At 37.6% G+C, this 144,179-nt stretch overlaps 2 protein-coding genes and 1 long non-coding RNA gene across 10 annotated transcripts in view; 2 read left to right on the forward strand and 1 right to left on the reverse strand.

The window, feature by feature from the left end:
- Positions 1 to 24,469: 24,469 nt before the first annotated feature.
- TMX3 (thioredoxin related transmembrane protein 3) lies at positions 24,470 to 70,750 on the reverse strand. Of its 3 annotated transcripts, XM_060029196.1 has the most exons (16): positions 70,638 to 70,750; positions 69,583 to 69,637; positions 62,937 to 62,976; positions 61,601 to 61,724; positions 53,777 to 53,822; positions 52,135 to 52,215; positions 49,589 to 49,688; positions 48,821 to 48,898; positions 46,450 to 46,516; positions 42,740 to 42,838; positions 39,891 to 39,948; positions 39,640 to 39,693; positions 36,466 to 36,522; positions 32,451 to 32,580; positions 31,071 to 31,139; positions 24,470 to 29,609 (listed from the first exon to the last, which is right to left on the reverse strand). In XM_060029196.1, exons 1-16 carry the CDS (start codon positions 70,681 to 70,683, stop codon positions 29,349 to 29,351), a joined length of 1,365 nt encoding a protein of 454 aa, XP_059885179.1. In that variant the 5' UTR covers positions 70,684 to 70,750; the 3' UTR covers positions 24,470 to 29,348. The 3 variants fall into 3 exon arrangements, with proteins under 3 accessions (XP_059885179.1, XP_059885180.1, XP_059885181.1); XM_060029197.1 differs by lacking the exons at positions 53,777 to 53,822; positions 62,937 to 62,976; positions 69,583 to 69,637; positions 70,638 to 70,750 and having other exon boundaries at positions 61,601 to 61,678; XM_060029198.1 differs by lacking the exons at positions 53,777 to 53,822; positions 62,937 to 62,976; positions 69,583 to 69,637; positions 70,638 to 70,750 and having other exon boundaries at positions 52,131 to 52,215; positions 61,601 to 61,678.
- Positions 70,751 to 71,045: 295 nt separating this feature from the next.
- On the forward strand, positions 71,046 to 83,410 carry LOC132436662 (uncharacterized). Of its 2 annotated transcripts, none has more exons than XR_009521830.1 (3): positions 71,046 to 71,160; positions 75,199 to 75,339; positions 83,209 to 83,410. It is a non-coding gene; the product is annotated as an uncharacterized lncRNA (long non-coding RNA). The 2 variants fall into 2 exon arrangements; XR_009521829.1 differs by lacking the exon at positions 83,209 to 83,410 and adding an exon at positions 81,461 to 81,726.
- Positions 83,411 to 130,466: 47,056 nt separating this feature from the next.
- The window catches only part of CCDC102B (coiled-coil domain containing 102B), a 262,646-nt gene continuing 248,933 nt past the window's right edge, over positions 130,467 to 144,179 (forward strand). For 4 of the 5 annotated variants that reach the window (XM_060029199.1, XM_060029202.1, XM_060029200.1 and 1 more), the window contains exon 1: positions 130,467 to 130,535. The gene's annotated coding sequence lies outside the window, so the exon portion shown is untranslated. Of the gene's footprint in view, positions 130,536 to 139,189; positions 139,336 to 144,179 lie in introns of those variants that run through there. The other variant, XM_060029203.1, reaches the window with a different exon arrangement.

Here is a 144,179-nt window from a genome sequence, read left to right on the forward strand (position 1 = left end):
TGTACTCTTTCGCATGTATCCCAGAGAAATAAAACCACAAAAAAAGCTCCATAGCAGCTTTATTCATGACAACCAAAAGTTAGAAACAATTCAGATGACTTTCAATTGGTAAATAGTTAAATAAACTGTAATACATCCATATTGTAGCATATAACTCAATGCTAAGTTGATACAGGTGACAACCTGGATGAATCTCTTGAGAACTATGCTGAGTAAAAAAAGCCAATCCCCAAAGGTTATACAGTGTATTATTCTTGGTATAACATTCTTTTAATGACAAAATTAAGAAAGAACAGATTTGTGGTTGTTAGTGGTGAAGAATGAGGTAGAGGGTGTGGTAAGGATGTATGTTATAAAAGAGCAATATGAGAGTTCCTTTTGGTGTTGGAACTATAATACTAGTTCATACCTTGACTGTGGTGGTTTATACAGAAAACTACACGTGTAATAAAATGGCATAGAACTATATATACACATGCATACACGACAAGTGAGAACAAGCAAAACGGGGTCTCTGAAGAAGATTAGTGGATTGTATATACATCAATATCTTGGTTGTGATAGTTTATTACAGTTTTGCAAGATGTAATCTTTAGCCGAAACAGTTAAAGTTCATGACCTCTCTATTATTTCTGACAATTGCATGCAACTCTACAGTGATCTTAAAATTAAAAGTTTAATTAAAAGATGTTAACCCAAAGCACAAGAATGATATTCCTATCGCTAATATAGAAAGTTAAGAAAAAAGAAGCAATATTTTTAAGATTTTAAAGGAAAATAATCTTGAATCTAGAATTTTATGTTTGAATTCTCATTGAAATCTGATGACCTTCTCAGATATAAAAGACTAAGAAAGATTATCATATTTTGACCTATTCTGGAAAACAAAAGACAACAATAATTTGAAGATCTAGTTTAGCAAAATCATAAAGGACTCCAAGAGAGGAAAGCATGAGATTAGACAAATTACTTAAGTAGTATATCACAATAGCAATTATAACTGGAATCATTATTGCAAATGTTAGGAAAGTATTCCTTAAAAATAAAGGCATTAGATTAAAATCCCAGATGGTTCTTTATTTGATAGATAAGTATGTTTAAATCAGCCTTTTAAAAATTTTAGATCATCTTCTAAAGTAATTAAAATAAGATGAAGAGTATAAAGATCACTAGGGGAATCAAAAAGAACAGAGGAAATTCTAACAATTGATCAAAAAGCTGAAATAAAAAGAAAAATATTAAATAATAAAGTGTAACAAAGAATATCAAATGTCACAAATAGAGAATAACAAATAGAGAATTATCACTAATCTAATAAATGTAAAACTATCAAATCACCATATTAAATAATATAGATTATCAAACAGGGTTAAAATATTCAGTTACATTCCCTTTACAAGTGATGCATCAAATCAGAAAGGTATAAAAAGGCTGAAAATAATGGAACTGAAACAGAAACAAGCCAATAGAAAAATGAACAGTTTACCAATGAAGAAAAAAGAATGAATGGCTGATAAGAATAATATAAGTAATATTTACCCTCACCTGCAAAATCAAACAAGGTTTACTTTTCTCATATTAGATTATACTGTTTTAAAAATAGTGTCTATTTTTTATAAAAGTGTGGGAACTTAGCTCTTTAATAAACTGTTATGAAATAAAATCAAGAGTATGTGTATATATTTTATGGATTTATAATTCACATTAGCATGTAATAGTCTCTATGAAATTTGCAGTTTAAAAAAAAAAAACCTTTTGTGATATATTTAACTTCAAACATTTTTGACCACAGCCCCCTTTGCTAAGCAAGATATATTAACATCCTGTAAAACAATTAAATCCAGGCTGCCTTAGTCAGTGGATTAGTGGAAAAAAAAAAAAAAAAGTAGGTACATAGGTCTTCCTACCCCAGAACAAGTGACCACTAAAAAAGGAATGATAAATACAACCAAGTCATTTGAAAGAAAGGGAAAGCTTTTTATATGAAGACTCACAGCTCCTAGAGCATATCTTTCAGCTATCTCCCCTCCCCCACTGTTCCCCCAACTCCCATCCCAGTGTATCAAAACTCAGAACTTACCATTTTCAACTACATTTGAATGTAGTTGAAACTACATTCTACATTTGAATGTAGAATTCAAATGTACAACTACATTTGAATTCTAATCTATTTAGTCTCTATCACAGAGGCTAAATAGATTAGAATTAATTCACATTCAATTTTCAGTTTCTCTTAAAACCATTGTTGCTTACTTTCCAAATATGAAAATGATTTACCTGGTTACCTTTTAAGATAGGCCTTGATATTTGCTATTTTTACAGAAAATTACTGGAAGTATTTTTCTGAGCATTTTAGTTAAGACTAAGTTGTCTCTACCAACTGTCATGGAAAAATAGCCTATTCGTGTGCTATCAACCATATTACATCGGAATATAAAAATGTCGTGATTTTTAACTAAGAATTTGTGTTTAATAGCAGAGACTGGTTTTTAGGTGAAACAAGCAGAATTATTTACTAATTTGATCACAGAGTAAATATGCTGTTACAAGGTATGTCAGCAGGAAGTGAATTGGGAAAAGCCATTCCATGCCTAACAAAAATGTCATTTTCATCGCATATGCAGAAATATGGTAATCTGTAAAATTTACTATTCCAGAGAGCTGATCTCATCCAAATGCAGAAACCCAAGTGCAGAAAAGGGACTACACCTAGTCCCTTTCCCTAAACCTTATCAATGCCTCACCATTCCACAGACAGAGATGACTGACCCAGTGGGCTGGGGTTGTCCTTTACCTTCCTTTGGATGCTTGGTCTATGGTCTGAATGTTTGTGCCCCACTCCCACCCCCGATTCAAATGTTGCAGTCCTAAAGCTAGAGTTGATGGGTATTAGGAGGTGGGACCATTGGGAGGTGTCATGGTCTTGAGAGTAGAGTCCTCATGAATGGGCTCCAGAGAGATCCGTTGCCCCTTTTAAGGAGTTGTCTTTCTTAATTGTTTATGTTTCCTTTTGGTTCTCAGTAGAACGCCCTTGAGCTGGCTGGACAGCTGGGGAGGAATAGAAAGGTAGTTGAACCCACCTCGGGTTTGCTCACTCATCATCAAATTCATAATCTTAAGCAGAGCTGGTCACCATAGGTCAGCACACTGGCTTGATATCATTCCACTGATTCTGCCTACTCTTTTAAGAGGATTTGTGAAGAGCTACCTTTTATTTAAGAACAATTGCTCAGCATGGCTTAGAGATAATAAACTTTACTGGGGAGCCAAGGTGGGTGATCTGTCCCTGGAAACCTGCTCTTTCAAAGTTTGGCTGTGTTTTATTGGAAAGTCTCAAAGAGTTGGTACTTGCTCTTCCAGATATAATCTTTCTCTAAATAACCACCCAATAATGTGTGGTTATAGATGAGTGACAGGATGTAATGAGAACATTTGTTTGCTCAACCCCTGGACTTTTTCCTAAGGAGGAAATATAAACCTAAATAACTCATGTCACGCTACCGCCTCCCACACTGTTGATGATAATTGCCAATTTGCTGCCCCTCCAGCCATCCCAACAGGTTATTACGTACAGATTGTGGTATTATTTGCTGCCAGGATATCATTTTTAAAAATAAGTATAAACAGGAGGAAATTTTTAGCACACCAGAGAGTTCCTTTCCCCTTAAAAAGAACATAAGCTGCATCTCTCGTTTTTAATTAATCATATGCCAAGAGTAGATCCTAAAATTTCAAGTAGGATCAAAATGAGTGGCAAATGGTAAGACTGAAATAATTGCATAGAGTAAGGAATGGAAGTTCTTAGGATGAATTTTCTTGTGATTTAAGGCTAATGACAGAGTAATCAAATTTCGATCATTTTTACTGACAAAAGACTAAAATTAAATGATACATTAATTAATTAGACTATAAGATAGCAGTCTGTTTTGTTATAAGGTCAGGCTGTGGGACTCGAGGGACATTGTTCCAGCTAATGATTAAGAACTCTCCAGACAATAGGGGCTTCTTAGACAATGGGTGAATTTCCAGGATGTCCGGCCCCCTTCCGAGAAGGAGGGAGATAACAAAATGTAAAAAAGGTGTCTGTCAAAGACCAATCAGGCAGCTGGGGACAAGTTCCCTCTCTGGTCCGAGCCTAAGCCGGGACCAATCAGCAGGAGAACACAACCAAATCTATAATTTACATACGGGGAAGTGGGAACCTATAAAACTGACATATTCGCGCCGAAAAGGGTTCCTTCTTCGACCTCCTGCGTGAGGACCAAGGAACCCCGGTGCACCGGCCTTCAATAAACCTCTTGCGTTTTGCATCGACTTCCGACTCTTGTTGTTTCCTGGGCGAGTCGAAACTCCTAGGAGACCGCGCAGGTCTAACAAGGCTCCTGGATGTGGAGAGAAAAATATGAAATATGGCAAGCTATAAAAATTACTTATCATTTATTAGCAACTAGGAGATTTTTAGTTAAATATTAAAGAATTACCTTGAAGTGTTTCCTTTTCCTCTTCAGAAGGCTGAAAGAATTCTATTTATCTTATTCCAATAGCCAGATTAATAATAAGCTATGTAACCAATACAGTGTACAGTGTACACCTTCTGCAGTGTACCAATCTGCAGAAGGTGTAACTAGGAAAGAAAACACTATTACATCATAGAGCAAAAAGTAGCCTCTGGGCTGAATACAAAAGGAGGACTAGGGGGTCCGGTCCTTTCTGCTTCTTGAAAAATGCTTGGTTTTGATAATCTGTTTCCTCTAAGTCACAGAAGCAACAGAATAGTAACAATTTATAGTTCTAGATTTTCTCGGTGCTGGATCTATTTGTAAATGTAAGCTTCTCACAGTTTGTTCTAATATTTGTGGCAAGTGTTTTCTTACCCCCAAAATTACCACTAAGGTACCGTTTCAACTAAAGATGGTTGAAAGAGCTCATGGCAATGGTACCGCAGCAACAGCAGCAAACCGCAAAACACTTTTCAGCCCTCATTCATGCTCCTGAGGGGGGGCACGGGTGTAGGTCAGGGTAGCCGTACTGATTTCTTAATGACACCTGATTACAATTTTCCCATGTATGTCTCTCCCCTCAAGACTGAGGGAGGCCCCTAATGTCCAGATCTTTTTTTTTTTTAATTCTAGTTACCAAACATAGCATTTGATGTATAGTGGGTGATGAATAAAGTCTCCCTGAATTCAAGTCAGTTCAAACCACTACCCACTTTACTCACGATACAGGCTTTTAACATAAAATAACTGAAATGATTTGTTTTCTGTGCATTTTCATCTACACGACCCAAAACACACACAAACACACACCCCACCTCTGCTCTTTACAGCCCTCTGATATACTTTGAATTCAACTACTTATGCCCATTTGGTTCTCTCTTAAAGAGTGAAATACATTCTGAATTGCTTAACAAATTGTAGTCACACCCCCTGCCGGCAAGCTTTGCCCAATCATTTGGCATTCCTATAGCGCTTTGGATTTGCTGAGGGCTTTTTTTTTTTTTAACATCTTTATTGGGGTATAATTGCTTTACAATGGTGTGTTTCTGCTTTATAACAAAGTGAATCAGTTATACATATACATATGTTCCCATATCTCTTCCCTCTTTGCTGAGGGCTTTATAATAATTTTTATTTTCTTGGCTATCATACTTCTGAGGAGTAATCATATTTCAAATGTACTTATTACCTTCTAATTGATTCTATACATTGATAAGGAGGAGAAATAGGGATCACGTGAGATGTCCTTGCCTTGAACAATATTAGTTTGAGAGTTTTTATTCAGAATATTAATATTTCAACCAAGTGGAAAACTTTGGAATAAATAGTATAATGTGAATTAAGTCATCATTACTCTCCTATAATTTAGATTTATTATTATTCATGTGAAACTGCTGGCTACCTAACTTTCTAAAGCCGATTTTCTGCCATATCAGACTTGTCAGTAAATCACTGATCCGCTGATGATTTTTCAGGTTCTATGACATTTTTTTTTTCTTTGTTTATATCACATCACTCTGGGTCCCTTGAGACAGTCACATTTTACCTTCAACTGAAGAGAGAATAAAAATCTGTATTTATAAAATATACATTTAGATTTTGGGGGGCTTTCAATAATTACAGTGTTTCAGAAATACATCAGCTATGAATCATGCTGTGTTTAGCAATTTTCAGCATTATTTGCTTATATATACTCAGATTATATATCAATATATCTCATGAATTCGAAAGCAGTGAATGATACAATATTACAAACTGAAACTGCAAATCAACAACCAGTGTTGCCTGCTATTTGTACAACACAGTATTATTCACCATTACTCTCAGTCATAAACCCTTCAGACTGTGCAGACTAATTCACTTATTACTAGCAACACATTGATTCAGGACCTGCCTTAACTTTATTCTATAATCTTGGATTTCTTTCCTTATTACCAAGGCTCATTTAAATACCAACAATCTTTTCATATCCAATATTCACTTCCTCAAGAACCTGCCGCAACTTTTGTAATCCATAGATTTCTTAGGAAGTGTGTAATAAAAACATAATGAGTTGCATTTTTTTTTTTTAATTTTTTTGCAGTACGCGGGCCTCTCACTGTTGTGGCCTCTCCCGTTGCGGAGCACAGGCTTCGGACGCACAGGCTCAGCGGCCATGGCTCACGGGCCCAGGCGCTCCGCGGCGTGTGGGATCTTCCCGGAACCGGGGCACGCACCCGTGATCTCCTGCATCGGCAGGCGGACTCTCAACCACTGCGCCACCAGGGAAGCACAGTGAGTTGCATTTGAGTCCTGTCTTAAGTAAGTGTTTGTTCCTATAACACTGGGCACATAGTTTATTTCACTTAGCCTCAGATTCCTCATTTGTAAAACTGGATGGTAATTATACCTATTTCTCAAGTATACAGTTGTTCTAAAATGAAATAATTCAAAACAGGTAATCATCAAAAGTTATAACGTATAAATCGTTTTTAAATGTCCATATGCTACTATTACACTTGGGTCTATGCATACGACCTAGCAGTTGAATAGCACAGTGTGTTCTGTTTGTCTTACCCTCCAGAATAGATTGCAACCTTAGTGAGGTTGCTAAAAAATTTGTACAGAAATTTTATGGTGTTCTGCAAAACATGTAGTAAGTACAGTACTAGACAAACACCTGATTCGGTAAAATTTGATTAGAGGTGGATGGGTTCTTTTTTTTATTCTTTCAACTAGAGGACTAAATAGTTCGATTAACAAATGAGTTTAACTTGATGGATCTCATTTGACATTTCAATACCTCTTTTCTTCAGAAGTGATTAAGGCATCTGAGTGATTTGTTTAAGAGAGTTTCTCTCTGGAACAAAATATTGGAGGAGTAAATAAACAAAGCAGGCATACCCTTTTGTGATGGAAATGAAACCTTGTTTTAGGATAAAGCAGTAATAAAAATCACTGAAGAGAAGGTCACATACACTGAGAAGACTAAAACTGAGTAGGAATTAGCCAAGGAAGGAAATAGAAGAATTTGAAGATGGTCTGCCCAAGACAGCTCCAAGTTCCTGCTACACGGAGAGCAATTGGGAAGCTGTGGGAAAACTGAATTTTGGTGACCACCACATTCTAGCTTTGGGACCTTGCACAAATAGATTAAATTCTGATTACTCAAGTTTTCTCATCTATAAGATGAGGCATAATAACACCTGGTTCATAACAGTAGGGAATATTGTTTAGCAACTGTTAATTTGATCAAAAAGCAAGTTCTCTGATTTGTTCCCTAACTTTGGAAATTTCCTCTAAAACATTAGTCTTAGGAGGAGTGAACTAGAATGATCAAATCTGAATAGATAATTAACTAACATAATTAAGCAGATACCATGACTTTTCTTCATGATTAACTGAAAACTAAACCTTTATCTCTTACTTATGTAGCATGTTTTCTAAAAAACAGTTTCCTAATACCAAGTGAACTATGCAGTGATCGTAATGATTCCATGTAATAAAATACAAAAATATGTATTAAAAATTTATTAGGTTACAGCATTCACAACAATTAACTCAAAATATATCACAGACATAAATGCAAAACTATAAAATTCCTAAAAGATATCATAAGAGAAAATCTAGATGACCTTGCGAATGACAATGACTTTTTGGATGCAAAACCAAGGCATAATTAATTAAAAAAAATTGATAAGTTAGACTTAATTAAAATTAAAGACTTCTGCTTCATTAAAGATACTGTCAGTAGAATGAAAAGGCAAGCTCCAGATTGGGAGAAAATATTTGCAAAAGACATATCTGATAAAGGAATGCATTCCAAAATATACAAAAAACTTAAAACTCAACAGTAGGAAAACAAACAACCCATTTTGAAAATGGGCAGAAGATCTGAATAGACGCCTCACCAAAGAAGATATACAGATAGCAAATAAGCATTTAAAAGTTACTCAACATGATATATCATCAGGGAAATGCAAATTAAAACAATTAAAACTACACACGTATTAGAATGTGGAATCCAAAACACTGAGAGCACCAAATGCTGGTAAGGATGTAGAGCAATAGGAACTCTCATTCATTGCTGTTGGGAATGTAATGGTGCAGCCACTTTGGAAGACAGTTTGACAGTTTCTTACAAAACATACTCCTACCATATGATCCGGCAGTTGTGTTCCTTGGTGTTTACCTAAAGGAGTTGAAAGCTTATGTCCATACAAAAACACGCACATGGATGTTTACAGCAGCTTTATTCATAATTGCCAAAACTTGGAGGCAACCAAGATGTCCTTCAGAAGGTGAACAGATAAATCAACTGTGGCACATGCAGACAATGGAATATTATTCAGGGCTAAAAAGAAATGAGCCATCAAGACATGAAAAGACCTGGAACAACCTTAAATGCATATTATCAAGTGAAAGGACCCAGTTTGAAAATGCTGCATACTATATGATCCCAACTATAAGACATTCTAGAAAAGGCAAAACTGTGGAGACAGTAAAAAGATCAGTGGCTGCTAGGAGTAACGGGGGAGAGAGAAATGAATAGGCACAGCACAGAGGATTTTGGCAGTGAAAATACTCTGCATGATACCATCATGATGGAAATATGCCATTATAGTATATAATGTATACTATAATATATATAATCTATATGTAGTATATATTTGCCCAAACCCATAGAATGTACAGATGAAGAATTAACCCTAAGGTAAACTATAGACTTTGGGTGATTATGATGTGTCAATGTAGGTTCATCCTTAGTAACAAATGTACCACTCTGGTTTGGAAAGTGGATAATAGTGGAGACTATGCATGTGTGTGGGCAGGGGGTATATGGGAAATCTCTGTACTTACCACTCAATTTTGCTATGAACCTAAAGCTGGTCTAAAAAAGTAGTTTATTAAAAAAAAAAAAAAACTCTATTAAGGCATCTGGAGAGGAACAAATAAGTATAAATCATTGATGACTTCAAGATGATTGCCAAGCTAGTTATGTTAAAAGTTAACATCTGAGGGCTTCCCTGCTGGCGCAGTGGTTGAGGGTCCACCTGCCGATGCAGGGGACACGGGTTCGTGCCCCGGTGCAGGAAGATCCCACATGCCGCAGAGCGGCTGGGCCCGTGAGCCATGGCCGCTGAGCCTGCGCGTCCGGAGCCTCTGCTCCGCAGCGGGAGGGGCCGCGACAGTGAGAGGCCCATGTACCGCAAAAAAAAAAAAAAAAAGTTAACATCTGAGCTTGAGTTGGATGAAGGAGATAATACCAGGTGCAGGAGGTCATGAAAGTTCCACATGGCCCATCCAGTTTCAAACTGTGAACATGAAGCATTTACTTCCTTAACCCTCCTGTGTCCAACCTTCTTTATACGTGACCTTGTTCCTATTTGAAGGATTATTAAAAATTGGTTTTCAAATGCCTTATTTCCATATCTATCCTAACCTGATTTCAATTCATGTAACTCTTTCCTATTGCTCTGGTTTTGATTCCTGGCTGTATCTTGTCTCTATTTAACTCAAAAGAATAGAGCAATAAAAATCCTGGCCCCTTTTCTTGGCATTAACCAGCGTACGGCAAACATGTATTTAGGTAGTGCTCACCTATTTTCTCAAAAACGGTAAATTTAATCCACTTCCATATACTTCCAGGTTAAGTTTTGTTCTCAAAAATAACACTCTTGTGATGTATTAAAATAAAAAGACTTTTTAACCTGATAAAATAGGCTGCAGAACTGTTTGGAAATAGTTACTATATAATTTACATTACATATCTATACGTATCCAAAATAACTATGACCAACCAATAGAAACTACACCAGCAGCAATGAAAAACACACATCCTTCACACACACAGGCAATAGGGTTTAAGTTTCTGACTTCCATTGAGGTCAGGGCAAGAGCTGATTTGTTTAAAAGCTAACTTTGAAAAGATCTGCTGGAAAAAAATGTTAGACATTTAGTAAGTCTATTTGGCATTGGGTTTTTTTTTTTTCCTGAAAAGTGGCTTGTTTTATTCATATGCATATTAAGAGTATTGCTCAGCTTTGATTCAGTTGTCAGTAATCCTAAGCTTGCTAGTTCATCTTGGAGGATCATAAAGCAGAAACATATCCGTGAATACGTAGTTGGTATCTCCGTTGATCAATATGACAGTGATCGCTTATACCTTCATCCTGGGAAGCAATTCCTGTACTACTCATCCTTATCACACTAAATTAGGAATAAGAGTATAAAAATGTTGTTTTCTTAAACATGACATGTTTCAAGGCTTTTTTTCCTCCTCTTTATTTAAATGCTAGAAAATAGAGGTTAAATGAGACCAGATTTGGAAAATTTCAAAAACAAGTGTTTGGGTTTTATTTGCTCCTACATATTCTTCATAAACCTTTTGAAGATAGGGGAAGATTTAAGATGCATACAGCTGACAGTAACAGAAAATCACATCCCAAACCAGTTTAAACAACGAGAAAAATGCATTATCTCACAAAGCAAGAAGTCCTGAGGAGAGCAGTTCCAGGGCTCGGTGAAGGAATAGCTTAAGCCCAAGGTTCTCTTCATCCTTTCACACTGCCTGCATGGCTCTCAGCGTAATGTCTCACAGTCACAAGATGGATGCCAGAGTTCCAGTAGTCTCATGCTGACTCCACAACAGTTAGCAAAAATAGAATGAATATCTTCCTGTGTGTCTTTTGTTCTGAGGGTAAGTGTTCTGAGGAGAGGGTTGACAGAAAATATGCTCCAGGAACATTTTAAAATCCATCACTGGCAAGGAAAATTGGATTACCATGACGTAGGAATGAATCAACGTCTTTTCCTAAGAATAAATCCTGCAGTACCATCACTGTCTGTTCTGCAACTGAGAAGCAAAAACTTTCCCCAGCTTTACTGAGGTATAATTGACAAATAAACATTGTATTTATGTAAGGTAAACAAGGTGATATTTTGATGTATGTGTGCGTTGTGAAATCACAATCAACTAGTTGACACATCCATCACTTTGTATAGTTTCCTTTTGTGTGTGGTGAGAACACTTAAGATCTACTCTTTTGGCAAATTTCAAGTATATAATTTGTATTATTAATTATAGTCACCATGCAGTACATTAGCTCCCCAGAACTTATTTGTCCTTCATAACTGAAACTTTATACCCTTCGACCACCATCTCCCCATTTCCTCCACTCCCCAGCACCTGGAAACCACCATTTACTCTCTGCTTTTGTCAGTTCCACATTTTTAGATTCCACATATAAATAAGATAACACAGTATTTGTCCTGGGTTCACTCCCTGGCATCTCCAAACAGCCAGAATCCTTTGGACAGTTCATGGCGTAATAGTGAACATTATGGACTCTGAGAAGCAAATTATAATAAACAATTGAGACATTGCTTAATTATTCTTTATCATGTGCCATTTATTTTCTGTACTCTTTTTTTTTTAAACATCTTTATTGGAGTATAATTGCTTTACAGTGGTGTGTTAGTTTCTGCTTTATAAAAAAGTGGATCAGTTATACATATACATATGTTCCCATATCTCTGTACTCTTTTTCTATGTTTGCTTTCACATACTAAATTTCAAAATCCTTTATTTTGAAGATAATCAACTTACAGCTTTGTGTATTTTCAGTATACACAAAATAGATATGCAATGAACTTTTTTTTTTTGTAATTCATTATATTGTAACTCAACAAGTCATAAATAAAATACTGTCTCTAGGGTTTGGCATAAGAAACTTGCCTCCAGTCATGAATTTCAAAATAATAAATAGTGTTTTATTTAGGTTAATGCAAGCTACTATAATTGTAATTAGTCCCTAAATATGTAAAGCTAAAGAAACAAATAACAGTTTGTTTCTTGCCTGCCCAAAGGTACTTGTCAGGTAACAGCAGTAATGCGGCTCACTTTCATGCAGTCATTTCTGGACCCAGGATAAGAAAGCTTCCGCTATCTTTAATTTACAAGTTTTCCCGAGGGATTATCTCTTTGCCAGCCTGCTGGAATGGGCACAGAGCATGGGGCAAGCCATGTTCTTCTTATGAACCAGGCTTAGAAATGTTACAAGTCATTTTTCACTCACGTCCCATTGGCTAGACCTCAGTCACAGTGTCACAGCCATGGGGTGTAGCTGGGAAGGGAGCCCAGTTCTGTTCCAGCAAGAGGACAACATAGATAGAGATGAACTCTTTGACACACGAGGAGCGTGTTATACACTGATGACCATGTTTAGTTTTCATAATTACCCCGTGATAAAGATGTGGTTAATACTCCCATATTGCATATGAGAAAACAGACACATTCAAACAGATTAATCCATTTTTCTTTCCAGTAAGTAGTGATGCCTGGAGTTGTAATTTCCAGGTGTTATCCTTTTATGGTACATTTGGATCTCTGAGGGGAAATAAACTTCAGTTATTTGTACTCTTAAGGTTCTCTCAGTCATTCAGAGAGGGGAATGATGTGCTTTGCTTTGGCCACTGTCTGCCTGCTGCAGGAAGTGTCTGTTCTCTTACATATTGAAGCCTCAGTCACGCACTGTGCTTGATGCTTTAACATGCAGCCTTATTGCCTCCTCTGCCCTCCGTGTCAGTCCCACCTTTATCCACTTGCGTTCCCAGAAATTTCCACAAAAGCTGCTTTCACTCAAACCCTGTTTCACGGTCTGCTTCTGAGAGAATCAAAAACTAGGATACTTAATCTCAAAAACAATTTTGAGTGAAAAAAAAAAGTTGCAGAAGAATTCACTGAGTATCATATTACATAAAGTTTAGAGACGTGCAGAACTAAATAACATATTGTCTAGGGATATATACGTATGTGATAAATCATTTTTTTAAAAGTGTGAAACACATATAATTCAGGACAGTGCTGCTTTGTGGAAAAGCAGGTGAAGGCATCATCTGGGAGGACAGGGGGCTTCAGTGTTACTGGGAGTGTCCTGGCTCTTTTGCAGGTAGAGAGTATATTGTGTATGTTTGTTATTATGATTTATAAGTTACAAGTGGATGAGTGCACATTTATTCAGATGAATGTAATAATACATAATAGTAAAATGAATACATTGAGTAAAGAACATTAAAAAAATCTCTATGGTCTAGAAGAGATAAAGTAGGTGTCACCTTAAATCCTTGAATCTCAGTGGAGGATTTAGGGACAGCTGGGCTGCAACTTAGTGTTTCTAAATGGATGCTGTCCAAGGAGAGAGAGATCAAGAGCACACAGAATGGCTCACCTGACGAGGTTTGTCAGGAAAAAACACAGAATGCCCAGTTACATTTCAATTTCAGGTAAGCAACACATAATATTTTAGTATAATTATGTTCCTAGTATAACTATGTCTCACTTTAGCCTGGTGATGTCTGTTTTATTTATGTCTTTTAGCCCAGTGGGTATATAGCTTTTTTTTTTTTATGTTCTTTACTTAATGTATTCAAATATTGCATGGGATATACTTATACTAAAACATTTGTGGATTATCTGAAATTCAAATTTAAGTGAGCATTCTATTTTGGTTTTTTCCCAAATCTGATAGTCCTACCAATGAGCCTGCAACATCAGCATTCATGGGATCCTAACACAGTTGTTATGAGTGAGAAGTTAGTTAGACATTTACTTCCTTTTATGTCTCCCATGTTTGAACAAGTGAGAGTCGATTAAGATATAGGCATTATGGCTTCCCTGATAGCGCAGTGGTTGCAAGTCCGCCCGCCGATGCAGGGGACACGGCTTCGTGCCCCGGTCCAGGAAGATCCCACATGCCACGGAGCAGCTGGGCCCGTGAGCCATGGCCACTGAGCCTGCGCATCTGGAGCCTGTGCTCCGCAACAGGAGAGACCACAACAGTGAGAGGAGGCCCATGTACCGCAAAAAAAAAAAAAAAAAAAAAGATATAGGCATTAATTGATTTTAGAGTAACTTGATCCTTGCCTCTGAGTGTCCTTTTCTCATATGTCTTTCAATTTACAGGGCATTTTTTAGCCCTTTCAAATATAATAACTGTACTAAGCATCAGAGAAATGAACTTTAATTAAATTCAGTTTCTTCACACACATATATACATAGCAGCTGTCATCTACTTCCTAGGGGTGTAGTACATGTGATCAAAGAAAATTCCCTAAGATGAAACTATCAAAATACTGGTTTTAGAAATGAAATCCATCGAACTGAAAAGTATACACAATATTACTTACCATATTGCAATTTCATGTCATTTAGGAAAAGTAGAGTATTAAATTTTTAATTACTAGCTCCTCCTTGACAATGTGTAATGAAAATAAATACTAGAAGTTGACATGCAATAAAAGTAGTTTTGATTCCAGTGTGTTGATTCTATTTTCAGGCACAACTTATTATAAAACAAGTCAAATAAAATGAGATAAGCTGGCTAAAGGATAGGAAGGAAGCTAAGCCTAACGAAAAGAAAAAAGAGTGAATTATACTAAAAACTCTTTAATCACATTAATTTTCACATTAACTATTGAAGACAGACAATGCAAAAATATAGAAAGTTAAATTACCATTTTTATATCTTCCCCTTAATTCTCTAGGAGAACAGAAAGAATATATTATTTGTTTAAGTTGCAACTGACTAGGTAGAGGGGATGGTAGTTGTGGTAAATTTGATGATAATGATACTAGCAGCTAAGATGTATTAAGTGTTTTAATTTGTGCAAAGTAAATGCTGAATGATACATTATATTATTATTTATTACTCAAGTCCATAATATTAATTGCTTCCATTTACAGATAAGTAACTCTCTCAAGGTAACAAAACTAGGGAGTAATTGAATAAGGATTCAGTCCCATGAAATATGACTTTGCAGTAGGAATCCATAGTTATAATTCTTGTGTTGGAGCTTTAAGTGCTAGAGCCTTTCTAAAATGTACTGTTTCAATCCCTGTAATAACTGGATCTTTCCCAATTTTTAACAGAGAAGCAATTTAATAATTACATTAGAAAATTATAGACTTCTTCATTTGCTAGATGTGTAATACATATAAGAATTGAATTGCTATACTGAATAGGACTATTGTACTCCAAAACACACAAAGAAGGTATTAACCCCATAGAGATTATCATGAAAAATACATTTATAACACATGCACACACAGACTGGGGGTTTAATCCCAAAAAGGGTACCTAGAGGATTGAAGCTGTACTCACTGTACAAAAATCAAAACATGATCATCAGCAAAGAAACATATAAAAAGATGCTCCCCATCATATGTTATCAGAGAAATGCAAATTAAAACAATGAGATAGGGCTTTCCTGGTGGCACAGTGGTTGGGGGTCCGCCTGCCGATGCGGGGGGCGTGAGTTCGTGCCCCGGTCCCGGAGGATCCCGCGTGCCACGGAGCGGCTGGACCCGTGAGCCATGGCCGCTGAGCCTGCGCGTCTGGAGCCTGTGCTCCGCAACGGGAGAGGCCGCAACAGTGAGAGGCCCGCGTACCGCAAAAAAAAAAAAAAAAAAAAAAAACACAAAAAACAATGAGATAGCATGATGCATCTATGAGAATGGCCAAAATCTACAACACTGACAACATCTAATACTGACGAGGATGTAGAGCAACAAGAACTCTCGTTCATTGCTGGTGGAAATGTAAATGGTGCAGCCACTTTGGAGGACAGTTTAATAGTTTCTTATAAAACTAAACATACTCCTACCATATGAACCAGCAATCATGCTCCTTGGTGTTTACCCAAAGGAGCTAAAAGCTCATGTCCATACAAAAACCCTGCACGTGGATGTTTACAGCAGCTTCATTCACAATTCCTGAAACTTGGAGACAACCATGATGTTCTTCGGTAGGTGAATGGATAAATCAACTGTGGTATATCCAGACAATGAGCTACTTATTATTCAAGGGCCAAAAAGAAATGAGCCATCCAGCCATGAAAAGACCTGGAGGAACCTTAAGTGCACATTACTGAGTGAAAGAAGCCAATCTGAGAAGGCTACACCCTGTATGATTCCAACTATATGACATTCTGGAAACATCAAAACTAAGGAGACAGTAAAAGACCAGAGGTTGGGTTAGGAGTTGGTGGGGGCGGAGAGGAAATGACTAGATGGAGCACAGAGGATTTTTTGAGCAGTTAAAATACTCTGTGGGCGCAAGAGGGAAGAGATATGGGAACATATGTATATGTATAACTGATTCACTTTGTTATAAAGCAGAAACTAACACACCATTGTAAAGCAATTGTACCCCAATAAAAATGTTAAAAAAAATACTCTGTGGGATACTATGAGGTGGGATACACGTCATTATACGTTTGTTCAAACCCATATTCTATATGTCATATAGTAGTAGACATATGTAATTTAGCAGTTGCTAAAACTATATATATTTACTGTCTAGTAATACTATATATTTACTACTCCCAGAATGCCACTAAAGGTGCTACTTTAAAAATGTAATATAGTAGTACAAAATTAATGTACAATAAAGGCACAAGACATGGGATGCTTGTGAGCAAAGAGATTAGTAAACATAAAGGTAAATCTAATCATAAAGTTAATAATAATGGATGATTTTGTAGCATCTAAAACATACATTATTAGACAACTAAAAAATAATCTCTGTAATAATAGTTCCATTTAAGGCTGTCTTCTTCACATCTGATGATGTAATAATATGGAAGATAATAATGAAATGTTCAGAGTTATAGGTGTTCTGAGTGCTCTCTATACGTTGGAAGATTGGAGTTTTTATATAAGGTGAACTTTACAAGTTGACAAGTCAAAAATTTTCTTGTTTAATTTCACTACCCACATCATTAAACCTTCTAGAGCTTTACTACTCTCGTTTTAAAAATGTGAAAATAATTCTGCACCTTTCACTTTGCTAATATCAAATGAAATATGAATGATACAATGGTTTGAAAGTCTTAATGTACAATAGAACTGAAGGAAGTATAGGGAGTTGTTCAATGGGTATAAAGTTTCAGTTAAGCAAGATGAATGACTTCTAGAGACCTGCTGTGTAACATCATGCCTATAATTAACGATACTGTATTGGGTACTTAAAAAGTTTGTTAAGAGAGTAGATAGATCTCATCTTAAATGTTCTTAGTATAAAAATCAAAATAAAACAAAAGGGCATGTGGAAACTTTCAGAGATGACAGCTGTGTCTATTATCTTGATTGTGGTGATGGTTTCATGGGTACATGCATTATGTCCAGATTTATCAAATTGTAACATTAAATATGTGCAGTTTTTGTATCAATAAAACTGTCACAAAGAACAAGATTTATATAACCACATGAGATGGTTTTTTTATGCATCTACTTGGCTAGGCTGAAAAGCATTTTCCAGAATTCCCTTTCCTGTATGCCTCTCATTAGGATGGGCCACAAGAGAATTTTTTTAATTGAAGGATAGTTGATTTACAATATTATATTAGTTTCAGGTGTACAGCATAGTGATTCAGTATTTTTATAGATTATACTTCATTAAAACTTTTTATGAGGGCTTCCCTGGTGGCGCAGTGGTTGAGAGTCCGCCTGCCAATGCAGGGGATATGGGTTCGTGCCCCGGTCCGGGAAGATCCCACATGCCGCGGAGCGGCTGGGCCCGTGAGCCATGGCCGCTGAGCCTGCGCGTCCGGAGCCTGTGCTCCGCAACGGGAGAGACCACAACAGTGAGACGCCTGCGTACCGCAAAAAAAAAAAAAAAAAGAAAGAAAGAAAAAAAAGAAATAATGTATAGCAGCTCACAGGATCTCCACATGTTATCTGACCATGGAGTGAGGACTGTGACAGGGAGAGTTAAATGGAAGCCATTCAAACTGGCTCTGCCTTTGTCTTCTGGTTTTGTTTTTACTTTTTTTTTTTTTTTACATTTTACTGAAGTTTAGTTGATCTACAATGTGTGTTAATTTCTGCTGTACGACAAAATGAACAGTTATACATATATATTCTTTTTCATATTCTTTTCCATTATGGTTTATCACAGGATAGTGAATATAGCTCTCTGGGCTATACAATAGGACTTTGTTGTTTATCCATTCTATATATAATAGTTTGCATCTGCTAATCCCAAACTCCCACTCATTCCCTCTCCCCCTCCCCCTTTCAAAGGCTCTGCCTTTGAAAATAGTAAACCAAAGGCAATACCACATTCCTGGAGGGACTGCAGAATTTACTGCTGTCATCAAGGACTTAAAAAAATGGTGGTTCCATTCAAGTCGCCTGTTGTGCCTGTATAGAAAACAGATGGGTATTGAAGAATGAAAGTAGATTATTGAAAATTTAATCAGGTGGTGACTCCAACTGCAGCTGCTGTTCCGGATGTGATTTCTTTGCTGGAGCACAGAACACATCCCCTTGTATCTGGTAGGTAGCTATTGATCTGGTAAATACTCTGTACCAGGCAAGCTATGGTGTGCTGGCCAAATCCAGCATGTAGCCTGTTTTTGAAGAGGCCTTGAGCTAAAAAATATTTTTACATTTTTTAAGAGTTTAAAAAAAGTAAAGAATATGTGACAGAGTCCATATGTGGTCCTCAAAGCCTAAATTATTATCTGGCCGTCTACAGAAAAAAAAGGTTTGCTGACCCCCTGTGGGGCTTTAAAGAAAATATTTTTATGTTTCTGCGTTTTGAGGACTTTCAGAGCAAATTTTACTCAAACTTGGGATCTGAGCTGAAAGCAAGTATTGGAAAGTAATTTATGAGTGTTCAAAAAAAAAAATCTCGATGTATTGCCAAGATTATCACAGGAAACAAGAATTTACTATAAGGCCTACTCTACTTTTTTCCCCAACGTTCATTTTGAAAAATTTTAAACCTACATAAAAGTTGCCAGAATAGTACAACTGGTGATTCTAGATGAAGGGTACATAATACCCACATGTCCTTTACTTAGAATTATCAATTGTAAACATTGAGCCACATTTGCCTTACTTATTTTTCTTTCTAATATATACAATAAGAAGTCTTTATAATGTATTTTTTAAAAAAAACTAGAACACCCAAAACTGATGAAAAGCAGAGTTATTGGGGCAAAGCCATGGTACCATCTCTTCTCTTTCTAATGGGCATCACTGCATGGGCACTGGAAATTTTAGTTCCTCGTGTTTTCTTATTATTCTACAGTCTGAAGTCAAATAATCCAATTTCCTAGTGAAGAAACTATTCTTGAGCACAGGAGTCCCATTATCTAGAACTGCACTGCACTGTAGGGTGGTCCAGCAGAAATGCCCTCCCGCAGAGCTGTGCTTTGGCTGTTTCTGGCTTTGGCCTTAACATTACTAAGTGGACATCTTGGCACACAATTTATATTTGGGAACAGCTACTGGTCCCATAAAATCTTGTTTTACATTAAATTGTGTAGAAGCAAGAAGCACAACTGTGCATATACTTTTGCATTTTAAATTTCATTTTCCACACAAATGACTCATGAGGATGAAGTGAAAGTTTGAAACCTTGAGGGTCATATCTCCTTAGACCTCCCCTGTCTCACACGCCCCCTTACAGAAGGGGTTGATTTCAGTCCCCTGAGCCATCGCTCATCTTGAGGGGAAATGAGAAGTAAATCATCCCAGCTGCACATAACCTACTTTCTTGTGTTCAAGAATAAATATCACTTTCCTGAAGCTGCTACTGCTATGCCAGTGAGTTGACTCGCAGTCGGCCAAGGCCGAGGGGTCACAATGGGGCTATTGAAGCATGTCATGCTCTTGCACCGTCTTTGACTTCTGAAGGCTCACAAGGAAATCACAAAAAATACAACTTCTCTCAAAGGCACTGACACTCTGACCCCTCCTACTAATCAGTTAAGCCATTGGTTCACCACGTGGAGTACATGTGGAAATCAACCGGGGAAGGTTTTTTTCTCTTTGTTCTGGCTTCAAGCAGAAGTTCATCCAAGACCAACCAAATAGATTTTCTAGGATTTATGTATATTTCATCTGAGGCAATCGATGCTCTTGTAATTCTGATAAGCCCTGTTGGTTAAGAATCCCTGATAAGCCCTACTCGTTAAGAATCCTTGACTTAAAATATAGTAATTATTACAAAGTCTTAACAATTTTAGATGGACATTTGCAAAAGAGATATTTATTTTTCCATTGTATTTGAGGGGCAGAGAATGTCTGATTACCTAAAAGTTTGCATGTTCTTGCCTCTAATCTATTCTTATTTTCAGTGACCATATAGATTTTAAGATTTTAGATCCTAAGCTAAATAATATAACAGTCTTCCATATTAATACATATTTTACATGTTTTATAAATACAAAAATATTTCCAAAGCTTATGATTCTTTTATGTTAATTATCTTTTTTTATTGCTGAAGTCATTAAGCATTTAGATACTTTTGGAACATGCATTTAATATCTTCAACTAAAAATGTGTGCTTTTGATTTTTTAAAAAATCAGAAACCTTCAACTCTAACACCCTAGTGATAAATACATCATTATATAAATACACTATATTCAGTTATTCATTCATTCTACAAGTCTTTACTGAATGCATAGTTCATGCCAAGCATGTTTTAGCAACTGGGAGTATAGGCTTGAAAAAAAATAAAGTCTGACCATTCAGAGCTTACATTTATTGTGTATTTGAGAGGGGAAACAGGCAACAAACAATGGATAATATTATAAAGAAGAGCTTATACAAAACAAAGCTGCAGAATAAAGGGGTTAGGGAAAGTGGGAGGCCAGGAGGTGTAATCCATACAGACTGGTTAATAAAGGTGTTAATGGGTAGGTGACCTAAAATAAGGAGAGCGTGAGCTGTGAGGACATCCAGGAGAACATTATTCCAGGCCAAGGGAACAGCAAGGACAAAGAAGCATGCTTGGTGGGTTTGGGGAACAGCGAGGGGCAGAAGGCTGTAATGGAATGAACAAGAGGAGGGGGGAGGTAGGGAGGAGAGAAAAGTGGTAACGAGTGGGGATTGAGAAAAAGCATTATAGGCTGTATCAGTTGGCTAGGGCTGCCGTAACAGAGTACCACAAACTGGGTGGCTTAAATAACAGAATTTTACTGCCTCACTGTTCTTCTGGAGGCCAGAGGTCAAAGGTCAAGACGTTGTCAGGGTTAGTTCTTGAGGCTGCGAGAGAGCATCCATTCCATGTCTCTTTCCCAGCTTCTGGTGGTTTGTTGGCAATCTTTGGTGTTCCTTGGCTTGTAAAAGCATCACTCCAATCTGTGCCTTAATCTTTGTATGGCATTCTCCCTGCATGTGTGTCTGTCCCCAAATTTCCGTTTTTGTGAGGACACCAGTCATACTGAATTAGGATTCACCCTACTTCAGTATGACTTTATGCTAACTAATTATATCTGTAACAAACCTATTTCCAAATAAGGTCACATGCTGAGGCACTAGGGGTTAGAACTTCAATGTATGAAGTTTGGGGGACATATTTCAACCAATAACATAACCAAAAACATGGGTATTATGCTGAGTAAGATAAGAAGCCACTGGAATGTTCTGAGCAGACAAATGCCACGATCCTCCTTGTATTTTAAGAGGATCCCTTTAGCTGCTCTTTTGATGGTGGACTGTAGTCAGGCAAGGGTGGATCAGCAAAGCCTGGTAACGGATACAGCAGCCTGAATAGAGATGGGAACCTGGAAAATGGTGTGAAGCCTGACTTCTTTAAAGATACAGCTAAGGCTTCCCTGGTGGCACAGTGGTTAAGAATCCGCCTGCCAATGCAGGGGATACGGGTTCGAGCCCTCGTCCAGGAAAATCCCACATGCCACGGGGCAACTAAGCCCGTGCGCCACAACTACTGAGCCTGTGCTCTAGAGCCCATGAGCCACAACTACTGAGTCCACGTGCCTAGAGCCTGTGCTTCGCAACAAGAGAAGCCACTGCAATGAGAAGCCCGTGCACCGCAACAAAGAGTAGCCCCTGCTCGCCGCAGCTAGAGAAAGCCCACGCGCAGCAACGAATACCCAATGCAGCCAAAAATAAATAAAATAAATAAATTTTAAAAAAGAGATACAGCTAACAATTTCTCACAGATTAGATATCAGGTGTTGAAGGAAAGAAGCTATGGATAGATCCAGGGTTTCTGAGCTGAGTAATTAGAAAAATGAAGTTACCATTTACTGAGATGAGAAAGACTGAGTAAAAGCAGGCATTTGGTGGAAAATCAAAGTGTTTAGGACATGGTGTTTGAACTGCCTATTAAACACCCAAGTAGAGATGTCAAGTCAGATGTACAAGCTGGAGATAGAGATTTGTGAGATTTTTAAAATCAAGAGACTGAATGAGGAGTGATGTTGAGTACCTGCTAGTAGTCTCATTGACCACTTGGAAATTCTCTTTTGTAAAGTTCCTATTCCCATCCTTTGTGCATTGTTTACATTGGGTTGTCTTTTCCTTATTGATTTACAAATGTTCTTTGTATATTCTGGATAGAAGTCCTTTTTGGTAGTTGTAAAAATTGTGAACATCTTTCTTTTCACTGTCTAATGGTGTCTTTTGATAAAAAGAAATTCTTAATTCTAATGAGATTCAATTAATACTTTTGTTCATGTTAGTCGTCTTGTGTCCTCTTTAAGCAATTGTTCTACACCAAAGGTCAGGAAGATTTTCTCTAAGAAAATTTTTTCATATTTAGATCTATGATCCATTTTGAATTAATTTCTGTGTATGGTGTTAGGTGGGATCAATCAGTGGTCACTCTTTTTCCCCATGGGATAGCCAACTGATTTAGCATCATTTACTGAAATCCTTTTCCCCACAGAAATTTAGATAAGAAAACAACGTACAGCACTTACTACTTCCTGGAAATACCGTGTTTTTCCAGATAGAGAGCTAGGAGATCATCATTTGGCAGTAGAGTGAGCAACGTGGTCAGGAGACTCTTAAACTATTGTTCCCTGTGGCCATATGTGAGTGATTCTTAAATTAATCCTGAAGCAAGGAACTTGGCTTTTGCAGTTAAAAAGGAAAATGGTTACCTCAGTCACATACTGTTGGCTTCAGGGAGAAGGCTCTCTGCAGAGCTGTATGCTCCCTTCCTGTTTTCCCATGCTGTCTCTTTCCTATAAGGACCTTCCCGAAGATCACAGGCAGTGGCCAACACACCCTAACGTCTTGACATTTTTCTACCGAGTCCCATAAAACTTCAGCCTCTTTATGCACATACATGATAACACCACCGAGTTTAAGGTTCCCAACTTCACTCCTGAGAAGGGAATGGGGGGGACAAGCCACTGCCCCCCCCATCAGAGATAATGAGCAAGGGAGGTTAAGTGACTTGTTCAGATTTAAACAATTATTGAGCGATTCTACTCAGATATCAACCGCAGTTTATCTCCAAAGGCTCTTTAAACTATACTTCATACTATACATTTAAAAAGATTAATCAGAAACTAACACACCATTGTAAAGCAATTATACTCCAATAAAGATGTAAAAAAAAAATTAAAAAAAAGATTAATCATCAATGACTTTCCTCCATAATATCTGAGGAGTACCTCATAATTTAATAAATAACTGGATCTTTCTAGAAAAAAATGTTCCCGGTGTATCTTCTTAGAGGTCCTTAGGCACCTGTGGAAACTACCGTTATGCTTCACAGTTAATATTTAAATCACTCTATGTATTTACAAGGACCATAGAGAAAAACTCATTATTTTGAAGGCCAGCAATTCACAATTTGAGATCATACTGTCAACTGAGAGGAATAGACTGTAGTAAGGGTAATAATTTGGGCAAAAGAGGTTTATATGATAATCCTGAAAACTAAACTACCTAGTTTTTATTAAAAATGTGAAATTAACCTATGTCCAAAAATAGGGTGAATTTTGTAAATTCTTTTATTCCTTTCAAAAGCACCTGTTGTACAAAAAGGGAGTAATCTTTTACTTTACAAAAATCTTTAATATTAAGTCCTTCTATCAATTATTTGGTTTAGAACAATAAAGTATTGTTTGGAAAAGTCACACAGTCCAGAAGTCTCAATAATGCCAATTCAGAATCTTATAGTTTAACAGTCAGTTTAAGAATAAAAAGGAGACAAAGGAATTTAACACAGATTTATTAGTTACACAGATTAGTTTTGAGTGTACAACATCAAAATACTAAATGTCATTGTATGAGTCATTAAAATCCGATCATTTACTGTAGTTGTGACTGGATTCTTATGGTTTGATATAGAATTTCTACTAACATCAAACATATGTTCAGAAACTGCAGAGTATCAAACAACTTCGAAGGAAGAAAACCACTGTTCCATAAATCTTTAAGTGACCCTAGTGATGAAGACAGGGATGCCGGATCGATGTGAAAACTCTGAATGAGAGGAAAAATATCCTCAGTTCCTATTACATATTCATCAGTTTCACTCGACTGCTTCATCCACCCAACTAAAATTTACCATATAAAAGCTGGCCGACACTCTTTTGGGACATTTGCTGGAAAGGGAAGGGACGGTTGTGAACGTCGGTGTAGAGGGTGGCTTTAGTGTTTGCATTTATGGCCTTATGCTGGCTTATGTTTACATATTTTCCATGTGGGGATTCTGACCCCCCCAGGAAGCTGGCTGTGTCCCTGGAGATTGCTTTCGCCCAGAGCTCCCTCACGTTGAACTGCTCCCCCTCCGTGTCATCCACCCACGGACAGTCACAGACATGCTGAGTAAATCCCAACCCTTCATACTGATGCCAGCTGTATTGTCCTGGTCTCCTACCCTCGGAGTCCCAAAGATCCCAAAGATCTAATAGCAACAATTAGATGCTGAACAACAAATTATATGAGAAGGGAAACTAAGAAAAACAGAAAAGTAGAAAACTTACAAATGAGCGCTTGAAGTAAGCCCGAGTACCAGTTATTGCAGCTAAAAACTCCATGAGGACTGAGGCTGTGACTGCCTTTTACAGCTGTACCCTCAGGAGTACGTAGAAGACATGTAATAAACATTTGCTGAAAGAATAAACTGCAACAAAATAATAGCCCCTTTTTTTACTACCTGTTTAAAACATCTTTTCTGTTTATAGGAATAGACTTAGAAAAAAGCTGAGGGCTCTTATCAGAAGAGGCCCGTTCTAACCAGTCAGTCTGCACACATCCACAGGCTGTGTGGAACCAATTTTGTGGCTGTTATTCCTCTGCCAGAGTGATTCTCACTAAAAGATATGCTCATGGCATAAAATGGGAAAAACAAATTACAAAACATTAATCTGCATAAAGTTTTGTTTTTTCATAATATACTTTCCCCATTTGTTTGCTATTTTAAAAAAGAAAACCTTGAGGCTTTAGATTCCCATTTTAGTGACAGTGAAAGTGAGGGGTGGTTGTGTTGTGTCCAAGATGACACTCTGGCAGTTGGATCAAGGACTCAAATCCAATTATTCTAGCTCTAAACTCTGTAATTAATATTTAAAATGGTCAGGTTTTACAAATACAAAATATATCAAACCTATGAATCTCAGATTCTTCACCTTCAATATGAAAGAATTAGATTACAATCTTATCTCTATCAAGTCTGTTTAAATTTTAAAACTATGTTTCTATAATTACAAATAACTTACAATTAATAAAAGGAAAAAAAAAAAACCACTGTGGAAGATGAAGTCTCAACTGTCCTTTTTGCTTTGCATAGAGAATTATTTACATCCCAGACAACCAAAAGATAAATGGTAAAAATAACAAACGGTTACATGTTTTCAATTAATTTATTTTAGAAAAATGAAGATTTACAATTGGTGCCTTAAGGCAGGATATCATGAATTCAACGAGTTAGTAACACAAACTTGCAAAACCCTTTATAGATTAGTCCAAAGTAGAAAATTATTTTTTGCCCACTCTTGGACTCAGACACATTCAGAAAAAATATATATTTATAAAAATAAAATGGCAAACCTAATCCCACCAATTAATTGATAGTCTTAACATCCTACACTTGTTTATTTGAACACTCTCTATATAAAAAGAATAGCTGAGTGATTTTTCCCTGTCCTACTTCCATATCATGTGAAGCAAAGATGAAAATATTTAAATTACTTTTTGCAAAATCAAAACCCAAAAGCCCCTGAAACAAAACACAAGAAATATCAACAAGAACAAATATCCACTGAATGAAAACAATATAGCTAATTGTTTTACTATTCATATAGACCTGTCCTTCAGCCGCTAGACATTTGGCTCTTCACGTTATTTCTAACTCAGATACCAGGGAGCACTATGTATAAAGAAGCAAGTGAAAACTCCAGGTCTAATCCACCTAAGTTTCAGATATAGAGAAATATTAACGTATACAATGAAACAAAAAGGACGGCAAGCTATAATGAGGTGCGCTGCTCCATAAAAACATGCACTTTCTCTCTTTGAAATATCTTTAAAAACTGTCTGAGCACCAGATTCAGCAACAGCAAGCATCTAGCATCTTGAATATTAGAAATCAGAAACAGAACTTTATGGCCACTGAAAGAGAAGGCAAAACTCCAACTTACTGAAGGGTATTCCCCCTATTGATATGTAATCACAGTGAGATTCATCACTGAATTAGGATGATATCTATGTTCTTCTACAAGATTCATTAAGAAACCTTCCTTTATTTTGAAGTAATTTTTCCTAAAACAAAAACAGCATTTCTAGTAAACGCTGATATCACATTGAGGGGAAAACCATACTAGTGAGCAAAAACTTTCAACTTGTTTTGTGAGGATATTGTGACAATATCCTAAAGTAGAGACAAGTAAGAAGCAAAATTTTAATAAAAAAAAATTATTCACTTACAAACCATCTACACGTTTTGTTTCCCAAATAGACACATTTTGAAAACACAAATAAGAATATGGGGCAACAGTATAATGTTGTGAAAAAAGATAACAGAGAACTAAGGCATTAATTTATAGACAAGAAAATCTCGAAATACAAAGAACACTGGACTTTGTTGATACATATTAAGCTTTGCTCCTTTTTTTTTCTTTTCCCTGTTTTGGTCTTTAATTTATAGGTGTGCTTGACAAAAGACAAAACCATGCAGGTAGCAGACATCTGTTAGTGATAAACATGAAGAAAGAAGCCATGACATTTTTACAGCTTCCTCCTGCCACTGGTAGTGGCTAAGCTGTAACTTCCCTACCAGGCCGAGACTAACGTGAGGCATCTGTATTTAGCTAAGCTTCTCACAGCTGCAAAATAAGCTTGACTGCTGCCAACATTAATATCTATTTTCCAAAAGACTGTCTCATTACTCTTTAGAGAGAAATTTCCTTGTTAAATTAACAGCATTTTTCTCCAGTTTCCATTTAAGAATAACATTTCATTCTAGTATTTCGTGAAATTTCCTGGGACTGCATACGTGCTTCATTTATAAAAATGATAATAGTGGGGCGCCAAACATCAAGAACAAGTAATGACTATATACTAAAAGGTACGAGAGAGCAATTCCTAGTAACTCCTTAGGACAAAGGCACAAGAGCCTCAGGTTAGTAGTGATCAGCTTGGCATCAGAAATAGCCCCAGGCTGCCCTGGGGACCACAGCCCTAAACAGCTTCACTATCAGGACCATGAATTACATAGTTTTAAAGTGATGAAACATTTAAAAATGTTTCATAACTCAATGAATAACCACCCAGATTATAGTCACTTAATAAAAATCCTAAACTTAGCTAAAATGAAGGTCTCAAACATAAACTAATCTACCATAAACATACCACACTATTATTTAAAAGATACCAGTTTTCGTACATAACTTGGGATAGAATTCCTATGTTATTCCGTTATGGAGAGAAGATGAGAGGTCATTAGCTGAAATGGATAACAACGGGGAGGACGGAGAAGGTAACTGGCAGATGCCTTTAATCACTGGACATGAAGTTTCTTTAACAGGCTGATTATGCCACTCATTACTCATTATGAACACAGACACGCCCATAATATTACATAACAGATGTATGTCAATAAATTTCATATGTGTATATGTATGTGTGTATGTGTATATATAGATATATATACACACACACTAGATTATAAATTACTATAAAGTTACCATACCATAAAATAAAAACATGATATATATTACTTTTTAAAAAGCAGCAGGAGCTTTTTACCAAAGAAAAAATTTTAGACGAAATCTCAATATATAAAACAGAGAAATAGAAGTATGCTGTTCTGGCTAAAGCAGTGTAGGGGTGACAGAGACCCCCCTCCCTTCCTGCAGTGTTGGCTGAGACACCTTCTCAGTGTCCAGGGCATCATTTGAAATCACTGATCCAAGTAAATCCTGTTTCTGCTGCAAAGATTAAACATAAGACTATTTTTTTTCCCACGATATAGGCCCATATGAAAGTTTTATAATGTAACTGAGTATAAAGGTAAAAAGTAACATTTCCTCTCCTTTAAAAATAACAAAATAAAATCACTATGCTGTATAAAACCAAATTATTTTATCTCATAATCTTAATTTGATTCTTGGAAAAAGTTATTAGTTCTCCTTAAAGTGCCTAAATTTTAAAGACTTAATTTTGTCCATATAAATCTTATCCAAAACATGAGGAGAATGGATGGTAGGAGGTGGAGGTGTTATTTTTCTCTATCACACACGTATCTTCTACCTGCCTGGCCAATTTAAATATTCTGCCCAAGAATCTTAATTTTGTCACAGAATATTCAGATAGAGAAACATGCAAATAGAACTGATCTGGTAGAACAACATCTATAAGGTAAACTTTGATGGAGTGTTTTGATTTTGTTTGTTTTAGACAAACGTTTCATCTCTTTGCTCCAAACATCTCCCCATTTACGGAAGGACTATTTTATAACCCATGCAGTTGATGTCAGCAAAATACAAACACCGTGTTCTCTTCTGTAAAGGTCATGATTAAATGTCTAAATTCAATGAATAGACTCTTTAATAATTTGAAATCCTATGAAATATTTTATCTTGGTAAAGTCTCAGTCTTTCTTCTTTTCTAACACATCTTTGGGTTCTTGCACTGCAGGCACCAGAGAGTCCCCACTCCTGGGCTCCTGTTTTTCTTTGCTCTCTTCTACCGGTTCTGGGCTTTCCGTCTCACTTTTGGACACTTCATACCGTTCTTCTATGTAACCTCCGTCTGTGTCAGCCGTGTAGATGCCGTAGCACATGATGCTGATGACACCCAGTGGCAGGCCAAAGAGAAAGCAGCCCATAAGTGGAGAGCTCTTGAATATAGACTGTGGAAAGATAGTTACATCCCTCATTTGTATTCTGATATAAAAAGCACAAATGAATTTAAAACCACTACAGATTTCTTCCTCTTGCTGCCATCCAACTTGCTTTTAGTTCCAGTGAATCAATGTCAATATTTCCGTGTGACTATCACATGAAAGGCCCTTTAGAAAGTTTATACCCATGTATGTGTGTATGTATAACCAGCTATTGGCAGCAGAAAAAGGCACCAAGTTGTCCACTACCTTTTCAAAAGATGTTTATTTTTCTCACATTAATCACAAAGGTCTCTTTTGAGATGGCTATTATGTGCCAAGAGCTGTACAGTTATATCCTGCCTATAGGAATCTGCTATGGAGAAGGGTAGTTATTGACCATATAATATTCTCTTCACATAACATTTTTAACAATTTTTTACTTGTCTGGTTAGTAGTAAAGCAACATTAACTTAATAATTTCCCTCAGTTTATATACTGTCTCCTCGGCTCCCAGAAAAGTAAAAGCAATTTAACTGAATAGGTTTTGCAACTATAATATATTCTATGGATTGTGACTATAACTCTTGAGAACTAAATAGACAAGTTCAGAGAGCAGGGTCACTTTGGATTGAGATAATGGAAAAAGGCATCACAGAATAAAGGTGTTTTGAGGCAGAAATGTAAGTGTAAGAACAAGGCAGGCCAGGGTACAGTGTGAGCTCAAAGACTGAGGAGGAGAATATGTGAGACAGACAGAGAATTGTGAGGGGCATCACAGGAAAAGGGAAGGAAAGTGATCAGAACTGATTATTTTAGTGGTACTAATTAGGCAGAGGACTGGAGGCAGGGCAAGAGGAAGTGTGAAGACCAAGTGGAGGCTAGGGCAGCAGCCACACATAATGGGATAAGGGCCCAATCCACTGACAAACTGAAGGATGCATGGAGTAACTGATGAGTCATTAGCGTGACTTTACTTCCCACCAACAGAAGAAGGTTGGCTCTGTTTTGCTTTTGGCCGTAATGAACGAAAATACCCGTGGAGGAGCTCAAGATAGACAACTAGAACTAAGTTTAAAGCTCCAACAAATTTAGGGCTGCCCTGCAGTCAGGCTGACTGACAGTGGAAGCTGGGATCGTAAGAGAGATTTCTTAGAGTTCTCAGCAAGAAGGCTTCAGATCCAAGGGCTGAAAAGGGCAGGAGGAGGAAAGAAACTCTGAAAAACACTTTAAGTCATGCTATCAGGTTCAGTGATTCTGAATTCCAGTTAATTCACCAATCATACAGAAATGAATAATTGGAGAAACTTAATATCCACCTGATTAGTATCTTTTCTTAACGTAAATATGTACTCGTTCTTATCTTGCAAGTTAAGAATATGTACTTTTACTGAATCCTTTGAAATTCCAGATTTTACCTTAGTTAGACATAACCTATATACCGATATAGTCTCAATTATTAGTGACACTAAACACACTGTCACAACTTACCACAACAGTAGATTTGGCATCAAATACTATTCTTTTCAATCTCTGCAAAATGCTATCCCCTCCTTGGGCCTTAAATTTAACAAGAAAAAAACAATTGTTATTTCAGTACTATTATTTCATTTTTCTGTTAGATAATCTTACAATTGCAGGTCAAGAGTTGACTACAAAAGATTACACAGAGCACCTGAAAGAGCCACGGAGTAAATATTTACTGGTTTCTCTGTCCCACCCTCCTTCTGCTCTCGTATGAACACAGTCTGATTCTCCTCTGAAAATGCATCCTCCCTGGTCACAGTCCAAGCAGCTCGGCTGAGGCTGACCCACCCAAGTGCCGGCCTGCCCAGCTTTTCAGTTTAGCTGAGAGTGTTACAGTTGCTGCAGGATATCCTCACTGTCCTGCAGGGAAAGTCTCTCCGATGATGAAACCCAAAAGAAAAAAGTGCTGGAAGGCAGAGGGAGAAAAATTCCTGATGAAAATCCATCAAATCCCTGCATTCAGCCATGCCTGGAGTCTGGCTCATTCCCTGAATTTCACTAACTTACAAATAGAAGGGTTCTCACTCATACAGGTGAGCATCATTTCAACAAGTGTTATTTTCACAAATATAAAATTCCTACTATGTGATTAAGAGTGTTTCCAAAGAAGAAATACTTGTTACTCTGTGAGGCAACTTCCAAATAGTTTGTGTAAAGCTGAAACAAGTCTCGCAAAGTAATAACTACACTTCACAAAAGCACTGAAGTCTCTTCTCTTCTTATCTTATTCTAGTATATTGAATTAAGATGCATGTTGGCCACAACCTGCTGAAGTGATTTCATGACCCTCTAATACGGGCTACAACCCAGTTTGAAAAACACTGCAATATGGTTTACAGAAAAAAACAGTTAAGATTATCCATTCATCATTTCTGAGAAATATTTTGTAGGATTATATTTGGAACACTCCACTGGGGCTGGTTTTAAATACATTTCCTGATCTTTTAAGAAACTGTGGTGCTATTCACAGGTTTTTTTAGAAAACCAATCCAAGTAACTTAATGCAATTGTATTCTTGAATCCAGAGAGGTACTAAGAGCTATCGGATAGCTCTGTACCCTGCAGACCTCTTAGCATCCCTAGCCCCTGACTCTAAATGCCAGTAACACCTCCCCGCATCACTATGACAACCTATGTCCTCCAAATAACATTCCACCCATTAGCAGCCTCTGCCACTTAGGTCCTGGGGAAGGTGACTCTGCGTATCATGTGAGAGAAGCAAGGATGGAGGCCTGCCCCTCACCCCGGGAGATGGCCGACTCTTTCTTTCAGAATCAGAAGAAAATAACTCATTTCTCCTCCACCTCCTCCCATCACCCCATTGCAATTAAAGCAAAAACTCACATCTACTGTGCCATCCAAAACGTTATTAATGAACTGGACCATGTCTTCTGCATTCTTAATCTGTCTATCTAGTAAAAAGTACTGTTGGTTTGAAGTATTCAGTACAACCACAGTTGGGACTTTTAATTCACTGAAAATAGAAAAACAAAAGAAATCAAAATACATGTTAAACACAGAGACAACAAATATTCTGATACTTATTTGAATTATATCTAAATAACTAGACGTGCAAAAGGAGGGAGCTATAATAGCTTTGCCTTCCTTTGTTTACATAAAGAAAAACTCAAATTGTGCATCAGTTTAAAAAATAGCTAAATTAACATTTATGAAAACTATTAGTATACAACATCAGACAAATGAGTATTCACGATCAAACCTAAGGATAAAAATTATTATGTATGAAGTATCAATTTCTGGGCAATATAATTCCTGGCCACAAGTTTATCTTAAATACCATCACTTTAATTATATACAGCCCACCTCAGTTAAAGGGCATTCAGGCAGCTACAGAAGGAACAGTATGGTCTCCAGAGTTACACTGCCTGTGTTCGGACCTGATGCTTTCCCAAAACTTTGTTTAAGTCTAATACTTTTCATTTATAAATGAATAAAGGTGTGGGGGGCAAGGTACCTATCTTGCTACAGAAGTTAAATGAGAAAATTCAAGTTAAATATCCAGCACATTCCTTGTATCAATACATCATATACATTCAATAAATACTATTCCAAATTCTCTGAACGCCCACTACCCTATGGTATAATCACCCCATCCTCTTGGGTGCTTCAGTGATATACTAGACGTCAATTCAGTTTGCAGACAAAAACCATAATATTACTAATGTGTCATTTACTTCAAATAATTTTTTTATCCCTTCAAGAATAGGGTTTTGCATAATCATAAAAAGGTGCTTAATTCTGTATGCCACCTACATTATCAATTTATGGTTATTCATATGTCTATATGAATGTATTATGCAAAAGCACAAAACTCTACAGTAGAAACAATTTACAGCACTGTATTATCACCACATAAGTAACTGGGTCCAGGAGGTTGCTTTCTTGTTTATAATTCTCTATCCCTCCCCACACCACGTCCTTCTCTCATTGAGGCAAAACATGATCCCTGATGTTGGGCTCAGCCGTGTGGTTTGGCCAATGGGAAGGCACAGAAATGACTGAAGCAGAGGCTTGAAATGTGCTTGCCTTCTTGTGTTTCTGCTATTGCCATGAGAAGAACATCCCCCAGGAAAATATCCCTCCAGGGTCAAGGACATGGAAGACACGTAGGGTAGACCTGGACCTAACTGGCAGCTTGGAGCCACGTCTGGCTGTACCCGGCTAAGGTTAGCCAAGCCCAGACAAGTGAGAGAGAATAAAGGATTGCTGTTTTATGCCACTGGGTATCAGGGTGTTTTGTTATCCAGTATTATTGTTAGGCAATAATTAACTGTAACTAAAAAAAAATCTTAGCTTCATTCTTGTTTATAAAAACATGAGACAACTTTTTAACTTATAGTAGTTTAGTTATCATCATATTGCATCAGTAGCAAAATTCTATTTTTATGGAATGAAGTAGAACCTGGTCTTCCTATAAAAAATCCTATGAAAAAGTTAAATACACAGCTGAACTAGAAACAATTTGTTCTGAAATAATTCCATCTGAATAACGATGAAAAATAGCACCTCATCCTATTCCCTCTTAACTATACTCACAAAAATCAAACACAAAGTAATTTAATAGACCAAAGGTCTGAGAGTACCCTGTTTACTTTGAGAAAAAGTAAAAAACATCGTCAACACTACAGTGTTAACTATCTTATATAATATCACGTATCTGCCCTAAGTTAAAAACTTTTAGGCATCAATACTTATTAAATTCTACTAATTTATGTGTCAATACTGATCTTACAGTAGTTAGGAGATTTTGCAGTAAGAGAGATCTGCATTTGAGGACTGGATCTCTTTGACTTACTTGCTGAGCATCCTTTGGCTTATTATTTAACTTCCTTGAGTTTCTTCTAAGAAATTTCAATTTCCTCATCTATATAAAATGGAAATAACAGTACTTATACCTTACTGAGTTAGTGTAAAAGTCAGAAAACATACATTGACAACTCAGTACAGTGTTGGTCACAGGGTAAGTGCTCGTTAAGGACTTTCGATTATTATATAGCCATCATTATATGCCTTCTGTCTTCTCTCAAAAAAAAGCCAAGTATGAATTGTAAAAAAAAACAAACAATAAGAGGTTGGTGGTAGAGATTATTGTTCTCTGACCATAACTGCAGCAAAACTTCTATCTCACAACTCACATTAGAAATAATACTCATGAAGGAATGTCCATCCATCTCTAGAAATTCTGAATATTATCCTGAATCAAGGAGTTATTTATCAGATGCAAATTGCTTTGGCCTCTTGCCCAAAATGTTTTACTGCATCACTTTATTGGCTTGCCTCCAAGGACATTATAAATTGTTGTATCGAAGTCCCTACTATATATACTGTAAAGGTCCTATTAAAAATAAATTTCTATTATAATGTGCCCCCCCTTTATGAGATTATATAGCATAGCAATTTCTCTTAGGTTTCTACAAGGTCAGCCATACTCCTATAAGCAACAGTTATTCTATAGGGGACGGGAAATGTATAAACAATGTTTTTCTACTTTGTCTTGAGTATTAAAAATTCAAATTGTTTAAGTACCTTTAGTAACTGTATAGATCCTTTATTTTATTTCCCTTTGTCTTGATTTCTTCATTGTATATTACATCTGGTACTTTATGTCTTCGGTAAACCCTCTCAAATTCTTATTGGAATAAGGATAATGAATTGATTATAAATGAATAAAGGTACTTTACTTCGTAATTTTAGGCTCTTACCTGAAAATTATGAATGTTATTCTGGGTTTATGAGTTGGTAAAGCTCTGGAGGGCTTCCGCCATCTTCACGTCCAGGCTATTTTAAGACCCATTTTCCAAACACTCTTGTGTTTGCTATTACACTCTGCCTGAAATAACCTCGCTGCATTCTTCATTCAGCTACTTCTCATTCTTTAGACTCTCCCTTAATTACCGGCTCTTGTGGCAAGCGTTTCCTGAGCCCCTGCGCCTTGCTGTGCATTTTGGTGTGGCTGGGTCTCTCCGTGCTTCCAGAGCTCCGTACCACACAGGCCTTCCCACACAGTGCTGGAGTCACCGTGCTGTATCACCCAGCAGACCGTGAGCATTTGAAGACAGGGCCTCTATAATTTACTCATCTTTTTGCATCAACAGTGCAATGCCAAACACAGTGTGTGACTTACAGCAAATATTCACTAAACATCTGCTGAACAGAGTAGGCTTTTATTTGAAACTTATTAATTCAGTATAGGTCTGGTAAATGTTTTCTAATATCAACTTTCTGAAGTGACAAATCAGATCTTTACATCATAAGCATAATCAATATTATATTAGAGCTGTAAAGTTTTCCTATAAACTTACTTTAGTCTGTTAAATTCTTCTAGAATACCAATTAATTCTTAAATGCTAAAAATTTTCTACTTAAGCTACATTTATTCATTAAAACTGAACTTAGGGTTCATATTAATCAGAAACTACAAAGTTTACAAGTTTTTGAATGATGTTTTCTTTCCAAAATACTATAAATTGTCAACATTAAATTGGGAGGGTTTTTTTTTTAGTATAGAGAACTTTAAAGTTTAATAAGTTTCAAATACAGATTTAAAAACTAAAGTAAATATTTAATGGGAGAATATCTGCATTAGCATATACAAAGGTTTGCTTTTTTCAGCTATTAGTCCTGCCTGTCTCTGAAAGACAGAAATTTGAAAATTGATAGAGTCGGGACTTCCCTGGAGGTCCAGTGGTTAGGACTCCGTGCTTCCACTGCAGTGGGCACAGGTTCAATCCCTTGTCAGGGAACTAAAATCCCACAAGCCACACAGTGTGGCCAAAAAAAAAAAAAAAATTGATAGAGTTGATAGCAAAATCATTTCGTCATTTAGCATTTTACTTACTCCATCAGCAAGGTATTTATATAGTCATTTCCATCCATATGGCCAAACTGAAAATCCCTAATCAACAACAACCAAAAAGAACAGAGAAAGAGAGGATAATATTAAATACAAAAAAAAGATAAATACAAAGCACTGAATTTAGGGTCTGGTAAGCATGCAAACACTGTAAACATTTAACATATCAATCACATACAATAAATATAAAAAAGTATGAATCCTACTGGCTTTTGAGATACAAACACGTAACAAATAAAGCAAATTTTAAGACATTTCTATTTTGTTTCATACTGTGTAACACAAGAAATACATATATCATTGATATATTTGATTAGAAGACTTAGAATAAAAAGGGCATAATAATTAAGTAATGCAACAAATTTATATTGACTGTCTTTTATAACAGTAACAAACTGATTTAGCATACAGGAAAAAATATCACCTATTTTTTATGTTCCTATTAAAATAGGAACATTTTGAGTTCCTATTAAAATCGTCATCTGTATCTGACTTGTGATTGCTCGTTTAATTTTATTTCAAATGTATGAGTATACAGGCAACCTCCTTTTATTGGGCTTTGCTTTACTGCAGTTCCCAGATACTATGTTTTTTACAATCTGAAGGTTTCTGGCAACCCTGCTTTGAGTGAGTCTATCTGTGCTATTTTTCCAACAGCATTTGCTCACTTCATGTCTCTGTGTCACATTTTTGGTAATTCTCACAATATTTCGAACTTTTTTCATTATTATTATATCTGCTCTGGCGATCTGTGAGCAGTGATTTTTGATGTTACCATTGTGATGTTTGGGGTGCCACGAACTGTGCCCATACAAGACTTCGAATTTAAGCAATAAATGTTTTGTGTGTTCTGACTGCTCCACCAACCAGCCGTTCCCCCATCTCTCTCCCTCCCCCTCTCCCTGGGCCTCCCTATTCCTTAAGACCCAACAATATTGAAATTAGACCAGTTAATAACACTACAATGGCCTCTAAATGTTCAAGTGTAAGAGTCCCCACGTCTTTCACTGTAAATCAAAAGCTATAAAAGATCAAGCTTAGTAAGGAAGGGAAGTTGGAAGCTCAGATAGGCTGAAAGCTAGGCCTCTTCCAGCAAACAATTAGCCAAGTTGTGAATGCAAAGGAAAACTTCTTGAAGGAAATTAAAAGTGCTACTCCAGTGAATACACGAATGGTAAGAAAGTAAAACAACCTTATTACTGATATGCAGAAAAGTTTCTGTGGTCTGGGTAGATCATCAAACCAGCCACAATATTTCCTTAAGGCGAAGCCTAATCCAAAGCAAGGCCCAAACTCTCTTCAATTCTATGAAGGCTAAGAGAGGAGAGGAAGCTGTAGAAGAAAAGTCTGAAGCTAGCAGAGGTGGGTTCATGAGGTATAGGCAAAGAAGCCATCTTCATAACATGAACTGCAAGGTGAATCAGCAAGTGCTGATGTAGAAGCTGCAGCAAGGTATCCAGAAGGTCTGGCTAAGATAAGTCATGAAGGTGGCTACACTAAACAACAGATTTTCAGTGTAGATGAAACAGCCTTATACTGGAAGAAGCCACCATCTAGGATTTCTAGCTAGAGAGAAGTCAACAATGCCTGGCTTCAAAACTTCAAAGGACAGGCTGACTATCTTGTTAGGGGCAAACATAGTTGGTGACTTTAAGTTGAAGCCAATGCTCATTTACCATTCTGAAAATACTAGGGTCCTTAAGATTTATGCTAAATCTATCCTGCATTTTGCCCTACAAATGAACAACAAAGCCTGGATGCAGCACATCTATTTACAACATGGTTTACTGAATATTTTAAGCCTCACTGTTGAGACCTACTGCTCAGAAAAAGAGATTCCTTTCAAAATATTACTACTCATTGACAATGCACTTGGGTCACCCAAGAGCTCTAATGGAGATGCACAATAAGATTAATGTTGTCTTCACTCCTGCTAACACAACACCCATTCTGCAGCTCATGGATCAAGGAGTCATTTTGACTTTCAAGTCTTCTTATTGAAGAAACGCGTATCCTAAGGCCACAGCTGCCATAGATAGTGATTCCTCTGATGAATCTGGGCAAAGTAAACTGAAAACCTCTGGCAAGGATTCACCATTCTAGATGCCATTAAGAACATTCATGATTCACAGGAAGAGGTCAAATATCACCACTAACAGGAGTTTGGAAGAAGCTGATTCCAACCCTCATGGATGATTTTGAGGGGTTCCAGATTTCAGGAGAGGAAGTAATTGCAGATGTGGTGAATACAGTAAAAAAACTAGACTTAGAAGAGGAGCCTGAAGATGTGAATGAACTGGTATAATCTTATGATAAAACCTGAATGGATGAGGAGCTGCTTCCTCCAGATGAGCAAACGAAGAGGTTCCTTAAAAGTGGTTCCAGGAATCTACTCCTGGTGAGGGGGCTGTGAGGACTGTTGAAATGACAACATTTAGAGGATTCAGAATATTACATAAACTTAGTTGACAAAGGAGCAAGGTTTGAGAGGACTGCTTCAAATTTTGAAAGATGTTCGACTATGGGTAAAATGCTACCAACGCTACGGAGAAATCGTTCATGAAAGGAAGAGTCAATGGATGAGGCAAACTTCACCGCTGTCCCATTTTAAGAAAAAGCCACAGCCACCCTGACCTGCAGTGACCACCACCCTGGCCAGTCAGCAGCCATCAACATTGGGGCAAGACCCTCCACCAGCAAAAAGATTACAACTCACTGAAGCCTCAGATGATGGCCAGCATTTTTAAAGTGCGTACAGTTTCTAGACACAATGCTACCGCACACTTAATATACAAAAACGTAACTTTTATATGTTAAATAAAACCAAAAATTTCATGCGACTTGCTGTACTGCGCTGGGCTGGAGCCAAGCCCACCATACCTCTGAGGTATATGCCTGTATGTGCATATTTTCTTACCACCAACTTATCCCCAATCCTATCAAGACTCAGGTATGATACAAATTACAAGTTTTTTTTTAAACCTGTAAGACATATATCAATAAACTTCAAACAATTCATACTGAAATGCTACATGCTGTAATTCACTTCAGCTCCTTGATTCATCTTTGAAAGTATGAAATACTTCTGTGTTTGCTTTACTGTATTACAAAACCTAATTAGACAGAGATAATGGAGGCTTCCAGAATGCAAACACCTACCTGTGGAACTGGTCTCTATAATCTCTAGCAACTTCCTGAATAATTGACTTTAATCTGTGAGAAAACAAAAAATACATGAATATTCCATTTCATCAACTTGAAAAATATAATTACTCAATTATCATATATGCTGCCTTATCTAATATCTAACACTGCAGGAAAAGTAAGATACTATGTCAAGTTTATCTGAAGCCATGTAAAGTCTGAATTGGATGATATTTGAAGCTTAAAACTATTTCAAGGCACCATACCTGGTATGTTCAACTGATGTATTTTTCTCATCAATTACTGCGATAGCCACAAGCTTTCCTGAAATTAAGAATGACATATCTAAATTCAATAATCCTCATTAAACTTTTCAATTATTACTGTAGCAATGAATAGGAAAATAGTATATAGTTTCCAGAATTCAATTCCAATTATCTTAAACATGTTATGCTTGGCAGAGTGAAACAGTGAACTGTTGACTCCAAGTGATAAACTCCCACCTACCTCCCATCCCTGAAATGTAAATATCAGTAACAGTAAATATTTAACAATTCATATACTCAAATTGTTATTTTTTTCACACAACCCACACACTGAAGTATTTTGTTGAAAACTAAAACTATAAGGAACCAGTTGATAAAAGAAATATACTAAGAATGACTACAGCTCTGAAAAAATGGTATAGAACAAGAAAATGATTTTTACAATGTTATTCTCTTTGGTACCATGGGCCACTGTTTGCTAGTAATTAATGCACAAAATAAAACGGACTCAAGTTTATTTAACCCTCAACAGAACATAAATCATATTCATCTCTGACATCCTCCAGGACGGCAGCGTGACGTAACAAGCAGAGCACTGGTATGGAAGTCAGAAGACCAGACCCTGCAATCCAGCAGGGTCTATCATGTTCCAGGTCTGGGAGAACAACAGTGAAGCACAGCATCCATTAGCCATGTGCCTTAACCTCAGAGGACGCCAACTTATTTTAGAAACTATTATCTATTTCAAAGTCATCTGGAGAGCTGAATGAGATTACATGTACAAAAAGGCTGGGATAGTTTCCGGCTCAGAGTAGGTACATAAACGTAGGATTAAATCGACAATCTTTCAATCTCATCCCCATATCTTCTCTAATTTCATACTTAAATTCTATACAAACTTTAAATTCTACACAATCTTGACGCTTCTTTTAACCTTCAGCTAAAATCATTAGTTCATAATGTTTATTTCCCCTCTTGAAATATTACTGCATTTACTGTTCAGTGTTTGGTTTTTACTGTTATGTCTTTAATTTAAAGTGCTTCATGAGTGTTTTCAAAATGCCTACAACATGTCCAGCATCTTCCCACAGGCCGACACAGGGGGTTTCTCGCGTATTAAGTTCACAGTCACTGGGCGCCGAGCAGTGGACCCGGCACAGGGCTAGTTCCCGAGGCCACAGTGAGGAGCACACCGACACAGCTCTGCACTTGGGGAAGACAATCACACACACGCAGACGTGTGGTTAACAATCAGAAGACTTGGGGAGGACGGGGACATGGGGTTTATAAAAACATTTTATAAGAGTAGACTAATGTAGTTTCAGGGGGTTAGTGAAAGACTTTCCTAAGAAAGCAGTATTTGGTCTGAGTTTGACAGATGAATATAAATTCACTACACTTTTCCAGGCAAAGAAAACAGAATGTTTAAAGGTGCTCTGGTGCAAGGTACACAGCCTTTTCAGGAAACTGAACAGTCAGCGTGGCCGGAGACGGGAGAGAGTGAGACAAAACGGGAAAGTTAGCAGGAGTCGGAAGATGCAGGGATCTGCAGTCGTCAGAAGTCCTGAAAATACACTAGGTGTCTGAAGCCACCGAGGGCCAGGAGTCTGTTGCGGGGCTTATATGACAAGTGTCCAGGGAGGACCACAAGCGGGGCACAGCCAAAGCTGACACCTAACCAGGGCAATTACACTGGGAACACAAAGAAACATTGCCATAGCCAATTTCTTTCCAAATCAATCTGGGAGAAGACACGGAAGAGCTTTGGCAAAGCTGCCTATTTTAATTGCCGCCTCCTTCGATGCTGTACTGAGAGCAGAACTACTGTATTCCTGCATTCTCCCCCTTTTCCCTTCACGCGGGCCTGCATGAATCAGCAGGTAAACCCACAGTCTCTGACAGTATCCGCGTCAACTTCCAACACTGAGCTAACACACACCTCCCTCTGCAAGGAAAGCAAAGACAGAAGCATCACCAGACACAGAACATTAAAAGAAGGCTCAGGAACCAGAACAAATACCATCCTGTGAAAGTTACAAAGTAACAGAAAAATGTGTTGGAGCGCTTCTAATTTGTATTCTTAACCAGATCCAAGAGCAGGAAATCATGAAGAAGAAACTCTATACCTATTATTTCTCAGATTAAAAAGTTGAGCCTTGACTAACATTTTCCCATTCTTTTAATCTAAAACTATACGTTCATCCAACTATCATAAAGTTGTGAATGGAAACAAATGTGGCAACAATAACCATGACTTATTTCTTATTTGTAATTCATTATAAATTTACAAAACACTTCCTCCTAAAATTTACATGGTTAGCGTCTTACAATTTTTGTAGTTCACATCTATTTTAGACCAGTCCTTACAGCTGTAATTCCTTACAGCTTTCTTTTTTGCATCTATATTTCTATTTGCTTTGCTTATCACTTTCAATTACATAACTTCAAGAAACCATGCCAATCTGATGCCCATATTTTCTTCACAGGTAAAAGCAGGCTTTCAAAGGTTGTGCTAATTTGTATTCCAACTCCTATTACAAAATCAGCGTCCTGCGGACAGCTTTCTAGTTGGTTATTTTTTCTCATTTCCTTATTCTCCAGGCTCTGTTTTCCCTGTCACTATCACTTCTATTAGTAAACCCTTTCTAGCTAATCTTTATTCCACATGCAAAGGTAAGTTCTTTGGTTAATATTAATCTATAGTCTCATAAAGTTGACATGGCATTCAGGTCTGAAAGAAGGAATGATATTATGAAATAGAACTTAAAAAATTCATTTTCTACAGATTGAAGTAATCAGTTAAGGAAAAGTTTTGTAGTGTGATGGAGAGTTGTATATATGCTTGTTACCGGTATCTCCAAGTTCATACAAGAGGAAGCCATCCATTGTAAGATAATTTTGAAACCTCTCCCTGTTGATCCAAGATGATAGATCACCATCTTCGTACTCTTAAAAAAACAAAACAAAGTTGATAAATTATAGTGTAAATATGATGTTAAAATGTTTATAATGTTTAATCTAGCAGCATGTATAAAATGCCTGACAGAGGATCATAATCTTAAATTCATAAATTTCATTTTTAGAAAGCTATTTGAAGCAATCAAATGTAAAAAAAGGATTAATGCATAAAACAATTCATCATTATAGCACCACTGAAAATAGCAAAGATAGATAAAAATAAAGGAAATACTGAAACATCCTAAACAGGAAATAATTTAAATCATTATGGTACATGTTGAGAGAGACCATTTATAGATTTTAAAAAATTATAGTAATTAAGTGGTAAAGCAGGTAACAAAACAATATTACAACATGACTGTAACTCTGTAAAAAATAAAGTATGAAAAAAACTGATAGAGTGATAAAATGAAGGCATATATATACTCCTATAAATAGTTTTCCTGAGTTGATGGTTAGTCTTGGATGATAGCATTATGGGCAATTTTTATTATAATTTCTTTGTTCTTCTCTATTTTATGACATTTTGACCTCAGTTTACAACCCTCCTTCATATGTAAAACAAACTCACATATAAAGTCACACATACTATTTCAGCCCTTTTCAACGTCAAATACTTCCTCTGATGAGCAGACAGGAAACATTTACAATATCCAAGAGAATTATATCCTGATTAGAAATATAATTCTGAAAAATTATTACAACTGCATGAAAAAGAAGTTGATGTAAAAGCCTACCAATATGGATGAAGACTGGATTTTACTGATTTCTTGAAAGATGTGCTTTTTCTGTCACTTGCATTGCTAAACAAAACATTTTCAAGTTATCAAACCTATAAAATAAGTAATATAATGCAAATCTGAAAGCATTTATGGATTTGGATTTATGAATTAGGAAAACAAACATAAAACTAGAATTTGATTATTGGGCCATAATCTCCACTCCAGGTCAAAAAAGCAAATTTTCTAAAGATTATTCACAAAAGTGATAAATCTAAAACTCATTAGGAAATAAACTATCCTCCTAAGCCCCATCCCACTGTTCCTGAAATTATTAACAATGTAATAGTAGGATAAGCATTCAAAGTAACCTTTTATCTGAAGACTTCAGGCAGGTTCTAAGTACTGACTACTGAGTTAGAAAATGTTGGCCTTCAAAACATCTGTAGATACTGAACACATTACCCCTCTCTTTCTTATGTATCGGAGGCCACATCTGAAACATGGATGGGGAAGGGCACTTCTTAGCCATTATTTAGACTTAAATGTATTCTTTAATAAAGAAAATCAGGGCTTTTTCCAAAAAAAGTGAAGTGGCTCTCTGAGTTAAGAAACTCATAATGCAACTAGAACAAGAGATTTGAAGGCTGAATCTTGATTATACCATGTACTATTTTAACTTGGAAAAAAACAAAAGCAATCTCTTTAATCCTGTTTGTTTATAAAACAGTAAGACTGCTGATCTCAAAAGACTGTTGTAATGATCAAATAAGACAATATATTGAATATACTAAGTGCTTATCATACAAGGAGTGTAGATAAAGAATAAGTGGATGGAATATGAATTTTCCTTAACACATTTTCACATATGCAAGTTCCTCTTAATTTCCTTTTTAAGCCCAATGTCTCATGCAGCCATTCAACAAATATCCGATGAATGCGCAAAGGAATGAACCTGTAATTTAACTACATATCTCTCTCCTTTATCTAACATTCTTAGTTACCCTCTCTGTAATCTCAGGATATTTATCTATCTGTCTTACTACCAGATTAAGGTGAGAATAAAATGAAAATATCGAGTTAAGCAAATAGATAGTACCTGCTGTACAAAACGTAACAGGTAAATGGTGGTTATTACACTACATTAAGAAATAAAACACAGTCCTCACATTTATCTAAAGATAGTGAAGATATAAGATTTTAGAACTGCTTTGTCTTCATGTTACTGTCAAAACAATTAAAATGCTCCTTTGACTAAAACAGGACAATCAAAATATTCCTTTTATTAGATATTCTTCTATTCATCTGAGTCATTTAAGCAACTCAAAGCTTACAGCTCTCAAACACTTCTAGTTTCTTCTCCGTCATAAGATAATGTGACTGAGCAGAACCCCTAAGGGGCAGTCCTGGGTGACCCTTCCCCCATACTCTCTGCTTATGTAACTGTATCTGATGCACTTTCCTGAGTTGTTTTGATGACCAGGAGCACTTATCCCCCAGGCCTACTGCAGCCTAAGGATTGATGATGTTAACTAACATGGCCCTTGCTGTTACCTCACCATCAACCAATCAGAGGACCGTGCACCAGCTGATCACACACCCTGTGACTCCCCTCCCTCACCTGGCCTTTGAGCACTAGCTGCCCTGGACTCCCTGCCTGGCGCCCTGCACTGAAGCTGCCCTTTCCTTCACCACAACCCGGCGTCAGCAGATTGGCTTTACTGCACACAGGAGAGTGGACCCAAGTTTGGTTCAGTAAAAATAACTCTCTAGAATGTTTCTGATATGAATAAAATGGTCCCGATCTGTGCTCTCCAACAAAAGCCACACAAGGCCACTGAGTATATGAAAAGTAGCTAGTAAGAATGAGAAACTGAATTTTTTATTTCATTAACTGTATGTAATTTACAATGTTACTAACATTGCTAGTAGGTGAGATTTTGCATTTGCTTTTGCTTTTCAGTGGCTGTGTACTGTCCAACAGATGTCGAGTTTCAGTGCTTCCTGAAATCCGAACTATCTCCGCATGCCCTGTGAGTCTGCTGCACTGCCCTAAGCTACCTCAAAGCCCAGTTTGCAAACTCTGGTAGTAAGTATTTGATAATACCAAGGAATTACTGTTAATTTTGTTAAGTGTTACAATACCATGTGGTTATCTTAAAAAAAGAAACTCCCAAAAGCCCACATTTTTAAAGAAATGCATAATAAACGTGTAGTCAGGGACGCATAATGAAGCACATAGCGATGAAATGCCACTGGGATTTGCTACAATGCTTCAACAAAGAAAAAACATTGTTGAAGCAAACGTGGTAAGATCTTAGTAACTGTCTCACCTGGGTGACAGGTGTGTATGTAGAGTCTTACTATTTTAGCATTCTCTTTACTATAATGTGTGTTTGATATAATAAAAATATTTAAAAAATAGACCAAGTATTTGCTTCAACAGAGAAATGCTGAATAGCAGGTGGGTGGTTACTTCTGTCAGGGAGGGAGAGAAAAGGCTACAGAAGAATACCCCAGGGCTTCACCACTATTGAAGATGGTTTATTTCTTTCACATCTTTGTGTGTCTCAAATGTTAGACCTTTTTAAAATTAACTTTGAATATTTTAAAGTAATGTACAGAAATTGCCTAGGGCTCATTTCTAAAAAAGGCAAATGATCTGACAAAAAGAGAAATTTACTGTAGCCAAACTCAGGATGAAAGAACACTGAGTGGAAAAACTAAAGTTGAAGGGTAAGAAAAACCTAGCAGTCATTCAACTAACAGGAAATGTAAGCAGTAGCTGCATTTACTAAATCTTTCATCAACACCTAAGCCCTATAATAGATACAACATTGTAATTATAAAGTGTTTACATGAGTTAAAACTTTGGAACTTACCATCATAAACAAAGTAAGTTTCATCTTTGAAAACAAGCACAGCGGGCATCTCTTTCAGGGTCACATACTGCGAAAATCAGAAAAAAAATTTCAGTTGGTAGCCATGAGTTCAAAAGCATTGAAAGTTACCGGGGGGGGGGTGGGAACCACAATGATGACCACCACAAAAAAGTTACCAACAGTTAAAAAGAACACAGTCAATCCCTAGCTCATCCAAGGACTGGGCTTGATACCTCTTTATACACCCCCTGGCACGGTGCCCTGTTTGCCCTGGTGAAACCACGAAATATTCTTAGAGTTGTTAACAGACTCAAAGATATCACAGGAAGTGAAGGCCAGGAGGCACTCTGAAACGGCGGAAGAGCAGGGGCTAAGGTAGCAATCAGCATAGGTAGGTTCTCCCCAGCACTCCCAGGCTGTGAAACGAGTCCATCACTTCACCCGGGGAGTCGGCTTCCCGTGAATCCAGGTCTCAGAGCACCCACCTCACTGAGGAGTTAGGAGAGTGAGATCTGCTAACACACGTTGAGAGGTGAGAGCAGGCTTAAACGATAAACTGCTTTATGAATGGGAACTTACAATGGCCATTAATAATAAGGAATCCATTCAGTGGGTACCTGCTTCTTATACCTGTGTTGTACTTATTTCAAAATAATAAAATTACAGTAGAGAAATCAGTATCAGAGCAGAAAAGATATAATTTAGGTAAGCCACACAGAATTACTACATGAGTGTGGCAATACTGAGCATAACAACAAATAAATCAGTAGATAACTAATAAAGTAAAAGTAATAATAAAATTAAAATAAGGACAGCTATCCTGGAAAGGTTAAAAAGGGAGGAAGGTATGTCACAGGTGATCTAGAATGATCTGGTTACATCACAGCACCATGAAAATAACTATTGTAAGGGCAGTGGTAAAGCTCTCAGGTGAGGCTCTACCATCCAGCATGCCTCTATTCACCCATGGTTGGCAACTCATCCACACAGGTACCCTGGGATATTTCACAGCATTCAGCATCTCTCCCTTTCAAGGGTATCCCTGAGTGAGCCAGTCTCTGATATCACACCAGTGAGTCACTTGTCCCCATTACTCCTCTGAAACTGTTTCTCTTAAAACCACCAACAACCTCTATGGGGACAAACACCATGGTTCTTTCCTCTCCTCACCTTGGTTGCTTCATGGCATCTTGCACAATTGGCCACTCCTTTCTTAAACACTTTTTATCTTGGCTTCCCATTCACCTTGTTTTCCTACTTTACTGGCAATCTCTTCTCATTGTCCTTTGCTGTTAGGACCTGGACCCTCTTATCTCCCCCCAGATTTGCATCCCATGTCTAAGAAGTTTATTTCATTTATGCAGCCGTGACTTATCTCCAAACCCTTATCTGATGCTTGTACTTGGATGCCTAATATGTCAACTTAAAGTAAAATAAACCTTCAAAACACCATCTCTCCTCCCATACTCCAACTTGTTCCTTCCCCAGTGTTCCCCAGCTCATAAATAACACCACCATCTAACCAGTTGTTCAGGCCAAAAACCTAAGAGTCATCCTTGATGCACCTCTTTTCCTCTAGAACAAGCTCAAAAAATTCTATCTCCAAATACAATTCTTTCACTTCTTCCTAATTCTCTTAATAACTTTCAAGCCTAAATCCTAGATTTCTTCAAGAGTTCAACTGAGCTTCCTGATCTAGTCTCATCCTGATCCAATTGTGTCTGCACTTAGCACAGAGTAATGTCCTTAAAATGAACTTGATACCAAATCCTCACATGCGTGGCCCTGACCTAGAAGGCCTCCACTGGCCTCTGCCTACCTCCCATCTCCTTTCTCACTGCAGTTCAGCCACACTGGCTATGGCTCTGTTACTCCACTATGCCAGGCAGGTTCTCATCTTGGCCATCTGTAATGTCTGTTCCTTGTGTCTGGTTTACTATGGCCACAGATCTGTGCGTGGCTCCTTCACATCCCGTAAGTCCCAGTTCAGATGTATTTTCTCCTCAGACAGACATTTCTTGATCAATCAAACAAGAGTAGCCATCCCACCTCTAAATGTCCTTACTATCACACTGCTTCTTTATTATTTTTTAGAGCAGTTATGATATCCTGTTTATAGCTTTGTTTACCGAGGACCACTATCTCAGTCTGAGGACCCAAGGGAAGGCTCTTATCTACAATACTAAAACTCAGTCCACTTCCCCCACCCATGAGAACGTAAACTCCATCCTATCAGGGTCCTGATGATTTTGCTTGCCATCAATAATCCAGGACTTAAAACTGTGCATGGCACACAATTAAAGGACAACAAGCAGTTGTTTAATATATATAGTAATTAATACACTACTTAAAATCCAACTTTAAAAATTACCTCAGGGACAACTTCTTCTGAGGCAGAAAAAAAGTATGTATATACAATTAATTCTGAAGCAGCATCGATGTATTTCTCCTGTGAAGATACAAACAGAAAAAAGGTGACTTTTAAATATTAATCAAGATCAAAATTCATTCCTCATTAAACATTCAGAGCAAGTAGTATCACTGCTAAGTAGTATCATCACAATTAGCTACCTTAAGTCTTTTCATGTGAAAAGATTAAATATAAGGAAATGAAATAAACTGTTTCTAAGGCAAAAGACCATTGTAACTAAGTGCTTGTATATGCCTTCAAATAAAGTTCATTAAATATAACAAGCTCAATTCATATTTATTAATTTAATTTGATGATGATTATAGGAAGAGATGTGTGTCTGACATGCAAACACAAACATACATACATGCAATAATCTTAAGACAATGAGCTTTTGCTTTTAAAAAGTTTACACTCAAACTGCATGTTGCAGTTTCAAAGACTCAAAATGCTAAAAAGCAATACAAAATCTAAATAACCAGGTCAACAGAAGAAATATACTAACACAGGCAACACCCACCCACTTTTTACTCAATTCTGTTTCATGAAGGCAAATACTATAGAGGGTATATGATGAAGTGTTTTTATTATAAAAATACTTAGATTCAACTAAAGTATTTCTAATAAGAGTGAAATAAGCCCTGAGTTTTTGGTGAAGCCCTCGTTATACAGAAAATTAAATTACAATATATCTGTGCTTGTGTATTAAAGAATAAAATCATTTGATACCTTCAGAGGTGACTCTCCACCTATATAAACAAAAAATACACGATGCCTCTTCTGCACATGTTCAAACATTTGCTGACTTGGAAGTGGCCGAATTAGAGCCCTGTTTGAAAATAAAACAAAAAAACTTGCATTTGAACTAAGGGTAGTACATAATTTACTCCTATTTATATGTCATCCTATCTAAAGTTACAAAGCTTTAATATTGTACGAATTGCATTTTAAGTATATCACTCAATCTACATAAATCTAATACACTATGGCCCATGACCACTATTATACCCATATAATAAAAATATAGTACCTACAATTTAATCTACCAGTTTAAAAAATAAGCTTTAAATACATCCCTTTAGAGAGTATCATCTTAACCCATGTTTTGATAGGCAAAGATGGAACTATAATCCGTTTAGAATTCTCAGCTAAAAACAAAACAATCCGCGTGAGAATTATTTTTTTTCTCCCTTTCGAAAGATCATTCACACAAACACACTGTGAAATACTATTCCAGGAGTTTATAATATTATGTTTAGAATATTTATGTCTTACTCTGACCATTTAAATGCTAGTTTCAAAACACACTATAAAGGTTAAAATCTAAAATGTTTCCTAAGTATGTTATTCTTCTCAGGAAAAATACAATGGAAAATGGTAGTTATAATAGCATATAAGGATCTCATGAAGAGAAAACAAAACTACAAAAAGTTTTATTATACAGTCATTTTCAAAGCCAAATAGGCTGAGAAATGAATTATACCAAAGATTATAAAACATATCACTTATGAAATACTATTAAAAGCTAAGAGGCAGTCTTTTTTTAGTGTGATCTATATTATTAGATTTTTACTCCATCACATTTGCAAAAAAGAACAAAATGTATTCTGCAAAGGCAAACATTTTCGAAACACACAATTCTTTAAATGCACTGCATCACTATATTCTAGCCTCTATTTTAATACTTTAGTAATTAACTAGTAAGTGATGCAACTCCAGAACTGACTCTTGAAATTCCCTTTGCAGTAGAGTCACTCCCAGTTACATCAGAAGGCCATCTTAAGCTTAAACTAAAACTCATTAAAAATTGCCAAAACATAAAGACTAATTTAAACTACAGGGGAATAAAATAATCCTACTGGCGACCCCTGCGGCGAGCCGTTTCTGACCGGCAGAATAACGAGCCGCCACACGCAAGATTCTTCTCGTATCACACTTTATTGGAGCACAGCTTGGTTGAAGAAAGATGGAAGGAAGACACCGCAATCCTACAGCAGTCTGCTTATATAGGGATTAAGTACATGTGTCGCTCTGTGATTGGCTTTCGCCGATGGTGCGATTTGTGAGCCAGCATCGGATAGGTCGCTACTTTAAAACCTCATTAGTATACTTAGCGCAAGCGCAGTGGCCACAGGAAGGATGACTCAGCTTATTTCAGCTTCCTGCCGCGTAGCAGTTAGCTGACCGCGCCCTACAGACCCCCTCATGTAATATAAAGTTATCTCAAAATTTATTTACTCACAAAACAAATAAAGAAAATGAAATATGCAATCAACAAGAAAATACAGTGAAAATTATACTTCACTAAAGCTTTGCAAACTTTACTATACAAAGACCATTCCTAATTCTGTGCCTTTTCTCAAATAATTTAAGCTAGATAGTATCATGCCACCCAACAAATCCATTCCAATATGTTAATTTATCATAAAATTATTTAAAGCTATCAATATAATACATCCTGTCAAACTCATAAGCAACCATACTTTCAAAGTCAAAGTAGGTTAACCTATTTTGATAAATGTCCTCTTCCAGAAGTTACACATAATCACATTAAATAATTATATGCACCAACTTTCTTTATACACCAGCAAGATGTAGAGTAAAAAAAAAAAAAATCACCACATTCAAACCAGAAGGAAACACAGAAGAATTTCTGATTCCTCAGCAGTAAAACTTCAGAGATCTGTAACTCAAAAAGATCTCTGGGTTCTAATTATATTACCTTCTAAGCGAAATGTGCAATAATACCTCACAGTTGGCATAAAGCAGCATGTGAAAGATGAGGGAAATTATTTTAGCTGCATCTAAAAAGCATTTTCTGGTATTAAAGGCTAGGGATTAAAGCCCAAGTTTATTTAGAATGTAATACTGTGGGGTTTCTCTTAAAACTGAAATTCGATAACAAGAAAAATAAATGAATGTAAACCAGGCAGTACAAAGGCAAAATTATAATAAAAAAATTAAGATTCACAAAGTTGTTAGAAGTAATCAAGTTTTGAAAATGTATTAAAAATCCACTGGGGAAAATATTCTTCTATAGACAAAGTGAATTTAAATGTGAGGCTAACAAGTACATAAGATCATGGACCCTTTTATTCCTCTCGAGGAGCTCTTTGCATATGCTACGCAACCCTAGCTTTCCTTTATAAATAAACAGACAAATTTTATTTAAGCTAAACACCTAAAAATATGTATGTTCGATATGGCTACTCAAATACATTTAACTTGCAAATACTAATATTATATAGTAAAGGCCCTTCATAATACGAACTTACCCAGACACTCTGTGAGCAAACTCAATTATATCATCTTTAGTTCGTGGTCCTCTGTAATTATACGCCAGGTCCCCTTTTAATCTTAAAAAAAGAAAATAGGGTAAAAGTTTAGGTTATTTCAACTGTTTTCACATTTAATGATAATCACTCTCTATTGTAACACAAATTACAGCATATAAAATAGTAAATGCAGTGGAGTTTTAGAAGTAGCATAATCATGTAAAAAACAGCCAATAACTGGCTTCAGGGAACCAACAACCAAAATGCAAAGAAAAAGGCTGTATTTTATTAAAATTACACGAAAATATTTTACTCTGTATTTGATAACTGCATTGTGTCTATGCCTTCTGATAAATGAAAAATATATACATTCACAGTCAAGAACTCATCAAAGCTTAATTCTCACTATCTTCTCTATTAAAAAGTATGTGAAAGGGCAGGGAATTAAAACTATTTTGGTAAAGGTAAAACCAATTTTAAGCAATACAACATCAGAGTAACATGACAGATGTTCCAAGATTAAAGAGTAAAACAATGCATAAAAATACCTCTTCTAGAAAATTAGATAATTTTCCAGAAGCCTGCCAATGAATTGTGTCCAACTAACTGAAATTTAAAAAAAAAAATTGTGAAAGCACAGTACAACATCTATAATTAAACGGAAAGGATAGAAAAGATAATTTACTGAACACAAGAAAGTCAAAGAGGCTTACAAACTTTTTTTTTTTAAAGGTTCTGCCCTGGAAGTATTTTGTGTGTGTGCGTGTGTTTTTTTAATTTTATTTTATATTATTTATTTTTTTGGCCACGCCGTGTGGCCTGTGGGATCTTAGTTCCCTGACCGGGGACTGAACCTGTGCCCTCAGCAGTGAAAGCAAAGAGTCCCAACCACTGGACTGCCAGGGAATTCCCTTAGCAAACATTTTTAAACAGTGGGGGAAGAAAGGGAGGCCAACACAAAATCCAAGAAATAAAAAAATTAAAATTAGTCAAATTTTAAAATCTGAGATTTTAAAATACTAAAATAACTTACTTTATAATAAAAATAAGTTTCAAAATAATTCCTCAACTCTCCACATTATTGAAATAAGGATGAGATCAGGATTAAACTCATGAGAAAATTCAATAACATTATGATTATAAAACACAAGTCCTTTAGAATTATCACAATATTTCTTCTACCATATATGCTCTGTCTTAGACGTGATCAACATCTACAGATGAGAATTAACATCCATCAGTTTGATTCTCTTTTCTTTCATCTCTAATGAAATAAGTCTATTTCAATCATAGAAAAGTAAAATTTGTTAAGAGACAGGATTCACAAGTTAAACAGAATATATCCTTGAGCTCCTCAGGGGTAAAGCTTTCCTAATTTACAACTGTATACCTTGTCCTGCTCAGCACCTGTCACAGTAAACTCAAAACACATTTGGTGAATTAGCCAGAAACCACACATTAACTTAAGTGCAAAGAAAAGCACGGATGAAGTCCCTCTCCCTGGATCACACACTGCACCTAGAAAGAACTGTGGAACCCAAATCTTCAGTCCTCCAAGGAAGCTACTAGAAATTAATGTAATAAAATGTAAGTAGAGTGAACTAATAAAAATACACATATAAACATACAACACTCAACTTACAGCTTAATTGTTGGATAACCTCGAACTCCAAACTCTGAAGCAATGCCTTGACAAGAAAAAGAATAAATAATTCTAAATTTTTTTAAAATGAGAAACTAGGTAATAAATGAGCCTTTTACTTAAAAAAATATATATTTATACAAACCCATAGATATGCTGTTTTCAATTCTTATAAAAGAATATAAACACATACAAAAAAGAAAAAACATGACATTCTCATACAAAATAATTACTTAATAATCCAACTTATGACCTGCACAAAAATACTATAACAAAATAAAGAAAAATGCCAAAAGAGTAAATTTTTATCTCTAAAGTATTTACTTTAAAAGATATTCTTGTTTTAAAAAAATAGTATATATATACACACACACATATATAAATAAAGTCTCACTCCTCATTTGAGTTCATTTCCAGGACAAATATTTCTTCAAAAAAGGCCCGTCTCTTCCTTTAGTGTTTTCTGAGTCTTAAAAGAAATGCTTTGTATTTTAATGTTAAAAACATAAATCATAGTTGCAAAATTAATTTAATATGATCTAAAAGCAATTTTATCTACTTGTTTTAAAAGTTTCTGCTTCTGTAATAACCTAGAGTAATTCCAGTTATTTCAAAGATTATTCTGAAATCACACGTTAATTAAAATGAGACACACACTACAGTGGCATCTTTTTGAGGGAAAGGAGAATAGTAATGAAAACAAGCAAACAACAGAGAATTTGGACTTTAAGAGGTATAATAATCAATATGGGAAATTAATACTATACTACTTTACAGATTCAAGGCAATTAGGACAGGAAAGAAGAAATAAAATATTCTCAGTTAGTAGACAAAATACAATATACTTACACTACTATATGCAAAGTATACTGTATTTACTCACATGATCTCTCCTTTTATTTCCAGAATATATTCTTATGATAGCTGGGTATAAGAAAACTACCTCTATATGTGAGTTCTGATTTACTCATCACTTTAGTAATCATTAATTTTGGTTTCTCATCACTCCCCATCAATACACAAGAATAAAGGCAAAGTGAATTAGTGGCAAATAATATCGAAAATCTCTCCTCCTTTCCTTGTCAACTCTAGAGCTTCTCCCTTAAATGCATGGAGAGAGGTGACCAGAAGGTTCCAGACAGTGATCAACAATGGTTTTTATTAGAGGCAACACAAACAACAGAGGTAACAAAAATAGAAACTTGGTATATATATATATATGAAGATACAGGTTCTGCCTCTGAATAGTCATGTGAACTTAGACCAATTACATAATTTATTTGTGCCTATCTCTAATTTAGGACTTACTCTGTCAAGTCTATGTATATACACACATATACACACACACACACACATACATACACACACACATATTTTATTGAAGTATAGTTGATTTACAATATTATATTAGTTTCAGGTGTACAGCATAGTGACAATATTTTTATAGATTATACTTCATCTGCAGTTATTATGGCTGTATTTCCCTGTGCTGTACAATATATCCTTGGTGCTTATTTATTTTATATATACTAGTTGGTAGCTCTTAATCCCACATTCTTATCTTGCCCCTCCTTGCTTCCCTCTCCCTACGGGTATCCACTAGTTTGTTTTCTATTATCTGTGAGTCCGTTTCAGTACTGTTATACACATTCGTTTTATTTTTCAGATTCCACAAATAAGTGATAACATAAAGTATTTATTTTTCTCAGTCTGACTTATTTCACTAAGCATAATACTTTTTAGGTCCATCCACATTGTTACAGATGGCAGAGTTTCATTCTTTTTATGGCTGAGTAATATTCCGTTGTATATATATACCACATATTCTTAAGCCAATCGTCTGTTGGCCCTTGGGTTGTTTCCATGTCTTGGGTATTATAAATAGTGCTCCTGTGAACACTGGAGTGCATGTATTTTTTCAAATTAGAGTTTTCATTTTTTCCAGATATATACCCAGGAGTGGGATTGCTGGATCATATGGTAGCTCTACTTTTAGTTTTTTAAGGAACCTCCATACTGTTTTCCATAGTGGCTGCATCAATTTAATTCCCACCAACTGTATACAACTGTTTTCTCCACATCCTCACCAACATTTGTTATTTGTAGACTTTTTGATGATGGCCATTCTGAGAAGTAAGAGGTGATATCCCATTGTAGTTTTGATTTGCATTTCTCTAATAATTAGCTACGTTAAGCATCTTTTCATGTGCCTGTTAGCCATCTGTATGTCTCCTTTGGAGAAATGTCTATTTAGGTCTTCTGCCCAATTTTTAACCACTTTTTTTTTTATATTGAGTTGTATAAGCTGTTTATATATTTTGGTATTAAACCCTTATTGGTTACATCATTTGCAAGTATTTTCAGGTCAGGCATATTCTAATTGAATAATGCTGTTATTGAGATTGCCCTCTTCCAAGAAAAAACACAGATTATGTGTGTAATGTATGTTCTTTTTTTTTTTTTTTTGCGGTACGCGGGCCTCTCACTGTTGTGGCCTCTTCCGTTGCGGAGCACAGGCTCCGGACGTGCAGGCTCAGTGGCCATGGCTCATGGGCCCAGCCGCTCCACAGCATGCAGGATTCTTCCCGGACCGGGGCACGAACCCGTGTCCCCTGCATCGGCAGGAGGACGCTCAACCACTGTGCCACCAGGGAAGCCCAGTAATGTATGTTCTTAATGCTCCCCATCCCAAATTAAGAAGGCAGGTAAATATAAGCCATTATTACTTTCAACTAAACCTCATTAAAAACTGCCAAAATATAAAGACTAATAAAATTGACTGGAGGGGGCGGTGCAGCCCAGTAGCAATTGCTTACATAATTTAGTGTAAAATTTATTTGTATACAAATCAAATTTAAAAAATGAAATATGCAATCAATGAGAAAATACAGTGGTGGTATTTTATAGCTGACATTATGGTTCTCATGATAAGCTTCAGAGAGAAAATCCCAGCTCCACACGTAAGCCCATCACTTAATTTCCTTGACCTCAGTTTTCTTACCTATAAGATGGAGATGATACCACCCACCCTTTAGCCCTTTGGTTCTTTGAACATTACTTTCATCTCTGACAGAACTTCAACTGACAATGACTGCTAAAACTTCAAAGGTAGGTTTTCCTAAATGTAAATGATTGTATAATTAAAGAGGCACACAGCAAGGCATGAGTTACAGGTACATAACGACCCAGGTTAGGGTTCCAACGTCTCCATTTATTGTCCATGCAGCTCAGCGTAAGCTCCTTCACTTTGGATTCTGTTTCCGCTTCTGGGGATACCATTCATCTTGTAGGGCTATGTGTGGTATTTAAAATAAGGAAGAGTGGAAAAGAATCTAACAGAGAGTTCAGCACATACAGATGCTCAAATGCTGAGTCCAGTTTCTTCTATTCTTGGTCCTGACCTCACTGTTAAGTAATTACCTGTTGACACACTAATGTGCAAAAAATATTAATAAGAATTAGCATGTGTAGATATCTTATAATTGGCATTAATATGCCTTCAACTACCCCTCAAAACAATTTAGTGAGGTGGGGTGACAGATGCTAATGTTATCTTTCAGATAAGCTAATACTTCGGAAGACTTGTTAACTTGTTAGAAAGCAAGCATTGATTAGGCAGCAGGACCGATGCTGAAACTCAAGTCTGAGTTTAAATCTTTTGTTCTTTATTTTTTCCTGTCAAAGAACAATGGTTTATATAGAAACCTGAGATCAATTCCATTACAAACTGAAGAATCCATCTGCAACGTGAATAACTTCCCCGGAAATTTTGTAATTTTAAATGTTCAGAAAATAAGGTTAAGCGTAAAGCTCCCTATTTCATTTGTTTTCTCCTTGAAATGATAACAACTTGATGGTTAAGATAGGCCTGATTTTGAATCATGGTGATCTTGGATTCTGGGCCTAATTCTGTTGCTGACTTTGATGTCCGAAATTAGTAAAGTCAGTTCACTGCTAATTACCTTCTGTTACTTCATCTACACAATGAAAGGAGGGAAAAAGTGAGGAGTTGAACTCAACCTGAAATCCTTTTCAGCTCAAAAATACTATTTTTCTTAGTGTTTACTGAGTGTTACTATGTGTCTAAAATGGGAAAGGAATAAAATAATGCAGAGGTTCTCAACTGGGGATGATTTTGCCCTCAATGTCTGGAGACATTTCTGGTTGCCACAACTTAGGGGGTGGGGAGAGAAGGGAGCTACTGGCATCTAGTTGGTAGAGGCCAAGAATGCTGCTAAACATCCTACAACGCATAGGAAAACTCTTCTCCCCTCCAGAACAAAGAATTATCTGGCCCAAAATGTCAACAGTAACAAGTTTGAGCAACCCTGAAATATAGTCACTGACTAAAAGGGCTTATAATATAGAAAGGTAAGACTGATCTACAAATATATCTGAGATCTAAGAATCAGAATCAGAATGTTATTGGCCAGATGCCCTTGAAAGTTTATACATGAAAGGGGGGTAAAATATGATCTTTACTATAAAATGATGTCACACTTAGGTTGAGGAATAAATGGAATTTCAGTGGTTTCATAATAGAAATCAGTACATGACTACAGGTAACATCATAACATTTTAAGTGGTGAATGAGAAACAATTTTTGTGCTCATTTTTGAAGGAATATGTAGAAAAAAGAGAGGCTAAAATAATATGTGAATTTACACTGGACATTATACAACTTTTTAATGTTATTTGATATATTATTAATTAAAACCATGCATCAAGAAATTTTTGATACACACAGGGCAGGGTAAATCATGAAAGTTCAAATCCCTCCTGTTCAAAACTTCTATACACAGAGATTTGTTGGACTGAGTGTGATGGCATTTATTTCAATCACTGCAATTACATGATTGAAAAATAAGCTACCACCAAACAGTCTAAGAGATTTTCTACACTTAATCACGGAATAATCCTATCCCACCCTAAACTGAGATCCTATAAATAACTATCCATCAAAATAATACTTTACTCTGTGATTCTCTAACTTGAGTGTGCAGCAGAATCACCTGAAGTCCATGTTAAAAATACAGATTCTTATGACTCAATCTGATTTTCATTTGGTAGGGTTGGTGTGGGCCTTTGAAATCTGAATTTATACTGAGCACCCCAGGTAATCCTAATGCAGGCAGCCTGCAGAATAAACCCTGGGAAACACCGATGCTATACCGTCTGAAAAGCAACCTACGGGGATGGAAGAAACATGTACAAAACAACCAATCCTTTAGTACTCTATAGTTAGATGCAGAATACTGCCAACAGCTAGCCTGAAAAAAGAAATTCAATTTCTTCACCTATTTGATTCCAAGTTCTACTGAAATGCCTGTATTTGAGCTGCCTTGAAATATTTAAGAAAACTTTAAGAATTATATGCCAAAAATCTATTTGTAATCTCTAGACAGTAGTTTTTGAATACTTAACTACATTTTTTAGGAAGATGATATTTCTTTTCTCCATAGCACATAAAACATCTTCTTGAGTCTGTAACAGAATGAAAAATTCATCCATCGTCCTCCTGCCGATGCAGGGGACACGGGTTCGTGCCCCAGTCCCAGAAGATCCCACATGCCGTGGAGCGGCTGGGCCCGTGAGCCATGGCTGCTGAGCCTGCGCGTCCGGAGCCTGTGCTCCGCAACGGGAGAGGCCACAACAGTGAGAGGCCCGCATACCGCAAAAAAAAAAAAAAAAAAATTCATCCATCACTGACATCAAACACTAAACACCAGACAATTTATTTATGTTTATTAGTTATCCTTTGACTGACTGAAATAAATGAATGACTGTATAGACGAATGTATGTGTATGTATGTCTAATCAACATATATGCCTAGACACAAAAATTTACTTTCACAACAGTTAAAAGGAATAATTTCTTAAACACTGTAAAAGCTTTATTTCAAGAAATACCAACTCAAGAATATTATCTTATCTTTCTCTTTCTAAGATAACTTCCTGCCATAGATCTCATCCCCTCTCAAAGTCGCAGCAGTTCACTTGTGTGACTCAGTAATTCCAGTTCTAACATCTCACCTGCACTCTAGTTCCCCATATTCCCAAACATCAATAAAGCAAAATACCACAAATTCAAAACAGCTGCTAACGTGAAAACACACACAAAATTAAATATATTATTCTTTTCCATTTAACCAGTGGTAATGTAGTTCAATGTGAATTGTGCTAGGAATCTTACCTATTTTCAATTGTTTTTCTTTATACCAGAGCCAATCTAGCACATCCGTGATTTAACCCTTGCAAATGTCTGTAAGAATTACTGTTTCCTCTTTATTGCCCTGCCAACCACCCAAGTCTGCCCTCCCAGCACCCTATACCAAGATGCATACAAAAGTCCACTTAGATGATCTGTTTGTCTCTAAATGTTCTTCTTTTCATCTGTTCTTCTTTCAAAAACATTTTTATCAAATCATATGCCTTCTCAAAAATGTGTATTACCTCTCAATTGACAAGTGATAAAATCCGAAACACTTTATCCCACCTGAGAGGCTCTTAAAATCTGGTATTATCCCTTAGCACCTTGTAAGTACTAGCCATTGTGCTAGGGGTTTTGAATAAGAAATATTAATACAGACCTCACAACCTTGAGAATTATCACTCTCTCATTTAGACAGAGAAACTAAAATTAAGAGAGGTTAAGCACTTCCCCAAAGCCACAAAAGTAAGAGATGATAGACTTGGGCTTAAAACATACGTCTGTCTTGTTCCAAACTTATATCCAGAGTACAATGCTGATTTCCTAAAATGAAATATGCATTTTGCATTTCATACTTCCACTTTCTTCATTAATTAAAGGAAAAGGGAACCTACATTTATTGCATACTACAAGGGACTGTACATGTGCTACCTCACTCTAATCTCAAAACAACCAATAAAAAATTCATTATAATTAAATATTTACCCATGTAGAAATCAAAGTTTAGAGACGTTAAGAAACTTTCCCCATGCTACAGGGCAAAAGTAGTAGGCAGAGCCGTATTTGATCTACTTTCTGAAGCCATGCTCTTCCCAAATCTGTGTGATACCTCATACTTCTCTAAACTTAATTTTGCGTTTTCCCAAATCCTTCAAGGCAGGTGTTGGTAAACTTTATCTGTACAGGGTCTGATAATAAATATTTTAGGCTTCGTGGGGCCTACAGTCTCTGCTGTAACTACTTGAATCTGCCTCTGGGACATGAAAACAGCCATGAATAAGGGTAAACAAAGGAGAGTGACTTGTTCCAGTCGAGCTGTATGTACAAAGCAGGCGGAGGCCAGACTGTCCAGCGATGTGGTTTGCCAGTTTCTGCTCGAAGACATTCTAGTCTCTGGTACAGACTCACTAAACTCTTTTTCACCTCTATGATTTTGGTTTGATATTCTCTCTAATGTGAACACTTTCCCAATCCTCACTTGTATTTATCCTAACTCATCTTGTCCTTCGAGTTGCCATTACTCCTCTACGATGCCATTCAGGCTACTCAGACAGCAAACTCTCACTCTTAAGCCATGCAGCAATGTCAAGAGTTCAACACTGAAATTTCTGTGGCTGTCTCAGGCAACTGATTATCTCAAGTGGGCTCAAAATAGGAAAATGGCTCATACATCTATATTGGGTATAAGATCAACACAGACTGCATATTACATATTCAATGGTTAATTCATCTAACTCATAAAATATAGTCTGAAATCTCTAAGATAATTTTAATTTTACATGAGCTAAAAAATATATATATATATTTCTTCCTCTTACCTTGAATACTGCTTCATGTAATTAAAATGCTTTCATTACCAGAACAGTAGAATGATAAACTGAGTAGATGCTTACTGGAATAGGAAGTAGCGTCCATCTTTCCAACTTTAACTGGAGAACCAATGCTTTTCATCTCTAGACCAACTTCATTCCAAATTGGTTCCAGTTTTTTACAATGGCCACACCATGGTGCATAAAACTTGTTTGAAAAAAAAAGAGAGAGAGAAAACCACTAAGATACTGTGCTACTTTGGGTATCAATCTTAATTTTAAAAGAATCTTTTCGACTAAATGATTGGATAATAATCTATTTTAGACAAAAAGTCTAAATATAATTTTTAAAGTGGTTTCAAAATAAAAGAACACACATATACACAAACTAGACAGGTCATCTCCTAGGATATACCTCAACACTGATCCTACTTTAAGTTTAAATGACTACTGATATCTATTTAAAGTAGATGATTTACAGTAAAGCATCTTTGCTCCCAGGTATGTCCATGTTATATATAAAATTAAACCACCAAATACACTTCATATATCACATGCACACCCCTTAAGTGTTAATGATAAAATTTATTTCTATTACAAAAATTCCAACACAGTAGGTGCCTCTGCTGTTCTAAGCGTAACCACTGGTAAGACGTGGGGAATCATCAGGATGACTGGTTTGGTACAGTGACAAGTCAGTCTGATGAAACTAAAACCCTAGTTCTTTCTGCTTCAGAATCACCAGATGGCTGGGGTGGTAGTTAGGTTCCTCCAGTGAAATAGTGTAACAAACTGCTTGTTGTACTTTTATGAAACAAGATTTCTCTCTCTTTTAATATTACACTATGGAAATGTTCAAACATATACAAAAGGAAAACAGACAGAATTAAACAAGGGACCTTCACGCCTCATTGCCTGGCTTCAATAACTGTCAGCTCTGCCATTCTCATTCCATCTCTTTTGCTGCCACTCTACTTTTTCACTGAGGCATGTCAAAATGAATCCCAAACATCATAAGGTTTAAATACATTCAAAGCGTCCAAGTGAGGAAAGGAAGATGAAAATCTGATTTTGTTCACTACTAAGATGAAAATATGATTTTGACTGCCAAGTGATATTAATATACTCAATCTCTTGGTTAATATGAAAAAATAAAGAGTGAATTCTGTAATAAAATCATACCATAATCTCCCTCAGACATAATCCACAAGTGGACCTCATTGAATTTCATCATTCCCCTGCCAGGAATCCTAAGGCTTTGAGGTTCACTTAAATATAAAAACCCAAATGGTACTACCTGAGCAAACGAAGTGGGTAATATACATTAATACTGTCTATTACATATTGGGGTGAAGAGAATGCAAAATAACACTTAAAATGGTAGGGGCGGTTACTTAGTACAAAAAGTTTACATACTCACATCTACAAGCCAAATGTCATCTTTTCGATTTTCTTTAAATCTAAAAAACAAAAACAAGAAAACAAATCTTTGATTGTAGGTTTCCACTTTACAACTGAATAGTACAGGTAAAGATAATAAATTGATAAATATAGGAGCATAGAACAAATTCTTTCAAAAAATTTTTATTTTTACTGAGAGACCTCTAGATCTTATCCATTAAACATCTTAATAAAAGTAGAGAAATGATAATAAGGAGTAAAGAGTCAAAAAAAAAATTAAAGTGGGACTTTGTAGAAACACAGACAGACAAATGCTTTAGCTTGTAGCCCTACACTCCACTTATACCTGTGCATTACAGAGCAGGCCTGAGGGGTTAGCCTTAGAAAGGTCTGCTTGCAGGACTGGTTCCTGGGGGGCATCTGGGAAGGGTGGTTCACTGGTCTCCCGCTGTACAATGTGGTTTTGTGATGAACAGCTACTTTCCTTCAGGAAGTCTGGAATTTTGGTAATGGCTAGGCAGAGGGGTGCTTGCATGGCCAATCCCCAATAAAAATTCCTGGGCAGAGTCTCTAACGAGGTTCCTTGGTAGGTAGCATTTCCCACTTGTGGTTGCAACTCCTGATGAAGAAATTAAGCACGTGCTGTATGACTCTACTGAGAGGACTCTTGGGAACTTGTTCCTGGTTTTCCCTGGAATTCGCCCCACGCACCCTTTCCCTTTGCTGATTTTCCTTTGTGTTCTCTCACTGTAACAAATCACGGCTCTGACTTCCACGACAGGCTCAGTCCTCTGAGTGTTCCTGGTCAATCAGTGAAGCTGGGGGTGCTTTGGGGAGCCCTGACACAATACTCTACAAAGAATTTTCCTAAAACACAGTTCTGATCATGTTACTCTTATTTGACATTTTCTAGGTCCCTTCCCACCACCTACAAAAAAAGTACAAATTGCTACACTACTCTGGCTCCAACTTCTCTTCCCACTCAAATATAAGCACCCAATCAAATATATATGATTATATATTTGAGTATATAATCATACTCAAACATGAGTATGATTTCCAATCAGACTATGGTACTTACCACAGCTAAATTCACAATGTTTGACTTCCTACATTCTTTCATATTCAAATCCTATCCAGCCAAAAGCACTGCTAACTCTGTAATGCCTTCCTAAATTCCTCAGAGCTAGAAACGATCTCTCCATATCATCTTTACCCTCTTTATGATTTTCATCAATTTCCACATGTTGTAGTTACTTACATATTATCCAACCATAGATACACTAAGCGAGGAGTGTATTTGTTTCATCTCCTAGTGCCTTGCTCAGTGATCTATATTCAATTTGTACTAGATGAGTGACAGAAGTTCTCTGTGGGGATATTTTAATAAGATTCTTAACCTTATAGATAAGACAAAGAGAACATATCCCCATATCATAGCTGTTAGGTCCAAAGGTGTTCACATCTACACAACTGCAACACAGTCTGTTGTGTACCATGGACAAGGACAGCACCCTTAATCAATCCCTCAAATATTTTGGTTTGGCTCCCCTTGTGGTTTATAGTAAAAAATTCTATTTTATATTCATCTCGTGGGGCTACCCAGGAAAGTGTCACGGCCACCTTAAGCAAGTTGTTGAACCAGAGCCCTCTAATCGATGGTCATTATTCTTGAGGTCTTTGTAGACAAAACCCCATGCTCTGCACGCAGCGGCCAATGTTGGAGTCTGCCGTCCCCCGCTCCTTGATGTTTAACAGCCATCCTCCTCTCCCACCAATTTGAGTCGTTGGGAAGGAGTCGAAGGGTACAGAAGTCCCTTACAGGGCCCCACATGGAGTGGAAAGTGTCGTAATTGTAGAAGGGCATACGATTAAAGGAAGGGGCAGACAGCGTGTTCGCACATGCAGGGTTAATGAGCAGTACCGGACTGGGGAACTGCTGCCTTTAGCCCCCAGGCCGCTTGCCTGAGCTGTGTAATCCAGGCCGTGGTAATCTTGTCCCCTCCCATCCGCTGATTAAACCTGTTCTTTAACTGTTCATTAAAATGCTCAACACCCCTATGGATTAGGGGTGATACGGAGAGTCCACTGTACGCCCCATGACTGAGCTCACTGATGTGTAGCTTGGACTGCAAATCCAGGGCTGTTACCAGATACAGTGCTCTCAGGGAACCTGAATAGGAAACAAATGTCATCCTATAGGGCCTGAGAGTGTGGCCCGAGTCAGTGGAATGCGTGGGGATGGCTAGACGAAGTGTCAGCTGCAGTCAGGATCCGGGGGATACTACGGGTGGGATGAGGTGCCTAACGTGTTCTATCTGCTGAGAACGCCCTGGCCCAACGTGAAGTAATGTGTTCCTGGGTAGTTATGTTTAGCCTTGACCAGGGTCTGACAAGCGGGACGGCTTTTTCATGCTGGTTCAGTCTTCCCACAGCAGTGGCAGTCTGTGCATGCCAGCTCAACCTACAACGGTGTCTGAATTTCCAAGGGCCATCCTCTTGTGGGTCCAGGAGGAGGCAATTAGCTGCACATCTGCTTGCTCTGGGGTGGACAGCAATTCAGTTCCTGTGTTCAGCTGACAAGCACGGGATGCTCATTGGTCATTTCCCTTTGTCAGCACAGGGCCCTTCCTGGTGAGCAACCACGGAGGGAACAAAACACTTAGTAGGGGCAGAACCAATCGTCATCCCAATGTCCCATCCTCACAGGGGGTCTGCTTTATATGCCACACAACCAATGGCCGAGCCATTTGCCAGAGCCCAGCGAGTGGGTGAACACACAGCAGGGCCTATGTGCGAGGGCTGGAGCAAGGAGCAGGGGGGGGAACAGCAGGACAGATCTGTCTTCCACACTGCATGAAGCTGCCCATTGTGCAAAGGTCCTTTACCACGCTTGGGAAGGACAGGTCTCTTTCAGGTTGGAAGTGGGCTGCACCCAGTTCCGTCCCAGGAGGAGCCATCAGTGAACCAGGCCCACAGGTGGCATGGGAGGTCTCTATGTCTGGGTCCCCCCTGGGCCAGAGGAGGCAGTGGCTCCTTGGGTATTACTCCTGGGAGGTGGAGGGACACTCGGGAGACCTTTTCACTGAATTGTGAGACTCCAGCTGAGCTCCTGGAGGTGCCGTTCCTAGTTCATGAGATTCCAAAGCTATCGTTCTTCAGCAACATGATTAGAATATCTGCTCGTGTGTCTACTACCACACTCGTCCACCAAGGGCCAACAGGCCAGTAACTGCCTCTCAAAAGCTATGTATCTTTCAGCCAACTTGGGGGGCTTACCAGGTCTGTGCTGGTTTGTGATGTCGTCCTTCTGCCACAGGCTCCCATCAGTGAACTGAGAGGTTGCTGAGATGTGTAACTCAAATGGCAGATGCGGACCAGTGAGACCCAGGAGAAGGGAAGCCTGGTGGCCAGCCTAAGGGCCTCTAGAGTATCCTGTTGGTTGGTGCCCAGCTAAAAGGCAGTGGCCTTTCTAGTACCTGATAGATGGGTGCCAGATCCCTGCACGAGTTATGTGACAACATCAGTAGCCCAATAAGCCCATCAATCCCTGAGCCTTTTTTATTTTGGGGGTCAGAAAGGGCCAAGAGTTTGGTAATGATCTCCTAGAATGAGATGTTGTACTGCTTCCCAGATCACCCCCCAGGAATCTCAGTTGTTACACTTTGTTGGTATTAACAGCCCAGCCATGTTGCCACCTGTGAGTCATCATGGTGTCGGGTCCTTGTTGGACAGTGACCATGTCTGGGCAATCTAGGAGCTGGTATCAATATAGTGGAAGGTCTGTGCTCCCTCTAGAAGTTTTTCCAGGTCATGGCCTACCTACTGAGAGCAGACAGGCAGGGAATTTAGATAAGCATAGGATATTAAAGGTGTGTTGAATCCATCCAAATGAAGGAAATTGATCCTTATCAGCCCAGTGAAGACACATGCTGGCACGTGACATCATTAATGCCACAGACCAAGCTCCCTCTAGTAGCATCTTCCTGATGTCAGGTACCACCATGGTACTGAGCCACCTGTCATCAATGTTGAGTCTCCAGGTACCCAAGGCCTTGTGCACAGGCCAGAAGGGGGTCGGGGGGTGGGGATGGGGGGCTCCTGAATAGAAAAAGGCTCACAGAGCACTCTGGCTTCCTTCAGCTCAGTTATTTCTTTTACTCACCATGCAGCCAACACCGTTCTGGGGAGACAATGGCACTGAGAGCTGAAGGTCGGGTAGGTTCAGTCTTCCAATGCTGCAGGAAGATGGCCTAAAGTGCAGCAATCCCCACTGGGGCTTGGGGACCAAGGCCAGCAGGAGTGCACACAGCTAACACATCTGTGCCAGGTAGCAGGCTGACGAGTAGGGGCCCAAAAGCACTCAGCCAGGACCGGGCCTGGGCAAGCGTGCTGGCACTGGTCATCACAGACCCAAAACCTGAGGGCATTATGCGTACCCTCCTCCTCCTGGTAGCAGGGGTTGTAGGCATCATACTCACCTGTATACTGATATCCAAAAGGCCCAAGACGTGCAGTTCTCCTCCACCTCCCCAATGAACTCTGACCTTGGCAGCCCCTGCCCCCGGGGAGAGAGAGGCCTCAACCGAACACCCTGTCAAGGTCTGGGTAAAGGTTTTGGGACTCTCTGACTTGTCTCCAGACTTACTAGGCAGGATGGTGGGTGTAATTCTAATAGCCACAGGGCTGTCATCATGCTGACCTTTGAAAAAGCCCATCAGACCCCTCACAGGTTGGTACCTGGCCATGAGGTCCTTGGTAAGGAGCCTATCAGTCTCCTCCTTTGAGACCCCATCACTGAGCAGCCTCACTCAGAGCTTCTGGAAAGGCTCTTGCATGGGTCATCCCAGAGAGGGCACCCAGTTCCCACTTACTGTTACTCTGTGCTGGTCAACCTTTGTGCTCTTCATGGTGGCTTTTTCCATGTCCAGAAATTTGTCAGTTAAGGCTTGGATTGTGTCACAGCCTGACTGACCTGACTTCATGAGGAGGCTCAACTGGGTCCAGTAACAAACAGGAACAGAAAGGACAAACCTAGAACTCTGAGTCTGGTTAACAGTCTCATTACTCACTGTTCCTAATCCCTCCCCACAGGCCCAGGAGACCACCAGGAGGCCTGCAGGGCCACTTGAGCCTCTGTGAAGGTGGGCCACATGTGTTCTTCAGTTATTGGAAATTCGCTACAGATGGGCCAAAACCATTAGTCCACGTAGCACCCGGCCGAGGAAGGTTAGGGTCTTGGGCATCCGCACCTGCCTATCCCTGCTTCTTCCTCCTCCTTAAGCAAAGTCACGCTGCTGGGGCGTTCTTAAGGATCAGGTCTAGAGCGACACACCCTTCCAGGCACCATGAAGTTTAACAAAATCACCTCTGTGTTAACAACGGTTTCCCTGAGAATCAAAGTGCCCATAAGCAATCCACTAGGGCGCCCCAATACCCATTAGCAAGGCTGCTGAGTGCCCCGTGGGATCTCTGGGCTTTCTGCTCTTCCAGAGCAGGACTGTGCTCAACTGACCACCCTGCTGCTGTACCAATTCTGTCGTGTACAGGTGGTTAATTAGGACAACAAGCCAAACTGAAAGTCACAATCAAGACTTTATTCACTTACTACGGCAGTGCAAGCCAAGAGGCAGAGAACACAGGTGCCAGCTCCTCAGTGTTCCATTTTTCTGAGTGGAACTGGAAGAGGCGAGGCGGCAGGCGAATGCAGCACAGTCGGAGACATTCACCTCACTGCTGAGCAGCCCTGAACCAAAGGCTCCTGCCTCTCTCAGGACCCATGGGCAGAGGGAGGGAGAAGGGAAAGGACAGGAGTGGACGGGTACTGAGTCCAAGTGGAGAAAAGTGCCTCAGCCACACCCCTCAATAAGGAGTTTCCCAGAGGAGGTTTTCCTGAGAAATGCCTTAGGTGAGGCCCCCAACAAGGAGGCCTTCACAAGAGGCAACTGGGCTAAGATTGAAGACACGCACATGAGCACGGCTGCCCTGGGGGCCTGAGTCTATGACTACAACTCCCTCCAGAGACTGCAGTGCATTGGCTGTGCCCCAAGTCTGGTGTGGGGAGGGCAGCTTCCCGCTGGAGGCCTGCCAGGAAAAGCCTTGTAATCGCCTATGGTCAGGTCTGAAAGATCAATCACGCACAGGATTTTGGTCTGAAGCAGCACTCCTCACCTACCATAAGCAAGGCCTTGTGATTAATGCTGTGTTACTGTGTGGTTACCAAATTCCAGCCCCCACTCAGTAGGGACTAAGGCCAAAAGACTTAACAAATGTACAGGTAAAATGGTAAGATAAAAGAGTCTGCCAATTTTTTATTCTTATAACTGTTCATAAAACTCTTGAGCACAATCCCATTTCATACATATATAGCACTTAGGGCAACTCCTGGAACAAAACTGGTGCTACATCAGCATTGGTCATTACTGTCTCTGTTATTAAAAGATTACATTCACACTTCACAGTACATTCGAAACTAATATAATATTGTAAATCAACTATACTTAAAAAAAAAATCTACCTCCATACAGAATTAGCGGATTATGTAGTGTAGATTAAGTGCTCAATAAAACAAGTGTTATTTAAAAAAATATTAGATTCATACAAATATTCAGATAACATAACAGTTGGAAGAAGTGAAGATACTATTTTAAAAAATATATACTCACGATTCATCTAAATCTTCTACATATCCTTTAGAGAAAGCCATATCAAGTAAAAAAACTGAAAAAAAAAAGACAAAATGTATACAGTATAATAAATGCTGATTTATCTTTTGGCTTATATGCTTATTCACCTATAAAATGTTTGTTTTTGGTTTTTTACAGCCTACCAAAAAACTCATCATTCATCCATCCCAGGGCACAAATGATGCAAAAGCATAAGTACTGTAGTTCACCTGTTTAATAAACATTTACGACCGTATGGTGACAGCAAGTTCTATGTAGGCTAGTAAATCTGAGACACCGAATTTCTCTTTAAATATGTTTATTTGCATCCTATTTTTCCTTTTTACCATTCCATCTTTTTGGAGTAGAGATGAAAATTGTTCTTCTATATTTCTTTTTCTCTAGTAACAATTATCTTCTCAGTATAAAGTTCAAACGCCATTCAAAATACCGTTCCCCCCGCCCCCAAATTGATAGAAACAAAATTGAGCTACGCTCCTAATACTAATTATAGAACAGTGCCTGGCACGTAGAGGGAACTAAACGGCTGCTGTGTAAGTGGACACACTGAGGTGAGAACCAGGGTACCCGATGCTGGCCGGAGAATGAGAAAGGCCAACACGCCCGCAGGTCACTTCTCACATCGCACAGCCCCCAGAGGCCCGACCAGGACCCGTCCTTGAACCTCCCTCTCTTGGCCCCCGCGTGGGTAAAGATTCTTCAGATGTGACAAGACTCAGAACCTAAAGGCAAAGCAGGTTTGGCCACCAGCTGGTAAGGCAGCATCCTTGACACCCATCGACGGAATCAGCGCTCCTGAAACTTCCTGCCGCACCGAGAACGGAAGCAAACGGAAGGCGCGGATGCCCAGCGAAGCTGCGCCGGGGAAGGACCCTAAGGCGTCCGCTCAGTCTCGGGACCCAGGACCCGGAGGGCATCTCGGTGGCCCCGCAGGCCTCTCCCCACACCGGGCCAAGACCCTACCAGGCCCCCGCAGCCGATCCCATCGGGGGAGGGTCCCCGCGCCCGCCCGCATCGCCCCGTGCGGCCTTTACCTGTGGCACAGAGCCGCAGGGCGGCCCCGCGTCTCCGAGCTGCCATGCTCGCCGCAGGGGAGCTGCAAGAGCCAACTCTGCGGAGCGGAGAGAAAGAGACACCGGCGGCCGCCGCCTGCGCTCCCGGAAAGGGAAGCCGGCCGGCCTGGGCGCGGAAGGGAAGCCTGGCGGGGGCGGGGCAGGCCGGCCTCCGCTACCCTCCCAGGACCCCTCCGACCTCCGCCTCTGAGCATGCGCGGAACTACGGCGCCTGCGCGGAACTGGGACGCCTGCGCGGTCGCATCCTCAAAGCCTCTGCTTCGGGGACCGCCTCGGGGATCGTGGGAACCTAGTGTAGGGGCGCTTTCCTGTGGGGCGGAGTGTTGCGTGGGTGTGCGTGGGGGTCGGGGGCGTTTCCGGGAAGTTAAACGCCTGCTAGAGTTTGAGCGGAAGCTGAGGGAGAGTGGCAACGCTTGAGGCTGAATCCTGCAGTCTCTTTCACCTGCTGCTCTTGAGCAGTTAGCAGTCAAATTCGTGAAAAGAGGTGGGTGTTAGCAGTGGGTAGAAAGATGGAAGGCTCTGGGTGCTGCGTGACCTTACATATGTCTACAGAATGAATTTGGAATTTTCTTTGGCCCTGTTTGCAAAATGCGAGGTCTGTCTCATTTTGCTCCATGAATGCGTTTTTGCAAAGAGTCCCCTTTAAAAAAGTGTTTCTCTTGAAGCCTGAAAACATGAAGCTGATCATGGGATATTTTTTTTTTTGATGATTTGTTTCAGTTTCCTGATTTTTGAAATAAGTAAAATACTTACCATAAAATATTTATATTGCTATCTGTTTTTCTGCGTAACAAAAGTAATTTATAAAAGCGGTCTAGTTTTATACGGTAGTGACTGCTGCGGGAACTACATCTGACAACATGAAACTTTTATAGGAGGAGAAATACCAGAGGATTTAGATTAAGTCAGTTATTGAACGTGTGTTATGAGAACAGAAATGGATTATGATGTCAGCCCATTCACCGTAGGTTCAAAATTCCATCAGGCAGAGAGCTCATAATGACTAGAAGATTAAGTTATAATCTGATTGAGAGCAAACCCTAGGTTTCATCCCTTTTATGCATACAGCATAGTAGCCAGTGCAGGCATTCAGCATATTCAAATACGTATATTTTTTAATTGAGCATCTAGTTTATTCTAAAAGTTTAACATATGTAAATATTTACTCCTCACGAAAGTTCTCAAAGAAATAGTGTAAATGAGGACCAAGGGGCTCAGAAGCCAATTTGGTTAATAATTTAAAATGATGGAGTTGCAGTTTGAAACAAAGTCCCAGACTCCAGAGCTGGAATTTTTTCTGTAACAGGACATTACCTCTCAGGATTTCTTTCTGCCCTGGAATTTTCTCCCTCTCTCTCGCTTGTCTCCTTTTTCAGTCATCCTATTTTGGCTAATGGTACAAATGTTTGACCAATTTCCCTGGAAGTTATGCTAGGTATTTCCCTACTTAATATTTTCCATATTCAACTGCTCACCACATCTTGTGTGTTGCTTTTATTGACTAAATCTCTCTTCAATCTGTCCCCATTTTCTTCATCTCCGTTATCCCCAGGTCAGGGTCTCATCTTCTCTTGCTTGGATAATTGAAATAGCCTCCTACTTGGGCTCCTACCCTCTAGTTTCCCCTCTTAAGGCACTCTGTGTGTCACTTCCTAAATGGATGTTTCAGAAATACAATTCAGAACTTTAATATAAAATCAGATTACTTTAAACTTTAACACTGCTCGCTGGGATACAGAATAAAATCATAGCTGTATACTATGTGTTAGTACTTTCATTATCTGTTGTTTCCTCTAATTTCTCCCCCATTAGTCCCGTCCTCCACTAACTATGCAGCACTCGCAACAGTTCACTACTGAACCAGCCTTGCTGTTTTCATCCCTTGCACCTTGTATAAAATAATCTTCGTTAGTTAGATTGAATCTTATTACTATCAGCGTGTTTGCTATTTTAGCAAAAATCTCCTATGTTGCACTCTCTTTAAAAAAGGCTTTACTTTTTTAAAAGCAGTTTTAGATTCACAGCATAATTGAGAGGAAAGTACAAAGGTATCCCCCTAAAAGAAGTAGACTAAAAAATTCTCATTCTCATCTGTTTCAAAATTCTGTCTTCCACAGTGTGTAAAAGGAAATATATTTTTTTAGAATTTTCATCACAGCTTAAATTGGCAGGTGGAGCACAACAAAACCACTCTTGACCCAGGCCTGTGCTTCCCGATAGCATAACCACTAGCCACATGTGGCTATTGAGCTCTTGAAATATGGCTAGTGTGATGCAGTTACTGAATACTAGTTTTATTTAATTTTGATAAACTTAAATTTTAAATTGATACTTGATTCAGTTACTGGAAAATGTTTAAGTATGGCTGGAAAAACCTAAAAATACACTGGACTTTGAAGACAGTAAAAAAAGAATGTAATGTTTCTCATTATCTTGATTATGTCGAAATTATAATATTTTAGGTATGAGATCATAAAATGTATTAATTTAACCTGTTTCTTTTTATTTTTCAATGAGACTACTAGAAAATTTAAAACTACATATGTGGCTTGCATTGTATTTCCATCGCACACTGCTGACCTAGACAACTTGAAAATAATCAGAATAGAGCATTGATCTGAAAATGGTCAAAACAAAACAAACTTTTTAAAGGTTTTTGTATAGAAAACAGGCTAAATTTACAAATGCTAAAACTTGTGTTTAGTAAGTTCATAGTACAATATGGAATACATTTTTAATTAAAAATGTGTGTTTTTCCTGATTATCTGTCTCCAATGGTGATGAATTTCTTTGACATTTAGAAGGTTCTGTATTAAATACGACATGTTTTTAGGAACCCTTTCAAATGAACTACATATTATACATATATATGCCTTGTGTGTTATACATACACATCCTAACCAAAAGGCATGTACAAGGATGTCTATAGCAGGTCTATTTGTAATTGAAAAAACTGAACAACTCAAATGTCTAATAGCAGAATGGATACTATAGCAATGTGCTATGTAGCAATAGAGAATGAATTAACTTTTGTGAAGGGAACTCCATTGATGCATCTCATGAACAAAATGTTGAGCAAAAGTGAGAAACCAAAGAAAGGTACTCACTACATGATATGATTTGAACTTAAAGCTCAAAAACCAGCAAATTAATCAAGAGTGTTAAAAGTCAGGGGTACAGCTAATGTTTTGTTTCTTGATCTGAGTGCTGTTACACAGATGTGTTTACGTTGTGAAAATGCATTGAGCTCTGCCCTTATGGTTCATGTACTTTTCTGTATATAGACTCTAACAATAGAAGTTTAAAAATAAGAATAAAGCTATATTTTTTTAAATGGAAAGATCATTGTACAGCATTAAAGCAATGCTTCTCATATGTACTAAGCATCAGTTACCTGGAGAGCCTGATCAAACACAGTTTCCAACCACTCCTTACAGAATCTGAGTCAGTAGTTCCGAATTTGTATTTCTCACAAGTTCCTGGGTGATGCTGTTGCTTCTGGTCTGCAGATCTCATTTAGTGGTGTTGAGGGGAAATAAATTCAGAAAATACTATTAATTTTTAGATTGATTTGTGTAACATATATGAGGGAAAAAACTAGAAAAAATTACATTTTATAGTTGTTTCTTGATGTTGTTTAATGGTTTTATTGTTAATTTTAAATGACAATTTTAAAAAGTTTTATTTTTATAAGTCTCAGTTTTAACTTCTAATATGGGAAATACTGTTAGATACAACCCGCATTTTTTAAAAAAAGGTATTTGGGGTCCTCGGTATATTTTTAAGAATATATAGAGGTCCTGAGACCAAAAGTTTGAAAACAAAGTAGACATTTATAGAACTCTACATTCAACAAGCAGGGAATGTATACACATGGAAAAAGTAAGAGAAAATCATATACCTAGTGTATCATAAAGTAAGTTTCAACAGACTGAAAAAAAATTGTTATTACGAATATATTCTTTGACCACAACACAATTAGTTTATAAATCTATAACAAAAGAAAATATTACCCAAATCTAGAAATTTAAAAACACAAATAACATGTTTGAAAATGATAGGAACTAAAATATACTTAGAACTAAACAAGAAAGGAAAATATGCTTATTAAAATTGTAGGATGCAGGAAAATTTGTACATTTAGAGAAATTTATAGACGTAAATGTTCTTTTATTTTAGAATGAAAATTAGTGAAATAAATATTCTCTTTAAGAAGTGGGAGAAACAACAGAAAAAGAAGGCTCAAAAGATAAAAGACATTCATTTTATTTTATTGTGCTAGGAACTGTCCTATGGGCTGAGAACATAGCATTGAACAAAGTGGACCCTAGTGAAGTTTATTTCCTAGTGGGTTATAAGAGTTATCACTTATGGTACATATATAGTCAGGCTGTGTTCTAAATGCTTTAAACCTTAACTCATTTAGAGAGATAGGGAAAAAAGATACAGTAGAGAGACTCAAAGAAGTCCTAAAGTGTGTTTTTTGAAGCAATCGATAAAACGGGTACATTTCTTGTTATAGTGAATCCAGAAATAGAGAAGACATGAAAGAGGATGAAGAAATGAAAATACATCGCAAGCATTCAGAAATCACCAGGATACAGGCTGAATCATACTTCAGGCCCGGGGAGGTGGAAGTCATTTTAATCTTGGACCAGTTAAAGTAAGACAGCTCCTTCATTCATCCCATTCTTATTCCCTACATACCAAGTCTTGAAGAGTCAAGGCCCAGTTAGCTAGGTTGGAAAGGCAAAAAGAGAGAAGGTAAATCAAGACCCTCTATCCCACTGCAAGTTTCCAGCTACAACAGTCTCTTGCAGGGGAAGGAGAAAATGTTGCCATTATTGATTATTCAATAAACTAATTACTAATTAATAATAGTAGGACCAAAAGCGGGGCATAAATATAGATAGCTGAGATTAAAATGATCAACTTTATCACGATATCTATGAAAAAATAAAATCGGAAAGTTATAAAAATTCAACATACCAAGATAGATTCTAAAACTAAAGAGACGGTAATTGGATAGCCATTAAAGAAATTGAATCAGAAGTTTGAAATTAAAAAGAAAATACGCTATACAACTTTTATGGAAAAAAAAAATCTGTTACAAACTCTTCCAGAGAATAGAAAAATAGATAACACTCCCCAGTTGGTTCAATAAAGCTTGTATAAACTTAGTAACAAAACCAGAGGAGGCGTGGAATGAGAAAGGAATTATACAGGTCAATTCATTCATGAACAAAAATGGAAAAAAATTCCAAGTAAAATATTATCAAACCAGATCTAGCAAAGCACCAGAAAAACAAACGTGGGTTAACATTAGGGGGAAAAATTAGTGTAAATTTTGCATAGTAACAGATAAAAGATGAAAAATATGTAGTCATTTAAATGATTAAATGCAGTGAAAGAATTTGATATCTATCAACTCCCCAGTCATAATAGAAAATTAGGAATAGGACCATTCTTCAACATGATGTGCTGTGCAGGTTAATTTCTAGCAGACCTGGAATCTGTCTGAACTGTATTGCTAAAGTTCCTACATGACACTAACCTCTGGTTCCAACACGTGAAACATGCTGATTAGTAATGTCGCTTTTGTAACCATGGTTTGGAGGAGTTTTAGGGTGGTTTTTACGAGCCTGTCAGCATTGTTTATTGGCAAGAATGAGATTGATGATTTGCATCTCCCGCCCGGAAACTTCTACCATTAAGGCTGATTTTGTAACAAGAATATGTGTATATGACCAGCAAAATATTTTATAACCCAGTGATATTCCATTTTGGGCTCCCTAGTTCCAAGGCATTCTATGCACGTGTAGATCTTTCTGATCCAAGAAAGAAAGTGCTTACAACCTTGACCCTTATAGAAGATAGAAACTTGTACCAAGCCTTCCCAGACCCCTCGCTATGAGATAGTCTTTGGCAGTGATCTGAACCTTTATTTCAACACTATAGTTATATTGTATCCTTTTCCTATAGTAGAGTATAAATTTATAAGCATTGTTATTTTGGGTCCTAAGCAGTCTTCTTTAGCAATCAAACACTCTTTTGGTACAGTTGGCATTAGACGTGGGATTGCTCAGTAGACTTCTGACTTACTTTTTGCTGAAAGTGTGGCTTAGGCATTATTTAGAAAGAAAAAGGGTGATTCTGAGAAAGGGGATGAAAATGAACTATTGGTGCAGAGGTGGTTTCCACACTTGGTTTGAAGTTGCACAGGCTTTGAACTCAGTTACTGATTATAAGACTTTCCATTGCAATCTAGAAATGATAGAACCTAAATGCCAAGAGCGAGCAGAATTAGAAGACAAGAGCAAACGGATGGCAGGTTGGCTAAATCTGTTCCAGTTGAAGCTTTGAATGTTAGCAAAAGTAAAGGTTCAGAATATCCTTGGGTTGAGTTTCATCCTCTTTGGCTAGCAAGTGGAGCTCCAACCACAGGAACCTGGGCAATATAACTTCTGATGGGTCAGTTTAGCCTGGGAGACCCGCTACAGCCAAGAAGTTAATCCAGGCAGGGCCAGTAGATCATGGAGGGCAGGAAGCCAGTGGAGTAAGGGATTAATTAGTGACAAAGTGGAGGCATTTTGTAAATTGTTACAAGCACTGTCCTGATGACCCTTGTTAAAATGGCTCCTGAGAATTTTAGATCAAGTTGCAGTGTCTCTGGCTTGGAACACTGTTGAGTAGAGGGGGATGTTTGCATTCATCCCTGATCCTTTTGGCTGCTGTCTTTGTGGAGATAGTTCTAGGAAAAATCATTGCTGACGAGAGTGGATTAGGACAGGAGCTATTCATTCCTAGAATGAATAGAAGAGAAGAGTAACTGCTCTGTCCTTCCCTTGTCATTGAAATGTCAGTATCTACTGAAGCTGCAGAAATGCTGCTGATGCAGGCAGTGCTGGACTGGCTCTGTGACAGTGAAACAAACTCACTATTTGATGCCCCTCACCCAGGTTATGATACAAGACGTCCCACCACCATCGACACCATATGTGATTTTGTTCTTGAGACCTCAGAGGATGTAAAAGAGGCAGCGTGGGATCTTTAATCCCAGCTTCCTCCCGTAAGACTTCAAGATAATACAAATGTTTGGGTTTTACCAAAAAGAGTAATCAAAACAAGTAAAAGGCAAGAATTCATGACCTAATGGTGTAGAAGTCTTTAGATGGTTGATTTAAAATGGCATTAAAAAGGAGGAAATTGGGGCTTCCCTGGTGGCACAGTGGTTGAGAGTCCGCCAGCCGATGCAGGGGACACAGGTTCATGCCCCGGTCTGGGAGGATCCCACATGCCGCGGAGCGGCTGGGCCCGTGAGCCATGGCCTCTGGGCCTGCGCATCCGGAGCCTGTGCTCCACAACGGGAGAGGCCACAACAGTGAGAGGCCCGTGTACCACAAAAAAAAAAAAAAAAGGAGGAAATTGGATAGAATTTTATATGAAGCCAAGGAAACACAACTGTCTCTCCTTGAACTTCCCAAGATGTAAAAATATGAAAGCAGAAATGCTTGTCTTATCCAAAATTAGGGGAAATTCAGATAGAGAAAGGTTCTCATGAGCCTACAGCATCCAGTTTCCAAAATGCACACATTTACTACTAAGGCAAGGTATGGGTTTTCTATTACTACTTCTTGAAACAATAGACTCTACTATCTCATGGTTCTGTAGATTAGAAGCCTAATAAGCTCAGCTAGTTTCCTTGCTCCAGGTCCCACAAAGCCAAATCAAGGTGTCAGAAGGCTCTGGAAAAGAACTTACATGCTCATTCCAGTTGCTGGTAGAATCCACTTCCATGTGGGTGTGGAACTGCAGCCCGCTTCCTTGCTGGCTGGTGGCTGGGAGTTCTTCTCGGCTTCTAAAGACCACCTACATTCCCTGATTGTGGTCCCCTTCAAAGCCAGCAGCAGTCAATCTAGTTCTCATGCTTCAGATCTCTCTAACTTTCCCTTCTGCTCCAACTCTCTGGATTCTGCCCTTCCTCTTCAGTTTTCAAGGGCTCATGTGGCTACACTGGGTCCACCTGGATAATCCAGGATGCTCTCGCCATTGTAAATTCACCTGATTAGTAACCTTAATTCCATCTTTAAAGTCCCTTCAGGGAAGTGCCTAGATTAGTTTTCAACTGAATCAACAGGGTATGTGAATCTTGATAGGACATCTTTAGAATACTGCCAACCACAGGCAGGAATAGAGGAAGAGCATGACATGAAGGATGGGCTCTCCTGACCAATTCCTGTGCGAGAACCAAGGCCTTTTACAAATGTGTGGGTGAGATGGCCTGCCGATGGAGAAGAAACTCTTTTAGGTCAGCTGGATACAGGAGCACTGCCTTGGCCTGCTCGTGAGCCCCTTGGGGAGGTGATAGAATTAATTTAGGGGAATAGAGAGATGCTACTGTAAGAAGAATAAAAATTAAAGTCATTAAAAGTTGGAATAAGTGATTTTTCAGAATTCCTCTGTGAGGGTAACTTCCTCACCTGAATGCATCATTGCCATCTATGTAGTCATTGACTAAAAATCCTTCCCTGTACTGAGTAGAACAAGGAAGATAAACAACTTGTAGATCTGCCCTAAATCCAGTAGTAACTGGATTTGAATAATGGGAGCCTTTAGAGTTTTGAAGTGGTTAATTTGAACCACTGTCATGTGCCTACAGCCACAAAAAATTACCGTCCTAATTAAGGACAGGTGTGTTGATCCCACACCCTCACTCCACAGTAACCTGATGTTGCCCGTGAGGAAGATGATGGATCGTGGAAGTTGACCCAGGGCTACTCCAGTAAACAGCAGCCCTAATAGCTTCTGCAGTCCCCAGTATGGTCCAGACTGTTCAACTGCTACACATTACTCAACAAACTAAAGATGACCAGTTTTCCATAGCTGACTTGGCTAATGCCTTTTTTCAATATCGGTTGCTAGGGAGTGTCATCAACAGTGTGCATTCATGTGGAACTTTTTCCAATGTACATTTGGCTCAAGGATATTTGAACTCCCTTAAGTACTGTCACAAGGATAGTGAGGCAGATCTAGTGTAACACAACTAGATTACCGTGTTCTAGTGCTCAATAGAGATGACATTATGATTATTTCTGAAACAGAGAATCAACCTGAAAGCAACTTTACTATGATCATATGACTGATGGAAGATGGTTTATGAACCCCGAAAAAAATCCAGAACCTTACATAGACTGTAAACTTCGGGAGGATTATATGGGCTGGAGTGCCCTGTGATACACTGCAGACCACTAGGGATACAATGTTCTTGTTCTCCAACCTCCGTTATTAGACTAGACAAGAGGCCTAATGCCTAATAGGCCTACTTGCTTTTGGAGAAATCATATCCCCCACTTAAAGACACTATTGGGCCTAATTAATTTACATCACCTGGGAAAAGGTCATTTTTGGTTAGAAGCTTGAACAACACAAGGCTTCTTGAAACTGCAGAGTCTGTAGCTCAGACTGTCCTGTGTGGACCGTAATGGACTGAATTGTGTTGGAGCTTTAAATTCATATGTTGGAGCGCTAATGCCCAATCTGATGGTATTTTGAGGTGGGTGTTTGTGAGGCAGTTAGGTTTAAATGAGATCACAGCAGGCACATGATGGGGTTAGTGTCCTTATAAGATCAGGAAGAGACCAGAACTCGTGCTCTGTCTCTCCACCACGGGAGGATTCAGAGAGAAGACAGCCACCTGCAAGCCAGGAGGAGGGCCATACCAAAGCTCAACCATGCTGCTCTCCAATGTTGGGTTTCCAGCCTCCAGAATTGTAAACCTTTGTTGCTTAAGCCACCCAGTTGGTGGTATTTTGTTACAGCAGCCTGAACTGACTGAAGTAGCTGGTTTCACAGGTTCTCATCTGGAGAGGAATTTACCTCAAGATGAATCATACCTCACATCTCACCACGTCTAATTTAGATGAGACTTTGGACTTATTTAGAGTTGATGCTGGAAAGAGTTAGGATTTGGGGGGCTGTTGGGATGGGTGAATGTATTTTGCATGCAAGAAGGACATGAATTTGGGGGATCCAGAGGCATAATGTTATAAACTGAATGTTTGTGTCCCCCTGTAAATTCATATGTTGAAGCCCTAACTCCTAATGTGATGGTATTTGGACATAGGGTCTTTGGGAGATAATTAGGTTTAGATGAGGTCATGGGGTGGGTGGGGCCCCCATGTTGGGATTAGTGTTCTTATAGGAAGAGGAAGAGACAGGAGAGCTCTCTTTCCCCCATATGAGGAAGCCACTTGCCTGCCAGGAAGAGAGCTTTCATCAGAAACTGACCATGCTGGCACCCTCATCTCAGACTTCGCAGCCTCGAGACCTGTGAAATAAATGTCTGTTGTTTAACCCACCCAGTCTATGATATTTTGTTAAAAGCAGCCTGTGCTGACTAATACAGACACCAATGCAGAAATGATATTCAAAGTGTCAACCACCTGCCTTCATGCAGACTCAAGTCTTCTTGGCAAAAGCCCATAATCATGGTCAACTAGAAAATTATCTTATACCGCTCAGATATACTGTGGTGTATTTCTTTTAAAGATAGTTGCTAGCTAGTTATTGGGTGTTTACTATGACAGCCCCATTAACTGAAGAGCATAAAATTATATCGACTGCTGAATTACCCCCATGTCATGAGTAGTATCAAAAAAGCATCCCAACAAGAAGGGAAATGTTGAATTCCATCATAAAATGGAAGCGATATTACAGCCATGATACACAGTGGGACTCAACCTATTCATAACTTATTCATGAGCAAGTGGCCTGTTTTCCACTAGGACCTCCGAAAAGGCCATCTGAAGACTTGTCTGCTGCTCTTACTGATGGGGCTCATCATTCCAACAATTTCCCAAGGATATGAGGGACTTGGCCTGATTCACAGGTGGCAGTTCCAGAATGGAGAGCCATGGCTCCATGAGGAAAGTAGCTGTCCTGTGTCCAGCAAATCACAAACCCTTCACAGAAGAAAGCAAAAGCAAGTCAGCAGCCCAGTGGGCTGAGCTACAGTCCCTATTCCTGGCAGTAAGAGAACTGGACGCAAGTAAAATCCCCACAATTACGTGCTTATTGAATCTTGAGTGGTTGCTTATGGACTTGCAGTTTGGTCTGGTAAGTGAACATAGATAACTGAATGATAAAGGGACCCCTGTGTCACGTACCATTCTTCAGAAATCACTATGGCAATCCTGAGTGCAAATCAAAGTAGAGCTCTTGCTCACCAAAGAATTCCTTCTAGTTTCTGAAGGTGACTGAAATAAAGTTGATGCTCTAGTTCTATCACTCGAAGTGGCAAAGTGGGCCCAGGAAAGGAGTAGACATAGTGGAACTCAAGCCATGCAGTGATGGGCTGAATGGCAATATATACCACCGGGCTCTGCTGAAGTTCAAATAGTTCATAAAATTATGCTACTTTCCAATAGGAAAAGCAACATTTGCAGCTATTTCTGAGAAATATTCCTAGGGGAGAAGGTTCAGCACATAGCAGGTTACACTGACTCTTTTCCTATTCTTCCAAGAGGACTCGAATGGAATATGCAGGTGTGATATTTATTCTTGATTTGCCTTTGTATACCCAGCAACTGAAACCACTGCTGCTAATGGTACCCAAGGACTGAACAAAAGAAATAAAAATACTGGGCCAGTTTGGTCCTCCTAGTTATTGGGTTAGCCAAAAAGTGCCTTGAGTTTTTAAGTAAAAATAAAAGACACGTTTTTCATTTTCACCAAGAAGTATTGAACAACATATTCACCCTTTGCTTCCACTACCTTCTGCCATTTTTCAGGCAACTTCATAATTCCATCTTCCCAAAACTTTTTATCTTTTTGAGCAAAGAACTGTTCAAGGTGCCTTTTACAGTTTTCCAGGGAATAGAAATTTTTTCCATTAAGAGAATTTTGTAAAGACCTAAGTAAGTGGAAATCCAAAGGTGCAATGTCTGGTGAATATGGCAGATGAATCAGAACTTCCCAGCCAAGATTTGACAGTTTTTACCTGGTCATTAAAGAAACATGCGGTCTTGCGTTATCCTGATGGAAGATTATGCATTTTCTGTTGACTAATTCTGGATGCTTTTTGTCAAGTGCTGCTTTCAGTTGGTCTAATTGGGAGTAGTACTTGTTGGAATTAATCGTTTGGTTTTCCAGAAGGAGCTCATAATAGAGGACTCCCTTCCAATCCTACCAAATACACAACATCACCTTCTTTGGATGAAGACTGGCCTTTGGAGTGGTTGGTGGTGTTTCATTTCGCTTGCCCCACGATCTCTTCCATTTCATATTATTGAACAGTATCCACCTTTCATTGCCCGCCACAATTTGTTTTAAAAACGGAACCTTTTCATTACATTTCAGTAGGGAATCGCATGAGGAAATACGGACAAGAATGTCGTCTTCACTTAACTTATGTAGAACCCAAATATCAAAGCGATTCACGTAACCAAGCTGGTGCAGTGATTTCCAACACTTGATTAGACTATTTTGAGTATGTCAGCTCTCTCCCACATGGGATAACACTGATTGTTCTCAGTTAATGTCTAGATTTGATCTCTATCAACTTCAACGGGTCTACCCAACCATGGAGCATAATCCAGGGAGAAATCTCCAGCATAAAACTTCACAAACCACTTATGACGTGTTCGATCAGTCACAGCACCTTCTCCATACACTGCACAAATCTTTTTTTGCATTCCAGTTGTGTTTTTACCTCTCTTGAAATAATAAAGCACAATAGGCACGAAAATGTTGCTTTTTTTCTTCCATCTTCAGTATTAAAATGGCTACACAAAAACTCACCAATTTTGATGTCTTCTTTTAAATGCACACTGATATGACAGCTGTCGCATACAATCTAACAAAATTGTTTCGAATGAAGTTAAAGACAACTAAGTGCTACTAGAGCCATCTTACAGAAATAAACGAACGAACCTTTTGGCCAACCCAATACATTCCTCAGATCAAGATAAAGCTTTAACCTACAAACCAAGAATATGTTGCAGCTGTGCTACCATGTTATCTCCTCAGCCTTAGGTGCAGCTGGTGTGGCCTGAGTCGGCAGAACAACCTGGTCTGTTGTCTCCTGCCTTGAGAAGCCTCATCCATTTCCATCATTGCATGCTGAAAACTGTATTTTCTGTGGGTGCTAATCATGCTCAAAAGGTTGGGAAGTACCAGATACATAACAAGGGTCAATAACTTACACTCAACATTATAAGGGTAAAAAAAAAAAATAGAAGAATTTCCTTTAATATCAGGAACCAGATTAAAAGTTTATTATTATCACACCTATTGGACATTGCACTGAAAGTCCTGGCTAAAGAAAGTCCTATTAAAATAAAGAAGAAAAGGAGATAGCAAAAGGATGGGAAGAAAAGGAAACCGTTATTAATCCTAGATAAAACTATGTATATTGAAAATTTTAAAAAGATTTCATGCAAATTATTAGCACTAGTCAAGGTTCAGCAAAATGTCTAGGTTAAGATCGTTATGCAAAAGTTAATTGTATTTTTTAAAAATAGCAATAAAGAGAAAACATACATTTTAAAAACATGTCACTTATAATAATAACAAAAAATGGTGCCTTTTTTGTTAAATAAGACTGAGGTATGATAGCCATATGGATAAAATTATAAACATTATTTAAATAATCTAAACAAGACACCAATAAATGGAAAGATAAAACACTTTGGTGGATAGAAAATGCAACATCACACAGGTATCTGTTATCCCCAGATTACCTATCATTCAATGACATTTCACTGAAAATCCTAAGTGTTTTATAAGGATCTTGACATGCTGATTTATAAATTTGTATAGAAGAGCAAACCTTCAAGTATATCCAAGATGTTCGTACAGGAAAAGAATAAGGTGAGAGAATTTATTCTGCTGGATATAAAGACTTAAAGCCATATGAGGATGATATGGTATCAGCACAGGGACAATTGATCAATGGAATAGAATAGACAGCCCAGAAACAGACTCTGCATAAATGCAAAGGGCATGTGACAGAGAGAACATTGAAGAAAACTATGATAGAACATACTATGCTGAGACGATTTCATATGCATAAAGACAAAACAATTCATTTGGATCCACATCTTATACCATTAACAAAAATTCATTCCAGCCTGAAAGAAGGCAAAGGGACAAGAAATGTATTAAAACTTTAGAAGAATATATAAGAACATATTTGACTCAAAGGATTTCTTAAAATTGCTAGTCAAAAGGAAAGTGTTGATACAGTTGTTGAAAGACACTATAGAAAAAGTGAAAAGACAAGCAACAGAGTTGGAAATGTTACATGCAACATAGATAACTAAAAACGGTTTAGTTAAAAAAATCAATAAGAAAAAATACAAAGCACATAATGAGCAAAACACACAACCAGGCATTTTACAAAAAGGAAACACAAATATCAAACAATTTGCAAAATGCTCTACTTCATAAAAAGGCATTAACTTCACTGGCATACCATTTGGCTTTCATTTTGTAGGTGGTTGTGGAACACTGGGAATTCTCACACCCTGTGAGTAAAATTTATTTATGAAGACAGTTGACCTAAGGTTCTCTTAGATGTTTTAATCCTGAATATAAAATGTAAGGTTTCATCTAAATAAACTCCTTGACTGCATACCTCAGATTAGATTCCAAGCTATCATAATAGGTCAGATTCTCTTAGAAATGCAAAAATATCAATGCTCTATTTTAACTTTCACAAAAATGCCTATATTTACTAAATCTCCCTAAGGCTGAAAGGGGCTAACCCAATTATGGAAGTCAGTTAATAGTCTAGTTAATTAGGTTATTCACTTCTAGAGAATTTGCCCAGAGGAATAAACTTAGATTCTTGTCGATCTGAAGAAACACTTTAAACCTTTTTAGTTATTATAATTCCTTCATAATTTCAACAGAGGATTGACTCACGTAATTCTCTCTGCTCATAGAAGTCTGCAGCTCCACCCAGGATAAGTAGCTGATTAGAACACTTAGATCTGTAAATATCTTTTCCTCTGAATTCTAAGGACTTTTAAACTTTAATGCAATGTTCGACTCATTCATATTCTTAAAAGCATACAAATCTGACTGATTTTAAAAATGATAGATTGATCATAGTTGTCATGTCTTCAATCTGACTGCATGTCTCACTTATAAGGCCATTTCCTTGAGTCAAAAAATGTCTTTTAGGTGATATATTTAATGCTTACTAGATTGTGTATCGTTCAACAATGTGATCAATGTGTCAACAATAACTAATAAGATCCAGTAGGAATATATTCTGATCTCTTGACCTTCTTCAAGAAGGTGTATTTAATTAATATTTATCTTTTTGTGTATCATGGACTCAGGACTTTAATAGATTTAATGTATTTCAGTTAACGGCAGTCATTATTCTGTTTTTGATGCTCATCTTGTCACAAGCAAACCTCTATAATTTGGTTCCTGTTCTCTTTTGATCTGATTTCACTAACCCTTGAATGAAACCTTGGCTTCTGATAAAGAAGTTCTACATTCTTTTATACCTTCATTCCCCAGACGTGGAATCAATTATCTTTCCAAAAATCCTGCTTCCTTTTCATGGAAAATTAATTTTAGAAATTATAATCTGGGCTTTAAATTAGGCTGGTCCCTTCTGAGATGCCATTACCCTTAGGCCATTTCACTGGACAGAGGGAGAAACCATTAATTTTATTAATAATTATATATATGTAAATCTATATCTGTTATATAATATGCTACATAATAATGTTAATTCAGGTATATATCAATTGTCAAATTCATTTAGAGGAAAGCTCTTCAAACAGACAAGTGTTCCACTTTAAACGTCTGGACACCATTTCCACTTCAATTAAAATTCAGAAAATTATTTGAATTGGTGCAGTTCAAGCTCTTTTTGGAGGAAATATATATTTCCTGATGTTTTTCTTTCAAATAAAAATAATTTCTCAATCCTCTGACTTCAGTATTCTAAAATCACTCAGAGGAACTGTCTCCATTTTGATACATGTTCAGTTACTCAAGTGTTAAAATTCAGAGAGTGGAAGAGTTAATTTCAATAAAGTATAGTGCTTTGGGGAAGTGATGCTGACTCTCCTCTATGTGGGCCAGGCAGAGTTTTCTGGAGTTCAGGGCTTTTACGTGAGTACCCTGTGTATTTTAAGTGTTTCTGGTGTTTCTAAGATGGACCCCACAAAGGGCTCAGAAAACAGTAATCATACCTTGAGGTCTTATTCCTCTAAATGGGTGTTTGGCATTTCTTGAGGGCTTTTGTAGGAAGGTCTCCTGGTTATCTTTCTTTTGTAACTCTCACCTGCCCACAGATAATATGATTTCATCTATTCAGGGTTGAAGTTTTCCAGTTCTCTCCTATATGTTTCAGAATATTGTGGCTCTCAGAATCATGGATAGAAAACCATAATTTTGAGTCATCCCTGCCATGCCAGTTGCACATTTACAGACCTAGCTCTATAAAGGTTTAACATCTATGGAACCCAGTCAGGGCCTGATCTGACCTGATCTTTGGACTGGGAATGTCCCCTAGAGTGATCTAGGCTAGGGACAAGAGGGAGACGTCCATTTTATAAGGAAAACTATGTAGAGATGTAAGAGCTGGGGAAAAGGTTATGCAGAGGCTAAACAAGCTCAGTTTGTGGTCCTTATGTGAATTCACAAGTCTTTCTGCACTAAAGCAGCTCAGAAATGAAGCCAAAGGCCAACCAGGTCAGCCTCAGGCAGTGAAGGGGAGATACGAGATGGGCCTGAAAGTAAGATACCAGTCACTCATACCTCTGGCATACTTAATCTTTGTTGTGGAAAATAAGACCACATATTCAGACTTAAAAATAAGTATTGTTCACTGAGAAACACATGAAGAAATAAATGAAGGAAAGGAGAGGAATACACATCACATATTACTTTCTTAATGTATCAAAATTACAAAACTGGTTGTTTAAGTCCCTTTGAGAATTACCTTGTGGTTACCGGGAACAGACAGGGAAGAGAAGATACTGTGATAGTAACCAAGGGAGAGGACGGCTGAACTTATGAGTCATAAGTTTGGAAATTTCAAAAAGTTCTTTGAGAGAGGCACTGAAAATGTAGATTTCAATGGGATCATAAAAGTTTCTCTAGTAAAATATTAAGGAACTATCATTTTGTTGAGACTGTATCGCTCACACTGCTGACTACTTAGGGATTGAGTTCCTGATACTTTGGCTTTGCCACGCAAATCCTATTTTTGAAGCACTGCAAAATTATTTGTCAAAGGCGTACCGCATGCCATGCATGCCGGGGCTCGTGGCATGTGTTACTATGTAACACTCGTAGCAACTTCAAGTGTTATGAATTGGTAACTCTTCTTTATAGACAAGTAAACTAAGACTTTGGAAATAAACTACCAATAACTTTCCTAAAATGAGAACTTACCTAAAAGGTCTTCCAACCAGCCGTCTCTATAATTTCAATTATTAAAAAAGAAAATTTATACTTGATCGCCTGTGTTTACTTCTCTTTTGTGATATTTCCTTCATAAGAGCTAAGGTGGTTTCTATCCACCTGGAAGGACCTAGGTTCAAATTTTGTTTAATAATAAGAATGGCGACATCTGCTGGAACCATGGGTTTCAACATCGAAGAGCAACTGACTTCTGTTATTTGCCCAAGTTGTGCCTGCATTTCCCAGGAGAGGTTACAGATACACATACAAATAAATGGAGAACAACCAAGTCCATGCTTTATAATAAAGGTTTATTATGGACAAAGCCTGGCTTTTTAAGGCAAGAGTTTTAAAAAGCTGAAACCTTCTACAGTATCTTTGCAAAGAGACACACAATAATAAGCTTAAAAAGCCAGAGAAAAAGCATTTAGCAGTGGTTGCTATAGTTGCAAAAATAAACCCGTCCTCTGGGAAGAACTGAAAAGAATAGTTTGCTGCCCCTGAGGAAGTTGGTTTCAGGGCTCATGAAGAGGCCCAGGGTGACAAGAGATACCTAGCTTGGAAAACACAAACAGCTAGAGAAGTGTCCTCTGTAAGTGTGTTTATTACACAAGGCTGCAGCATCAGAAGTCGAGATTAGCCAAAACAGCAGGGGACCAATATATGTGTTATTTTAAATCCAACCTGCAATTTAGTGTCAGCCTGGTACAGTATGTTTTGAATGCTGCAAGATGACAATAGCAAGCGATTACTGTCATCACCTTGCTTAGGGAGAAATTTTATGTGTCACGTATATTTAAACCACAAATAGGAATCCACAAATGCCAAGGATTTTTTATGTGTAGTGACTCAAATGTCACAATTTTCAGTCTATTTCAGATTTAAAGCAATGCTTCCTAAACTCTTCTCAAAATGAGTTTCTCCCGTTTATTTCCATGCAGACTTTCATAAATGTTAACCTTTTCAGATATTTCTTCAGGCCAAAGATCACAACCATATTAAGTGCATTTTTTTTTTTTTTTTTTTTTGTGGTAAGCGGGCCTCTCACCGTTGTGGCCTCTCCCGTTATGGAGCACAGGCTCCGGACACGCAGGCTCAGCGGCCATGGCTCACGGGCCCAGCCGCTCCGCGGCACGTGGGATCTTCCTGGACCAGGGCACGAACCCATGTCCCCTGCATTGGCAGGCGGACTCTCAACCACCACACCACCAGGGAAGTCCTAAGTGCATTTCTTGAAAGAAACACTTGATCATTTTATGTACCATTCTCTAGTCATGTTCTATCTTATTTCCCACAACGTGGCAGGACAAAGAGGGAGTGGAAGGTATGAGTAGTTACATTGTCTTCTTCCTTCTCTACCTGCTGATATTGTCTAGAATTTAGAACAGAGCTTTTATGGATATTCTTTCTTTTGAATTTCTTTGGCATTTGGTTTTTTTACACTACACAATACTTTATGATGTCATGTGATCATCATTCTCATATCTCTTGAAACAACTCATTTTACTATTTCCTTCATGAGTGTTTATAAAGGACTTCTTAATTTAGACAATTATCTGAAGCCTTATATTGTTGATATATATTTTTTTATTATAACAACATATTTAAAAGGACATTTGCTTGGGTATATAATTTCTTTTTTAAAAAATATTTTCCATGTCTCTATTTGATTTTCTTTTTTTAATTTTATTTAATTCTGGCTGCATTTGGACTTCGTTGCTGCACGCGGGCTTTCTCTAGTTGCAGCGAGCGGGGCTCTTTGTTGCAGTGCGCAGGCTTCTCATTGTGGTGGCATCTCTTGTTGCAGAGCACGGACTCTAGGTGAACGGGCTTCAGTAGTTGTGGCTCTCGGGCTCTAGAGCGCAGGCTCAGTAGTTGTGGTGCACGGGCTTAGTTGCTCCGCAGCATGTGGGATCTTCCCAGACCAGGGCTGGAACCCGTGTCCCCTGCATTGGCAGACGGATTCTTAACCACTGCGCCACCAGGGAAGTCCTGGGTATATCATTTTATATCCAAAATTCTTTTCATTAAATATTAAAAAATCGTTCTACTTCTTGTTTTCTTGTGTCCGTTTTTTCTGTGTGTGTGATTCCTAATGTCTTTCTGATCCTTGTTCCTTTGCAGGTAATCTGCTCTAACACACTGTAAGCTTTATAAATTTATCTATGTCTTTGATGTACTTAAATTCTACTGTAGCATTTCCTGGTGTAGTGTTTTTGATGTTTGTTTTTTATATAACCTGTTTGGCATGAAGGCAGATCTGGTAAGGAAACTCAAGTGCACACACACCCATGACTTTCCTGGACACATTACCGGGCGCTCTCACCAAGCTGCAGGTTTACATATGTCCAGGACTCTCTAACAAGAAGTCCTTTTTTTGATAAGTCACATGTGAGATACAGTATAAACTCACCTATTAGGACGCCTAATGTTGCAACATCTGTGTTGCTCACAGTAGTTCTAACTGAACATTTTTATTTGCAAAGTATGTCTTTTGCGTTTTCTTCTAGAGATTTTATTCCATCCTTTGAACCTTACGTTAGAGCGACATCATGTGGCGGGATGAGATTATGCAGGCAGCCTTGTTGGTAACATCACCTGTTTAATCTAGTGACTGGATACACTTTTTCTAACAGCTCTTTTTTGCCAAATACCATACCTTTTTGTACATAAACAATATTTTATCACTGCATAATAGAGTTAAACTGGGCAAGAATTTTCAAAATTTTTTAGAAATTTTTTTTTTTGAAATAAGTATTTGGAGTAACAAAAGGCTGTCCTACGACAAACACCAATCAAAAGTGCAGGGCTTCCCTGGTGGCTCAGTGGTTGAGAGTCCGCCTGCCGATGTATGGGACGCGGGTTCGTGCCGCGGTCCGGGATAATCCCACATGCCGCGGAGCGGCTGGGCCCGAGATCCATGGCCGCTGAGCCTGCACGTCCAGAGCCTGTGCTCCACAACGGGAGAGGCCACGGCAGTGAGAGGCCCGCGTACCGCAAAAAAAAAAAAAAAAAAAAGTGCTGGGGGGGATGTCATTTTTGAGAAAGTCTCAAATTTAAAATTATTTAAAATTTGAATCCTAGTCCCATCTTATTCTGTGGGTTCCCCCCTTTTTAAAGAAGTATGAATTTTTTTTGTTCATCAAAACAATGATGATAATCTTAAATATTCAGCCCCGGAATGACATCTGTAAAACACGAAGATCTCTCCCCAACTTGAGAGTAAATTCATGTTAACTGAGTGTGAGTCAACATAAGACCTGTCTGACTTAAGTAGTGTTTTTCTAGTACTCTGATCAAAACCATTATTCACGTTGTTGCTCCAGGCACATCATTTGGCATTGTGTCCTAATGCTGTCGGTTAAGCACATCACACTTGGAACTTCTTCTTTATACCGTAGTGCTAGTTATTATATTTGCACTATGTTTTCTTCATACATTTTTATCTTGATGATTTATATCATATCTATGTCTTAAACCAGATATTGTCATTTCAGCATATATCAATATTAAGCCTATTAACGAAATATCTTCCCTTTTTTCATACTAAATCTTTGAAATCCCATGTGTAAACAGCATATCTCATTTCAGGTGCTTGATAGCCATGGTGGCTTGATAGTCTGGTGGCTACCGTATTCAACAGCACAGCTCTAAGCATGAACTGCACAAGATTGGCCCTATCTTGAGAAAAGGGAGTCAACCTTTGTAACCTCCTCTATTTCAGTCGGTTATTGGCTATAAGTTACCCTCAGAGAGTTGGGTGGAGTGGCCCGGAAGGGGCAGTGGCTTCTGTTTGGCTGAGGGCATTTCTCTGGGGAAAGTGTCGTCTGTGAGTTTTGCCAGGTGGCGGGTGGTTGTACCTGCCATGAAGGGGACCTGGGTATTCAACTAAGTATTCACTGCACTGTTCATGTACACTTGTTCTCACATTACATTCTTTCAACGCAGGCTCTGATTCTCTAGGATTCCAGTTGGCTACATTTTCTGGGAAAACTGTAAGAGGAGGGCTGATGGGACCAAGGGTAGCCCCTGCTGCAGAGCTGGTTCCAACGCTGTGACTTATACCCAAGGGGTCGAACCAGCTCCAGCAAACATTCATGAGCTGAACCAAAGAGATGCACCTTTCCTGACTAGACAGGATTGAGCCAGGGATTGAATTCTTCCTCACAAGAGAACCTGATGCCTCTGTCAGTAAACAGAACCACTTCCAGTGCAATCCTGGGGTAGCAGAGAAACGGGATCCAAAAGGAAGCAGGAATGAAGAGGTTTTGAATATGGTGAATGGGGTAAGAATGATTGTGCTACAGGTAAGACTCGGGGATAGGATCGCCAATGTGGCAGATGTCTCAACTTTGCAACAGGCAGGTATGTTCCATATGTGGCCTCCCTGAAGACAGAGAAAGGACCACTATCCAAAATTTGGTCCAGATGTCAAGAGTGTTGACACCATAAACATGCAAAGAAAGTATAAATGTTTATTACTCACATAACAGGCTTTCTGGTGAGAGGTGCAGAATGGCTTGAGGGGGCAGGGAAAGGAGGCTGGGGCTTTTGTTGTGATTAGTGGGTGGGACTAGGGTGAGGATTACAGCAGGTGATAAGGCGGGGTGGGGCGCTGGGCATCCATATCTGCTCTCCCAGATGTGGGGCAGGAGGAAAAGAGGGAGAGATGAGGCTTAATACCTGCCAGCAATCAAGTCAAAATATGGAGTCAGGCTGTGTATTAGTTTTCTAGGTATGCTTAACAATTGACCACAAAGTGAAGGCTTAAAATGATACCACAGTATTGCCTCGGCTGGAAATCCAATATCAAGATGTCTGCGAGGTTGGTTCCCTCTGGATGCTCTGGGGGAAGAATTTGTTTCATGCCTCTTGCCTAGTTTCTGCTGATGGCAGGCACTCCTCGGCATCATTGGCTTATAGGTGCATCACTCAGACCTCTGCCTTTCTCTTCCCGGGGCGTTCTCCCTGTCTGTCTCTTCTCCTCTTCTTGTAAGGATGCCAGTCATGTTGGATTAAAGGCCCACCCTCCTCCAGGATAACTTCATCTTAACTAGCACCTTAAGGCCTTCTGCAAAGACTCTATTTCTGAAGTTCACATTCACGGATACCAGGGGTTAAGACTTCAGTGTACCTTTCTGGAGACACAATTCAAGTCACAAAAGACCATTAAATTCCATATGTCACTCTGATAGAAGTGATTTATGCCTGGATACAAGATAAACACCATGGCAGAATTCACTTCTTGATGGCTAATTTATCCGTTCTGGAGGTTTAATTTAATTGCTCGTGGACCATACCGCAGATTGGTGGGTGTGGGTGTTCTGATAGAGATGGAAGCAGTCATGTTTTTCATCTACCCTCCTCCCCTCAATGCCAGTGAGTTTCTCCTATGTTCTTTGTTCTTCTACTATGTCCTACTAAGTATTGGGTAGCATGAATCAAATTTGCTTACCTAACTGCTTTTCGAGGCTGCAGATTGCTTTGCTTTCTAGATTTGCTGGGTATAGGGACAGTGTAGTGATAATCTTTAAAAGAGAGACTATGGGATAGGGAAATGTACGGCTGGTCTGTAAATGGATCTATCTTTATTTCTGGGGATGCCTAGATGTCTGGCTTTGACTCTAGGCCAAGATAAGGGTAATAGAATTTACAATGTGCCATTTAATTCTGACCCGGAGGGCCGCTTTGTTTACTGATGATTTTCAACTGGCATAATGGGTTAGACCGTCTGACCTGACTATGTGATCAGAGGTACATTAAAAATCTCTCTTGGAACTTCTGCCTTGAGCTCTATGGAAGCCTAGATTCACTGCACACATCTTGGTGGCTCAATCCAGAGAGCACTTCAGTTTGCGAGTAAGAACCCTGGGGAGTCAGCACCTGGATGTCTCTCAAAGCCTCAGCGCTGCCTGCCCTCCATTCTCTGTCTCTTAATGGATCATATACTTTATACTTTGACTTTATATAAGAACCAAGTAAGAGTAAGTTCTATGGACTCGTGTCCTTCCAGATATCTGAACTTCTCAAATCTTTGTTGAGGCTGATGGAAAACTTGGGATTGAATTAACACAACTTTTGAAGCCTGAAGGAACTTTAGTCATTTCAGGGAGTGATTCCCTAGCCTGCTGCTATGGAAAGAACCTCCAATTTATCCAGTTATTAAGAAGCTTTTTTAGCTGAGACTGAGCAGAGAAAGAAATTGAGGAGGAATTAATTTCTTTGAACTTTAACTTAAAAGCGCAAGAAATTTTTTATTGGATTTTAATTCCTTCAGATTTTGAAGTCTTTGAAATTGAAAACTTTTAGTATTTACATTTAATTTCTTCCTGGGAATTTCATTAATGAGAAACTATATTCAACATACGGAACATTTCTATACTGTTTACATTTTATTATTGGAATATCTTTTTGCAACTTATGATTGGATTACCTTATTGGTGTCATTTAATCTCATTCAAGGTCTTCTGATATGCTTTGTTTAATTACTTAACTGGACACAAGTTAGATAGGAAATAGAACAGAGAGGTACTTTTCAGTCTTGGTGGCAAACTTGTCTTGGAGATAATATATTCTTCTGAATAATTTCAGATCTTATGAGACAAAATCAACACTAACAGCTCTTGGACTGTGGAGGTTTTACAACATGTCTGGAAATCTTTTGCTGTTCCTCTCATGAGAGTTGAGCGTTGATGATGTTCTCTCCTCTGGAATCTGGACCTTTTAGTGACTAGCTTGTAACCAATCAAGTGCAGCAGAAGTGAAGTGCCTAAACTCTGGGACCGGGTCAGGGAAAGCCATGCAGTTTCCATCTAGTTCTCCTGGGACACTTGTCTGGAAGCCTTGAGTTGCTATGTAAGAAGTCTACCGCGTTGAGGTGTCCAGGCTGAGAAGAAGCTCAGACACATGGAGTGGCCATGAGCAGCGCTCCTGCCAACAGCTCCAGCTGAGGTTCATCCAACAGCTTCAACCCACACATGTATGTGAAGATGCCTCCAGGTGATTCCCACCTATCCAGTTACCCCCAGCTCTTGAGTCACCCTGGTTAAGGCCCCAGAGCAGGTGAAGCAGAGACAAGACATCCACACTGTGTCATTATGTGAGCATTAAAATATTGTTACTGTATACCACTATGTTTTCAGCAAATGTAACCAGGGGAGGGGCTCAGAAGTCTATCCAAGGGAGCAGTAGTTGGTATTGTGGATTCAGTCCCATTAAGGCTGATTGACATTTGGTTTCCTTCCCCTAGAAGAATAGCCACGACCTGATGGAACGTGGTGTTGGCTCAGTGAGCTAAGAGAAAGAAGAACTGAGCCATGTTGGGGCTGACCTGTCCTTCCCTACTTTTGGAGTCAGGGGAAGAGCCTTTCCTTCAACACTCCTGGTCCCTCTACCTTCTCAGTCATTCCCTCAGGTGGGAGGGAGTGAGGTACCTGGTGGAAATTTGAGAAGAAGGAATGTGCTAGGCTTGGTTAAGCTCAGATCTGCTATCCTCTTTGGAAGCCAGCCTGACCAGAGGCAACCCACATTCTCTGCTGCTTTGACCATGTCCTGTGTTCAGGGGCCCAGCTCTTGTGAGGAAAGCATGTGACCTTCCAGCTTCTTCTGTGACTAGGACTAAGCCTGCAGGTCAGATAGCTTATTTCACCCCCTGCTACATGCTACCTCCTGCAACTTACTCTCATGAAGAATAAAGATGATGTTTCCAAAGGCCTTATTCGTAGCCTAATTTTTATTATGTTCAGAACTCAGATGGGGATGAAGGGTGCTATTTATTGGGCTTTCTTAAGATGCCGAGACAATTTCTCTGTATTTATCTCTTACACTCAGTCATATTATTTGCACTGTCATGTGAATTACCTGAGACAGGACAGAGTAGACCTTTAATGTTTGTACTAACTTATAGCAAATTAAAAAAATGTATACAGTGTACAACGTCTCGTCTTAATCCTTAGAAATGGACTCCAGATGTATGCTTGAACACCAGTCTTTCAATATATTGCTACCAGATTAAGAGTTTCTTTCAAAAGAAACAAACTTTGCGTAATTTCTGGGCCCTTAGACTTACCCTTACTTTCACTATTTCTGAATACAATTCATCACCTGAAGAGGTGATAAAACATTTGGAGATTACTAAAAAGACACTTTAAGTGTTTTTGGCTGGGAATCCTGTTCTATCAAAAAGAAATTTCAAAGGGCTGTTGGAAGATTTATTAACTTTTTCTCAGAAAGGAATCTTAAACAGTTTCTTACTCAATGTGATATGCTTCTTTTCTAATCCAAACCATACTGAGATTGCGCAAAAGAATAACAAGGTCCCTGATCACAGCATTTCTGAGGAGCAGTGATGGTCTGGCTTCAGAACTAGCAGTAGCCCAACGTCTTCTTTGGTCTTAAGATAAATGCAGTCATGAAACTTTTACATCTATAGGCAAAAATTTACTTCTGAAATTCTCCTTCAGAGTGTTTGGTTTTATGCTCTAGCCCTTAAATTACCTGCTAGTTTTTTTTCTCTTTAGCCCCACAGAATCTATACCATTACAAGGTTTTCATCTTTTATTTAAGAAAGCAATTACTATTATATTTGGTTCTGCCTTAAAGGTAAACCTTAAATAATTTATATAATTTTAACAGCTTTCCTAAGGAATAATTGATATACAAAGAACTGAACATACTTATGTGTACAATTTGATTAATTTGGACATATGAAGACACCCATACCATTACCACCATCAACGTAACAGGCATTTCCCACAACTTTCTGAGTTTCTTATGTCTCCACCTCCCTTTTGTTTTTTGGTGGTAAGAACATTTAACATGAGTTCTACTCTCTTAACAAATTTTGAAGTGCACAATACTGTATTGTCAATGATAGGTACTATGTTGTCCAGCCGATCTCTAGAACTTACTCACTGAGCATAACTGAAGATTTATATCCATTGAACAACAACTCCCATTTCTCCTACACCCCGTTCCATCACCTAGAACCACTATTCGATTCTTGCTTCTGTGAGTTTGACTATTTTAGATACCTCATATAGGTAGAAATATGGAGTATCTGTCTTTCTATAACTGGCTTATTTTACTTAGCATAATGTCCTTCAGGTTCATCCATGTCATTTTGAACATTTTACTTAAATTTTGTGTACTACATTCTAAAAAGTTCTTCTTGAATTGTATTATCTTTCATAAGGAAGGCTAGATTTCCCCCCAATCACAGTCAGTTCTGCATTGTGACATTATTGTTACCTGTCAAGAGCCAGCAGGTAATTTGACAAGAGTTTAAAGGGAATATTTGCAAAGGTTTTGGTAAGGCATAATGAACCTAACAAGAGCTAACACATGATCCTGGAACTAGACACAGTGGAGTGACTTTACCATTCGTACTTCAGATGTGGGGGGCAGGCTGGGGGGGGGAAGAAGGGGTACACAGAACCCAAAATAATAGCTGAATGGAGAGGAGTTCGTGAAAGGAGCTGTGGTCTTTGGTGGAAGGTCACATAGCTGACACGTGCTGACTCCACCAGGAGAAAACTGGGGAAGTCAACACCCTCCTGCTTCACATCCTTGACTCATGCTTCTCGCTGACCAAACCCAACAGGAGGCCAGAGAGCAGTGAGCTTGATGTCAGCCTCCTGGGCACAGAGCAGGTAGAGCAGAGAGTGCTTGTGGGAGCGGAGAAGGGAGAAGGAAAATACCCAATACAGTTACCAAATGCCCTGATAGATAAATTCATTTTTCAACACTCCAGATTTTTACTTTATTCAGCCTTTTATTCAGCAAACATATATCGAGCGCCTAATACTCCATAAGATCGGGGGTGGGGCTGTAAGTCAGGAGAACAACTATATCATATGCTTTCAGGAATTCTGTAGTTTAGTGAGAGAGCTAGAAAAATTAAAATAGAAAGTTATAATACAAGGAAATAAACATTTCTGAAGAAGTGGGTATGAGGTGCCCAAGAGTACTTTGTAGGAGTAGAGGGAGTGTCAAGAAAGGCCTTCTGAAGGATGTACCTGTGATGGGTCTGGGAGGTAAAAGGGGGAATTATCCATGTGAAGAATGTGGAGAATGATATTCCAGGTGATTGAGAAACATATACAGATGCTCAGAAACCTTAAGTAGCATGGAGCTTCCCAGGAACACTGCAGCAGAGACAATGTTCTTCTACTTACTCACTAATGGAATTCCTTTTTGTTTTGAGTTGGCGGCGGGGACTAAAACTGGGGTCTTTGATGTAAGTCAAGAGAATTAAAAAGAGCTTGCCTCCGAAAAATTGAGATAAGTCATGTATTCAGCAGTAACAAGAAAAAACAGATTTAACCATGCAGGAACTCTAGGTGTTGGAACTGTCAAATACAGAACGTGAGAAAAATGAGTGTAAAATATTTAAAGTAATAAAGGATACAGTTAAAATGTAGTTATACAGTAAGGAATTTGAACACATAAGTTTGAAAAAGAACACAAATGGAACTTTTAGAAATGAAAATTAAATCACTATTGAGATAAAAACTCAACGAACAGGTTGAAAAAATAATTAGTGAACTCAGAGCTCAGAACCATGTATACATAATCCAAAGTGCAGCAAAGAGAATAAAAAGAGACACCTGAAGAGAGGGGAGGTGATATGGATCATAGAATGTGAGTAACTGGAGTTCTAGAAGAGGAGAAGTGAAAAGAAAGAATTATTGAAAGAAACGATAATAACAATATTTACAGAAGAATTAACAAACATTAATCTACCATCCAAGGATCACAATATAATTTTTTATTGTGAGAAAATACACATATCATTAAATTCACCATTTTAACCATTTTAAAGAATATAATTCAGTAGCATTGAGTACACTCACGATGTTGTATTAAAGTATTAAAAGTTCATGGTAATGTTCTTAAAAGCTCATTCTTATCATTAGATATGATTTACAAAGAATAGTGTAATAATAATAGTTGTTTACAGTCATTTAAAATTTTTAACAAAAACAAGCAAAATTAATGTTAAATATATTAAAGTTGATTCTTCCAAAGAACACATTTTAGTAAGAGAAATTAAAATCATTTATGATAAAATATGTACAAGCAATTTTAAAATGTTTTTAATCTCTAGTATATTGAATGAAGAATTAAATTTGAGGTTTCAAGTTATCATTATTGTACTTGTCTATACTTAAAGAATACACCAAAATAAAAATGGTGGTATTTAAATAAGCACTTATTTTTGGAGACTGACCTTTTTTCTGAATCTTTTTGTGGTTTACAGTCATCAATATGCAATTTAAACTCTCAGGCTAATTTATTACAACTGGCAATCACATTGATAGCATTACAAATCTAAATATATCTTAATGGGAGTCTACAAGGATTTATAATCCAAGTAGAAAGACTTTAATGAGTGAAGTTATTGATCTTGCATTACATGATAGGCAATGGATCCAATTTCCTGCTTCTAAAGACTATTCTTAAACCAGCAATGATGGGTTTTATTATCACAGGGACAGTAGTTGCTCCGCGGTGACAGCTTTTTCCAGGGTTTAATCACATATTCACTTAGACAATTCTCTTTTGATCTCATCAAATTCATGCTGTCCTTTTCAGATAGGAAAAGCAGCTAGTGAATATTACCCCAGATAACCTTTCTATGCCTAAACATATAGAGTCACATTATTCTTTGTCTCTTACCCAGAGTCAAGAAGCTGAGTGCCTCCTTGGCCTTATATCCTCTTATTTTGTGTTACTGATGACTTTCCTTTGGAATATTGCACATTTTTATAAATTATTTAGCATGTGATTACTAAACGGGAAGTGAAAGAACTTAGGTAACAAAAATCAAAAGCATGAAAGTTCAGAGGGGTCATTCAGTGTTTTTGTTAAATACAAGGTAAATATATACAAACAATCTATTTTTCCTGCCTCAAAATTTCATGTAGTCTCTACTTCTAGATTCAATAAATAGAATTAGATATATTAACATTTTTGATTAATTTAATTAATGTTTATTGTATTAATATCTAATGAACATATGAGATCGAGTCTTATCCCCCTCAAGTAGTTTTCAAGCTAAGGAGAAAACATGCATAAAGAATTCAGTATGACACCATAGCATGCAGTAGAAGATATTGCAGAGGCATAATTTTAACTGAGATAAAGAGAAATAAGGTAACATGTAAAGATGGACTTTATAGATAAGTATGGTTTTTATAAGCACAGAAGAGGATGAAAACCATCACAAGGTAAGGAGAGAATAACCAAAGACAAAGGGTGTACAAGGTTTGATGTGTATTAATCCTGATGTGGAGGATAACATATGTGAGACAAACTCTAAGTTAGAAATGAAGATGAGTCAAGGGTATGTTCACTGAGAAAAGAATGTATTTGGGAAATTAGGTAATTAGGTGTCCACAGAGTGTAAGAAATAGGAAGAGTACGGTGGGAGCTGTTACTTTAATCAAGTTTATGTTAAATACCAAGGAACTTAGACTTGATTTGATAAGTAACAGGGAATCATTGCAGGTTTTTAAGTATGAGAACAACGTGGTAAGTCTTACAACTAGTTAACTAGTATGGAGTGGTATGTAAATGAATTTGTCAGGAGTGATACCAGAGTGAATTGAATACTCGTATGGGGAACAAAATGAAATTGGACTCCTACTTCACCTCTTTTAGAAATTCTGGGTAGATTACACACATGCATATAAAAAGCCAAACTAAAACACTTTTAGATCTAGATAGATAACATATCAGTATGGCAGGGTAGGATTTCTTAAACAAGACATGAAAATCTCCAACAAGAAAGAGAATATTTATAAATGTATTAGTATTAAAAACATACCAAATTTTCAATAATTAAAAATTATCAGTCAGCTTAGGCTGCCATAACAAAATAGTACAGACTGGATGACTTAAGCAACAAGAATTTATTTTTTCACAGTTCTGGAGGCTGGAAAGTCCAAAATGAAGGTGGCTGGCTGGTTCAATTCCCCAGTGAGTGCCCTCTTTCTGGCTTACAGGTGGCCCTTTTCTTGGCTGGCTGCATCCTCACTATGGTGGAGAGAGAAAGGAAGCAAGTTCCTTGGTATCTCTCCTTATAAGGTCACTAATCCCATTGTAAGGGCCCCCTGTCTTCATGACCTCATCAGAATCTAATTACCTCCCAAAGACTCCATCTCCAGATACCATCATACTGGTGGTTAGGGCTTCAACACATGAATTTTGAAAGGGACACAACTGGCTCATAGCACACCCTATTTTCCATTTTCCACTTCTCACTCTCTCTATTCCTACTCTTGCTGCTGGAATCATGCCCAGATAAACTAACTGCTTTCAAACTTTTGTCTCAAGTTCTGTTTTTGACAGGAATCCGGACTAAGGAGTTGACACTGGAATTGTGGAACTCACTGGCCAACTGGCAAGAAGATTGTGGCTAGTGGTAAGTGAAGGCTGTGAGTCAAAAAGAGGCAAGTTCTGTTCAAGGAACCGACAGTAATTGTCCTGGCTGGACTGCACAGAGCACGGCTGAGCTCAAGAACCAAGGCTGGGCCAATTATGTCCTTGTATGTATGTATGTATGTATGTCCTTGTAGGACATGTTTCAGTTTGGTCTTTCTCCTAAAGCAAACAGGAAAGCATAGAAGGACCTTAAGCTGTGGAGCAACATGGTCATATTTGCATTGAACGTATTAACATGAGGAACAGACTAGAAAGGGGTGGGTGGTGACAAGAGAGGACCCTGGGAGGTGGGTTTAGAGGCTATTGCATTAGTCCAGGGGAGAAAGGGTGGTAGCTTGGACCAGGAGGTCGGCGGGAAGCAGAGGCCATAGGGACCTTACCTGGAATTTGAAAAAGAACAGACATTTCTGCATTTAATGGAAGATTTGACCAGTTGACTGTAGTGGCTCCTCTGAATACCCTTTGAGAATGTCTGATTATTTCACTAAAAGGCAAGAAACCGCTTAATAAAAATCCTGATTTCCTCAGTCTTCTTTTGCTTTTATTTATTTTTTTATTTTTTATTTTTTTGGCGGTACGCGGGCCTCTCCCGTTGCAGAGCACAGGCTCCGGACCCGCAGGCTCAGCGGCCATGGCTCCTGGGCCCAGCCGCTCCGTGGCATGTGGGATCCTCCCAGACCGGGGCATGAACGCGTGTCCCCTGCATCGGCAGGTGGACTCTCAACCACTGCGCCACCAGGGAAGCCCTTCTTTTGCTTTTAAATCGCTACTAGTTGATACAACACAAGGAAAACAACATCCATATTTCTCCATTCCAAACAGTATCGTTCAGTCGGCTTAACCAGCACCCCAGCATCTCCATAGCATACAACAGTAAGTGTTTATTGCTTGAGCATCTGTGGGTCAGCTGTGGGTCAGCTGATCTGGGAGAGGCACCGCTGTGGTTTCTGCTTCAAGGTGTGCGTCTGGCTGGGCTTGGAACCTGCTGGGGGTGGGCTCAGGTGTGAGCCGTGAATAATCAGCATCCTGAGGCCGGGGCTGCAGTCGCAGCAGCCACAGACGCACAAGGAGTGACTCATGCTTCCGAGGCTTGCAAGCGGCAGAGTGCTTCTTCTTCCATTTTCCACTGGACAAAGCAAGTCACAAGGCGAAGACCACTATCGGTGAGTTGGGGACATGTCCTCTGCCTCTAAGAGGCCGAGGCAGGACTGTGGATGCAGATTACCATTGTGGGGAGGATTGGGGCTGATACTCAGCCCATCACAGAAAAGAACACCAGGGCCTCCTCTGCCCCACAAAACCTGAAAGAATTTTGACAGTTCCTTTCACCTCAATTCTTTCCTAACTAGCCCAAAGTGGTTCTTTTCTGTGTACATTTTTCTTAAAGGGATGGTTGATAAATTCTTTCACAGAGAAGTCTATGTAATTTTGTAAGGTGTTTCTCAAATTCGAAGTTGCAACGACATTTGTAAAGACAAATATATTTATTCATAAGAGCCAGGCTTTGTAGAAGTCAGAAAGGATTTTCTGTGATTTTCAAAAGCTAAGTTTTAAAAACTGAGAGCTAAGTCCAGAGTACCGAGCATAGGCTTTTACACACAATACGAGTTGCTCTACCTTGAAAGAAAGAACAGTTGTCAGTAGGTTAGAAGAGACGGTTCCGAGGGTACCTAGACCGGTCTCAGTGCTTGTAGGTTAAGAAGGCCTCTGAGCGAGACGGTGTCTGATTTGGGGGACTCATAGATGAGGGGTTTTGTGCCTGGCCTTCCAGACTGCAAGGAGAAAAATATAAAATCTGTTTAAATTATCAGCAGCTGAGGGACGGTGTTGAGGCAAATGGACCTGGAGATGGCCTTGTAGAATGTGGCATAGCCCGGGGTGGTGTGGCTGAAGTAGCCAGGGAGTTCCCGAGCCCCATAAAGGGGAGAAGAAATCCTTAGAAGAGACCTTGCCTCCAAATGAGAAAATGTAGAATTTATGACAAGTCAAGACGAGCAGCCTTAAGGGAGGAGTGACGCCCATGGTACCACTTCTAAATACCTAAAATCATCAGGGATATGGTATGTCAGGGCACCAGATAGCAATGACTAAAGGTGCTCTCCTCCAGTCAGGAGAAAGGCAAATCACACCTCCTTTACTGGAGTGCCTCTCCTTACCTCTTGCTCCCTGGATTTCCGTAACTCCTAGAAAAAAACATAGGAGAAGGACATTTGGAGAAACCTTGAATACATTGTTTTTAATGCTTGTGTTACACGGGGCCAGCTTGTAAAACAGGGGGCGATGGGACCACTGGCTCTGCAGAATGAGGAGGAGTGGTGTCAGGGGAGCGTGAGCCTTGGAGTCATGCAGACATGTGGCCGTGAATACATTTGGATATCTAGCAGCAGAATCTAAAGTTTCAACCTGGAAGTTACTGAGTTACCTTGAATTGGGAAAAATAAGAGCTTTCTGCCATCAGTGGAATTAGAGGTCAAAATTGAGGTCACCTGGAAACTGAGTTGATTCATACGAGGGAAAGTTAGATTTCTGCACATATGAGTTGTTACTATGAAATATAAACACACACGTATCATTTGGAAATAAGAATTCCCAAGATGCTTAGTTCTTAAACGTCTGGTCAGAGTCTCTTAAGGTAAGTAAGTCCCTCCTGTTCTGTAATACTTTAGGATTATTGTTTCACCATGCAGTTGTTTTGATTTTTATTGTTTCAGTTATACGCATTTCCAAGGTTAGAGATTAATGTAACAAAGTACATAGTCCAGTGTAACGAGGAGCAGAATCAAATTCTTCTCCCATGATATCAGCCAAAGATCCAAGAGTTCGCAACCCCAAATCTGAACACGCTGGCTCGGCTATCAAAGTAACAGCCATGTACACAATCTAGTACCATTCAACAGAATGAAGATTTGTTCACTCAGATGGATTTATTTTACTAAAATCTTTTTTCTGTTGTTGCCAGCACAAGGTGAAATGGAATGTTGGAAGTAAGCCTGAAAAGCTGGTCAGCATAAGTAGCCGAACCAGATAATTAGCACAAAGCCACACTCAGCACCATATTCTTAGAACCTGTAGAGTACAAATTATCTGCAGCTGTGAATAACTTCTAATCGTTAAGCATTGGGTAAACATTTTGCTTTTGACCCGAACTGTATAGCTTGGCTCTCTCCGCAAGCATTATGGCCAACTTTCCATTTTGTTTTGTACTTTCTGGACTAGGGCAAAATCTGGACTGCTAAGAAACTGGATAATTTTGTTCTTAATTTTGTAAACTAAAGCTGAACTATTTAACAAGTCATTTATTATTCATTGAGATATACTGTCTCTTGATAAATGATTGAAATAATCCAAACATTAATTTTATGTTTATTTAGAAATTGAGATTTGGAAATAATTTGTCTAGTCCAAGGAAAGAAGGAATGTTAACACTGGAGCCAGATTTGTCTTGATCACTCTAAACAGACCAATTAAAAGAATAGGCTTAATATTTTCTTTGGGAGAGCTAGCTAGTACGTATTGCCAGAGCACTCAATAGTTTAACAGAAAAAAATTCTGGAAGAAAGAATATAAAAGAGATGAAAAATATATTTAAAAGAGAGAGAGAGAGAGAGAGAGAGAAAAGAAACACTGGCATGAGTCTGGAAAAGGGAGTTAAAACTCTCTGGTAAGCAGAAAAAGGGCAAATGAATGTTACAGAATTTTGATTCCTGGGATGTAGACCGTGAAAGGTGGACCTTAAAAGAGAATTACCAAGTGAAGAAAAGGAATGAATCAATATCAACATGTGCTCAAAGATGTATCATTAGCTATAAGAGCTTCTTCCAGAGTAATATAGTATGTTTTCATTCTTGGAAATAATCTCTTCATAACTAGAAAAAAAATGCCAAGACAATGGAATTGGATTGAGTATCTCCCTTAAATGTTAAACCTGGTCATTGTTTTCAGTGTAAGAGGATATCTACAGGATGTAAATAATTTGTAGGAAAGTGCTAAGAACAAGGCAGCCTGGAGGGGAGCCAGAGAGGAAGGGAAGGTTAATTGGATAGGTCCTGCAGCATCCAGGAAATTAGTTTACTTCATATGCGGTAAAAGCAGATCCAAATCTACCCAAAATAAATATCTTTAAAGTTAATCTTCTAGATCTTAATTTTTTTCCATAAAGTTTTAATTTAAATGGACCTACTGGAATTTGTAAAAACTTAAATGACTAAAACCCTTTGTTGCATAGCATCCTAATAATAAATTAATACTAAATTGTGATTGTTTTTAAGCAGCTTTCCTTAGAATAATTTTATTTCTTAAAATTGAATACAATTTCTCTAATAAAAATGTACTTTTCAAGTATATAAAAATATAAAGCATATTCTTTATTGGCTATCATTAAGGGTGAAGATTTTGAGAGGTGTAAAAACACTCTTTCATTTTAAAGATAGTTGTCTGAAATATAAGCAGGTTTGATGTGACTGGTATTAGAATATTTGAGTGAAAAAACACTAAGATGTCATAAGTGATTTTCACATTAGCCTATACTTAGTTTTGACTAAATATTCTCTTCTTCAAACATCCATTCCTTTCTTTGAACAATAAAAACAATAATAATACCACAGTCAGTATAGCCAAATATTAAATTAATTCAGTATGAATTTTGCCCATGATTGAAATTTTGTTTGCGCTTAAGAGAGAAAACATGTTTGCAAAAATGTACACCTTTTCTTTAAATGGTACTTATTATTTATTAAGGGGTAAAGTGACCATAATACTATTAGTTTTAAAATCTGATAAAAAAGGAAACACTAGAACACAACAAAATTTAAAATCAGGCAGGTGGTTCACTAGCATTCTTCAATAGGGAACACTGAAGTTGTTATTTTTATTGATGCTTAAATTGTTCTGGCTCCCTTGCATGGGAAAATGTATTTGAAGACCAGTTTTTGCTGTGGGGGTAATCTTTGCTACCAGGGTTGCCATTATTCCTAGGCCTTTTTATTTAACAAAGCTAGGATAAAGCTATATAGTTTTATATGTATTTTTGTATGTGTAGGTAACAGTTATATGTATTTATATAAAATACAGAATGGGGCTTCCCTGGTGGCGCAGTGGTTGAGAGTCCGCCTGCCGATGCAGGGGACATGGGTTCGTGCCCTGGTCCAGAAAGATCCCACATGCCGCGGAGCGGCTGGGCCCATGAGCCATGGCCGCTGAGCCTGCATGTCCGGAGCCTGTGCTCCGCAACGGGAGAGGCCACAACAGTGAGAGGCCCGCGTACCGGAAAAAAAAAACAAACACAGAATGAATTCTCACAGATACATCCATTAACAATCAGGACTTGGATTTATACTAACCCCTTTCATCTTCCATCTGTATCTCTCTTCTCCCATGTTACAAATCCTGGCATGATAACAAGCATATCACAGATAACATAATTTTTCATTGACTTCCTGCACAATATACACATAACAGTCTCCGAATAACAATACCAACACTACCACCAAGAATTTGACCAGTTTGCAGTTTTTTGGGGGTCAAATTATCATGATTTAAATAACTTGGAATCATTAATCACTGTGTGGCTATGATACTAACTGGATATGCATATTAATTCATTTATTTCATTTTAGTTTGGAGTTTTAGAGATTGATTACTTTTTCATTTATTTTTACGTGGTCCCAAAGTTGAATCTACTAACTAAGGAATATGCAAACAAGTTTAACGTCTGTTCTCATTATCCAAGAACTCCAATAATTGTCATTTTAAAAATATTATAGTTTACCATTTATTTTTAAATAATCATATATAATATGTATTATATATTAAAATTATATGTATATATTCATATCTTGTCTTTCCTAGGTAATTTATAGCATACAATATTTTCTTTTCTAGTTTTTGTTTTGTTTTTTAAGCACTATATTCTAGATATCACTTTATAGTCATGTGTGGAAATATCCCTCATTCCTTTTTATAACTGGATAATTTGTTGTGTTAATATGCTACTACTTATTCATCCATTCTAATATTGACACATATTTGTGCTATTTCCTATCTATGCTTTTTAAATTATTCTTGCAATTAATGGTATTGTGTATATGTCTTTTTGTATTTTAACCAGTTTATCTTTGGTATATATTTGTAAAAGGGGCATTGTTACTGCGTGAAAAGATAAAAGGTATATTTAATTTAGAGTGCCAAGTTCCTTTCATTATATGTGATCTCATTTTTTATGTTGTTTCTCTAGAATTAGATCTAGATAAGATCGATATATTACATTGAGTTGATATATATTTTTTCTCTTTTAATCTGTATATCTCTTTCTTTTTCCCTTGAAATTTATTTATTGATGTAACCATGTGTAGAACTTCATTTTCTTCTCTTTCCTGTGTTTCTTATAAACTCAGTGGTTGATTTAAAGGTTTGATTTGATTTAGGTTATTTTTTTTGGCATGAAGTGCCAAAAACTTCTATACAAGAGGTGTTGGGTATTTCCACAAGGAGACATGTGACAACTGGACGGCTCTCTTTGTGTGATGTTGTGATGTTGATAGTCATTGATAACAATCTCCTGGATTCATTGTCAATTAGCGATTCACAGAATGATACTCTAATTCTATTGCAATGTATCTTTGATTATTTATATCCCCTGTTCTCTTTGTGTTCTCCTTCTGGAATTACGATTAGATGTATGTCCTATATCTCCTCATCATCCTACATGTTTCGTAACCTCTATTTCATATTTTCCATATCTTTTATTTCTGGGGTACATCCTAGATTTTTTTTTTTATTCTATTTTCAAGTTCACTAATTGTCACCTTAGCTGAGTCTAATCTGCTGGTTAACCCTTCCAATGAATTTTTAAATATTCAATCATTTAGTTTTTACATGTAGAATGTCTCTTTATTTTAAAACTACTTGGACAACTTTCATAGCTCTTGATTTTGCTTATATTTTTAAGACATTGATACACTTCAGACATACTTGTTTTGTGTCTGCCTCAATAATTCTACTACAGAAGTCTTTATAGTTTTTGTTACACTTCATTTTTTCTTCCTGATTTTACTCATCGCATCACATACATTCATGTGCTGTGCTCTCTATATGTGTGGTGTGTGTGTGTGTGTGTGCGCATGTGCGCAGATCATTTTCCTTGGAACTTTGTCTGTGAGAGTTGTTTGAGGTCTTGGGAATATTTTCAAGTCAGAATCATTTTAAAATAAATTTGCTGAGAATTTTTGGACTAAGCAGGTCCACAGGAAGTCGAGCGGCACACTCATACAGGTCCAGCTCTGCTTCCAGATGTTCAGGGGATATTTCCACCTCTAATATTCAACACAAGTTCAAGACAGGCAGATGTTAATTGAACATTTACATCCTGCATAGCAGGCTAATTGATCGTTTACTTTTGTGCTGAAGTGGTAGCTGTTTGGAGTTCCAGTTCAATGTGAGGGTCTCTGCTATTAGATCCCCACCTTGACAGGTTCTAGGCTCAAGTTTACCGATTTTTGGATAATAACCTCACAATGAAAACTGACTAGCATTCTATTCCTTGATTTCTAACTTTCACTTCACATTTGGCCTAATATTTCTTGGTTTCTTTACAGTTTAGCACAACATTGTTTCTTTTTATACCAGCTATTTAAAGTTGTATCATTAGTAGAATCTTAAGGAGATATTTAGATCTCTGTGCTGCCAGAGAGAACTATTTCATGGTATACAGAATTTTAAAGTTGGTATATATGATAAGCTATTAAAACAAAGGACTCAGCATCCCATGCCTCAAATGAAGGAGATTAAAAAGTAACTCTACGAGTTTCTTGCCTGGAAGTAAAAACCAACAAAAATTAAGAAGAATTTCCTAAATACATCAAACACGGTTATTATGATTATTGGATTCCCTAGGGACAGAAAGAAGCTTCAGGGTTGGCAAGCATATTGCAATAAATTCAATGGAAATTTTTCTTTACCGTTTTAAAGGAAAATTCTTATTACTAAGTTATCATTTGCTAGCGTGTTAAAGGGACTAGATTAGAAACTAGTTTAGAAATGATAGGGCTTGTGTGAGGGTCTTAATTAAACCACTGATCCACAAGTTTAACAAGGGAGGCAGTGCTTTCTGGCAAGAAAGTGAGAGATATAACTCGAGATATTTGCACCTATAGTCTAATAGTAGGAAACAACTTCATGATGGTTTGCTGTACTTTGGAATCTTGAGATAATCAACATGTTTCTTTCCCATATGTGTGACTGTCCTTTTATTAATGACAAAGGTTACTGGGTCCAAAATCTTTATTTGCCAGCAAAATAATTTTCTTGATTAATATTCCAAATATAACATCATTTAGTTTTATCTAAGTTTTCTCGTTTCCTTTTCACCAACTGATTTACTCTTTTTGAGTTCATAAAGATTATCTACCATTTTTGTATGAATCAGAGGCCCAAGAATGCCTTCTTTTACCTCTGACAATCTTGTATTTGTAATTGAGTAGTTGCCACCATTTTGGGTGAGATGTACTCAGTTTTAGTTTGCTACCTCACCAAATGTCAGAGATAAACAGGATTTGGGGTATCAGCAGGCCAAATCCTTTTCTAAAAAGTAAGTACAAAAAAACAAACAAAAAAGACAAAGTCACAGTGATTTGAGGAACTATTCCCATAGTCATTTAATTAATTAAATACCTTTATATTAAAAAAACTATCCAAATCCCTGATGCATAACTGATTGATATGCTTATTCAAAGTGTGTTTATTGAAAACCTAGTACTTATCAAGCCAGTGTACTTGAAATTGGGTATAAAAGGTGAACAAGGCATGGGCACTGCTCTGAAGGAGCTCACAGATCAGAGGAGTATAACTATAAAGAAATAATTTTGACTCCCGGTCAAAACAATGTCTAGTTATAGCCTTCAAAGCCTCCTTTCCAAATTTATCATTACAAGGAAGAAAAAGGAGAAAACTCAAGGAAACACCAGAACAAAACAAAAACTGAGAAAACCTACTGCTGGAATTTTGAAGAATTGAAGATAATTATAAGGTAGATAAGGTGCATATATGAAAAACTAGACCTCAACATCTGACCCATCCTAAATTTTGATAGAGGTTATTCTGAATAAAAATATGAAGATGCTTTTCGTGTTCCTGTTTAATGATGTATACCACCCCGAGAAATTGGCAGCCAGCCACTCTCAAGTGTATTTTTATGAGGGTGGCAGATGTTGTTTCCAAATACTTTGCTCTCACCCCCCAGTACCTTGGTAAATAAAGAATGCAAATGCCAACAGTTTACTCTGGTAGGAAATCTTTGTGCACACACGTGTGTTTGTGTCTTTATAGAGATGTGTGAGCTGGCAGTGTAGCAAGAAATTATGAAAAGTATAGTCTTCATCACAAAATAATTAGAAGGGGGTATGACAGCAGGAAACCTACCAGCAGTGCATCCTGGAAATTATATCTTTTCCACTTACTATGTGGCTGGATTGCTTAAGGCAACTGGAAAGTAGAAAGAGAGTAATAAACAGTTATTTACATTTCAAAATTTTATTTTTCTTAAATTTGTATTTTCATAGTAGTCATAATATACATCACATACTGGCACAGTGGTATAAATGCTGTATTTTATACATGAATTCATGTACTTGTATTATGGGGTCACATTGAATATGACTTGCTGGTGACTGCATAATCAAAATGCTTGCAGATGACTAATGTAGACAAGCAGAAAATCATGCAGTGAGGGAAGGAAAAAAGCAGTAAAAAATATAGCTGACTATAGAGAAGAGTTATATTAGTAATTCTACGGAGCCTTGCTATTGATTATAAGGAGCTCTGATAACTTAGGCAGACTTGCTGCCTTACACACGGGTTGATTTTTTAAAATAAAACAGCTTTGTTGAGATATAATTCTATGCCATACATTTCACCCATTTAAAATGTATAATTCAATGGCTTTAGTAGATTCACAGAGTTGTGCAACCATTATCACAATCAGTTTTAGAACATTTTTATCACCCAAGATGAAAGAAAAGGAGGAAAGAAATCTGTGACCTTTAGCAGTTATCCTCCATTTCCCACCAACCACAACTATATGCAAACAATAGTCTACTTTGTTTCTATATATTTTCCAATTCTGGACATTTCATATAAAGGAAATCACACAACATGTTGTCTTTTTCCGACTTCTTTTACTTGGTATAATATTTTCAGTTTTCCTCAATGTTACAGCATGTACCAGGACTTCATTCTTTTTTCACTGCTAAATAATATTCCATTGAATGGATATACAACATTTTGTTTATATATTTATTAGTCATTGAGCTTTTTTTTTCCTATTTTTTGGCTATTATAAACAGTGCTGCTATAAACATTTGAGTACAGGTTTTTGTGTGGTTGTAGGATTTTATTTCAATTGCATATATGCCTAATAGTAGAATCACTGGGTCATATGGAAATTCTATGTTCAAAATTCTGAGGAACTGCCAGACTATTTTCCAAAGAAACTGGACCATTTTACATTTCTACCAGCAACAGATGAGGATCCCATTTCTTCCACATCCTTGCCAATACTTGTTATATGTCTTTTTGATTATAGTTACCCCAGTGGATATAATATAGTGTCTCATTGTGGCTTTGATTTCCATTTCCTAATGACGAAGATGCTGAGCATCTTTTCATGTGCTTTTTATCTGTCTGTGTATCTTTTTTGAAGATATGTCTATTCAAGTTCTTTGAACACTTATTAATTGGGTTGTTTATCTCTTTGTTGTTGAGTTGTAAGAGTTATTTATATATCCTGGATGCTAGGCCATTATCACATATGTGATTTGCAAATATTTTCTCTCATACTCTGGGTTGTTTTTTTTCTTTTTCTACATAGTGTTCTTTCATGAACACAAAATTTTAAATTCTGATTAAGTTCAATTTATCTATTTTTTGTTGTTGCTGTGCTTGGTGTCACATTAAAGAAGCCACTGACAAAATCCATGGTAATGAAGATTTGACCTTATGCTTATTTCTAAGAGTTTTATAGTTTTAACTCTTAAATTTAGGTTTTTGATACATTAAAAAAATTTTTTGTATAGCAGGTTCTTATTAGTTATCGAGCTTATGCATATTAGTGTATATATGTCAATCCTAATCTCCTAATTCATCACACCATCACCACCACCCCCTGCCCTCATTTTCCCCCCTTTGTGTCCATACGTTTGTTCTCTACATCTGTGTCTCTATTTCTGCCTTGCAAACCAGTTCATCTGTACCATTTTTCTATATTCCACATATATGCATTAATATACGATATTTGTTTTTCTCTTTCTGACTTAGTTCACTCTGTATGACAGTCTCTAGATCCATCCATGTCTCAACAAATGACCCAATTTCATTCCTTTTTATGGCTGAGTAATATTCCATTGGATATATGTAACACATCTTCTTTATCCATTCATGTGTCGATGGGCATTTAGGTTGCTTCAATGACCTGGCTATTGTAAATAGTGCTGCAGTGAACATTGGGGTCCATGTGTCTTTCCGAATTACAGTTTTCTCTGGGAATATGTCCAGTAGTGGGATTGCTGGATCATATGGTAATTTATTTAGTTTTGTAAGGAACCTCCATACTGTTCTCCATAGTGGCTGTATCAATTTACATTCCCACCAACAGTGCAAGAGTGTTCCCTTTTCTCCACACCCTCTCCAGCATTGGTTGTTTGTAGATTTTCTGATGAAGCCCATTCTAACTGTTGTGAGGTGATACCTCATCGTAGTTTTGATTTGCATTTCTCTAATAATTAGTGATGTTGAGCAGCTTTTCCTGTGCTTTTTGGCCATCTGTATGTTTTCTTTGGAGAAAAATCTATTTAGGTCTTCTGCCCATTTTTGGATTAGGTTGTTTGTTTTTTTAATTTTTGAGCTGCATGAGTTGTTTACATAGTTTGGAGATTAGTCCTTTGTCCGTTGATTCGTTTGAAAATATTTTCTCCCATTCTGAGGGGTGTCTTTTCGTCTTGTTTATGGTTTCCTTTGCTGTGCAAAAGCTTTTAAGGTTCATTAGGTCCCATTCATTTATTTTTATTTTTATTTCCATTACTCTAGGAGGTGGATCAAAAAATATCTTGCTGTAATTTATGTCAAAGAGTGTGCTTCCTATATTTTCCTCTAAGAGTTTTATAGTGTCTCGTCTTAAATTTAGGTCTCTAATCCATTTTGAGTTTATTTTTGTGTATGGTGTTAGAGAATGTTCTAATTTCATTCTTTTACATGTAGCTGTCCAGTTTTCCAAGCACCACTTATTAAAGAGACTGTCTTTTCTCCATTGTATATCCTTGTCTCCTTTGTCATAGATTAGTTGACCATAGGTGTGTGCGTTTATCTCTGGGCTTTCTGTCTTTTTCCACTGATCTATGTTTCTGTTTTTGTGCCAGTACCATATTGTCTTGATTACTGTAGCTTTATAGTATAGTCTGAAGTCAGGTAGTCTGATTCCTCCAGCTCCGTTTTTTTCCCTCAAGACTGCTTTGGCTCTTTGGGGTCTTTTGTGTCTCCATGCAAATTTTAAGATTTTTTGTTCTAGTTCCATAAAAAATGCCATTGGTAATCTGATAGAGATTGCACTGAATCTGTAGATTGCTTTGGGTAGTATAGTCATTTTCACAATATTGATTCTTCTAATCCAAGAACATGGTATATCTCTCCATCTGTTGGTATCATCTTTAATTTCTTTCATCAGTGTCTTATAGTTTTCTGCATACAGGTCTTTTGTCTCCCTAGGTAGGTTTATTCCTAGGTATTTTATTCTTTTTGTTGCAGTGGTAAATAGGAGTGTTTCCTTAATTTCTCTTTCAGATTTTTCATCATTAATGTATAGGAATGCAAGAGATTTCTGTGCATTAATTTTGAATCGTGCAACTTTACCAAATTCATTTATTAGCTCTAGTAGTTTCCTCGTGGCATCTTTAGCATTCTCTATGTATAGTATCATGTTATTTGCAAACAGTGACAGTTTTACTTCTTCTTTAACAATTTGTATTCCTTTTATTTGTTTTTCTTCTCTGATTGCTGTGGCTAGGACTTTCGAAACTATGTTGAATAATAGTGAACACCATTGAGAATGATGTTTGCTGTGGGTTTGTCGTATATGGCCTTTATTATGTTGAGGTAGGTTCCCTCTATGCCCACTTTCTGGAGAGTATTTTTTTTTATCATAAATGGGTGTTGAAATTTGTCAAAAGTTTTTTCTGCATCTATTGAGATGATCATATGGTTTTTATTCTTCAATTTGTTAATATGGTGTATCACATTGATTGATTTGCATATATTGAAGAATCCTTTCATCCCTGGGATAAATCCCACTTGATCATGGTGTATGATCCTTTTAACGTGTTGTTGGATTCTGTTTGCTAGTATTTTGTTGAGGATTTTGCATCTGTATTCATCAGTGATATTGGTCTGTAATTTTCTTTTTTTGTAGTATATTTGCCTGGTTTTGGTATCAGGGTGATGGTGGCCTCATAGAATGAGTTTGGGAGTGTTCCTTCCTCTGCAGTTTTTTGGAAGAGTTTGAGAAGGATGGGTGATAGCTCTTCTCTAGATGTTTGGTAGAAGTCACCTGTGAAGCCATCTGGTCCTCGACTTTTGTTTGTTGGAAGATTTTTAATCACAATTTCAGTTTCATTACTTGTGATTGGTCTGTTCATATTTTCTACTTCTTTCTGGTTCAGTCTTGGAAGGTTGTACCTTTCTAAGAATGTGTCCATTTCTTCCAGGTTGTCCATTTTATTGGCATAGAGTTGCTTGTAGTAGTCTCTTAGGATGCTTTGTATTTCTGGAGTGTCTGTTGTAACTTCTCCTTTCTCATTTCTAATTTTATTGATTTGAGTAATCTCCCTCTTTTTCTTGATGAGTGTGGCTAATGGTTTATCAATTTTGTTCTTTTTCTCAAAGAACCAGCTTTTAGTTTTATTGATCTTTGCTATTGTTTTCTTTGTTTCTATTTCATTTATTTCTGCTCTGATCTTTATGATTTCTTTCCTTCTGCTAATTTTTGGTTTTGTTCTTCTTGCTCTAGTTCCTTTAGGTGTAAGGTTAGATTGTTTATTTGAGATTTTTCTTGTTTCTTGAGGTAGGCTTGTATAGCTATAAACTTCCTGCTTAGAACTGCTTTGCTACATCCCATAGGTTTTGGATTGTCGTGTTTTCATTGTCATTTGTCTCTAGGTATTTTTTGATTTCCTCAGTGATCTCTTGGTTATTTAGTAACGTAGTGTTTAGCCTTCATGTGTTTTGTGTTTTTTACGTTTTTCCCCCCTGTAATTGATTTCTAATCTCATAGCATAGTTGTCAGAAAAATGCTTGATATGATTTTAGTTTTCTTAAATTTACCAAGGCTTAGTTTGTGATGCAACATGTGATGTATCCTGGAGAATGTTCCGTGTGCACTTGAGAAGAAATTGTAATCTGCTATTTTCGGGTGGAATGTGCTATGAATATCAATTAAGTCTATCTGGTCTTTTGTGTCATTTAAAGCTTGTGTTTTCTTATTAATTTTCTGTCTGAATGATCTGTCCATTGGTGTAAGTGAGGTGTTAAATTTCCCCACTATTATTGTGTTACTGTCGATTTCCTCTTTTATTGCTGTTAGCATTTGCCTTATGTATTGTGGTGCTCCCATGTTGGGTGCATATATATTTATAATTGTTATATCTTCTTCTTGGATTGATCCCTTTATCATTAGGTAGTGTCCTTTCTTGTCTCTTGTAACATTCTTTATTTTAAAGTCTATTTTGTCTGATATGAGAACTGCTACTCCAGCTTTCTTTTGATTTCCTTTTGCATGAAGTATCTTTTTCCATCCCCTCACTTTCAGTCTGTATGTGTCCCTAGGTCTGAAGTGGGTCTCTTGTAGACAGCATATATATGGGTCTTGTTTCTGTACCCATTCAGTGAGCCTGTGTCTGTGGTTGAAGCATTTAATCCATTCACATTTAAGGCAACTATCGATATGTATGTTCCTATTACCATTTTCTTAATTGTTTTGGGTTTGTTTTTGTAGATCCTTTCCTTCTTTTGTGTTTCCCACTTAGAGAAGTTCCTTTTGCATTTGTTGTAGAGCTGGTTTGGTGGTGGTGAATTCTCTTAGCTTTTGCTTGTCTGTAAAGCTTTTGATTTCTCCACTGAATCTGAATGAGATCCTTGCCAGGTAGATTAATCTTGGTTGTAGGTTCTTCCCTTTCATCACTTTAAATATATTGTCCACTCCCTTCTGGCTTGCAGAGTTCCTGCTGAGAAATCAGCTGTTAACCTTATGGGAGTTCCCTTGTATGCTATTTGTCGTTTTTCCCTCATTGCTCTTAATAATTTTTCTTTGTCTTTAATTCTTTTCAGTTTGATTACTATGTGTCTTGGTGTGTTTCTCCTCGGTTTTATTCTGCCTGGGATTCTCTGCACTTCCTGGAATTTGATGGCTATTTCCTTTCCCTGTTAGGGAAGTTTTTGACTGTAATCTCTTCAGATATTTTCTTCGGTCCTCTCTCTCTCTCTTCTCCTTCTGGGACCCCTATAATTCGAATGTTGTCCCACAGGTCTGTTAGGCTGTCTTCATTTCTTTTCATTCTTCTTTCTTTATTCTGTTCCTCTGCAGTGAATTCCACCATTCTGTCTTCCAGGTCACTTATCCGTTCTTCTGCCTCAGTTATTCTGCTATTGATTCTGTATAGTGTATTTTTCATTTCAGTTATTGTACTGTTCATCTCTGCTTGGTTGTTCTTTAATTCTTCTAGGTGTTTTTTTCTTTAATTCTTCTAGGTCTTTGTTAAACATTTCTTGCATCTTCTCGATCTTTGCCTCCGTTCTTTTTCCAAGGTCCTGGATCATCTTCACTATCATTGTTCTGAATTCTTTTTCTGTAAGGTTGCCTATCTCCCCTTCATTTAATTGTTTTTCTGGGGTTTTATCTTTTTCCTTCATCTGGTATATAGTCCTCTGTGTTTTCATTTTGTCTATCTTTCTGTGAATGTGGTTTTCATTCCACAGGCTGCAGGATTATAGGTCTTCTTGCTTCTGCTGTCTTCCCTTGGGTGAATGAAGCCATCTAAGAGGCTTGTGCAAGCTTCCTGCAGGGAGGGCCTGGTGATGGGTAGAGCTGGGTGTTGCTCTGGTAGGTAGAGCTCAGTAAAACTTTAATCCGCTTGTCTGCTGATGGGTGGGGCTGAGTTCCCTTCCTGTTGGTTGTTTGACCTGAGGCGACCCAGCAGTGGAGGATGCAGGCTCTTTGGTGGAGCTAATGGCAGACTCTGGGAGGGCTCACGCCAAGGAGTACTTCCAAGAACTTCTGTTGCCAATGTCCTTGTCCCCGCGGTGAGCCACAGCCACCCCCCCACCTCTGCAGGAAACCCTCCAACACTAGCAGGTCAGTCTGGTCCAGTCTCCTATGGGGTCACTGCTCCTTCCCCTGGGTCCCGAAGCGCACACTACCTTGTGTGTGCCCTCCAAGAGTGGAGTCTCTGTTTCCCCCAGTCCTGTCGAAGTCCTGCAATCAAATCCCGCTAGCCTTCAAAGTCTGATTCTCTGGGAATTCCTCCTCCTGTTGCCAGACCCCCAGGTTGGGAAGCCTGAGATGGGGCTCAGAACCTTCACTCCAGTGGGTGGAGTCCTATGGTATAACTGTTCTCCAGTTTGTGAGTCACCCACCCAGCTCTTATGGGATTTGATTTTATTTGATTACGCCCCTCCTACCGTCTCATTGCAGCTTCTCCTTTGTCTTTGTATGTGGGGTGTGTTTTTTGGTGAGTTCCAGTGTTTTCCTATTGATGATTGTTCAGCGGTTAGTTGGGATTCTGGTGCTCTCACAAGAGGGAGTGAGTGCACGTCCTTCTACTCCGCCATCTTGAACCGATCTCCTTTGATAATTTTGGTTTTTTTTAAATATGTTTGGTATGAGATAAAGGTACAGTTTCATTTCTTTGCATGTGGATACCCAGTCGTCCCAGTCCTATTGGTTGAACAGATTACCCTTTTTCCATGTAATGATCTTACCACTCTTGATGAAAATCATTGGCCATAGATGTATAGCTTTATTTCTGGACTCTCAGTTCTATTTCATTGGTCTATATGTTTATCTTTATAACAGCACCACACTGTTTTGATAAGGATAGCTTTGCAGTGAATTTTAAAATTGAGAAGTGTAAGTCTCCCAACTTTGTTTTTCTTTTTAAGATTATTTGGCTGTTTGGATACCTTGTAATTACATACGAATTTTAGGATTGTACTTTCCACTTCTGCAGAAAAAAAGTCTGTTGTGATTTTGATAGTAACTGCTTTAAATCTTTAGATCACTTTGAGAAGCATTGCCACTTAACAATATTAAGTCTTCTCATTTTTGAGCATGAGATATCTTTCCATTTATTTATATATTTTTTTAATATCCGTCATCAGTGTTTCACAGTTTTTAGCTTACTATACTTGCACCTTCTTGTTTAAATTTATTATTAGATATTTTATTCTTTTGGATGCTATTGTAAGTGGAATTGTTTTCTTAATATCCTTTCAGGTTGTTTGTTGCTATTGTATAGAAAAACAAGTGATCTTTGTGTTGATCTTGTAACCTGAAACTTTTCAGAATTTGTTTATGTGCTCTAACAGTTTTAATATGAGTTCTTTAGGATTTTCTGCATATGAGGACATTTCAACTGTGAATAGATATAGTTTATATACAATTTTGATACTTTTGAATTTATTTTTCTTGCCTAATTACTCTGGCTAGGACTTCCAGTACAATATTGAATAGAAGTGGTGAAAGTGGGCATCCTTTCTCATTATATTAGAGAAATAGTAGAGATAAAACTTTCAGTATTTTTAAATTGAGTTTTATGTGAGGTATGTGTTTTTCATATATGCTTTCTTATTATGTTGAGGACAGTCCTTTCTATTCCTATTTTACTGAGTATTTCCATCATAAAAGGCTGCTGGATTTTGCAAATTGCTTTTCTGGCATCTATTAACTTGATCATATGTGTTTTTTCCCTTCCTTCTATTATAATGATGTATTACATTGATTGATTTCTGTATGTTGAAATACCCTTTTATTCCTAGGATATATCCCACTTGCTCATGGTGTAAAATGCTTTTAATATGCATTAAATTCTATTTTTTAGAATTTTGTTGAGGAATTTTTTGCTCACATTTATAAGGGACATTGTTGTGTATTTTACTGTGCTGTCGTTGTCTGGCTTTGTCATTAGGGTAATGCTGGCTTCCTTGAATCAGTTGGGAAGTGTTACCTCTTCTATTTTTGGAAGAGTTTGAGAAGTGTTGGTATTAATTCTTCTTTCAATGTTTTTTAGAATTCACCAATGAAGCCATCTTCTGGTCCTGGGCTTTACTCTGTTGGGATGTTTTTGATTATTCATTTTTCTTTACTTATTAAAGGTCTGTGATACTTTCTGTTGCTTCCTGAGTCAGTTTTGGCAGTTTGTGAATTTATAGGAATCTGTCCATTTCATTTAGGTTATCTAATTTATTGGTGTATAATTTTTCATAGTGTTTTCTTACAGTCCTTTTTTAAATTTGTGTAAGGTTGGTAGAAATGTCCCCACTTTTATTTCTTTTCCATTACTATGATTCTTCTCTCTCTCTCTCTCTCATTAATCTAACTAAAGGTTTGTCAGTTATGTTGACCTTTTAAAGAACAAACTTTGGTTTTGTTCATGCTCTGTATGGTTTTTTATTCTCTATACTGTTTATCGCTGATCTAATCTTTCTTATTTTCTTTCTGCTAGCTTTAGGTTTAGTTTTCTTTTCTTTATATATGTCCTTAAGGAGTAAAGTTAGTTTACTGACTGGAGCCCCAAAGATCTCCTACTCTGTTTCAGTGAACTTTCTCCTGGTTAATTATTTGTTTGGTTACTGTAAACCTTTGCCTATCTTCCAGTTTCAATAGGTGGATTCTGACAGTTGTAACAAGTTTTCAGTGTTTTTTGAACTCCAGAGTTGCCTACTCTGCCATTTTTGCTGATGTTATTAGGGTCAGAAAAATTTTGTATTCACTTGGAATGGACAGCCTTGTCACAGATCTCTGTTAACTCTTCTAATCTCTGTCATAATATGTTCTGAAGTGACCTGGACCACTGTCAGAAAAATGACTTTATGCTAATCACGCCAGATGAGGGATAAGTAGCTAGTTCATTGATGGTCTTGCTAAGACACCTGCCCTACCAAGAGTGGAGGAAGAAACCATACCACATCAGTAAGAGTTTCAGATTAGTATATCTTGTACCTCCCACCATGTTAAAGGAAGCACAAATTATCTGTTGGTCATCTGTAGTAATTAACTAACAGTATCATGAATGGTACGTGACAAGATGTCTTCATTACTTATCCGATCATGGGAGTCATGGATAATAGTCTTATTCAGGCTTATTACTATCTTCTGATCTCTGTAAAAAGAAATATCCCTTAATTATGTAATAAATATTTTCGACAAAAACATATTTAAGTTCTCAAGAAATTAAGAGAAGAATGAGTGGGTGGACAAAAAATTTGGACGTGTAATTTTTCTTTGCTGAAGTCAAGATTCTTTATCTGTAAAATAATGACTTTATTATATTAGTTGTTTTCCAAAGTGCTCCTTAGAGTCTGGGGAGTCTGTGGATGACCTCCAAAGACCATTGTCGGAGGAAATTAGATATGAGGAGAGTTTCCAAGTGGGCAGTTATCCAAGCCTTTCTCCAAGCATTAATGGGAGAAGTTCCACTTTTGACATATAAGACTTCTGTGTAATATATACTGTATTTTTTCTTCTTAAAAGAAAGGGTGCCACTATGTTAAAAACTTTTTGAAAGCCAATGTGAAAAATAATTTCTTAGGTTAATTCTAATGATAAACTGTCAAAATATTAAAATATAATTGTTATTTTTTTAAATTACCTACAATGTCATCTGAGTTTGGCCTGTATAATGATTTGTGGAATAAATAGAAGACAAAAGTGTTGGGTATGGGCATTTTAAAAGTTTTTATAACAACACTTATTGCCAAGCCTTGTAAATTATTTCAGGTAAAGTGATAATATACATTAATTTTACTTTTTGACATCTAAGACATATTATAAATAGAATAGTCCTTGAGGTATTTTTGAGGGTTTCTAAAAATCAACAGATAAAAGAGACTGTAAATACACAAACTTCCTTTATTATAGTTCTCTTTTATTAATTTTCTATTGTTTAACTAGAACGGTAAATTTTCACCAGTCTGAACCACTAACAATGCATTTCCTGCCTGAAGAAACAATTATAGTCCTGTTCTTATACTATCCTACCAAATACGTTATCATCATTGAATTCTCTTGGAAAGATGTTTAATAATGTTTATAGGCCCAATTTTAATATATTTTTCATTTTGAACTTCCAGGATTTGGATGAAACTATACATTTTCATTTGGCTCATCACCAAATTGTTTCTATTTTTATTGATTTGGGACATTTTAACATTCATGAAAAAAATGAACATATACATCTCTATGTCATTATTGTATAGGAATATACTAAAATAAAATCACCTTTCAAAAATATCAAAAAAATATGAACCTTGATTCCTTATTTGTTTTCTCCCATAGTTTTTCAAAGTTAGTAGAAGTTATGCCTGGGTAATGGAGATATGTATTGAAAATATTTGTGCCTTTTTTAAATTATCTAATGGTACTATATAGTTCATTTTTACTTAAGTTAAAACAATGTTTTTGTTTATCTTTTGCTTTTGTGTTAGAGTTTGATATTCTCAGTCATGCTCGATCTTTATCAGAGGCGTATTGCCCTCTCACAGTTCAGAGATGCCACTGTAATGCTCCAACTTACAATAGCTGGAAATAAAGATTTGAATTCTTTAATATTGATTCACCAGAATTAAATAAAATTCTGAGGGACATTTATTCCTTTTAAGTGCTTAGAATAAAAAGAATATCATTCACTTTTTTCATGTTTGCTGTATAATTGAATCTATATGATGATGATGATGATGTTACTATTATTTTTATACCTACTGTTTAATTGAGTGCATGCTATATGCCAGACTCTGGATTCTGTTCTGCAGGTTCAAAAGAATCCTTACAACAGTGTGTTGCAGGTGAGGTGTCTGGTGCCAGTGGAGGTTGGTGTAGTGGGTACATTTGTTTACCCAGCTGATCTGGCCCCTGAAAGGACCCCCTGATGAGGGCTTTGTGAGCCTGTTTCCAGGAGGATTTTCCACTGTGGTGTGTGGGTGGAGAGCAGGAAAGCAAGCTCTAGATACCACAGTCATTTTTTTTTGTCTTTTATTTTTAAGTGGATTGCTTCAGTGTATTTCACTACCAGTGGGGTCTCTTTTCTTTATTCTTAAGGGTTTTGGATTTACATGAAGCTTTGTTGCACTTAGTTACACTTCCTCGCTGAATGTTGAGTTGTGCTCTTTCAAGAAAAAATGATAATTGGTATTATCAATTTAGATGTATCAATGAGAAGCTTTTTAGTTTTTGAATATGTGGTCATTCTGGAGTTGAAGTTACCAAGAAAAATTAATCATGATACTGTAAGACTGAATTAGAAGTGGCTTCCCTGCATTAGAAATGGGTTCTGTAATATTTTTTTTACATTTTTTATGCATTTGATACCCTGACATACACAGACTGTGTGAGCGAGTCTGAAAGGTTTGAGTAGAGTGGTAGTGTGTGTGTGTGTGTGTGTGTGTGTGTGTGTGTGCGTGTGCATGTGTGTGTCTGTATGTACGTGTGTGTCTCTGTGTGTGCGTGTCTGTGGGGGGGATACATATGTGTTGTGTCTGTGGGGTGTGTGTGTGTGTGGGGTGTGTGTGTGTGTATGGGGTGTGTGCACGTGTGTCTGTGTGTGTGCGTGTTTGTCTCTGTGTGTCTGTGTGTGTCTGTGTGTGCATCTGTGTCTGTGTGGAGGGGGTGTGCGTGTGTGTCTGTGTGTGTGCATGTGTGTCTGTGTATCTGTGTGTGGCGGGTGTGCATGTTTGTGTGTGTATGTGTTTCTGTGTGTGTCTGAGTGTGTGTCTGCGTGTGTGTCTGAGTGTGTGTGTGTCTGTGTGTGAGAGAGAGGGAGAGGGAGAAGAAGAGAGGCTAAGGTGCTTAATGTTTTGGTAAAATAAGCTTTTGAGAGTATCTAGTCTGATTTCCTGGGTGTATATGTGGGGAAGATAAGGCGTGGAATGATAGAGTCACCTTATGTACCACTGACAGCAGATTATTAGGAAAGCCAAGCCATGTCTTAGTCTCACCTTCCCACCACTCCATCACTCTAAACAATAAATCTCCACTGATAGAAATTTTGCGCCTCAGAGGACATTTGGCAATGTCTGGAAACATTTTTGGTTGTCACAGCTTGGGTGTTCTGCTGATAACTAGTGGGTAGAAGCCAGGGATGCTGCTGAACACCCTACAATGCACAAGACAGCCCCACATAGAGTTGTTTGGTCCAAATGTCAACAGTGCTGAGTCTGAGAAATCCTTTCAAAATGTGAAGTACATCACATCGTGATTAACCAAGGAAAGAAGGCTTAACCATTAACCTCTGCTATGAATTTGATCAAAATCCAATGACTAAATATTTAATTCTAATTATGTAAAGTATATCTGATTACTTAAAAAGAAAGTTTTTGCCTCTGGGCCATTGTCTCATTAGTAGGTGTTCCTAAGGACTGTTCAAAGTCTCACAAAGATAAACTTATTATAATTTCACAGAGTCTCACTAAGACAGGTTCATCATATGCTTATTATAAGCCCGAGTAACATATCTAATTGTTTTCAGCAGGCCTAAGCGTTGGGGGCCAGAGCAAGCTTACAACCATGAAGCTACCGCATAGAGACACAGCAAAATAAGTCCGTCAAACTGGGCTGTGATTACACCTGCTTCATGTTAATATTTAGAATATAAAACTTTGCTTTAAAATATTTTGTAGACCTTGTACTTAAGTGAACATACTACTTTTAAAAATAATTAATACTAACGATAGCTTCAATTTATTTAATGTTGGGTCTGTTTTAAGCAGTTTATAGCCATTATCTCTAAACCCTCAGCATGTGTCTGTTGGTTATAACATTCGCTTTATAAATGAAGGGACTGATGGGCTCTGAGATGTGACTCTGAGGTCTGCCTGAGATCAGGGCCTCTTCTTTTTAAAATATGTTCTACAGTATGTTTAAAATATGAATCAGATTTATTTTTCTTACAGGTTTTTTTCTTAACTTTTCCCTCAACTGACATAATATAAATCAAGTTGGCTTTGTAGTACAACTTAGACATTTTCACAGAAAATATGCATTGTTCCTGTAAAGAAATTCTGGACATTGTGAAACAATAATTCCTATTTCTAAAATGGTGAGAGAAAAGTGATATTTTCTCTAACACTGCAGTAAGACTCACACATTGACATTCAGATTTATGTGGCTGGTATATGTGGGTAGGCACAAGTCAGTTTAATAAAAGATGTGGCTTCCCAGCTGGTCTCTTGATTGATGAAGGATATATTTGTAAAATCACAGTGTACTCCGTGATTTTGTACATACATGTTTCTAATCTGTGATTTCAAATCACCTAGTGCGTTTCAATCGAAACCAAAATTGGCTTCCTTGCAAAAATTTTTCAGTTACTGAGACAATTATATGTTGCTTTAGAATAACCTACAAATATTGTTAATGCCATTGAAATTGTAGCAATTAAAAGTTAACAGCTGAATTCACATAGTTACTGAGGTCCACAGAAAAATCTTTTCCATTTATCTTGCTTTGTCTATATTTCTATTTTTCTTACTTTGTCAGTGAGAGGCATATACGTGTAATGTTTGGCACTATTCTTTCAACTTATAAAAGTAGGAAAGAAACCAACATTAGAAGAAATTTTAAAAATCACCAAACACTTATTCAATGTTTTAAAGTATATCTTTCTAATTTATTTTCTCTACAAGTCTCCCAATCTTGAAATACTCTCATTCTTTTTGTTTTCTTCATTGCTTTCATAGAACATCCATATATTTATTCATTTATCCATTTATACCTTCATTCATTTATTCATTAATTTATTTGCCTATTTGCAGAAGATTTGAAGACAAATACAACATTATCTCCTTAAGAAACTGACAGTTCTCTGAGGAAACAGACATGTAAATAAGTCATGAATATCGCCTTTGGCTGTAGCATTAACTCTTTCTGTGGGGACCAGGAGAGGTGATTTCTCACAGAGATGGTGAGAAATAGCTTTAAAATTGGGTAAATGTTGCTGCGGGAGTTTTCAATTTCATGGTTTCTTCAGGGCTCCTCAATTAAGTGATAAGGATCCGGAGTAAAATCAGTTCTGATTACTATTTATTCCCAATGGTTTCTGCAGTTAGATGCTGTTACAATTTTTTATTGGCCTGTAGCTCCCACTGTAATAAATAAGGCCACAGGAGAAACCTGATGACAGTGGTTTAACCAGATAAGTTCTCTTTTCCTCCCATCACCCAAGTCTGCATGAGCCAGTCATGGTCCCAACTCCTTCTGCCCTTCTTAGTGTGGCTTCCGTCTGAGTCTTGACCTCATGGCCTCACAATTAGTTAAAGAATGCTTCTCCATCTCAAGCCTCCTATCCTTGTTCAAGGAAGGAAGAAGAGGAAAGAAGTGAAATGGAGAGTCATCCACATCAGGAAGATGAAACTTTCCAAAAATGTTCTTCAGGCTTTCACTTATGTTTCACCAGCCAAACTGTACCATGTGGCTAAGTGTACTTGTACTGGGAGTCTTGGTAACATAAGGTGGGGTTTTTTTGTTTTGTTGTTTTGTTTTTTTTAAACTGACCACTTTGTTGCCCCAAACAAAAATAAAAATTCTTTTTGTAGGGGGGAAGTAGAGAAATAATACTGGTGAGCAAATATCAGAATTCACAGGGAGGACCTAATATATAAAGTGAAATTGGAATAAACACACAAAAATTAACTTTCATTGATGTGTGCTGAGTACCTTAAGCTATTGTGAACTGGCCAACAAATTATGAAAACTCCAAGGCTGAATTTTCTCCTCTTTTTTTCTTACACGCCTCTTTTTTGCTTCTCACTGTTGTGGCCTCTCCGATTGCGGAGCACAGGCTCCGGACGCACAGGCCCAGTGGCCACGGCTCACGGGCCCAGCCGCTCCGCGGCATGTGGGATCTTCCCAGACCGGGGCACGAACCCGTGTCCCCTGCATCGGCAGGCGGACTCTTAACCACTGCGCCACCAGGGAAGCCCACACGACTTTCTTTTTATGGGATATGGAGTGTTAACATAAAGGTGTATGTAAGTCGTAGTGGCAATGTACCCTTTCAACTAAGGTGGAGATGAGGGATAACTCTGTTTCTACGATTCTAGTAGGTACCACACTATCAATCTACAAAGCACTTGTGAGCCAGATTTTGTAATAAGGACAAAGCAGGACACCTACTCCACTTTCTGACCCCAAGGGAAGTGAAGTTGTGTGGAACAAAGGAGCCTTCACTTGACAAACTTCCAAGAGAGACAGTGCCCTCCATATATAGCCAGATTTTACTGATCAGTAATTTATAAACTTGCCAGTAAAAAACTGATGTGTTAAAACAAAATTCTGATTGTTATGGGTTCAAAAGAGCTGGGGGAGATGGAAGTGGAGACAGACAAATAGTCAATTCTTTCAGGTTTTACTATAAAAGTGAGTTATTTGAAGGGTGAAGAGAAGTGAGGACTCAGGAATAGTAAAAATTTTCTGTCTCAAGAGACTGGATGATGGCTTCTCTATTTAAGAGTGATAATACAGGGAACAGTAGAGGTTTTGGAAGAAATATAACAGATTTGGTGTCTGGAGATTATCGAGGGATTTAAATGGTTCCTAGTGCCTATTTTCATTAGACTGTTAGAAGTGCAGATCTGAAGCTGATAAACTGTTTTGGGCTAGCTATATATATTTGATAATTATTTGTATATTAGTATACCTGCTAGGGCTGTTTAACAAATCACCACAAACTTGGTGGCTTAAAACAATAGATATTTATTGTCTCACAGTTCTGGAGGCTAGAAGTCCAAAATCAAGATGTCAGCAAGGCCATACTTTCTCTCCAAAGGCTTTAGGGGAGGATCCTTTCTTGCCTCGTCCTAGATTCTTGTGGGTACCAAAAGTCCTTGGCTTGTAGATTTATCACTCCAATCTCTGCATCTGTCTTCTCATGGTGTTCTCCTCTGTGTTTCTGTATCTAAATTTCCTTCTTCTTAAAAGGACACTAGTCATTGGATTAGGACCCACCCTAATATGGTATAACCCCATCTTAACTTGATTACATCTGCAAAGACCCTATTTACAAATAAGGGCACATTCACAGGTACCGAGGGTTAAGTATTTAACATATCTTTTTGGAGGACATCATTCAGCCCACTGTAATATATATGGTGAAAGAATCCACAAAAATGGATATGATTACTCTGACAGAGGATGTGGGGTGAGAATAGGACCAGTGACAGTCCCTTGGAGGGATTCCTCCTTGAAAGAGAACAAAGTAATAAAGGGGAGGATAAGGACATGCCATGGCTTACAAGACATAAAAAATAATCCATAAAAGTTGCATGCTGGCAAATGCATTTTGAAGAATAGATGTGATAAGAGGGTTAAAAATCTTCAGAGCCTTCAAGAAGCATGAGTACTGGCAATAGGCCATTGTAACTCTTACTAAAGATTGCCTACTAAACAATTGTTACTAAACAAGCTTGGAGGCAGATAGATCATTTAGGAAGACACTGCAGTGACCTAGTCAGATTATGACAGTTGCCTGAACCAGGATTGTTGCAGTGGGAAGAGAGAGGACTGGGCAGCTTATTGAAGTAAAATCAAAAGGAGGTGATGCTGCATTGAATATAGAAAAGAATTCAAGGACGACTTCCAGGATTTTTTTTGGCAAAGTGTAAGACTGGTTGGCATTATTTATTTATTTATTATTTATTTATTTTCTGGTACGCGGGCCTCTCACTGTTGTGGCCTCTCCCGTTGTGGAGCACAGGCTCCGGACGCGCAGGCTTAGCGGCCATGGCTCACGGGCCCAGCCGCTCCGCGGCATGTGGGATCTTCCCGGACTGGGGCACGAACCCGTGTCCCCTGCATCGGCAGGCGGACTCTCAACCACTGCGCCACCAGGGAAGCCCATGGTTGGCATTATTGAGGTAAATAACACAGCAAGTCCATGGAGGAATAATGATTTCAGTTTTAAATATCTTGATGACATATTGTCATGTTTTCTAGTAGCAGAGTACAGTGTGCTGATGTATATAAGTGTTGGAGACTCAGAAAAGGATTGGATCTGAATATAAGTATTTGGTAAAGAAAGGTGATAATTGAAACTGTTGAATGGGTGAAATTATCCAGCGTGGTAATAGATTTACATGAGGACATACCTGCAGTATATGTAGGGATGGGAGGGAAAAGAGGTACCTCCAGAGGGCGGGGAGAGGATGGTGAGTGCTCATGAGAAAGACCAGGAGGATGTAGTGCTGAGATCCGAGAAGTCTTCGTGTAGGTGGGGCTGTGAACAGTATCAAAGGCTGCATAGAGGACACGTAGCACATGGGCTGAGAGGAGTCTACAAACATAAAAAAACACAAAATGTGCATGTGTGTGCATGCATATGCATGTGTGTGTGTGTTTTCAGAGCGTCACTTTGGTGTACTAAAGGGAGTAGATGGTAGATTAAATGGGGTTCCTGGATGGAAAGAGCTCTTTCAATCATCTGACCATGAAGCAGAAGAGAACAGTACCTACAAGTGAAAATAACCAAACTGAAAGCGAGATTCATTGGCATAACTGAAACTGACTGAAGAACTGGTGGTGTTTTAAATGTCATGAGGAAAAACCAGATGAAAAGGAGAGTTCAGGGAGAGAGAAGAGAGTATGGTGACTGAGCACATTTTCTGAAAAGACGGAAGGAAAGGAACCCTCAGAGGGTTAGTTCACTTTTTATGGGAGAAGGGTCACCCCCTCCATTGCCTCAGGAAGTAAGGAGGAAAGGATGCTGTTCAGTAGAAATAGATGACAAATAGGTTATTCAGCTAAGAATATTCTTCCAAATTAAGAGGGGAGGAAGAATAAAATAATTTGGAGACATTAGCTCCCTAACTTTCGAATGCTGTTTTCATGCTATTTATAAGGATATACTGATTGTGTTTCTTCTGCCCTCTCCTCTGAAAAGAAACTTTGGGCATTCTATGCTGTTAGTTCAACCAGAGAAGCTCTCGTTCATGTGGTCTGCCATCACCCATTTGTCAGAACACTTCCTGACAGCTGCATCATGCCACCAGAAAGTCACTCCTTTCTTTTCCCCAGGGAAAGGGGCTGGAGAGCTCTCACTGGGGGCCCTGGAGACGACAGCTCACAATTCCTGCCAACATGACTGAAATCAAAGGTTTTGACATACAGTTTTGTATCTTGATTTCTATACCCAAATAGTTTATTAATTTTTTTTTTTCTTTTCTGGGGCAATCTAATAAAGATCAGCTTGGACCAGTGATGTTTCCTATTGTTCCTGTAATCTGCACTATAATCTTTCTTTAAATCTTTTGCAGATAGATACGGTATTAGTTCTTGCTTTGCCATTTTATTTTTTCTATTACTATTGCAAGTTATACAGATTGTTATTAAACACACTGGTGGATGAAGGGGTGGATGTTTCTCCCTTTTTCACTTACAGTACAGTTCAAATAGGTTGTGTAGAAAGTATTGGATAACGATACTGAGTTAGGGAACATTAAAATGATTTCATTTTGGATAGCTCACTTGTGATCCACAGAGAGTGTTGTGGTATTGGTTTTGATAAAACTTCACAACCAATGGGAATCTTTTTTGAGTTAGTGTGGAGTGGCCGTAATGCTGGAAATAATCCTGTTGGCCAAGACCCCAGAGCTATACAGATGAGAAAAGGATGCCGGAAATTCTGCTGTTTACATATGTGTCTGTAACACTGAGCCGCTAGAGCAGCCCAGCAAGCCCAGAGGGTAAGATGCTTAATAACCTTGTGGTTTTCTATTTAATTTTTATATTTTCCTGCTGGGGCAGAGCATGTGTTATTCTCAGAGCAAAGAAAAGACAGTTGCTTATAAGATGCAGAACTACTGTAGGTCTGGGAAACAGAGGGATTCAGTGTTTCTTCTTCAAGTGGACTTGATTTCTTCCCTCTCTCTTCCATTTTCCACATTGGTATTCTTTATCCTGACAGCTTGTCATACATTTCCTGTTTTGTAAAAAATAACGGTGTACTAACAAAACTCAGGTAAGATTTTCAGCTCTAAATTTAGACAGTAATATATTATGTTGATAATAAAACCTTGTTTTGTAGTTCCAAATGAATATGAGTTAGTCAATGTGTTTGAAGTAATCTATATTCTTAGAGTAAAAATAAAGTAGAATTATTATGCAGATCCTTATATTTATGCCTCATCCATTTAGAGTTATTTTCATTTTGCTGGTCCTCATGATAAATTCCTGTCACTGTTAGTAGAAAAGTATACTTCAAACTTAGCATTAATATTGATTTCTTTATATAAACTACCTGGGTAGTGTGGAGGAGAAGAGACATAGAATATAATAATAAAATCCTGACCATAATAAAAGGAAATGTGTGTTTAGAGAAAGTAATTACAGAACTAAGGAAAAAGGATCTCTGAAAACCGTTGGGAAGTATTTGCTTATGTTTCCTGCAAAGATAAATTATAAAATAAATGTTAAATGGGTAAATCTGTTAAATAGAAATATAAAGGAGATATTCTTTTAAAAATACAATTATAAACATGTAAGTAACATGGCACTGAAATACACAATGATATTTCTTGATATTCTCATTTAAATAAACACTAGTTTTCCTTTTTTCTAAAATCATCTGAATGCACTTTTGCTAATATTTTTGTGGGATAGGGTATTGTTACAACTTTTGATTAAATATTTTGTTAATCATTTTATTGTCAAATATCCTATTGTCATATCCTTTAAAATATCCTTTAAATATTGTTAAATATCCTTTAAATATTGTCAGATATTTAAAGACATATAAATTAGTCTTTAATTCGGACTTTTCTCCATATTTTTACATAAGCATTAGATTAGAAAGGAATCTTGACAAGTTAGTGATACAATATTTGTATGTTTTGTGTGATTTTGCAATATTGATTTAAAATATCAATGTCTTTGAATATTTAGAAAAATGTTTAATATGAATTGTATTTTCTCCTAAAACTTTAAAAAATAGTTTTCTTGTGAAATAACATCATTTAGTGGTCTCTCTTGCACTGTTCATATGTTTTCATTGGATTCAGTATTTACTTGATCATTGGGACCTAGCTTCTTGGTGCCTCACTATGGGTGTAGCCTTGAAATTTATGAGGGTTTCATCTAATTATTAGAGCCACACATATAATGGCAGTAATTCTTTACGACTGAAAATGATCTCAGGCCACTTCTATTTGAAGAAGCATCATATCTCCTGTACTTGTATTGCAAGGTCAATTGAATTCTGCCATAATGCCAAAACCTTCAAAATTCCCTTTTTAGCAAGATTTTAGAGAAGCCTTGAAAGAAAAATCTGGCTGCCTGAGCTGAGACTTAAAAAATCAGTGGAACTTGGATAGTTGTTGAAAAGCAAAAAGACTCTTCTGTTCAGAAGTAGTTGGAGCAAAGGATTTTGAGGCATAAATTAATATACAGCCAGGTAGGATAGGGATGAGTGATTCCCCTCACTGGAGCAGAAAAAAATACACCTTGTGAGTAGTAGACATTGTGCTCAATAGCTAGAGCAGGATGGAGTTGTGGAGCATCTTAAAATTCACACAGATTATATATTATATATCATACAGTGGGGACAATTGCAAATTTCTGAAGACATGGAGTATTTCTTCTTCTCATCCTCTGCTTCCTCCTTCTTCTTCATCATCTTATTCTTCTTAACCATTATCTTCTTCGTTTTCATCATTGGCATACTTTCAACACATGATTGTGTTTCTTCTGTGTTCGAGGTAACTTACATACCTATCTACAATTTTGATAGCTGTGTGATCAAATGAACTTTATTTTACATATTATCTTTATTTTACATGTGAAAAAATCTGATGTTCAAAAATGTTAAATGATTTCTTTAAAGCCACAAATATAGTAAGTGGAGCCAGGATTCCAGACAATGTCTTTCTGGCTCCAGAGCTATTCCACTGTGCTGCACTGGTATTTTAGGGATGTGAATCTGGCTGGAGTTATTAGCAGGATGGTTTGGAATGGGCATTGGGGTAACAGAACTCAGGGAGGGGCGGTGAGACACAGGCAGATCAATTCCAGCATGTGTAAACCCAGCCAATCACAGTCCTCTCAGGTGGTCCACTCTTGGCATTGGGAATAGAAAGAAGAAATTGATCCTGAAAATAAGCAGGTTTTACATTTAAATTCTGTAATATGCTGTTCTCATATTCATCTCTTATGCTTTCCTCTCTCTTTTATTTTCTTGAATGTTGTAGTCATATTCAGAGAAGATATATTTTGATTTCTCAAAGGAAATTTCATCTCTGATTTTCATCTAATGTTACTGATTCACAAATGAAATATGTGAAATGACTGGAAATGATATTGGGATTATGCTGACATTCCTTTGTTTCTTTTTGATTCATGATATGAATGAATGCCTAGTGACCACACCTTCTTAAAATTATGGAGAGATGCAATTATTACCAAAAAGAATTATCCTATAAGTTTTATTTCAATGGGTGAAGAAAATTTAAAATTTAAACATAAATTTAAAATTTATGTTGCTAATAGATAATTTTGAGAACAGTGTATGTATAGTAAAAAGAATAGAACCTATTTATCAACACTTTCCTGTTCAAATATCCAAACCTTAAATGTATTATTTTGCTTTTCCTCTAAATAGAATAAGACTAATCTCTGCAATAGCATTCATTTTCTTCTCTTCTATTTTTCAATGTTTTTAACGAAATAAAATTAGAAAAGCACCTTATGTTATAATAATGAGTTTTGAATAATATGTATAATTTCTATGATATCATTTTATCTTTTAGCATCTTTATTGGAGTATCATTGCTTTACAATGGTGTGTTAGTTTCTGCTTTATAACAAACTGAATCAGCTATACATATACATATATCCCCATATCTCTTCCCTCTTGTGTCTCCCACCCTCCCTATCCCACCCCTCTAGGTGGTCAAAAAGCACCGAGCTGAGCTGATCTCCCTGTGTTATGCGGCTGCTTCCCACTAGCTATCTATTTGACATTTGGTAGTGTATATATGTCCATGCCACTCTCTCACTTTGTCCCAGCTTACCCTTCCCCCTCCCCATATCCTCAAATCCATTCTCTAGTAGGTCTGTGTCTTTATTCCCGTCTTGCCCCTAGGTTCTTCATAACCATTTTTTTTTTTTTAGATTCCATATATATGTGTTAGCATACGGTATTTGTTTTTCTCTTTCTGACTTATTTCACTCTGTATGACAGACTCTACGTCCATCCACCTCACTACAAATAACTCAATTTCATTTCTTTTTATGGCTGAGTAATATTCCATTGTATATATGTGCCACATCTTCTTTATCCATCCATCTGTTGATGGACACTTAGGTTGCTTCCATGTCCTGGCTACTGTAAACAGAGCTGCAGTGAACATTCTGGTACATGCCTCTTTTTCAGTTATGGTTTTCTCAGGGTATATGCCCAATAGTGGGATTGCTGGGTCATATGGTAGTTCTATTTGTAGTTTTTTAAGGAACTTCCATACTGTTCTCTATAGTGGCTGTATCAGTTTACATTCCCACCATCAGTGCAAGATTGTTCCCTTTTCTCCACACCCTCTCCAGCATTTATTGTTTCTAGATTTTTTGATGATTGCCATTCTGACCGGTGTGAGATGATATCTCATTGTAGTTTTGATTTGCATTTCTTTACTGATTAATGATGTTGAGCATTCTTTCATGTGTTTGTTGGCAATCTGTATATCTTCTTTGGAGAAATGTCTGTTTAGGTCTTCTGTCCATTTTTGGATTGGATTGTTTGTTTTTTTGTCATTGAGCTGCATGAGCTGCTTGTAAATTTTGGAGATTAATCCTTTGTCAGTTGCTTCATTTGCAAATATTTTCTCCCATTCTGAGGGTTGTCTTTTGGTCTTGTTTATGGTTTCCTTTGCTGTGCAAAAGCTTTGAAGTTTCATTAGGTCCCGTTTGTTTATTTTTGTTTTTATTTCCATTTCTCTAGGAGGTGGGTCAAAAAGGATCTTGCTGTGATTTATGTCATAGAGTGTTCTGCCTATGTTTTCCTCTAAGAGTTTGATAATGTGTGGCCTTACATTTAGGTCTTCAATCCATTTTGAGTTTATTTTTGTGTATGGTGTTAGTGAGTGTTCTAATCTCATACTTTTACATGTACCTGTCCAGTTTTCCCAGCACCACTTATTGAAGAGGCTGTCCTTTCTCCACTGTATATTCCTGCCTCCTTTATCAAAGATAAGGTGACCATATGTGCGTGGGTTTATCTCTGGGCTTTCTATCCTGTTCCATTGATCTATATTTCTGTTTTTGTGTCAGTACCATACTGTCTTCAGTACTGTAGCTTTCTAGTATAGTCTGAAGTCAGGGAGCCTGATTCCTCCAGCTCCATTTTTCTTTCTCAAGATTGCTTTGGCTATTCGGGGTCTTTTGTGATTCCATACAAATTGTGAAATTTTTTGTTCTAGTTCTGTGAAAAATGCCAGTGGTAGTTTGATAGGGACTGCATTGAATCTGTAGGTTGCTTTGCGTAGTAGAGTCATTTTCACAGTGTTGATTCTTCCAATCCAAGGACATGGTATATCTCTCCATCTATTTGAATGATCTTTAATTTCTTTCATCAGTGTCTTATAATTTTCTCCATACAGGTCTTTTGTCTCCTTAGGTAGGTTTATTCCTAGATATTTTATTCTTTTTGTTGCAGCAGTGGTAAATGGGAGTGTTTTCTTAATTTCACTCTCAGATTTTTCCTCATTAGTTTATAAGAATGCCAGAGATTTCTGTGCATTAATTTTGTATCCTGCTACTTTACCAAATTCATTGATTAGCTCTAGTAATTTTCTGGTAGCATCTTTAGGATTCTCTATGTATAGTATATGATATCATTTTAGAAATGAACTATGTACTATTTTAGAAGCTTGCTGTCACTTAAGTAGGCTGTATTGGAGCAATACCTTTTGCCAAGCATCCAAACAGATAAAGATAGTTGAAATGTAAAGATTCATCCTTTTAAAATTATCATTACTAAAAGAATAAGTACATTTGTTGTTTCAAATGCTTTGGTCACTGACTCTATGACATTTTATTTTAATTATATATGTCTAGGCTGAATTCCAAGATGGTTTTCCAAAGAGGGAATTTTGTATGCCCCAGTCCTCAGTGCCGTCACCAATTATAGATGTTCAGCTGTGATCAAGTGTGAATTGAGACTTTGGTTATAAAAAGGAAAACTGGATAGGTATTTTATTGGAGAAAATCAGCCCATCAAAGAGAAGATGGGTTGGGCACAGGGCCATTTCATTGAAATCAATAGCTGTGCAGAGGATTATTAATCTTATTATATGTTTAAGTATTATCTTGGTGATTTATAGTCAATGGTATTTGCCAAGAATTGCTGTTATGTGTAACAAAGATATAAAGATATTTGATGTTAAAATTCTGATAGAAGCATTTTTTTGGTAGCTGAAGACAGAAATATCCTTAGTATTGGGTAGGAAACATGCTCATTGCAGAACTTACAAATCGTATTTTAACCCAATGCTTGCTTTTAGTTTGCGGAATTTAAGGTTAAAAAAAATAGAAGTGAGTCTTTCAGTCACTGACTCATGAACATATGTTTCTAAGTTGCAGGAACTGGTTAGAAATGTAACATGAGGTAAAGTGACAATATTTAAATGAAGAAGAGCCTGAAGCAACTTTAGACTAGTTTTTACGGAAAGAGTTCTGAGGGTTTTTCATAGAGTTTTTCATTTCCTCCCTTAGTGAATTTAGGATTATGAAGGCATTATGTCAAAAGTTGAATTTATGATGGCTGCCAAAGATCAAATGGCCTTATTATTCATATATTCATAGATTCCTTTCTTCTGTTTACTCATCATCTGAATGAGGTGAAAACATAACTCACAAATTATAAGTGCTCAGTGGAATGGTGACACTTTGTAGCAAAGGAGGGAGGGGGAGGTAGAAGTGCCAGGCAATCCCTGGAGTTTAATGTAGTTCTGGAAATTTCTATCTGTAAGCCTTTCCTAGGTAGGAGCTCGAGTAATTGCAGGGGTTGTGTAAGGACTCAGGTGTGCCTCATTCCATTTTTAGTTCAGAATCTCCTGTAGGTTTACCTACGGCAGGACTGAGTCGGACCAAAGCCAGACAACTTAGAGCTGCTCTCATCCCATTCTCTGATGCTGCCCAGGTTTCTCTGTTCTTCTTATCATGACAGAGCTTAAGTTATAAAACTTATGACTGTGTGGATTGAAAACATTGATTGTGACAATTATGATAATAAATGGACTGTAAAAATGTTGATGCTGTATGAATCTACATGCTGGTTTCTGAACTTTGGATGTGGGACTGCAATAAATTTGACCTACTAGTGCAGATTGATGGGAAAGACTCCAGTACTCACCGAGCCATAAGCAGGTCCGCTCTCTTAGAAGTGGGCTTCTCACAGAAGTCAGGGCCTAAGCTTAGCTGACACCAAAGCTCGACTCCTAGGTCTTATATTAATATATTCACTTGTCTATATCTACTCTGTGGCTGTAAGTGGTTATTGAGTATTTTTTCTATATAAATTAATGAAAACGACATATTCTAGTAACCTAGATGTTTATCAGAAACAATATCAGAAGTATAAATAATGCAAGAGGCAAACTCCCTCTCCCAACTTCTCAGTCCTGTGAAACCCCTTGATTCTCTTATTTTTTGGAAAGGGTACACATGCCTTTTTCTCTCAAGTCCCTCACCTACTTTCCACACTATTTCAAAAGTATTTGTGGCTGACTATGTATAAACATTTGTCTTTTGTAGCTAAAGATATTCACTGTAATATATATATATATATATATATATATATATATTTCAGATAATTCAAAGAATTAAGTTCCTGGTCATGATTAAAATGGAAGTTAACCTCACTGAAAACTTTTTCTATATTAATTATAAGAGTCTATCAGCATCCAGTTTTCCAAGGTCATCTTCTTTAGGGGAGTCTGATTTATTTAGTAAAACTTGTAATACTTGTCTTTTGGGGAAAAAAAAGAATAGTTTTAAGCCATTCTCTTTTCTTGCAGGTTTATTCTCTTAGTGGTGAATATCTACTGTGTTTCCGACCTTGTTCTAGCAATAGAAATAGAAATGCAAACTAAACTAAAAATCCCCTGCTTTCATCAAGTGTAAATTTTAGCTAGTGAAGCAATAGAATCCACAAATTCTATAATTGTATATTAAGTAATGATAAGTTCTTGATGAAAGAAGAGGCAGGCTAAGAGGGAATGGAGAATGTGTGTCCTTTTGACATAATCTGAGAACTGCCCTCCGTCAGGGTGAATGAAAGAAATCTACCATGAGGAATCTTAGGAGGAAAAGTTATAGGCAGATTAAAAAACACTAAAGTCGGGCTTCCCTGGTGGCGCAGTGGTTGAGAGTCCGCCTGCCGATGCAGGGGACACGGGTTCGTGCCCCCGTCCAGGAGGATCCCACGTGCCACGGAGCGGCTGGGCCCGTGAGCCATGGCCACTGAGCCTGCATGTCCGGAGCCTGTGCTCCGCAACGGGAGAGGCCACAACAGTGAGAGGCCCGCGTACCACAAGAAAAAACAAAACAAAACACTAAAGTCTCTAGTCAGGAGAGAGTATTGTCTTTTGAAGGAATGGCCAGAAGGCCAGCAGCTGCAGAAAGTAAGCAAAGCAGAGGCAGGTGTACCGTGAAACTAATCCAACTAAATTTCAAGATAATCTTTTACATAAAAAAAAGGCCTCCTCACCCCATAATGGTATGAATCTCAGGTCCAGAAATCTCAGATCCTGGAGAATAGTTTGGAGAAGTAGCCTGTACCCAGATCATGAGACCCTCACAGGCCGCAGCAATAACTTCTTTTTTTATTGTGAGCCTGATGGGAAGTGATTTAAGTGTTTTGATCCTAAGTTAAGTTTTAAAAGGACCACTCCAGCTGTTGTGGAGAATACACTGGAGTAGGGAAAAGTTAGAGAGACTGGGAAAAATACAACAGTCCAGGCAAGAGATAAAGCAGTTTGAAATAGATACTAGAAACAAAGTTGCTGAGATTATGGAAATACAGAATTTTCCAACTACGATGATGTGCAGTGTGAAAAAAGGAGGAATCAAAGATGATCTTTTAAAAAAAAAAAAACAACAGATGATCTTTTGGCTTGATCTGAGAAACTGGAATAATAAAATATCTGTTTGTTGACAGAAGGAGGCCAGTGGGAGGAGTAGTTTAGATTGGGAGCTGGTGTTTAAGAATTTGGTTTTGGACATGTGAAATTTGAGATACCAGTTACATATTGAAGTGGAGATGTCAGCTGGATTCATGAGTCAAGAACTAAAAGAAGATCTCAGAATGGAGAAATGATTTTGGTAAACATCAGGAAATAGGTGGTTTTGAAGGCAAAGGACTGGATGCATTCAGCTAGACATATTACCACTGGGGAAGAGAAGAGGTGCGAAGACTCAGCCCTGGAGCACTTCCACCTCAGAGGTGTGCGGTGAGACAGACCCACTGAAGCAGAATAAGAAGCAGCCACCAGCAAGGTAGAGAAGAACCATGAGAAGGGGTCTTCTAGAAGCCAAGTAAATGAGTGATCTGGAAAGATGGAATGGCCAGTTATAGAAATACTACTAATTGGTCAAGTAAGACAGGAATTTCAAGCCTGGAATTAAACATTAATTAGATTTAGCAATGTAGAAGTCATTGTTTTTGTAGAGATCTAGGCTTGAATATTAACACAGTGGGTTCAGGAGAGAATTGGATGAGTGAAAATGTCTTTTAAAGATTTTTGTTTCAAAAAATTCCAGAGAAATCGGATGGCCCCTGGATGGGGATCAAGATGATTTTTTTGTAAGGTTGACGGCATTACAGCCTCTGCCCATTGCCTGATGGGAATGATCTAGAAGAGAAGTATAAACTGATTTAGTAGGAGAGAGGGGACTGTTTTCAGGGGACGCACATCCTTGAGTGTGTTAGAAGTGATTAGATGGAGCATACAAATGGGAAGTTTGGCCTTAAGGACCTGAATGACCCCTCCAAGCAGAGTATAATGGTATTAATGAGACTGATAGCTGTGGTAGAACCAGAGTATAGTGGTTGTCTTTGATAACTTTTCTTTTCTTAGTGAAATAGAAAAAACAGGTTCATCAAGAGAGATGGAAGAGTTGAGAAAGACATGGGAAGTTTGAAGACAGAAAATGTGTGGCATTGTTCAAGAGAATGGGAGAGTGAATTGATCGAGTTGGCTTGGTAGCACTAAGGGCTGGCTTGATGTTCAAGTCAAGAAGTTGAAGTGAGACCAGATGACAAGGGATGTGTTTTCTCCAAGTATGATCAGGTGCTGAGGTGCATCTATGGACCAGGCAGGTAGTTGGAATTAACCAGAATTAGAGTTTTCTAGGCAAGTAAGGTGGAGAGAATGCCATTCTAGCCAAAGGTAATTTGCTAATAATGGAGCACAGAATAGGGAGGGCAACGTTGATGTGAAGTAGATGAGAAATAGAAGGCAATAGAATCAATTTATAGGACGTCCAAGTTGGGTCAAAGAAGAGAGTTATGGGAAATATAGGAGAAGGAAATCAGAAAGGTGCTTGACATTGAAATGGGAAAGAAATGCTAACTTGGTAATGGCATCTAGGGTATATAACCAGCCAGTGGGTGGGTGAGGTAAAATTATTGGAATTAATAGGAACTGAGAGATGAGAATATTGTAAGGATAATATATATGAAAATACGTTGGATAATAAATGAAGTTTTTGTCCCTGAAAATATATTTCATTCCCCTACTACCTAATCAATTAACACAATTGGTTTTACTAGATAAGCTTTATTTTTTATTAATAAATATTTTTAAATTTACTTAAATGTGGAATACTTGCCTCATAAAAATATATGGAAAAGCATAATGATATATATATATGTATATGTGTGTGTGTGTGTGTGTGTGTGTATGTATATATAGATAGTTAGATTTTATTATGGTAGAAACATAAATATTCACAGGTAGACAGTAATTTTAATACCCATCCCATACTGAGACTCTAAATTTTTGTTTGTGAATTTATCCATTTACCTTCTTGCTATTTTTTATGATGTTTTGATTGGTCTTACAGACTGTATTAGAGAACAATCTTCAGGCAGGGATAAGATCTAGACAGAATTTTCCACATCTAACAAATTGTAATCCCATAATCTTTCTAGAGGTTTATTATTTTGCCAATAATTTAGATAAAAATAATGTTTATTAATAATGTTATTTAGTGTTCTTGGGCTTAAGTTTATAACACAACCAATATTTTTACAATTACATGTATTTTTTTTTTCTTTTTTTTTGCGGTAAGCGGGCCTCTCACTGTTGTGGCCTCTCCCGTTGCGGAGCACAGGCTCCGGACGCGCAGGCCCAGAGGCCATGGCTCACGGGTCCAGCCGCTCTGCGGCATGTGGGATCTTCCTGGACCGGGGCACGAACCCGTGTCCCCTGCATCGGCAGGTGGACTCTCAACCACTGCGCCACCAGGGAAGCCCAATTACATGTATTTTTCAATATAAGAAACATTTTTGTATTGTTATGAAGAAATGCTGTTACATTAAAATATGTTTTACTGATCAATTAAAAACAAAGAATCATTTTTGTCTAAAAACCCAAGCTGTCTAAACAGCTTCCAATATATTTTAATGGGCTTTCTTAAAGCCTAGATGAGAATGTTGACCAGACATATATCCGTTGTTTTGAATGATGTCAGTTGTACTCTGGTACAACTAGTGCAGCGTCACCTCTTCTGCATTATGTGACCATGTGGCAGAGAACGAAAATGTCCTGTTTATTTGCATTTAAATAACAGGCATTACTTCTTTTGTCTGTATTTCCACTATCAATAGAATGCACTTTCCAAGCATATATTTGTAAATACTGTTATTAGTAACCATGTTAACTTGAAGTATAGATTGAAAGCCTCTGTAAGATAGAGACAAAAATATTGCCAAAATGCACGGAACATATTTTTTAAAAATCAAAGCATAATTTTCTATTTCTGTACAATCCTCTATGAAAAATAAACCCCCTTAGTTTTGTTTAGATATGCTAGAGTAGAGATGTCCAATAGGAATATTGTTCAAACAACATACACAATTTAAAGTTACATTAAAAAGTTAAAATATTGCATAGCACAGGGAGATCAGCTCGGCGCTTTGTGAACACCTAGAAGGGTGGGATAGGGAGGGTGGGAGGAAGGGAGATGCAAGAGGTAGGAGATTTGAGGATATATGTATATGTGTAACTGATTCACTTTGTTATACAGCAGAAACTAACACAACATTGTAAAGCAATTATACTCCAATAAAGTTGTTAAAAAAAGTTAAAAAATAAACATGAAATTAATTTTAATAGTATATTTTACTTCTCAATATATTAAAAATATCATTCTAAAATATAATCAATATAAAATTATGAATGAGATATTTTACATTTTTGTTTTCTATACTGTGCCTAATTTACATATACAGTACATCTCAGATCAGACTACCCTCATTTCCAGCTCCATCTGGCTAATGACTGCCATGTAGGACAGGCCCCAGAATATAAACAATTACAAAGTATTCTCACAGCAACCATAGATCATGGTTAGGAATTATATTTATCTCTGTGTTGTAAATGAAGATACGTGTTTGAGTGACCTTCTCAAGAAACAGATTTATCCCAGGTTTTCTGATTCTGAACCCAGTAGTCTCTGGGTTTCAGTATACCATTCTGATGCTGTTATATTGATATATTTTTGTTATACTGATACTGAGAAGTATGTGACATATCATGACCCGTGGAAATAACTGGTGTTAGTATGTTCTTTCCTTGCTATAATTTAAGAAAACCTAATTGGTGTGAAAAGCAGGCAATGATGAAAACAACGAAACCCAGTTTCTAGGAATCCACACATTTCTTAGTTTTTTTTTCTTCTTCTTCTTTTTATGAATTAAATGAAAGATACAAATCTGGGAGAGCAGAGAGAGAAAAAAAGTAAAAATAGAGTTTTTGAGGAAGATTTAAAATTGTGGCATTATTGGGATTACTTAGGAAAGAGTTGAAAAATATTTATATGATTGAGAGGGTGAATATAAACAAAGCAAGTTTAAAAAAATGTCTGAGTTTAATCTGGTTTCAGCTCTTCCCTTGCACATGTCTTACATTTTCTATGTTAGAGACTGGAAAGCCAGATCTGTTGAGAAATATAAACACTGGCTATTAACTTCCTGTTATTTTGACATTTTTAATGCAATTCCTTACTTGTCTTTAGTAAAGAAATAAAAAAAAACAACTATGCCTACAATAAAAATAAATGCATGAAAACTGATTCCAGATCAATTAACAATTGTGTTAAGAACTCTGTTTTACAGTTAAATTGCTTTTTTCTTTAGTGTTGTCTATTTTTATGCCAAAGGACAAAAACCAGAAACATCAGCTTTTAGAAAGATGATTGGAGAAGTTGAGAGACTCTATGTCTAAACAAATTACTAATACATTTTGGCTAAAAGGGAGAAAGTAAAGCCAGGGAAGAAGTTTTGCTAGCACATAAAGTAACTGATTTTCAAATCAAAATCTAACATTTACATCTTTAAATATTTCATGTCTTTTCTTTCAAATGAAATTTTCCCAGTGAAATCAAGATTTTGAATATATTATTATAAGACGTAGCTTAAGTATTGCACAATCACCATATTTGTTTTTCTAGGGTAAGGTATTTTCCTCCCAATGATATATCTGAAAATGGATTACTTTTTTATATTAATTAAAATGTAAAGAATTAGAACAAAACATTTGATTGATATTATTTTTATCTCAAAAGAGTCCATAAATCAATAGGCTATAAATCTAGTGCCAGTGACTGAGATAAGAAGTCAACGTTTCGTCTAAACATCAACATGTTATTAGCTGCTGTTCTGATAATTTGTAATGAAATATATATTAATATTTCTCCTTTTGTTACATAATATAAGAATGTCCAGTTTCGAATAATTTCATTGTTCTCCTTTGCTTTTTCTATATTATTTTATTTCAGTTTTTCTGAGAGTTAAAATGCTCCTTAGCAAGAAAAAACAATTGGTTTAACATCCTTGTAATACTATAAATAAATATAGTACTATAAATGCATAGTTTTAATTATAGACAAAATCAATTTCACATGTTCCTTTTATATTTTTTCCATTCATTCGTAAGAGGAACAATATACCCTCTGAAACTTATGCTATTTCTATTCAGAGGTAGGTAGCCTTGTGATTTCAAAATAGATTAATCACGTGTTTTAAGGAAAAAACATAATTGTGAAACTTGGGTAGGTCCATAGTCACTAATAATTTTATTTTCTCAGCGTCCTCTGTAATCATATCCACACGGGCA

This window comes from Delphinus delphis, chromosome 13 (genome assembly GCF_949987515.2).
Source record: "Delphinus delphis chromosome 13, mDelDel1.2, whole genome shotgun sequence".
Classification (NCBI taxonomy): domain Eukaryota; kingdom Metazoa; phylum Chordata; class Mammalia; order Artiodactyla; family Delphinidae; genus Delphinus; species Delphinus delphis.

Coding starts and splice junctions, on each gene's coding strand:
- TMX3 (XM_060029196.1), bottom strand. CDS start 70,683: ATGGCAGCTCGGAGACGCGGGGCCGCCCTGCGGCTCTGTGCCACAG. Junction 69,638..70,637: donor CCTGCGGCTCTGTGCCACAG/GTAAAGGCCGCA, acceptor TTTTTTTTTCAG/TTTTTTTACTTGATATGGCT. Junction 62,977..69,582: donor GTAGAAGATTTAGATGAATC/GTGAGTATATAT, acceptor TTTGTTTTTTAG/ATTTAAAGAAAATCGAAAAG.